The sequence below is a fragment of the Rhineura floridana genome, chromosome 14 (assembly GCF_030035675.1).
Source record: "Rhineura floridana isolate rRhiFlo1 chromosome 14, rRhiFlo1.hap2, whole genome shotgun sequence".
Classification (NCBI taxonomy): domain Eukaryota; kingdom Metazoa; phylum Chordata; class Lepidosauria; order Squamata; family Rhineuridae; genus Rhineura; species Rhineura floridana.
Window position 1 is genome coordinate 30,557,260 of NC_084493.1, and position 103,577 is coordinate 30,660,836.

The 103,577-nt window shown below is 43.5% G+C and overlaps 1 protein-coding gene and 1 pseudogene across 5 annotated transcripts; one reads left to right on the forward strand and one right to left on the reverse strand.

The window, feature by feature from the left end:
* Positions 1-8,693: 8,693 nt before the first annotated feature.
* LOC133370161 (5S ribosomal RNA) lies at positions 8,694-8,812 on the reverse strand (annotated as a pseudogene).
* A 4,661-nt stretch (positions 8,813-13,473) lies between these two features.
* SIN3A (SIN3 transcription regulator family member A) lies at positions 13,474-97,094 on the forward strand. Of its 5 annotated transcripts, none has more exons than XM_061594803.1 (21): positions 13,474-13,575; positions 47,473-47,694; positions 48,290-48,466; positions 60,716-60,822; positions 62,551-62,833; positions 63,826-64,074; positions 64,542-64,694; positions 65,070-65,228; positions 66,935-67,018; positions 71,427-71,545; positions 71,767-71,977; positions 76,554-76,670; positions 77,413-77,651; positions 83,084-83,267; positions 85,156-85,717; positions 88,203-88,372; positions 90,112-90,285; positions 90,975-91,067; positions 92,094-92,188; positions 93,140-93,365; positions 94,151-97,094. In XM_061594803.1, the coding sequence occupies exons 2-21, from the start codon at positions 47,506-47,508 to the stop codon at positions 94,379-94,381; spliced, it is 3,822 nt and encodes a 1,273-aa protein (XP_061450787.1). In that variant the 5' UTR covers positions 13,474-13,575; positions 47,473-47,505; the 3' UTR covers positions 94,382-97,094. The 5 variants fall into 5 exon arrangements, with proteins under 5 accessions (XP_061450787.1, XP_061450786.1, XP_061450784.1 ...); XM_061594802.1 differs by having other exon boundaries at positions 13,478-13,575; positions 47,470-47,694; XM_061594800.1 differs by lacking the exon at positions 13,474-13,575 and adding an exon at positions 24,401-24,886 and having other exon boundaries at positions 47,470-47,694.
* The last annotated feature ends 6,483 nt before the right edge of the window (positions 97,095-103,577 follow it).

Here is a 103,577-nt window from a genome sequence, read left to right on the forward strand (position 1 = left end):
TCCACTAAGGTCTCTCTGCCTGTAAAGTGAAATTGGTAACAAAAACTGGAGCCAGATCTCAGTATCTGGGGTGTATTTTTTACAAACAAAAACAAAACATAGGTCCCGCTTTTCTAAAAAGTAAAATAAAGTGGCTCTGTTTCCAACCACAATTCAAGTGCTTCACTTTACAGCCCTATGCACTTTAGGACCCAGGAACATGAAGAACTTAGGAAGCTACCTTCTACTTAGTCCGACCCCTGATGCATCTCAATATTGTCTATGCCAAGAATGGAGAAAATGTGGCTCGACAGATATTGCTGGACTCCCATCAGACCCAACCAGGATGACCAAAGGTCAAGGAAGACCTCTGAAATTCAACAACATCTGAATTCAACAACATCTGGAGGGCTAAAGGTTCCACATCCCTGGACTGACAGTGGCTCTCCAGGGTTTGAAACAGGAGCCGGGAGATGGCAGGGTTTACACCTGGGATCTTCTACATGGAAAACATGCTCTTGCATGGGAATTATGGTCCCTGCCATAATAATAAAGATCCTGGTTTTCATAGTTCAGAATAAAGGGATGATTTAAATATACACACAGGAAAGTGTCGTACATCATCAAATAATTGGTCCATCTAGCTTAAGTGTTGTCTATACTGACAGGCAGTGGCTTTCCAGGGTTTCAGGCAAAGGACATTCCCAGTCTGACCTGGACATGCTGGGGGTTGAAACTGGGACCATCTGGATGCAAAGCAGATGTTCTACCTCAGAGCTATGACTCTTCCCTGCATGCCGAGACGGATCTCATAGGAGCCCCTCGGGATTTCATGGAAACCATGACTTCCTGCGAACTGCACCTTAGTAATTGTGGGCCCACCCATGTAGCTGGTCATGCTCTCGACCTTGTATTTGTCTCTGGAGGGGGTGGTAGTGCTCTGAAAATGGGGGCTATTTCTTCGAACCCCATGTCATGGTCAGATCACTATCTGGTGAAAATGGACCTCTTATTGCCACACACCCTCTGCAGGGGACAGGGACCGATTCGGACGGTCCGCCCCAGACGCCCGATGGAGCCAATTGGATTCCTGAATGCGCTGCGAGATTTGGAGCTGTCTGAAGGCCGCCTGGTCGAAACCTTGGTGACAGAGTGGAATAGGGAGCTCACCGGGGCAATAGACCAGGTGGCTCCAAAACGTCCTCTCCCCCTGAATAGAACTCAGACCGCACCATGGTATACACCACGGTTGCGGGGTTTGAGGCAGGAGGTGAGACGGCTAGAATGCCGGTGGCGGAAGTCTCGCTCCGAAGACGATCGGACACTGGTTAGAGCAGCAATAGCAGCCTACCAAGTGGCAACAAAGGCAGCAAAGAAGGGCTTCTTTGCTGCCTCTATTGCATCCGCAGAATGTTGTCCCAGGAGGTTGTTCCAAGTGGTCCGAAGCCTGGTCGGTCCAGCTGCCCATGGAGCACTCTAAAGCCTTCTGTGACGCATTTGCAAAACATTTTGCTGATAAAATCGATCGCCTGAAGAGCGTAATTCCACACACCGTGGACACAGGAAGCGGGCCAGAGGCGATCAGTTGCGATCCGGTCCGGTGGGATCGTTTTCAGCCTCTTCCCTCTGAGGAAGTGGACAAGGTGCTCTCTACTGTGAGACTGACCACTTGTTTGTTTGACCCTTGCCCCACGTGGCTCATTGTGGGCTGCAAAGAGAGACCGAGCGAAGGGATCATGGCGGTGGTAAATGCTTCCTTGGAAGAGGGTGCATTGCCATCCGCCCTCAAGGAGGCGGTAATAAAGCCCATCTTGAAAAAACCCTCCTTGGATCCCCAAGATTTAAACAACTTTCGCCCAGTCTCCAATTTACCATTCTTGGGCAAGGTGATCGAACATGTGGTGGCCAAACAGCTACAGACACACTTGGAGGAAACAGATTACTTAGATCCATTCCAATCGGGCTTCAGGACTGGATATGGAACTGAAACAGCCTTGGTCGCTCTGGTGGATGATTTAAGGAGGGCGTTGGATAGGGGAGAACACTCCTTCCTCGTCCTCCTGGATCTCTCAGCGGCTTTTGATACCGTTGACCATGGTATCCTCCTGGATCGCCTGGAGGGAATGGGAATTGGGGGCACTGTTTTACGGTGGTTCCATTCCTATCTCTCTGACGGGCACCAGAGGGTGGCATTGGGAGAGGAGGTTTCAGACCCTTGGCCTCTCAATTGTGGTGTGCCACAGGGTTCTATCCTCTCTCCCATGCTGTTTAACATCTATGTAAAGCCGCTGGGAGCTATCATCAGGAGATTTGGGTTGCAGTGTCACCAATATGCGGATGACACTCAGCTCTATCTCTCATTTAAGTTCTCACCGGAGTTGGCTGTGGAGACTATTTCCAAGTGCCTGGAGTCTGTAAGTGAATGGATGGGAGGAAACAGGCTGAAACTGAACCCTGACAAGACCGAGGTACTGCTTGTGGGAGATAAGAGAAGGATAGGAGATATTGACCTGACGCTGAACGGGGTTAGATTGCCCCTGAAGGACCAGGTTAGCAGCCTCAGGGTCATTCTTGACTCCCAGCTGTCCATGGAGGCTCAGGTGTCAGCGGTGAGCCGGGCAGCTTGGTATCAATTACGTCTGATACAGAGGCTGTGACCCTACCTTCTGGTCCATCTGCTCCCACGGGTGGTGCATGCCCTGGTCTCCTCTCGCTTAGACTACTGTAATGTGCTCTACGTGGGGCTACCCTTGAAGACGGTCCAGAAATTACAACTGGTACAGAATGTGGCGGCACGGTTGATTAAAAACAGCCGCCGCCGGGATCATATCACCCCAGTGCTGGAAGATCTGCACTGGCTACCAGTTGTGTACCGAGCCCAATTCAAGGTGTTGGTGTTAACCTTTAAAGCCCTATACGGTGTCGGTCCAGTTTATCTAAAGGAGCGCCTCCAGCATCACCAAATATGCCGCCTGACGAGATCTGCCTCACAAGACCTTCTCTCGGTCCCACCAGTTAAGACAGCTAGGCTGGTGCGGACCAGAGAGAGGGCATTCTCAGTTGTGGCCCCCACCCTCTGGAACTCTCTGCCATACGACCTTCGCCATGCCCCCTCCCTGGTAGGTTTCCGCCAAGGATTGAAAACTTGGTTGTTTCAGCGGGCATACAAGTCTCCTAGATAATTTTAGTTTACAGTGTATAGATGTAGGTTGGTGGATTATAATTGTTTTATATGTTAAAACTGTATTATATGTTGTATTTTTAATTATGTACACCGCCTAGAGTGGCCGTTCATTCGGCCAGATAGGCGGCCTAAAAATAAAATTTTATTATTATTATTATTATTATTAAATGTGTGTTTAGGAAGCTGCCTTGCACCAAGTCAAATTTTTGATCCATCTAGCTTAGTAATGTTGACACTGACATGCAGCAGTCCTCCAGGGTTTCAGGCAAAGCAGTCTTTCCCAGTCCTACCTGGAGATGCCAAGCCATACAAAGCAAGCGCTCTGCTTCTGATCCACAGCCCTTCTCCTCACATTGAGATGTTTGTCCAAGGCTGTTCTCCAGGTGCCCCATCTTCTGAAGTACAGCAGAGGGCAAGCAGGGGCAGCACTTGTCAGCTGTGGTGCTCCAATCTCTGGCTCTCCCTCCCCATCTGGAATCTGTGCATGCCTTTTTGGTGCCCGGTGAAACCCAATGTCTTTGTTGTTTTCACTCTGCCTGTATGAAAAGCCATAGCTTGGTAACGGAGCATCCGCCCTGCATGCAGAAGGCCCAAGGTTCAATCCCCAGCAGGCATCTCCAGGTAGAGCTAGAAAAGATTCCTGCTTGAGTCCCTGGAGAGCTGCTGACACCGAGTGTAGATGGGGGTGGCTGCATGGGGGAAGAACCTGATCTGGTTGGCAGCCCAGCTCCTTGTGTTCCCTACTGCTCATGGGCCAAATTTGGCTGGTGGGCAGTATTGCCCACTTCGTCGGGACTTCTAAGCACCACATGGGGTTTGCAAAGAGCCCCGGGCTGTGCTTTGAATCTGATCAGCAGGCTTGAAGTCACCACCCATCAGCTGATGGGCGGTGACCTCAAGCCTGCTTTTTGTAGGGGTTGAGTGTACATTCAAGTTCCCCACAGGGAACTTGGCTGAGCAGCCAATCCAGCCACATCTCTACCTGCTCCACACTTGATGTCACCTGGTACAGTTTGATGGAAACGGCCTCATGAGCGAAATTTGGCCCATGGGCAGGAGGTACCCCATTCCTGGGGAAGACAATATTCAGTGAGATGGACCAGTGGTCTGACTCAGTATAAGGCAGCTTCCTATGTTTCCTGTGCCCATGTGTTTTAATCTCACTGTTATTTTAATTGTGCTGCTGGTGGTCTTGATATGCTGTTTGCTTTAATTTCTTTCTTTCTTTGGTTTTTTTTGGTTCATCAAAAAACCACCCTGAAAGTATTTGTGGAAGGGCAGGACAGGAATGTCTTTCAATATATCAGCAAAGTGGCAAGAATTGAGAGGTTCACAAATAAAACACGTTTACAGAAACAATGACACAGCCAAATAAAAAAAGATAATCAAACTACAGCTGTTGCTGCAGGAGAAGCCGCAGTGACTGGCCATCACCAAAATCCTTCTGAGAAAGGCAGGACCTTACCATGTCAAGAAAAATGAGCAGTGATGGGGGCAAGGTGGGCTTCTCTAGGGATGTTGTTCCACACTGAGGGTGCCACAACTGAAAAGGCCCTATCTCTTGTATCCACCCACTAAACCACAGAGGGTGGTGGGACATGGAGCAGGACCGCTGGTGTTGATCTGAGCATACAGGAGGATATATAGACGAGGCAGTGGCAGACTTTAAGACAGGGATGGGGAACCAGTAGCCCTCCAGAGGTCCTTGGACTTCCAACTCCCATTAGCCTCATTGGCCCAACTAGCTCAGTAGTGCCACCAGTCTCTCCAGAGTTTCATACAGGTGCTTCTCCCAGCCCTACCTGGAGATACTGGGGATTCAACCTGGGACTCTCTGCATGCAAGGCAGGTGCCCTATTACTGAGCTAGAGCCCTCCTTTGCCCTCCTTTGTTTAAACCTAGCATCTGGTATTCAGAAATATAATGCCTCTGTGCAATGGCAATGGCGGATGCCATTTTGGCTACATAGAAATTAGAACTCACAGCCTGGACATTGGGCATAGAGTGAATAAGAGACACACACACACAGAGCGGGAAGGAGAGAGAGGAACTTAGGAAGCTGCTTTATACTAAGTCAGACCGTTGGTGCATCTTACTCAGTATTGTCTACACTGACTGGCAGCAGCTTTCCAGGGCTTCAGAGTGGAGTCTGTCCCAGTCCTACCTGGAGATTGAACTTGGGACCTTCTGCCTGCAAACCAGATGCTCTACCTTTGAGCTATGGCCCTTCCCCAGACAGAGAGAGAGTGAGTTTTTAAGGGCCTTCCATGCTAGGGATCATTGCTAGCAAATTCCATGCTAGAGACCATTAGGAAAGCTATTGAAAATAAAACTGCCGATATCATAATGCTGTTACACAAATTAATGATGCGGCCGCGTTTGGAATACTGTGTGTAGTTCTGGTCACCTCACTTCAAAAGGATATTGTAGAGTTGGAAAAGGTTCAGAAAAGGTTGACCAAAATTATCTTGCGGATGGAGTGACTTCCCTATGAGGAAAAGTTGCAGCATTTGGGGCTTTTTAGGTTAGAAAAAAAGGTGAGTAAGAGGTGACATAAGTGTATAAAATTATACATGGCATGGAAAAAGTGGACAGAGAAAAGTTTCTCTCCCTCTCTCATAACACTAGAACTATGGCCAGTGTCCAGCATGACTGGGCCCTTGGGCACCACCCTGCCCTGGACCAATGGTGCTGTAGCCCAGTGCCCTCCCCATACAGGCAGCATGGAGATAATAAGCATGCCCACATGACCCATTTACCTCATATGTTATGTGAATGATGTGTGCACATAGTTCGCATGCCTGCCATCAACCAAGATGTTGGTGGGGTGTCAGTCCCTGAGGGAAGCCCCCACCGCCATCTTGGGTGATGGCAAGCATGTGCGCACAGCATGCATGGCATTCACACTGACAGGAGAGGTAGGTGGGGCGTGCGTGCAGACTTGCTGAAGCCTGTGCTATCTGTATTGGGGGAGTACCTGGGAGCTCCCTCTCTGCAGTAGGGTCGGGTTGCAGGACCTGATGCTGTTGCAGATCATGGAATTGGAGTGCCACCCTTCCACCATAAGGAGGGCCTCCGCTGGGCTGCAAGGGCCCTCAGCCAGGGCCCAACCTGGCCACCCTCTACTGCAAGCCCTGACTAGAAGTCATGGCCATCCAATGAAGCTGAAAGCTGGGTCAGGCAGACAAAATAAAGTACTTCTTCACAGAGTGCATAGTTAAACTATGGAATTTGCTCCTATAAGAGGCAGTGACGGCCACTAACTTTGAGGGCTTTAAAACAGGATTGGAGAAATTCATGGAGGATAAGGCTATCAATGGATACCAGCAACGATGACTATGCTGTGCATCCATCTATAATCAGAGGTGGTATGTTTCCAAATACCAGTTGCTGGAAACCACAAGAGGGGAGAGTGCTCTTGTGCTCCAATCCTGCTTGCAAGTTTCCCATGGAGCAAGTTTGAGCAAGGTGTTTTGGCTTGAATAATTATTTACATAGGCTCATAGTGCTAGGTAACTGTTGGCTTTTAAAGTGATTTCTTATATTTATGATGATCCATCTCTCTATCTACAATATGTATGTAGAATAAAAAAACCAATTCAAAATGATAAATTAGCTTTAGATAAAACTTTAAAAGGGGGAGAGAGACGGGGGAGTGTGACTCTGTTGATTCTCCTTGATCTCTCAGCGGCTTTCAGTACCATCGACCATGGTATCCTTCTGGGAAGACTGGCTGAGTTGGGAGTGGGAGGGACTGCATTGCAGTGGTTCCACTTCTACTTGGCAGGTCGCCTCCAGGAGGTGGTGCTTGGGGAACATTGCTTGGCACCCTGGACTCTCCAGTATGGGGTTCCACAGGGGTCAGTTCTGTCCCCCATGCTGTTCAACATCTACATGAAAACATTGGGTGCGGTCATCCGGAGCTTTCGAGTGCGTTATGCTGATGACATGCAGCTCTATTTCTCCTTTTCATCTTCTTCAGATGAGGCTGTCAATGTGCTGAACCGGTGCCTGGCTGCGACAATGGACTGGATGAGGGCTAATAAACTGAGGCTCAATCCAGACAAGACTGAAATGCTGCTAGTGGGTGGTTCTTCTGACCGGATGGTGGATGTCCAACCTGTCCTGGATGGGGTTGCACTCCCCTTGAAGGAGCAGGTTCATAGCTTGGGGGTTCTCCCAGGTCCATCTCTGTCACTTGAGGCTCAGGTAGCCTTGGTTGTACAGAATGCCTTTTTCCAGCTTTGGTTGGTGGCCCAGCTATGCCCCTATCTGGACAGGGATAACCTGGCTTCAGTTGTCCATGCTCTGGTAACCTCCAAGCTAGATTACTGCAGTGTGTTCTACATGGCGCTGCCTCTGAAGACCGTTCAGAAGCCGCAGCTTGTGCAAAATTCAGTGGCCAGATTGGTAACAGGGACCAGACGGTTCGAACATATAAAACCGATTCTGGCCCGCTTGCATTGGCTGCCTGTATGTTTCTGAGCTCGATTCAAGGTGCTGGTTTTAACCTATAAAGCCTTACACGGCTTAGGACCACAATACCTGATGGAACGCCTCTGCCGACATGAACCCACCTATACACTACGCTCAACATCTAAGGCCCTCCTCCGGGTGCCTACTCCAAGGGAAGCTGGGAGGCTGGCAACAAGGGAGAGGGCCTTCTCAGTGGTGGCCCCCAAATTATGGAATGATCTCCCTGACAAGGTGCTCCTGGTGCCAACACTTATCTTGTCAGTGCCAGGTCAAGATTTTCCTCTTCTCACAGGCATTTTAGCATGTGTTTTTTAAAATTTTTTAATTCAATTTTATTTTTAAATTGTTTTGTGTTTTAAAATTTGTATATTTGTTTTCATTGTTTTTAATTGGTGTAAACTGCCCAGAGAGCTTCAGTTATGGGGCGGTATATAAATATAATAAATAAATAAATAAATAAAACAACTTTAAATAAATTAACTTTAAAACTGGCAAGAGAAGGAGCTTGTTGGGCTATAGGGGGAGGGTTTTCCACAATCTTGGTACCACCACCAAGAAGGCCATCTCTTGGCCTTGCCATCTTTTACTGGCTGCAGCTCTGTAATAGAGCTTCTGCTTTGCATGTAAAAGGTTCCAGTTTCAATCACTATATCCAGTTAGGGCTGGAAAAGATTCCCTATCTAAACTCCTGCAGAGCCACTGCCAGTCAGTCTAGACAACAGCAGAGCTTGGAAGATGACTTTTAAAAAGGAATAAATCACAATTACTGTTACATGGCCCCAAAAAGGAACACAATTACAATTGTTCTAAAAGGAATGGATTACTTTATCGTTATTCAAAAGTAATTACTACAATTACAGTTATTACTTTTAAAAAACATTAGAGTGCCTACAAGGTGCTGTCCTTGGCTGCTGCATACCTAAGTAGCCTGTTGTTGTTGTTATATGCCTATAGGTCGATTCCAACTTATGGCGACCCTATGAATCTTTTTTTAATATATATTCATATTTCATGGTAAGAGGTAATCAGAGGTGGTTTACCATTGCCTTCCTTAAGCCTACGGCACCCAGTGTTCACAGGCGGTCTCCCATCCAAGTACTAACCAGGCCTGACCCTGCTTAGATTCAGAGATCAAAGGAGATCGGGCATGTTCAGAGTAGTATGGCTGTAGGCACCTTAGTAGCCTAAAACAACATTAAAAATAAACACACATATACACAGAAGTAGTAGAATAATTCTTTTTATCCATAAGATAGCAGTGGTGGTCTCTCCGCTGGTAATGGAGGCGGGGAGGGAGGCAGAAGACACCACCCAGATCTTTGCACATCAAACCAAGTACAGCCCCCTAACACTCTCAGACAGAGTCATTTCTCTCACTCAACCATCACCTAGGCCCTGCCCTGCCACCAACTAAGGTGCATCCTCTGGGGGTGCAAAAAAGTTAAAAATACTGCAAATGCAGCAAAGTAGCCAGGGAGGATGGCAGAGGCCACTTCACATGCTAAGTGCAAACACTTAACTTTGCTATATTAATTTTACACCTGCAGCAGGAGATAACCTTACTCTTGACTGAGTTCTACATGAATAGAATCAAACCTGCTAATAAGTTCTAGTTCAGCCCATTTATGCTGGTGTCTCCGAAAGAAATTCCTTTGTTGAAGGAAGGCAACTTTCAGGTCCAGCAGAGTGACCTGGGAGGCTGAAATGTTATTAATTTATTTAGAAAGTTGTTGGCTATGTATTTGGACACCTCTTACAATATCGTAGCCAAATTTTACCTGCTGGTTCCTGAAATGAAGAAACAAGTTTTCATCTACGTTGGGATACAATTGGATGCCACTCTAAATCAAAATGGTGGACAGAAACTTTCACAATGGCACTGAGTAACGACAGATTTCAAAACAGCATTGATTTTTGGATTTGTTAGAATTCCCAAGCAATGCCAGGTACGAGGCTGCTAGTTATTTATATATTGTTTAATACCAAAATAGGCTGCTAAGTAGTAGATGGACAGCCCTTAAAAAAAAGCCATCTCTAGATCCGTTGCATGTGTGTGTGTATCAGTTTTTCAATACTAGAAGTGATCCTTGCACAGAAATCTTTCCACATCCACATTGACTCATGTTTCTCCCCAGGGTTTCTTGATTTGAGCAGCCTTAAGCCTTTTTGTTGTTCCGATTTTAAAACCACTGGGAGTAAGAAACCCTTGCTGAACTACTGCTACATACCCAGATAGTGGCCAGTAGATCCTCATCTTTTGCACAGTTAAATCCTCTTCACAGATACTACTACTGCCAAGTCAGGTAATTTTCCTGACATCTCCCCCCCCCAAAAAAATCTTGCACTTGTGCCTTTGATTTTATTTGTTTATTTTATTAACATTTATATACTGCTTCATTGCAAGAACCCTCTAAGAGGTTTACAAAAGATATTAAAATTACTGATAAAACAGTTAAAAACAAATAAAAACATTACCTACTGGGCTAAGTTCAAGGTTTTAGTTTTGGTCTACAAGGCCTTACGCAGCTCGGGTCCAGGATACCTGAAAGACTGTTTTACCTCTTATATATCCAGTCGATCACTGCGCTCTGCAGATACCATCTTATCAGGAGATCCGTTCTGCACAACATAGGAAAAGGACCTTTACTGTAGTGGTACCTACCCTGTGGAATTTCCTACCCTTAAATATTAGACAGGCACCATCTCTGTTATCTTTTCTGTGCCCACTGAAGACCTTCCTTTTTCAACAAGTCTTTTAAGTAGAAACCTTATCCCAGTCTGTGCCTGTGTTGGAATTGCTTTTTAAGATATTTTAAAAGCTTTTTTTTTAAAAAAAGATGTTTTTAAATACATTTTAAAGTCTGTTTTTATGATGTTCTAGAGTGTTTTTAGTGTTTTTGTTTGCTGCCCTGGGCTCCTATTGGGAGGAAGGGTGGGATATAAATTTAATAAATAAATAAGAAATTAATTAAAAAAATTAATTAAAAGAAAAAAGATTAGAAACACCAAGAGACAAAAAAATGAACACATCAGCATCTACGCATCTGGATAGGTTTACCTAAACAAAAAAGTTTTAAGCAGGTTTCAGCCTATCATTCCAGCTTGTCACCATTATTTTGAACACTGATTCTGTCTTCTTTGGTGCTGATAAGCAGTCTCTCTACACCGTCACCCAAGTCTAGGGGGCATTGTTAGGGTAACTTGAAGGACTCTGGCCCATGGCACAAATTTCCATAGAATTTGCATGTGCTAATATGTGCATGCAGCCCTGGACAAATTAAGATGTCTTACCAACAACAGTGGCTCAGTTGTTCTGTAAGCAAAAAACCTTTTTTTAAGTTTTAAAAAACAGGTAGGGGAAAATGTTTAATGCAAAGGCCTGGGGAAAAAGTACTGCTCTGTTAGTTTCAGAATGGCTTGTCAAAATGTGGAATATTATTATAATGTCTATGTTGCTGAATTACAGAAGAACAAACAATGTACAACCAAATTTTCGGAATGGTAGGGCTCTATCCAACATTCTCTGTCTGCTAGTGCAAGGGCTTTTGCACTAGTGGATGGGTGAGTTTCAATGTAGCACAACAAAGGAATCCAAGGCAACAGTTGCACTAGTGGAAACTCACTGCAGAACAGATTTCTTTGGGGAAAGGTCATAGCTCAGTGGTACAGCATCTGGTCCTACATTCAATCCCCAGCATCTCCAGGTAGGGCTTGGAATATACCCATTCTGGAATCTTGGAGAACTGCTGCCAGTCAGTGTAGACAATACTGAGCTGGTTGGGCTAATGGATTAACTCAGCATAAGGCAGCTTCCTATGTTCCTATTGTGCAATCTATTATGCAATGAGGTCACCAGCAACTTGCCTACACATTCTATTGCACAGCAATGTTCCGCTAGTGCAAAACATTTCACCAGCGGAACAAGCACACTTGCTAAGTGACTGTAATTTAGCGCTACACTGGATACAACCTTTAGTCTTTACAATATTCTGGAATGACAAATTTCAGGACAATTTTCAATACAATGCTTTACTGTAAAAATACATATTATATAGAAACAGGCATACTGCATTTTAATACATTTTTTATAGAAGGGAAAGGGCAGGAGCCCATGCAAAAGACAGCCAGCATGGTATAGTTAGAGTGTTCGACTAGAACCCAGGAGACCAGCATGCAAATCCCCACTTAGCCATGAAACTCACTGAGTGACTTTGGGCCAGTCACTGTCTCTCAGCTTAAACTATCTCTCAGGGTTGTTGCAAGGATGAAATGAAGAAGGGGAGCCCCTTCAGCTCCCTGGTGGACTAAAAAGGTGGTATATATTTATTATTATTAATAATTATTATTATTAATTATTATTAATTATTATGTATTAATTATTATTAATACATGGGGCTTGTGCTCCTCCTCTGCCCAAATCATTTATAACAATGCTGAAAAGTACAGGTTGAAGTATCAGCCCTGCAGGACTCCACCTGAGACCTCCGTCAGACACTGGGTTGACGCAGAGCCTTTGGTTCACACTCATTAGGTTGGGGGCGGCTGTTCAACCGACCATGATCCACACAGATGGTAGGATTGTCCTGTTATTGTGGCAGACACTTTCTAGATTAAAGCCCATCTGCCCATATCCACAAATTAGTCCACAGAAACTCCTGCCACAATGAGCCGGTGTGGTGTGGTGCTTTGGGTTGGGGCAGGCACAGGCTGAAATCCCACTCAGCCCTTAAGTGCCCCGGGGTGGTCTCACTGTCTCAGCCTAACTTACCTCGCGGAGTTGTTGCGAGCACAAAATAATAAAATAATAATAATAAATTTTATTTTTCAGCCGCCTATCTGTCCGGGTTAGGGACACTCTAGGCGACGAACAACAAGAATAAAAACAGTACATATACATATCAACATAATCAATTTTAAGCTAAAAAACCATTCATTAATTCAGAACATAAGTTAATCTGTCCCAATCTTGTAGGCCTGCCTGAACAGCCAGGTCTTCAAGGCTCGGCGATAGCTGGACAAGGAGGGAGCATGTCTGAGATCGAAAGGGAGTTCCAGAGGGTGGGGGCCACAACAGAGAAGGCCCTCTCTCTGGTCCGTACCAGCCTGGCTGTTCTCACCGGTGGGACCGAGAGAAGGTCTTGCGAGGCTGATCTCGTCAGGCGGCACAATCGGTGATTCTGGAGGCGTTCCTTCAGATATACTGGGCCGAAACCATATAGGGTTTTAAAGGTCATCACCAACACCTTGAATTGGGCCCGGTAGACAACTGGTAACCAGTGAAGATCTAATAATACTGGGGTGATATGATCCCAGCGACGGCTATGCGTAATCAAGCCTGCCGCCGCATTCTGTACCAGCTGTAATTTCCGGACCGTGGAAATGGAGGTGGGGGAGGTTCTATGTTCTTTGGAGACAGAGAAGAGCAGGATAAACATGTAATAAAATAAAATAATAACACTGCAACTCTAAGCGGCCTTACTCAGAAACAAATCCCTTTAAGCTCCATCGATCTTACTCCCTTGCTGGGTGAGTTTAGGATCAGCACCTTTCACTTTTTCTGATGTTTGAAGGAAATAGATGTCATCAGCGTTGTACTGACCCACCCCTCTCCTTTGTAACAGGTAGCTCTGCAAAGAGATTCAAACGCAACTCTACAGACGGAAAAGCGATTCAGAAGCAACAGCGTCCCGCCCCCGTTCGTTTCGTCACTCCCCACCCTGATTTTCCGGAGAGAATGCAGAAATTAATGGCTGATCGGCCAGCAACCTACTTTTCGTACAAAGCCCGTGTGCTTGGGGAGGGGAGAGGGGGGAAAGGTGTGTCCTAAAATTGCAGGTTTGGACTCAGCCCTCCCACCGCAAGGATTTCTCTCCATCAACCAATCACCTTCGGGGGGCGTTCCCATCCATTCAGGATTCCTCGCCTTGGCTTTGAGGGTATGTAACAGCTGCTTGCAACTGAGTCCCCAAATACTGTTATCTTTTTGGGGGGGCGCAGAAGTTTAGAAGGTCTTTTTTTTTTAGGAGGAGGGACAATTCGAGGTTAGGACTAGGGGGGTAAATAGGGTGGGAGGTGTCAAGAAAATCCTGCCTATAGGAGTGGGAAAGGAACGGGGGAGTTGAAATCTGGAGGGGGCATAGGGAAAAGGGGGTGCCCCCTCCCCTTTATTTCAAGAGGAAGGGAAGTCGTAGGAGCCTCCTCTTTACGTCGCTCGCTTCCCCGCCTGGCGCGGTGTGCTGTATGTGCTGTTGTTTATTACGCTCAGTTCCAAAGCAGTCGAGGGAGGGAGTGCGGGCGGGCAGTAGGAGGAGCGGAATCGTTTGTAACTCTCCACCTCTCGTCACCCCCCTTTTCCATCTTTTTCTTGAGCTGAACAAAAGCTGTACCGGGGGCGGGCAGGCGGTAGTTGGTTGAGTTGCAGGAGGAGGAGGAGGCGCCAACGTCTCGGTTCCGACCGGTTGCAGGAGGAGGAGGAGGCGCCAACGTCTCGGTTCCGACCGGTTGCAGGCGCTGCGATCTAGCGTGGCTGGAGAGTTTAAAACACGGACACGCACCCACAGAGTTCGTAGGCCGGATGTTACTCCCCTCCGTAGTGTAGACGCTTCTCCCTACGTGAAACTTGTTGGGCGTGCGTATGCGTATGAAGGTTACTAGCCAGGCAGCGTAATTCTGTTGCCGAATCGTGTGTATGCTTCATTAGTATGTGTGTGCCGAGGCTGGCAATCAGCGGCGGCTCCTTCTCGCCTAAGTAGCAGCACCAGAAAGTCTCGTTTCCGATTTCGCTTTCCGCTCCGTTTCATTTTCGAATGCCGACTAACTGATTGGCGGACGAACGTTTCATTTCAGAACTTCCGCGGGAGCCGGAGCCTGCCGGGATCTTCCTCCTTTTCTTTTGATGCTGGGCGCGCTGCGTCCGTACTGCAAAGCCCCCTTGCTTTCTCAGCTGGCTGGCGCCCCCTCCTTTGATATATATAAAAAATGGAGTTGCATTTAGTCTCCACCCCGCTTCCTTGCACGGCTGAAGAGAGGAGGGGGAAAGGGACGCAAGCAGCACTGGCGCTTCCTTGCCAGACCACCCGCCCGCCGGTCCTTTGAATTCACCTTCCCCCACCTCTCTCAAAGAGCCGTTCCGGTTTTCCTATGTGAGATCTTTTTTTTCAACGACCGGGAAGCGGATGCTGGAAAATCGATAACCTCCCGGTGGGGTGTCATAGGAAACAAAAACATCGTACACGGGTGTAGACTCGTGTATGTGTGTGCGCGCGCGCGAACGGGGAGGCGGTGCAGAGAGAACCAGGCTTCTTTTGCCTCCGTGCTGGCAAGGGGAATCGAGACTTGAGTCAGGGACGGAGGAGGGCGCGGACAGGAATCGGGGACGCTGCAAGTGGGAAACGGGGCCCAGTGTGCACGCAACATTTCCTTGGATGTGGGGCAGGAAAATACAGACTCCAAGTCGTCGCCCCCCGTGTACTGCGGACGTGCAGCCCCATCTTATCCACGTCTACTCGGAAGTAGACCCCACTGCATTTCCGAGGGAACCGTGCAGAGGGATCGGAGCCTTAGGTTGCAATCCAATACATGTCTACTTAGAAGTAAGCTCCACTGGGTTCAGTGGGACTTACTCCCAGGAAATTGTGTATTGGATTTACAACCGAGCGCTGTTTTACCGCTCTCCCCCGAAGCCAGCACAGAGAATGCGCAGCCTTCCCCTATCTCGCCCCCTTTCCTTCCAGTGCCCGGCTTTCAGCTGGCTGCCTACTGGCTACAGAGAAAGCCGTCTCCACCTCCCCTTCCTCAGAATGAGGCAGAGTTTCCCACTACGCCCCGCCTTCTCGGGGAGGAGGCGGCACCACCGCCGACGCAATTCGGATCGTGACGACGGGCCAGAATGTGGCTCTAGATTCCGGAGGGAGGGGCGGGGGCGTCTTTCTCCCTGAAGTGGATTGGGGCAGGGCGTAAAGCCTGGGCCCGCCTCCTTCCCTATCATGGGGGCTGGGAAGCTGCAATTCATCCATCTGCAGAAAGAGCTCGGCCCCACCCGGAGACAGGCAGGAGGAGGCGGAGGCGGCTGTTTAAACCATCCCGGAAGTGAAAGTCTGAAAGTCGGTTGTAGTGGGAGGAGCTTCGGGGATAAAAAGAGCCGGCCCGCCCAGGCAGCGATTGTGCCTCCTCTCCAGGGCCAGCTCTCTGTTTGCAGCTCTCAGCCTTTCCAGCAGGCTGTAGTCGGGCAGATTTTTCATAGAGAATGGCTTCCATGCTTAGAAGCAGTATATTTGTAAAGCTGCACAGAGGCCCCTGGCTGTACTGTTGTGGATGCGGTGCAGTTTGATCTAGCAGGGCTGCCCCTGTGCCCCTAGAAAAAAGAAAGAGAAATCCAGCCTGGGAATGTCTGTCCTTTAGTCTTCACAAAGTGGGCGCCCTCCCAGGGCTTTGGACTATGGGTTGAACCAGGGAGTGCACCAGCTTCAAGAAGACTATGTAACTTTGTAGCCTTGTCCCTCTTTCTCCCAGCTCCCACCTTTTTTTTTCTGCACTTGCACTTTCTCTGAAAGAGCATATTGGGATAAAGGTAGCTTTCTAAGGGGGTTCAATGATGTCGTGGAGGATTTGCTGTTGATCAAATTAGAGAAATGAAACCTCCAGGTTTAGAGGGAGTGTAATCTCTATAAATACCCGAGGGTAGGGACATGCATTGGGAGAGGGGCTTTGCTTTATGGCCCAGCTTGCAGCCTGCTGGGGCTAATTTTTTTATTTATCTATAACCTGTACATCCCACCTTTCCTCCAAGGATCTCAAAGTGGTGCACATGGCTCTCCCCCTCTCCATTTCATCCTCACAACAATCCTGTGAAGTAGGTTAGGCTGAGAGACTACGACTGGCCCAGAGTCACCCAGCGAGCTTCATGGCTGAAGTGAGGATTCAAATCCTGGTATCCCAGGCCTTAGTCTAGCACTCTAACCATTACACCACACTGGCTCACACTTGGCTGACCACTGTTGGAAGCAGAATGCTGGGCTGACTAGCATGGACTCATGGTGTGATCCAGTTGGGCCCTTCTTATGTTCTTTTTAGAAGGAAATCTGAGTCTGTCTTCCGCCTTCCTGCAAGAGCTGGCACAGCAAAGCTTGCCTATCTTAATTTCTTTGTGTAGACTGCAGGACTACCACCCTCTTCCCCCTCCCCACCCTGCTCAGGAAAAATAATGGGTGTGTGTGTGTTGAATAGCCTGCATCTCGTTTTCTTCCAGGTGGGGGGGTCCTTGGAAGGGTCATAGCCAAGTGGTAGAGCATCTGCTTTGCACGCAGGAGGTCCAAGTTCAATCCTTGGCATCTCCAGGTGGGGCAGGTTGAGACCCCTGTCGGAATCCCTGGAGAGCTGCTGTGAGCCCATGTTGACAATACTGAGCCAGATGGACCAATGGTCTGACTTGGTAGAAGGCAGCTTCCTGTGTCCTAAGAGAAGAGTCGTAGTTCAATGGCAGAGCATCTGCTTGGCATGCAGAAGGGCCTAGGTTCACTGCTTGCCATCTTTGGATAGGGGTTGGAAGGACATCCTGCCTGAAACTATGGAGAGCCGCTGCCAATCAGTGTGGACAATACTGTACTAGAAGGATAAATGGTCGGACTCAGTAGAAGCCAGGTTCCTATGTTTCTCGTCCTTGCTCCCATGCTTTCTTGGATACCAGAAATATTTGAATCAGACGTGGGGAGCTTTAGGCCCTCCAGAAGTTGCTGAACTGTGGTCCCCAACATCTCTGGCCATTGGCCATGCTTTTTGGGCTGCTGGGAGTTGTACTTCAGTAACTTAGGGAGGGCCAAAGGTTCACCACACCTGAATGGATGTGATTCAAAGGTGGATGTCCTTTCTTTTGCTTTTAAAGTGAAGCTTGGCCAGTCTGCCCCTGTATTACTCCCCCTACCCCCACTGCTTGAGAAATAACTTTATGGGTGTCTGTCATCCTTTGCTCAAAGATAATGTAGATCTTCTGTGTCTTCACCCAGAATCCTCTGGGCAGTTGTTGTTTTTTTAACTGTAAGCCTGGCAGGTGTGTTGCCTGAGCAGGAAAACACCTTGAAGAGTATCTTGCATAGTATCTGCTGGAACAAAATCGTATCTTGTTGATTTTTTAAAATCATCTTCATTGTAATGTTCAAGGATGGAATCAGCCCATTAATACCTTCCAAACTTGTATGATGCAGCAGAGGTTTTTAAAAAAACAACCCACAAAACGTATATGTGATCGGAGGGCTTCCGTACAAGGAAACAGTTACAACATTTGGGTGTTCAGTGTATGTGTGGGGAAGCAAGTATGGAGGTGAAAGCACATCACAGAAGTGTGTAAAATTATTCATAGTGTGAAGAAAGTGGAGAGTTTTTCTCTGTCATAATGCTGGAACCCAGTGGCTGTCATCCAGTGAAGCCAAGTGCTGGAGGATCAGGACCAATAAAAGTACTTTTCTCAAACAGTGCATAATTAAGGTATGGAATTTGCTGCTATGTGATATAATGATGGCCACAATCTCGGATGGCTTTAAAAGTGGCTTAAACAAATTCAGGGAGGATATAGGACTATCAAGAGCTAGTGTGGTGTAGTGGTTAAGGTGTTGGACTTCGACCTGGGAGACCAGGGTTCAAATCCCCAACATAGCCATTAAGGTCACTGGATGACCTTGGGTCAGTCAGTGCCTCTCAGCCTCATGAAAACCCTATTCATAGGGTTGCAATAAGTCGGAATCGACTTGAAGGCAGTACATTTACATTTATAGGACTATCAATGGCTATGTTCTACCTTCACTGCTGGAGGCAGCACATTCCTGAATGCCAGTTACCAGGATTTGCCAGTGGGGAGAGAACTGCTTTGCTCACATCCTATTTGTGACCATCCCTCAAACATCCAGCTGGCTACTGTGAGAATAGGATGCTGGACTAGATGGATTTATGGTATAATCCAACAGAGCTCTTTTATTCCTCAAACCAATTCTGTCTAGTTTTTAGGGACATGCCCCCAAAATGCAACCATTGAGTCAGCTGGAGGTTATCCAGTAATCAAAGCAGAGGGCTATTTTATAAGGGGTGAAATCCAATCCTGTTAAGTGCAATTGGTAGGCTTTGTGTTGTTTTTAAACGCATTAATCTGAACAGGAAGCTGGTCTTTGACAAGTGTAAAATGTGTTCCAAGCTTTCCATTCTTTCTCTTTCAAAAGCTTCAGCAATTTTCTTTTGCTACCTGAGGATGGAAGGACTAGCCTGCTAGATTTTGAAGGGATTTCTTTTAATCTTGGGGTGGATAGGAAGGAGTTAGGTGCAAGTGCTAGGTCCCTCTCTCCAAATATGGTGCAGAGGACTAAAGTACCAAAGGCTTTGGGTAAATGGTTGACTGCTTAGGAGAACAAAAATTATTGTCCAATGGGACAATGTTTATTTTTTATATCCAAACTCTTCAAAAACTCCGGGGGAGCAGATGTATGGCTATTCCATTTTTCTCCTTTGAACAACCCTGTGAGGTAGGCCAGGCTGAGTGAACACCCAATGAACTTAATGGTTGTGTTTAAGGATTTGGATCCAGGTCTCATCAGTCCCAATCCCAACTGTCTTATCTGTTAGAGCACAGCAGCTCTCATAAGAAAAACCTGAAGAACTGGACCAAAAATCAATCTAGATCTGTTTCCAACAGGAGATCTATCTGCTCTTCTGTCAGAAGCTCATGAGCAGATGTGAAGGCAGTAGCCCTCCCCAGGAGCTGATGTTCACAGATATACTGCTTCAGAACATGGAGGTTTTGTTTATCTATTGTGGGTAACAGCTGTTGATAACTTTATGCTCTAAGAATTAGTCCATTCTCTCATTTTAAAGCCATCTAAGTTGAATCAAATCCCAAAGGTCTGCAGCAACTGAATATAATTTTTCCACATATTTAGCTCAGGCACTGTCTTCGTGAGGGGCGGAGCGTCTATTAATTCAAGCCCAGTCATGTTGGCAGATTTTTTTCTTCTGAAGAGTGAGGCCAACGCAAACGTCTGCTCCGTAGCAGCTGCGAGTCGGAGGCGTGCCTGGTGATGGAAGCGGCATAATTGCTGTGTGCTCATAGTTTTGCCCATGTGGAAAACGTGTGGCTCTTTGAGAGTGAGTGGTGCTTTGTGAGCACATGTGTGAGAGTACGGCTGCTGGCTTGACAATTATGGGATTAGTTGAGTGATGATGTGCAACTTTGGCGCTTGTTAAGGCAATGTGTAGTTTAGCTTATGTTAGCTGCTTTCAAGATAAAATTGTGTGCCCAAATAATGAACTGGAAAGTCACTTGCATCTGAAATCCAAGGAGCAGCCTGTTCTCATTTATGCTGTAATTAACTTGATGATACTGTGTCACTTCTCTGCAACGTGGCCTGGATATCATTGTTGAAGGAGTGAAAAAGTTTAATATATAGCTTCTAAGGAGAGGTGGGTGGAAGAGGTGGGGTGAGTATAGAACTACCTCCTTTAAAAAAAAGGAAGAACCTGCAACAAAATTTTGTAGTATGCAGTACTTATATTAAATGTTCCAGCCAGCCATGCTTTTTTTCAGGATATTCCATTCCCCCCTCTCAACAATTATCTGACTTTCCATTGCTACTGAGCATGCTCATTAAATTTGGAGGTTTGCCCCCTCCTTTTAGCTTGCCCCCCAATATAATTCTATACATGTCTGCAAATCTTTGGGTCCCCCAAGCTTGTTAATACCTCCTCCTTGTGTGTATGGATGGTGCTGTTTTGGCTACATAAGGATCCACATTTGGAGAATGAGTAAGCTTATGCATTTATGTCTGATGTGAACAACACAAGGCTACAGTGGGGTGGACAGGTCTTGCTTGTGAATCTACAGATACCCTACCACAGATCAAGGTTTGTATCCAGTGCTGATTGTATTCAGAGTACAACCACTGAAATTAATAAACCTAAGTACTCATGTTCATTTGTTTCAGTGGGCCTACTCTGAATAGGACTAGCGTTGGTTACAACCCCAAGGATCGAACATGAATTAATGGGAGGGAGAGACTTCTCCCTAAGATGACAACATTAAGCCCCTTCCAGATCCAATTTTAAAATAATTTATTTGGGAGCATGCAATGGGGAAGGGCCTTCACTCAGTGGCAGAGCAATTGCTTTTGCATGCCAAAGGTCCCAAGTTCAATCCCTGGTGTCTGCAGGTAGGGCTGGGAAAGGCTGAAAAGCTGAAACCCTGGAGAATGCTGCCAGGCACTGTGGGCAATACTTAGCTAGTTGAACCAACAGTCCAACTTGGAGGCTGCCTTAATACCATCTCTTCCCATTGTTCTGTGGATTCTGTCACTCCAAGATGGTTCTATTTTTCCGGTCTGGATCATGCAGATAGGCTTTCTTTATATCTGTGGTGTGTGCGCACATGTATGTATGTGTTGTTATTCCATTTATATCCTGCCCTTCCTCCCAAAAAGAGCCCAGGATGGCAAACGAGTGATAAATCACTAAAAAATACTTTAAAATCTTCCAAACAAAACATCTTGAAAACAATCTCAACACAAATGCAATGCAGATGTGTGTGTAAATTAAATGGGCAAGAGGCTGCATTAAAACTGGGAAGCTGAGCCACATAGCAAAAGTGGGGTTATATTCATCCTGCCATTGTTGTTGTTGGTTGTGAGGGGTGTGTATGGGCCCGGAATCTTGCAGTTTGCTACACCTGTGCAATTATTTTTTTGGTGTGTGTATCTATAGTGTTGTTGCCTGGATCAGATTGACACCAGTGGTTCCTAGGCAGAAATCCATGGGAGTATCAGACACTTTCTCTTTTGTGAGAGACAATCTTTTGATACTTTTTTGCACACATTTGCCTGTCCAGTAGTGGGTATATTATTGTGCCACTGGCAGCATCAGAAAACTTTTATACCCCCATCTGTAAAGTTCCCAATTGGGAAATCATTGGTTTAAGGCAGTGACTTTCAAACTTCGTGCCCTTAGGGAGCCCTTTGCCTGCTGAACTCCTTGCAGAGATTTTGGGGTGCATTATAGGGGCACACATTCTCACTCTGGATCATTTATCTCTTTTACGTGATGTACACTCTTCCATATGAATCAGCACAATGGGTGAGATGTATCCTTCTCCCCCAACCACCCACTGTTATCCTCACAACATGAGGTTTGGTTGAAAGACAGCGAGTGGCCCCAAGGTCACCCACTGAGCTTCATAGCTGTGAGGATTTGAACCTGGATTTCCCCAGGGACTAATTCAATACTCTTAACTGCTGTCCCACTTTGCCCTCTTTGCATTCTACCTTGCTTCCAAAAAGCTTGCAGATGTGTTTTAGTCTTATGACAACCCTGCAAGGTAGGCTAGACTAAGATTTATTTATTTATTTATTTATTTATTATATTTAGATACTGCTCCATAGCTGAAGCTCTCTGGGTGATTACAGCAATAATAAGATTTGAGCGGATTTATATCCAAACTGTCCTCCAGCAATCTGACGGCAATGGAGAGAGGGTTCCCAGGGGGCTGCTCACCAAGGCAGACCTATTTAGCTTCAGCAAGACTGATCACATTGCGTCCCATCAGAAAATACTATAGTGCTCTTATTTATTTAAAGCTTTTTTAGCCTGCTCTTTAGCTGTGAAGGATCCCATAGTAGTTTGCAAAGACAGTTCCTGCCCTCAAGCTTACAAAGACAATGCACACACAGAAAAAAGCAAGCTCAAGTGCCAGGTTTTAAAGCCCATGCTCCCTCCCAACTCAGTTTCATTTCTGAGGTTTTATTTTTTTTAACGATAAAAACATTTTATAGTAGTTTTGAATCCTATTTATTTATGTATTTATGTATTTATTTTTATTTCAAATATTTCTATGCTGCCCTTCTACCCTGTAATAGGGCACTCAGGGCGGCTTACAATAAAATCGAACATGTACATAATACATTGAAAAGGGTATTGGATGTTTTCAAATATTTCCTGTTTCTCTCTTTAAAAATCAAATTTTCATCTACCTCAAGATTTGGCTCAATCGCCATCTGGTTCTCTGTACTGGAAGGAAATTTGCCTTCCAGGCTTATTCCTTTTGATATAAAAAACCTACAGATTTGCACTACCTGATATTTAGGGTGTGGGTCTGAAACTGATTATGACGTGTTATGTTGCATTTAAGCAGAATTGTAACTCGAGACCACGTACATCATTGCCTTTTGAGAGGCACATTGACCATGTTGTTACTCTTTAAATTAGATGTTCAGTTGTAAGTGTACATGCAAGTGGGTTTAGGGTTGGGGATTTTACCTCTGGGTGTAAACAAAGCTGATGTAAGAGCTAAGGGTTTTCTCAGACTGAAAATTCCCAGAGCAGGTTCATAGGGTATGGAAAACTCCCATCATGTACATAAACAAGTGAGTTGTAAAACTATGTAAAAGAACCCCCATGTGAATTTGCAAACAAGATGCATGTATATTACTTAAAATGTATTTATGTGTTTGAACGGCTGAGTTGTCCTTTTACTGTACTTCAAAATGTTTTATTAGAAAATGTGATCCCCCAATCTTCCTATTAAGAAGTGAACAGAATAAGCAGAGTAGTTTGTTTTTTGACTGCAGAAGATATAAAATGATCATTGTGGGGACTGAATTTCTATATACCGCAGCATATTGCCCAAGTGATCATGTGTGATTGGTTTAATACCTGGTTTGGGCCAATTGCTTGGATACTGGCTCTGATGCTGATGCCAGGGTGTCTTGAATATTTTAGTTTTCACTATTTTCTGGCATTGTCTGTAACAATAAAAAGCCAAGAAATCCTAACTGGAAAGAAGAGTATTCTTCTCTCAGGATATCAAACTGTGTTAAGTTTAAATTCTGTGATTTACTTAAACAGGCAATTACAACCTTTGTATGTTTATGTGCGACACTCCTAGGTAAGAATGTCTGGGATTGCAACCTCAGTCGACCTTTTGTTTTGTCAGAGGCTGGAAACTTGTATGGCTGCAATCTCATCCCCCAGCAGAATACAGTGGGACTTAAGTAAAAACGTGTGTGTTATAAATATTCTGTGATGTAGACTTCTGTTGTATATGGTAGATCGCCGTGCTAATTTTAAAAACAGGCCGCTGTATTCCTAACTCGTTTGACCTTCTGTGCAACAATATAGCGGTATTTTCAGGAATTTCACCTGGCGAACGTTTATTGCGGAAATTCCTGCCTAGCACTTGTATCGTATTGTTGCTCTTGAAACCTGTTGCCCCTTTCCTCCCTGTCCCTAAACCACGCTCCCGCTTAGGGCCTCAGTTCACTTTAGCGAACTTCCGGGAGCGAGGAGGCGGTGTTGTGCCTCGCAAGCTAGGCGGCTGCGGCGTCAGCTGCGCGCCTCAGATCGCGTTGCTCCAGCGTGTTGCACGGACGCGTTTGCGTTACTATTCGTGCAACCCAGCAGCCGCGACAACAAGAGCGGCGCTCGGCGTTTAGAGCGCGCCACGTTGTTCGGGCGCTCGGCGCCTTTTGCAAGGGCAGCGGCGCTGGGCCGGCGCGAGAGTCGATGTAAACATTCCACAAAAGGGCTCCCCGGAGGAGGGGCGGGGCCTCTCGGCCAGTGAGTGGGGCGGGGCCTAGAAGAGAGCGAGAGTGTGCGGTAGGCGGAGCTTTCCCCTCCTCCTAGAGCGACAGTCTCCCCCGCCAAAGATTAGCTGGTTCCTGTGTTGCATCGTCCAATGAGGAAGTAGGAAGGGTGGGCCTTTGATAACCATACGGACATTTTTTTCCCTCTTTTAGGTCTCTCTCTCCTCCCCTTTCTCCCCCTCGCAACCCTCCTTTCGCATCCCCTTCCTGGGAGCTGTCGCCCAATAGGGCCAGCAGAAGCGGGCCAGCTCCGCTCGGTGATTGGAGAAGGGGTTGAGCGGCGGCGCCAGTGCCCAATAGCTGTGCGGCAGACCTCCCCGGAGCAGGGGAGAGGCGGGATTTCCCAGGGAACAGAGAAGCGGGCAGTGCTCGGCGGCGGCGGCCGTCCTGAGGCGGTTGGTCTGTAGTCTATTCCTCCACTTTCCCTTCCGCCGTTGCCGCCTCAAGCGGCGCCACGACTTCTCTCACGGCCGTGGTGGGTAGACATCTCCTGAGGCGCTCAGCCCCACCGCCCGGAAAAGGAGGAGGGGGCGCGGGGAGAGGCTCTCTCGCGGTACCCGCCGGTCGCTACCGCATCTACCATCGCTTTGGTCCTGAGTGGGAGACGGACACCTGAGGAACAGGAGGCGGTGGCGGCGCTGAGGTGAGGAGAGAAGGCGCGAGCGGCTGGGCGCGCGCACGCGCTGACAAGACCCGAGGCGGGCTGGCGGTGCGCGCGCAGTGTAAAGGGGGCGTGGCCTCTATGGTGTGTATTTGTGTGTGTGGCGCGTGCTCCGGCAGTTGAAGCGCCGGGGGGCGGGGAAGGGGGAAACGGGTAAAAGCGGCTCGTTCTGTCTCAGGCACGAAGGCAAAGACGGCTTCCTCTTCCCGCGCTGCCAATCCCAGGCCACTCTGGCTGCTAGGCGCCGCCCCCTCGGTGTGTTTCTCTCCCCTCCCCTGCCTCGCCGGCTCTAAATACCTTCCCTCCTCCCCGCGTTCTCTCCACGGTGTATTCTGGCTCCGCCCCCTTTTCCCTCCCCTTCCCTCGTTGACCTGGGAGAAGGGGGGGGAAGAGAATGAAGGCTGCTCGCTGGGCGGGGCATCTTTTGGTTCCTCCTCCTCCTTTTCTCTGGTAACGCTTGGGCAGCAGCAGCAGCCGCCACCTCTTCCGCTAAAGGCTCCTTTTCCCTCCAGGATGATGCGATTCCTCCTACTTTTAAAGGGTGGTGGTGGTGGTTGCAGAGTGTTTGGGTCCTTTTTACATACCTTTCATTCCCGGTATTTTGCTCTTCCTACTATGACAAGGAGGGGAGCTGGTAGAGGTACTAAGTCAATTGAGTTTGCAGTCCTAACCCCATGTGGGAGTAAGTTCCGTGGAATTCCATAGGACTGATTGGACATGGTTAGGACTGCGCGGCTAGCGTAGCTAGTTCCAGTTCAGAGCTGTCTATCCTTGCCTGCTCGGAAGTAAGCCCTACGCTGTTCAGTTAGGGCTTATGCAAAACTTCTCTGTGTTTAAGGTTGCAGCTGGTTAAGCACAGACAGTCATAAGCGAGCTTACATATCCTCCCCATCTATTCCAATTTTCAATCGAAAAGGAATGGGGGCCTATTCCTACCCAAGCCATTGTGTTTAGAATTGTAGCCTTATGCTTCTGGAGAAACATGAAGATTTGTTAATGCACGTTTAACTTGGAGGTTGAGCTCCAGTGAACTCCATAGGAAACTTCAAAGGGACTTCTTAGGAAACAAGTGTCGGCTCAGATGGAAAGTCACCACTGCAACGTATATGGCTGTATTTACTCATCCCTGCTTCTACAGGGCTTCCATGATGGTCTTTGCTACCTTATGGGTAGACAGACTGGTTTTCCTGTCCCCTTGATCTTCTGCAGTCAAGATTATATCTCTTCCCTAAGCGCTCTTCAGTCTCTCTTTCAACCCACTCATTACCATGGATCGCTTTAGTTCCATCCTGGTCTCTTTGAAGCATTTGCACGCTGGTGGCTGTAATTCGCTTCTGCTCAAATGTCTAGGAATGAAAGGCAAGGAAAGCTTCAGTGACTGAGAGTGTGCGCATAAATAGATGGATGTCTTTGCTTTTTTTCCTTGTCAATGTGGGCACAGAGTTCTTGAGCATCTGGTTGGTAGAAAAGTCTGCTAGCAGCAAAGGACAGCCTCCCTTTCCTTCCACATGCCGAGAAGCATCTGGAGGAAATAGCAGCTGCCAGGCTAGCCAGTTTGTTAGGAGACAAGGCAGTTGTAAAAACCCCTGAAGAGGTTATTGGAGGTCATCAGGGTAAAATTGGGTGATTGCCATGGAGGGGATGGCGACAAGAGACCTTGGAGGTCCCCTGTAATGCCACTGCTTGCACTGCAACCAGTCCTTTGTATCCTGTTTTAATCATTCTGTTCTTACACTAATGCTTTTTGTCCCCAAATGCTCTGTGTGTGAACAGAGGCAGCACACAATGTTTGGCCAGAACCAGGGCTGTGCTTAAATGGGCTTCGCTGCAGATAAATGTGCTCTTTAAATGGAATGATTCAAAGTGCAATTCTTAAGAATGGCTGTTTAAAAATAATGGTGTTTGTGGTGTGAAATTTGGAGGTCTGGCAGGTATTTTCCTTTGTTTATTTCCTATTTTAAGAATACAAGGCTTAATTAATCCCACAGTCAGAAATAGATGTCTAAAAATGGTTATCCTGTATGCTACTTTGGATGCTTTTAAGTAGAAGAGCTAGATATAAATAATTATTTTTAAAGTTTTTTTCTTTGAGAAATTTGTTGAGTAATTTCTTATTCCCCATAGCTAGTTAAATTTGCAGTAAATGATTTAAATGTTCTATTCAGTGCTGTTGAATTTTATTTATGTATTCAGTTGTTTGCTGCCATGGATGCAAGCAGGTCTCGCCACCTAAAATGCAGTTACACAAATTGTACTGGTCCTCTTAAAGATTTTATCCTATTCCATGCTGCAGGTCCAGAGCTGAAGTGGTTTTGTGTTTCTGTCATAGGGAAGGAGGACTTGTAGCTCTCCAAATGTTGGACTATAATTCCCATTAGCAGCATTGACGGCACTGGATGGGGCTGATGCAAGTTGCACTCCAACTTCTGGAGGGCTATATATTTCCCATTCATGCCCCAAAGCATCTCATCATTAGCAATTCTTGGTTTGATTTCTGGGAGGTGCTGGGGGCGGGGAGGGAGAGCTGCATAGGGTCAGACTATCAGATTTTTCACCTCAAATCTACATAAGTGTTCAGTAAAGGTGCTACCCTATACCCTTTTATCTATTTTATTAAATTATATCCCACCTTCTTTCAAGGGACTGAAGTCACTATATGGTCTTCCCCATCATATCCTCACAGCACAAGGTAACTTAGGTCAAGAGAAAATGACTGTCCCAAGGTTCAGCTTCATGGCTGGTTCTAGTCCTGAACTCCAACCACTATATCATACTGGCTTGGGAGTAAGCTCCATGAGACTGCTAAGTAAACCTGTGTAGGATTCGATTGCACATGAAGTGTGTTTAGGATTGCAGTTGTTGGGCACAGGAGTCTCATGCTATATCCCAAGATAAGTTCTGCATAGCTAGTTGCTGCAAAAAAAATGGTTATGTACTGTAACATAGATCTAATATTTATGTATCACACACCCAATTTTATGTTTGAGTGGACTTACAAAGCAATACAAAATAACAAAAAATACCATTGGCCCTTATATAATCAGTTACACAGATGATTCATTGACAAACTTTGTGTTACTATATCTCAAAAGAAATACTTTATAGTTTTATAGGAAATGGGAAGTAAAATTCTTACTGTATGTTGACACCTCTGATTTGTCAAGCTCGTGCTTCTGCCAGTGTCAGTGAAATCTAAGAGTAGTTTGTTGCTATGGGTAATATTGATTGTAAAAGTATTTCAGTGCAACTGCATCAATTTAAAAGGGTATCTGCTTCATATTCAAAGTTACTGATTCCTAGTGTAAGAGGATCAGATCTAGACCTCGATATGTACAGCTTGTAACTGTTTGTCATGTAGAAATCTTAAGTTCTTTTATGATGATGCATTCTTAGTAGCCCTATTCAGGCGGTCTGTTGCCAGGTCAAGCAACTACTTGAGTGAGGCCCATAGGAATGAGTGTGGTAGCTCCACGCCCATGTCATCATTTTAGTTGCCCTCTACAAGTTGGAGAGTTACTGTGTGAAGCTGGAGGCTTCTGCTTCTATGGAGACTCCCTGCACATTTTGGAATCCTGTAAAAACAGGGTTATAAAATGCATGGGACCCTCCAGAGCCTTAAATATGTCATTCTTGTCTTTCTTCTTGAAGTAATTGCAGTACTTACATTTACAATGTATGTGTTTTATTCCAATAGAGCAGTTACAAACAGGTGAGATCTTACTTCATAAAAAAAATAGCATGTTGCCTCTTGCCCTTTGGTGGTTTTTAATTTTTTTGTCAGAGGGGATAAAGTAATTGCTGATTGATTAGCAGTTCTTGGGTGTCCTCATGCTTATAAGTCCTGATTCAAGAGCAAGTAATTGTGAGAACTCTACTCTGTGAGAAGCTAACAGTTTTGCAGACCAGTGTCCTTTGTAAGTGTGTGTTTTATATAAAGATGTTCTCTCTGTTTAGTTAAGAAGTGGCACTTACGGAACTCCATACAGACCCCTGCAGTCAGCTATGCAACACCCTGATCCTGTCCATGTTTACTCAGAAATAAATCCCATGGAGTCTGATGGGACTTGCTCCTGTGTCAGCTTGCATGGAGTTGCAGCCTTAGCTAGAATACTAATTACTGCAATTTGGGAGAAAGACGTATTTATTCAGGATGGCAGTAGTTGTCATAGAGGCTAAGAAAATATTCTAACAATTGTTTATTGCTAATCTTGCAATATCCTGCTCTTCCTTGAAGGATTCCACAGTGGGATGTTATCCTTTGGCAACAGACCTATGAAGTAGGTTACAGGGGAAAAAGTGATGTTTAGACTTTGCGATAGGCAGGGTTAATTTTATTTAAATCATAATTTAAATTTGTTCTCTGAAGGACACAGTATAAATCACTAGTGAAGATTCTATTTAATCATCATTTTTTAGTAGAAGTACATAATTGATTAATACAATACATATTCAGAGATGTAGGTTTCATTAGAAGATAGGTCATTCATTCATTGGCGATCACTCGTGGCTGAGTAAGATTGTCTTCCGGGGTAAGGTCTTTAACTGTGGGTCCATAAGTGACTGTGGAGGCCAATTCTGGATCCACACAGCCTCCCACAGTGAGGACATAAGTTTCCAGATGGAAAATGGTCATGATGAGGATTTGCTTGATGCCCCTTCCGCTTAGCTTGTTTGTCCCTTTCGCCCTGTACTCATGCTTCTTCAATGTCCATAGCACCTTTGATAATGGCCGACCTCCAATTGGGACGCTCATGGGCCAAGGCTTCCCAGTTCTCGATGCTCATGTTACATTTTTTTAGATTAGCTTTGAGAACATCTTTAAACCTCTTTTGCTGTCCACCGTTATTCTGTTTTCCATCCTTAAGTTGAGAGTAAAGTAGCTGCTTTGGAAGACATTCGAACAACATGGCTGGTCCAGCGAAGTTGATGTTGGAAGATCATTGTTTCAACACTGGTGGTCTTTACTTCTTCCGATATGCTAACATTAGTTTGCCTACCTTCCCAAGTAATTTGCAGAATTTTCCGGAGGCAGCATAGGTGGAATCTTTCAAGAAGTTGGGAGTGGTGTTTATAGATGGTTCATGTTTCACAGGTGTACAGTAAGGTAGGTAGTACAATGGCTTTGTAAATAAGCATTTTTTTCTCCCTGCGAATATCCCGATGCTCGAATACTCTACGCTTCATTTGGGAGAATGCGGCACTCGCAGAGCTCAGATGATGCTGAATTTCAGTGTTGATGTAAGCTTTTACAGAGAGATGGCTGCCAAGATAAGAAAAGTGATCAACATTCTCCAGCGTTGCACCATTAAGCTTGATTGATGGTGCTACAGAGGGATTGGTTCGCACTTGCTGATGAAGCACTTTGGTTTTTTTTGATGTTAAGCAAGAGGCCAAGCTTTTCATATGCTTCTGCGAAGACATTTAGGATAGTTTGAAGATCTTCCTCTGAATGTGCGGAGACTACATTATCATCGGCATATTGAAGTTTTACGACGGAGGTTGTAATTACCTTACTTTTTGCTTTCAGCCTACTGAGATTAAAAAGGTAGGTACACACTAAGCAATTATTCTAAATTGTTCTCAGATTAATTTTCATCAAAAAATGGGATGATAATTTGGTCATTTTAATACTAACGCAGAATAAACTTGTGAAGTCATACAGGAGAGGAACCAGCTCCAACTGTTCAATTAACCATGATATTTTTGTCATGATGTGCTAGAATCACCACTACCAAAAAGGCTTTTAAATGGTACTAAGGCTGTTTATTCTTCTGGTTAGTTTGTTGAGAAAACTACTCAAAAGCTATGGCCAAGGCAGTCCTTAAGAAAACCAAAATGACAAAAAGAATATTTACTAACCTGAAGATCCTGGATGTTCAGACACACTTGCTTCATTAGTTTCAAAGAAGGAGCACTTCTCATAATAATGCTGCTTCATTTGGGCAACCAGACCTTGCATTTCTTTGTTGCACTGTTTACCTTTTGCACGCATGCCTGTTTTACTCACAGCAGGTACAGAAAGAAAATATTCCCATATGGGGTCTCTTTTATGACCAGCTGCTGCCATGTTAGGTATTTCCCTTTTACAGTGGAAGATACATGCAGCAGAAGTTTCCTCAGGAGTCAGGACTGCATGAATATGCTGTGTTCACTTTTACAGTCTCACTTTCTGTTCCCATTCCATATCCCTTGCAATTGTATCCAGACTCCTCCTCGTTCAGATCTACTCCTGTCTCCCTAAATTCTCTATCCATTGACCTTCTTTATCTTTGCACTTAGAGAGGGGCAAGGCCTAGAGAGAGCAAGAGAGTATGTGCTTCACGTACACCACCTGCAGAATAGGACTAATGAGGTTATTTCCATTAACTGCTGTTAACATAGCATATAATTAGAAGTTGTATAATTAGTATTCATGATGATATCTTTGACCTAGGCTCTTTTTTTACTAATTGTTTTAGGAAAACTTTGAAATTAATTTAAATAAAAAAAGATTTAAATTTAAAATTTCTTATTTTTTAATTTAAAAACAACAAATAATTGATTTTTATCAACCCTGCGAATGGGCTTCACAGCTGAGCCTGAGGGTGCAAGTAAAAGTTACCAAAAACATGGGGGAAGCTCTGCTAGAACCAGGAGCCCTATTTCAAATTCACACACAGCCCAGTGTAACACAACTGACCTTCTGTCATTACCACATTATGTTTCTGTCTCTTCTTTGCATACTGCTCCACATCATGGAGTAATTATGTTAGAACTTATTTTATGCCATACTTAATTTATTGTGATGGTGGTGGAAACCACACATCAGCTGCTTTCAGTGGCAGTGTTGTTTTTCTTGCAGTGTGTCGCTTTGCCTTTTCAACCTCTAAAAGCCAAACACTGTAGCCCTGCTGCACCATGCTTGTGCTTTTGGTGTGCAAATAAACTCACTGGTTTCCAGTCTGTTCATCAGATGGCAATGCCACTTTAAGGTTGTGGCAAGCCTAGAGGATAAGGGCTTGCTCTCTTCATACCATTTCTTTAACCGTCTTTGGGGATGGTCAAAAGCAGAAAGTGTGTACCTACTGTTAACTGTTCAAAACATAATGCAGAGTGGAAAAACAGCCTTTCCCTTCCTGCAGTTCTTTGGAACTCAGGCAGATTGTGGGGTGATTCTGTTACTTGGCACTTTGTTCTGGAGCTACTCAGAAGCAACAAGCATCTCTTGAGCATTTCCAGCCTGATGGTAAAGCCTCATCCCTCCATTTTCTTGAGTCCTTTACATTTGCCAGAGGACAAGAGGCAAAATTTTATTTAATTGTTTATTACATTTTTGTCGTACTCTTCCTCCAAGGAGTTCAGAACAGTGTACATGGTTCTTTACCCACCTCCACCACTGCCTTATCTTCCTAGCAACCCTGTGAGGTAGATTAGACTGAGAGATGGACCAAGGTCACCTACTGAGCTTCATAGTTGAGTGGTTTGAGCCTGACATTCTTCACCATGCAGGCACTCAGCGAACAGGTTTTCACCACTGCATGGAATAAAGCATTCTCTGGCAGTGCAGAGCAATCTCTCACTTCATATTCCTCTGCAAATACAGTTGCCAGGAAGAAAAACTTGCTTGCAAGTGGTGACATCCACATTTTGCACCCACGTTTGTGAAACCCTGGTTATATATCGTTTGAAATCAGGAGGGTCTTGCCCTTGATTAATCTATAAATGTTCCGTTCCTTATTTCTAGGCCAATCTGGAATGCCTGTTAGGGTAATGTCATTTTTTAAACTGCTTGATCAGGGAGTCCTTATGGACTTCATAGAATATGCAGAATCTTGGATGTGGAGCTTCATGTTGAAATTGGCACTTGAATCAGTTTGACGTCCAGGATTTATGAATAGTTTTCTGTGTTAACTACTGTTCTGATTTAATCCAGCATTGGGAAGCTTTTATAAATGCTAAAGAAAATGCACAACTCTGAGATACGTTACTTTTACTCTGTTAGACTGGTGTGTGTTCTTAAGCTGTCCTTTTCTTATTTCCAATCCCTATGTGCTGTTCTTCCTAAGTAGCAGTTTGAAATCTATGGGGGAAAAGTTCATTCTGTTCTTCTCTCTCATCCCTTTCCCCCCAAAACATCAGATGCCTTGGAGAATGGAAAAATCTGCTTTTGACTGATAAAAAGGTTTGATTTGTATTACTTCCTGACGTTGTGATGTAATTTGAATTTCAGAATTGTTTCTATAACGTCTGATAATACAACTCTTTTCCATGCCAAGGTTGGGGTGAGTTTTACTGTAATTGGTGTTAGCTATGTACTTTTTTTGTTCCTTAGGTTTGTGTTTTACCTTGATCTTTACATCTCACAAATGATGGAAGTGGCAATTTAAAGTAACTCATCTTTGTGGGTGGGCTCTTCCTCTCTGGATTCTTAACTAGACCTTTGTATGCCTGCCTTGGAAACACAGTTGGGAATTTATTTTTTGCTTTTGCCAGTAATTCTGCAAATCTCTGTTACAAGTTTGTGATTACTGGTTTTTGTTTGTGGGAAGAAGAGGAGAGGTGTCTAGTCCCAAGATCTTTCTTTACCCTTGGTGATGAATCTCCCTGCGTCATCTTTGGATATGAAATGTCTTCTTAGTGTACATCTTGCATGGATAAACTTTCAAAAAACTGTTTGCTTATTTAACCTATTCTGTCATCACAATGTTGGTGCTCCTGTGCAAGTCTTTTGCAACCCAGATGGAAGAAAATCGCAGGAAGAGTGCAAGTGGCCCAGCCCATACAAGAGGAGGAGTTGGTATTTCATGCTGTATTGTACCTTCATTTTTGTTTCCTGCACTTCCAGTTTAGTGTTAATAAGTGGGAATGTGACATGCCGAAGTGGTCTTAAGCTGGTTGCTGTTCATTTAGCATAATCTGTGAGTTAAGGTTGAATGTGGAAATGAAGCATTTCACTACTCAAGCAGAATTGCCCTTTATAGTCTACAAATAGAGGTCTACAATCAAAGGCAGGTTGTGGCTGTATAGTATGTGCACAACAACATAGAAAAGATACCCTACAAGGAACACGGTTGTGATCAATGCAGAACATCTTTCCAGCACTCACAAATGGGGATCCTGCAGCAGGTTTAAAATCTCATCTAATCCGAGGCATCCTTAGAATATATGGACTCTCTACCACCGCCACCACTTCACACATACTCCTTGCCTATCATAATGCCTAGCATTTAGGTACTATATTTAATTTTGAAACTAGAGTGTTCTAAATCTGTTGAGAAGGTTTCAGCTTTAGTTAACCCTCACAATACCAACACTGATGCAACTTCCAGGCTGTGTTGACTTCATCTGTTTGCATGTACATCTTCAAGGCAAACAGGTGGCTCAGAGTAAGCTTGAAGCGTGCCTGTTGGCTTACCAAGCATATTTCATATTTCTCCTCAAAGTTCTTTATAGGTGAAGAGTACATATTCTCAATAAACTTTGTATAATAGATTTGGGTTAGGGTTGTTTTTCTTCCTCTTTTTGTAATGGTTTTCTTCTTCCTCCAATACAAAATTCTTTTGCAGGAACACACTTTAAAGAGCAAAGGCTAGAAATATCCACTCAAGGATGTCTGTCAAATGTTTTGTCCAGAGTTGTATAATTTATATAGATCTTGTCCTTTTGAAGGGCCTTAAAGCTGAAGTTGATGCAAGTAGGTTTTATTTAAGAGAACCAGTATGTAGATTTCTAGAAACCCCTTGGATAACTTCCACATGGCTGACTGTTGGAAACCAAAGGCATTGACTCTCATAATCCAGATATATTTTGTCTGTCACTCTGAAAGATCTGTACTTTCAAATGAGTTCTATTAGAGCTAAGGTCCTAAGTAGCTCTAGTCTAGCCATGATGTGCTTTAAGATTCTTATTCTGTTCACAAAGTATATGTTATCAGTTCTTCTAGCCAGAGATTCTGTTTAAGGAAGGAGAAATCAGTGTCTGTATTCCATTGTGCTGAGAAGTCAAGGCATGGTTTTAGAACAGAAAGTCATTGGTGGCTTTTGCCCTGAGAGAGGCACAGAATACCCTTGAAGCTTTTTAGCTAGCTATATGGGAAAACTGCATTCCTAACTAGCTGGTGGTTTATGCACACTGCCTGTATTGATTTAATGATAAGTGTGAAAATCTTTAATGTTCTACACAGAAAGGAGCAGAGATAGAAAGAAGGGTAGCTTTTATAGCTTGTCCCTGATCTATGGGAAGGAGGGGCTTAATTCCGGCCATTGTATTAGATTACCTTATAATACAAGTGTCAGGAAGGCTAAAGCTGAGAATGAGCTGAGGCTAGCGAGGGATGCTAAAAGCAACAAAAAAGCTTTCTTCAGGTATGTCCATAGTAAAAGACAGAGAAAAGGAACGATGACACAGCTACTCAATGAGGATGGCAAAATGATAACAGATGTCAATGAAAAGGCAGAAGTGCTCAATTCCTACTTTGGCTCAGTCTTTTCCAAAAAAGGTCTATGACCCTCCTGGGAAACATGAAGTAGAAGGGTCAGGATTGGACCTTGAGATGGATGGACAAACGGTCAAGGAATACCTAATCAGTTTGAATGAGTTCAAATCGGCAGAGCACGATAAACTGCATCCTAGAGTATTGAAGGAACTGGTTGAAGAACTCTCAGAACTGCTCTATTATCTTTGTGAAATCATGGAGGACCGGTGAAGTGCCGGATGACTGGAGGAGAGCTAATGTTGTCCCTATCTTCAAAAAGGGCAAGGAGGAGGAACCGGGAAACTACAGACCAGTCAGCCTAACATCAATCCCTGGAAAAATTGTGGAGCAGATTATAAAACAGTCAATCTGTAAGCACCTTGAAAGCAATGCAGTGATTACTAGGAGCCAGCATGGATTTATGAAGAACAAATCCTGCCAAACTAATCTTGTTTTTTGATTGGGTAACCTCCCTTGTAGACTGTGGGAATGCTGTGACATAATATATCTCGACTTCAGCAAAGCTTTTGACAAAGTGCCCCACAATATTCTGATTAGCAAGCTAGCTAAAGGTGGGCTGGATGGAACAACTATCAGATGAATCCACAGTTGGCTCCAGAATCGTACTCAAAGAGTGCTTATCAATGGTTCCTTCCCAAACTGGGTGGAAGTAACGAGTGGGGTACCACAAAGCTTGGTCCTGGGCCCAGTGCTCTTTAACATTTTTATTAATGACTTGGATGAGGGGGTACAAAGCATGGTTATCAAATTTGCAGATGATACAAAATTGGGGGGCATAGATAATACCATGGAAGACAGTAACAAAATTCAAAGGGACCTTGATAGGCTGGAGCATTGAGCTGAAAACAACAGAATGAAATTCACCAGGGATAAATGCAAAGTTCCACACCTAGGAAAAAGAAACCAAATGCACAGTTATAAGGTGGGGGATACTTGGCTCAGCAGTACGACATGTGAGAAGGATCTTGGATTTGTTGTTGATCACAAGCTGAATATGAGCCAACAGTGCAATGTGGCTGCAAAAAAGGCAAATGCTATATTAGGCTGCATTAACAGAAGTATAGTTTCCAAATCGTGTGAAGTATTAGTTCCCCACTATTCAGCACTAGTCATCTGGAGTACTGCATCCAGTTCTGGTCTCTGCACTTCAAGAAGGATGCAGACAAACTGCAAGAGGTTCAGAGGAGGGCAGCAAGGATGATCAGGGGACTGGAAACAAAGCCCTATGAGAAGAGACTGAAAGAACTGGGCACATTTAGCCTGCAGAAGAGAAACTGAGGGGAGATATGATAGCACTCTTCAAGTACATGAAAGGTGGTCACATAGAGGAGGGCCAGGATCTCTTCTCAATCATCCTAGAGTGCAGGACACGGAATAATGGGCTCAAGTTGCAGGAAGCCAGATTTCGACTGGACATCAGGAAAAACTTCCTAACTGTTAGAGCCATACGACAATGGAACAATTACCTAGAGAGGTAGTGGGCTGTTCGACACTGGAGGCATTCAAGAGGCAGCTGGACAGCCATCTGTCGGGAATGCTTTGATTTGGATTCCTGCATTGAGCAGGGGGTTGGACTTGATGGCCTTGTGGGCCCCTTCCAACTCTACTATTCTATGAAAAGGAGAGAGAATTAAATGAGCTGAAAACAGAAATCCTCAGCATGACAGTAAACAAAAAGAGGGTTTTGTTTTGGGGGGCTGCATGGGTTGTACAACTTTATTATTGTTTTTAGGCAATGGCCATTACAATATGAAAAACATAGGAAAGAACATATTTATAAAACATTTAAAAACATTCAGTTTCAATCCGATTAAACATGGGTAAAACCCCGAGACTTTAAAAGAAAATAATTAGAATTTACTACATTTGTTTAGATTAGGAGCATACTCAAATGAGCTCCCCATTGCTTTTCAAGCTGGTATATTTCAGGAAGGCCATTCTGATCTTTGCTGCTGCTAGTGCAAACAGGGCTACCCTGTAAGTGACAGATTTGTCTATATCTGCCAGCAGCCATCTGATCTTATACTTACGGGTTGTATTCAACAAAATTTTTGCATGGGAGGACAGAGAGTGGAAATTGTTCTGCTCATGCAATGGCTGTGTTGGATTCAACCATATGTAAATATCATCATTATAGTGCAGAAGCAGGAAGAAGTACTTTTTTAAAGAGGAAAAAACTCAGAAAGCAAAACAATTAAGGAATATCAGTAAACTTGGGTTTTCATTTAAAATTCATACTCTTCAGTAATTTTTTCATCATCTTCATACACAGGCTGAAGTCCCATCACATTTAGCCAAGAGTGAGTCCCTTAAACTTTATGGGACTTGCTTCTCAGTGTGCATGCAGGACAGGCTTGAAGTCTCATAACAATTTTGTTTTATCCAGCAGTATTCTCCATTTGACTTGTATCTTGCTCCTTTCCTGCAAATGCCCTGTAAGTGTCTCAACTGCCTGATTACTTCATAATGTTATCACTAATATTATTTTTAAATCTTGGGCCTATGACAGTATGAATTGCAGGGGCCCACACATCTTGATCTGACTTGCCACTGATCCCTCCTCTCCCAAATTCTTTCTGTATGCCAAGGCACTTGACAGAGAGGTGGAAAGAGTCTCCTATAATGCTTGGCTTTGAAGCATGCAAAAGCAGTGTGAATCTCTCTTCTTCTTGTGCCAGGGTTCAGCACAACAGATAAGTGTTTGCCCACTTCGGGACTGGGGATACAAGGTTTTATGCATCCTTCCTGAACCTGGTGGCCTCCAACTCCCATCAGCCCTGCCTGACCAAAAGATCAGGGCACTTGTTCCCAGGGAGCAAACTTGCAGAAGCTTGATACGCCAGCTGTAAGAAAACTATTTCAAAGCATTGTTTTAAAAAGTATTTTGCTCATCATTTTGAAAGAGGGGGAAAAAGGACTTTATAATCTTTCTGAATAGTATCTGTTACAGCAGCTGTCTCACCTTGCCTAACCTTTGGGCAATTCAGGAGCATGTGTTCTAACATATGTGGAAAGATGATGTATTTGTGCATTTTGGGGGACAGTGCATAGGAGTATAATTTACTACCGTTAAGTGTCCTTAATTTAAGCCCAATCATCTGCTATGTATGTCTTTTCAGAGTTGATACACCAAAGGGAGATTATGCATGTCAGTGGTTTCCTTTTAACCTCTTCAGCTACATTTGACCTTAGACCATATAGATTAGGAGAAAAACGTTTCAGTTGCTTGGAGGGACCCTGAATGAGAAACAGGAATATGCAGTATATGCAAAACTTAGCTTTCTGGGCATTGGGGTTTGAGGGTAAGCACATAGGCTTAGATCCCAACTACAGTGCTGCTGGTGGAAGCATCCTGTGAATCCTGTCAGAGAAAGGCAGGGCAGCATTTTTCATCCCTTTTCCCTGTGTCCCCTGGCCCTCTTGAAAATCTGCTCCAGGGGCTTAGGGGACCCTCCAGAGTAGCATGAGAAGTGGCTGGTGAAAAATCCTGCCCTGTCCCCAAATTCCAGAATGAGCTTCCACTGGATCCCAGATCAATCCACAAACAGAAGGAGCCCTTCAATTTGTGAAAGGGTCATTCAGATCTAAGGCACTTCATTGTGCTGTTTTAACATTATTGTCATACTGAGAAACTTCTTTTGATTTTAAACTGCCCGTATTACAGTTGCTCAAATTCTCAGTGGCACTTTTGTTGAAAAAGGAAAATGCAGTAGATGTGCCTTTTTATTTTACAATGTGTAAAGCCTACCCATGTCCAAAGATAAGCCACTTTGTGTTGTTGAAATGTTCAAGTGAATGATGAGTAAATAGGAGATAAGTTAGGCAAAGTGGAGGAGTTGCAAAGACCAGTACCAACATCACCAGATTTCTACTAGAGGAAAGCAATCTAGTTTTGTCAGCATTTGATATTTGCTCTCTCTAAACCTGCCTAAGTAGGGCTCAGATAGTAGCATTCTGCATGGGAAGTAATGAAAATGTGTAAAGAATTCCTGATAAGGCCAGAAGGGCTTCAGTTGGAAGCTGTGTAAACTTCATAGCTTGATCAAAGTCAGCAGAATGAAGTTCCAGTGGAATAGACAATACATATAGCAACAAAGAGAAGAAATGTATTCCACACAGGAGTGGATATTGTATCTATGTTGACGTATCTAACTTCTGTTACCTAGTGGTGTTACATAGAAAGAAAAACTAAGGTTTATAAATATTAGGGAGAAGGATTAAGTAGTCTTGAAAGTACAAGTGATGAAGGAAGCTGTGAAATCTCCATTGTGAGAAGCTTTTGAAATAGACTAGAATGTGTTATATCTGACAAATGTCATACGCCAAATTAAAAGTGCACAGCATAACCATCCGTTATTGTCATGGACAGAATATATAGCAGAAGGCAAGATATTTAAAGATTGACATCACAGCTGTGTTTTTTGTTGGCCACTTTTCTTCTAGGCAGCCTTCCCAAACCTAGTGCCCTCCGTGCTGGTTGCGACTGATAGGAGTAGTCCTAGACATCTGGAGGACAACATTTTCAGGGAAACTGAGTGTAGTTCTGTATAACCACAGCTGAAGTGACTCGGGTAGCACAGTTTCTAAATGGAGAAGCTGGGATGTTCTCAGTTCAAATGTCACCTCAGTCAGGAACTCGCATAGGTACTCTTAGCAAGCCAACAGAATCATAGAATAGTAGAGTTGGGACCTGTAAGGCCATGAAGTCCAACTCCCTGCTCAGTGCAGGAATCCAAATCAAAGCATTCCCGACAGATGGCTGTCCAGCTGCCTCTTGAATGCCTCCAGTGTCAGAGAGCCCACTATCTCTAGGCAATTGGTTCCATTGTTGTATGGCTCTAAGAGTCAGGAAGTTTTTCCTAATGTTCAGTTGAAATCTGGCTTCCTGCAACTTGAGCCCATTATTCCGTGTCCTGCACTCTGGGACAGTCGAGAAGAGATCCTGGCCCTCCTCTATGTGACCACCTTTCATGTACTTGAAGAGTGCTATCGTATCTCCCCTCAGTCTTCTGTTCTCCAGGGCAAACATGCCCAGTTCTTTCAGTCTCTTCTCATAGGGCTTTGTTTCCAGTCCCCTGATCATCCTTGTTGCCCTCCTCTGAACCTCTTGCAGTTTGTCTGCATCCTTCTTGAAGTGCAGAGACCAGAACTGGACACAGTACTCCAGATGAGGCCTAACCAGTGCTGAATAGTGAGGAACTAATACTTCACGCGATTTGGAAACTATACTTCTGTTAATGCAGCCTAATATAGCATTTGCCTTTTTTGCAGCCACATCGCACTGTTGGCTCATATTCAGCTTGTGTTCAACGACAATTCCAAGATCCTTCTCACATGTCATATTGCTGAGCCAAGTATCCCCCACCTTGTAACTGTGCATTTGGTTTCTTTTTCCTAGGTGTAGAGCTTTGCATTCATCCCTGGTGAATTTCATTCTGTTGTTTTCAGCCCAGTGCTCCAGCCTATCAAGGTCCCTTTGAATTTTGTTTCTGTCTTCCACGGTATTATCTATGCCCCCGAATTTTGTATCACCTGCAAATTTGATTAGCATTGTACCTCCAATGTTAAAGAGCACTGGGCCCAGGACCGAGCCCTGTGGTACCCCACTCATTACTTCCGCCCAGTTTGAGAAGGAACCATTGATAAGCACTCTTTGAGTACGATTCTGGAGCCAACTGTGGATCCATCTGATAGTTGTTCCATCCAGCCCACATTTAGCTAGCTTGCTAATCAGAATATTGTGGGGCACTTTGTCAAAAGCTTTGCTGAAGTCGAGATATATTATGTCCACAGATAGGAAAGGCATACCTAGTTCTAACTAATTAAGTTTCCTAACTTTCCTCTTTCAACAAACCTTTTAAGTTGAGACCTAACCCAGGTGGAATTGTCTGTTGTTGGAATTGCTTTTTAATATGTTTTTTTTAAAAAAAACAAAAAATCTTTTTAAAAAAACAATATTTTTAACCCTTTTTTAAAGATGTCTTTAAAGCTTTTTAAAAATGTTTTTTAAAGTTGTTTTGTTTAAATGTATTTTAAGGTCTGTTTTTATGATGTTTTAAAGTGTTTTTAGTGCTTTCGTTTGCCACCTTGGGCTCCTGCTGGGAGGAAGGGCGGGATATAAACAAAATAATAAATAAATAATAAAGTTGGAGGCGCAATGCCCAGACGTGGGTATTGCCCTCATGGCTCAGGAGAGACAGCAAAGTCAAAGATGTCTCCTCTCTCTTGGACAGTCAAAGAAAAAGACAAAAGGAAGGAGGGGCAGGTCAGCTTCCCTGAGCATTGCAGCTTACAATGGAAGGAAGTTAGGTAGAGAAGAGCATGGGTAAAGCCTAGCCAGCTGGAGGACCCTAACTATCTTTATTCTGGAATACAAACAAAAGAACCCAAACAGGAGTTGCTCTTGCCCCACTTCAAACAGCTTGTTCATATGTTACAGAGGTGCAAACTGTCTCTGCATGTGTATTTATGATCGCATTATGATCCTTTCCTCCAAGGAGCTTAAGGTTGTGTACATGTTTCTCCTCCTCTCCATTTTATCCTCACTACAATCCTGTGAAGTAGGTTAGGCTGAGAGGCAGTGACTGGCCCAAGATTACCCAGTCATCACCCAGTGAGCTTCATGGTTGGGTGAGGATTTGAACCTTGATTTCCCGGGTCATAATCCAACACTCTAACCACTTCACCATGGCGGCTCTTTGTGTAAGTGTTTGTGTGAAAGAGTATGCACTTGTTGATTTATACAGCTGAACTATACAGCAGACACAGACTAGATACTTGTGGAACATTGCACATAAATAACTATACGAGTGTACAGCTCAACTATTTGTGTACACAGGTACACAGATTGTGCACTCATTGAACTTAAGGTGTGCACACCACTGTTCTTATTAGCCTTGGTGGCACGGGGTGCTTTTTACCAACTTCGGCTGGTGGCCCAGCTACGCCCCTATCTAGACAGAGAGAACCTTGCTTCAGTAGTTCATGCGCTGGTAACCTCGAAATTAGATTACTGCAATGCACTCTATGTGGGGCTGCCTTTGAAGACAGTTCGGAAATTGCAGCTTGTGCAGAATGCAGCGGCCAGACTACTAACGGGGACCAGACGGTTCGACCATATAACACAGATTCTGGCCTGCCTGCACTGGCTGTTGATTTGTTTCCGGGCCCGGTTCAAAGTGCTGGTTTTGACCTATAAAGCCCTACACGGCACAGGACCACAATACCTGTTGGAACGCCTCCCCCGTTATGAACCTGCCCGTACACTATGATCATCATCAAAGACCCTCCTCTGAGTTCCTACTCATAGGGAGGCTCGGAGGGTGGCAACGAGGAAGGGGGCTTTTTCTGTGGTGGCCCCCGAACTGTGGAACGATCTCCCTGAGGAGATACGCCTGGCGCCAACGTTACTATCTTTTCGGCGCCAGGTTAAAACTTTTCTCTTCACCCAGGCTTTTTAATACGTTTAGTATGCGTTTGACATTGTTTTAACTTTTTAACATTTTAAACTTTTAATCTTTTATATTGTTACATGTTTATTGTATTTTCGATGTTTCTTGTCTTGTGAACTGCCCAGAGAGCTTCGGCTATGGGGCGGTCTGTAAGTTTAATGAAATAAATAAATAAATAGGGATCAATGCATGGACGGGGCATGGACTTCCCCAGGGTACTGCTGTCCTTCAGGGATTAAATCTGGAAACACACGGCTGAATGCACAGTTGCCCCATGCGGTGAGCTCCCTTATGGCTTTCCCAGTGGGAGTGACCTTTAGCTCTTGAAAGATGCTGGGTTTAAATTTGGGAATCCATGGCTGTGTGCACAATTTACCCATATAGTGACTTCATCATTTATTTATATATTTAAATAATTGGGGGGGGGGATCCCACACTTAGCCAAGAAAAAAGGCTCCAGAAAAAAAAATGCTTACAAATTGTTATAAACATGACAGCCCTTGCTGTCAGGCTTGAAGATTTTTTTAAAAAGAGAGAGAGACAACACAAAAGGAAAATGGATTGGGAGGAAAGATGAAAGAAGCAAAATCAGGTACAAGTTCTTAAATACATGTTCTTCTAATGGCTGGCTGACGTGGAAAGGTTCCAGGACAGGAGGAGCCAAAAGATGCTGGTCTCAGGGGTTGGAGCATTTATCTGGGCAGTAGAAGGTTCCCAGCTATTGACATGGCTCCACCCCATTGCGGTTGGTCAATAGCTTTCCTGAGCAGGAAGAGGTATAATGACTTCCTGTTCATGATTGGGCTTTGCTTAGGCAATGGTGGCCTTTCCTGGCTCTTGGCTTCTTCTCTGGTTCTGGTGTCCTGGCTACAACTTCTGACTTGATGCTCCTTAGCTGCAATCCTTGGCTTAACCCTCTTGGCTTGACCCTCTCAGATCCTGGTTCTAGGGTCCTGCCTCACTTGATGGCTGTCCGTGGTTCAGCTTTGACTCCACCCCTCCCTATCATGGTTGAAACATTGCTGGCACGATACTGGAAAATCAGAAGACCAAATTTCATTCACAGGAGAAGTCCAGGGGCCGCATTCATAATTTTTCACTGGGGAGGGAGTGTATTCCACCTGAATTGGACAGCACCGGTGATTTTTTTAAAAAGATGGAACTCACCAGTACACAGTACCAGCACATCCTTTTTTCCCCTGCCCTTGGCAACCAAGTTACACTGACACCCATAGCACTTTTATCACTGAGTACCAGCGCCTCTTCTTTTTTTAACAACAAAAAAGCACCAGATAGCACACTAGCAATATCCCATTTCAATTATGCACTAAAGTGATCTTAGTTATGATTAAGTTCCATTGAAGTCACTTGGACATATTAATCTCCCCAGATTTCCAGGGGGTTCAGCATCATTATCTTTTGCTGGATTAAAATTACTGGTAACCGTCCCGGTCCATAAAAAAAAAGTCCAAACCCTAAAGTAACAGTAGCAATAGCAATGTATCAATATTTCCTTTTAAAATATCAATATTAGTATCAATATTTTTATGAGCAAAAACAAAACACAGATCAGTAAAAGCAACAGCTAGCAGATACAAAACTAATTCGAATTGATGCCAGCCTGTTAGGTTGATGGAATGCTTGCAAATCAGCACCGGCCAAGGGATCCCATCCCTAGAAGTAAACTTTCTTTCATTTTTTTTAAAGTCACTAGCCAACATGGTTGTGGAGCAAACCCTGAATATATCTTCATTTCCTTCTCCTGGTTCTCCCTTCCCTTGCTAGAAAAAAACCCCACCTTGAATTATTTCAGGCGATCCTTCCAGATGGGGGCTTAATATTTTAAATGAGTCATGCAGGTATTGCAAATGGTTCATTGGCTGCAAGAGGGGTGTTTTTTTTAAGTTATTGGATTTTTCCTGGAAAGGATAAATGTGGATTGAATGGGGGGGCATATGGGCATGCATTTTGATACCAAAAACATGATATGGATTCTGTGAGAAATTTGCACACATGAAGAATAGGTATGGGGAAATCTGCCAGTTTTGGTTTTCTTCAGACTCTCTTTTTTCCAATCATAAAATCAATTCTCCACATTTCTATATGAGTTTGCAACTTTTTAAAAAAAATCAGCATTTTTGTGTGAATTTCTCCTGCTATTCACATTTTTATATACAATATCCCCTAATATATACATTTTTGCAAAGCAATTTTCTCTAATATAATCCATTTTTACTAATATATGCATTTATAGTATATGCATTTCTGTGCACATTGCTTGGCTGGAGAACTGTATTGCAAAATATGGAGAAGTGTGAATTCGGAGGATGACTGTGTTTCACTTTGCATATTGTTTTGGAAAATGTGTGTTTGGTAAGCTCACCATAAATACAAGCTGAATCACATTTCTCTCCCATCTCTATTCCTTATGCATGCAATTTTTTCACAGTGTCCATGTGATGGTATGTACTATCATCCATACAATTTGTTACTTTAGCCCAGTTTGTTGATAAGCTCTCTTTGAGTACAATTCTGGAGCCAACTGTGGATCCACCTGATAGTTGTTACATCCAGTCCACATTTAGCTAGCTTGCTAATCAGAATATCATGGGGCACATTGTCAAAAGCTTTGCTGAAGTCAAGATATATTATGTCCACAGCATTCCCACAATCTACAAGGGAGGTTACCCGATCAAAAAACAAGATAAGATTAGTTTGGCAGGATTTGTTTTTCATAAATCCATGTTGGCTCCCAGTAATCACTGCATTGTTTTCAAGGTGCTTACAGATTGACTGCTTTATAATCTGCTCTGGAGTTTTTCTGGGGTTTGATGTTAGGCTGACTGGTCTGTAGTTGCTCGGTTCCTCCTTTTCCCCTTTCTGAAGATAGGGACAACATTAGCTCTCCTCCAGTCATCCGGTACTTCACCAGTCCTCCATGATTTTGCAAATAGACAGCGGTTCTGAGAGTTCTTCAACCAGTTCTTTCAATACTCTAGGTTGCAATATGATGGTACTAATATTGGCTTGCCTTACAGGACAGTTGTAAAGACCACAGAGGTGATGCATGTGAAGCTATTTGAAATATACTATATTATTCTTTGCATGCCTGCCTTAAGTTTCTTAAACTCTCCACTGTTGACACCTGGGGTATTGCACAGAGGAGAATCTAGATCTTTGGAGCTAACTATTGTGTAACAGTGCTATTATGGTTGCAAGGAGTCACAGTTAACTTTCAGCGTCATACTGTTGGAATAGATAATTGTGAGATGGCTCCAGGTATCCACTGCTGTAGCCCACTTGGGCCTCGTATTCCTCTCCTGCATCCTTATATCTGTCTATGCGTATAATTTTGTCAGCCGTCACATGGTGTAACAGCAACATTCCATGAGGCAGGGGGAGGTGTAGTACGCATGAGGTAAGGAAGAACGGTAGGTGGGTGGGCAAGTGAGGCAGGCATGAGGCGAGTGAGCAAGCGAGGTGGCCCAGGCAAGCCATGAAGGAACAGTGAGGGGGGGGAGCCCAGGGTAGCTTCTCATCAACAGTCCTGCTCTGCTGTTGCTGTCCCCTGTCTCAGTGACAGAAGATGAGGAGGATAGAAGTAGCAGGAGAGCAGGATGGTTGCTGAGGTGCTGTCCTGACCCGCTATTCCTGTCAGCCAGCCAGCCAGCCTCCTCACAGGGAAGGAGATGAGGACTCTTGGTGATCCGTTTGGGGGGAGGGCAGCTGTTTGGGAGTCCTGTGGGGGAGGAAGTCCCTGTATATTTTTGGGAGGCCGGGTGGGTGAGTGGGGAATGCACAAAGCACACAGGGGCAAAGCCCCTAGTGTTTTTGTATTTGCATTATTATTCATCGTCTTTTCCTTTTCCTGTTCAAAGGCTTTGGCTGGGTAACAATACATCTGTTGCTCAGGCTTGGAAATAGCCACATAACCTGGTTGCCTTTGATAACAGAGAATCTTCTTCAGATGAGCAAGTGAGGGAGCTTTATAAAAGTTAGTCTTCTGTGTCTGTCAGAACTGGAATGACTAGCCAAGGTATCATGTGGATGTGCAGACTGCTGTGATTCTGTAAACTAGTTGGTTTTTTTGCACATATTTGCCTTAACTCAATTTCTTCTCACAGCAACCCTTATGAGATGGATTAATGTTGCAAACACTGGTACTTAAGGGTGCTATGAATCCCTTTTGTAGGAAGCTTCTTTTAAATAGCAGGTTACCCTGAGAAGTAAATTAGGCTACAAGAGCGATCTGCCGAAGGCCACACAGATGAGCTTTGTTAACTCAACTTGGATTTGAAACTGATCTTTCTACAGTGGAGCATTAGGTTCTGCACAAACAAAAATGATAACATTTACCTTATATGTGTTACATGGTTCTATATTTTGATATCACTCATGAAATCATCCAGTTTCTGTAAAGCTTATCATGTGTTTAAAGTGAAGCCAAAATGTAATGTGTTTTGTAGGCCTATAAATCTTCAACTCACATTTTATCCTCTAAACTGTTTCTACAAGTAGCAGTCTTGGTTTAGATGGATAACCAGAATCGTCTGCTGCCTTGTCTCCTTGATGTTGCAATATTATTTTTATCAATTAGGACTGATGATTCATTGCTCCTGTTTGTCCATTCCTCTTTCTAGCAGGTTTTGTAGTGCTTTCCTGAGCATGAATTCAGAATGAAGCGACGATCGGATGACCAGGAGTCACCTGTGTATGCGTCACAGCAGAGACGTATTGCCAGCAACACAGAACCATTCCAACACCAGCATCGTGTGCTCGCTCCAGCACCTCCTGTATATGAGTCTGTTTCAGAGACAATGCAATCTGCTACCGGGATCCAGTACTCTGTAACTCCCAGCTACCAGGTAGAATTCCTTATATGGTTTTTTATTATTGTGTCGTCTGAGAGATTTAATCAATCTGCTTTGTTCCATGGACAAATAGTAACCTAACATAAAAGGATGCTTCCTCTTTTTTCCGTGTGTGAGACTAAGCCTATTTGGACTCACTCTTCGAAGGAGATAATAATCTTGAGCACATGCCTTTACAGTGCAGTGCTCCTGCATGTATGTTCAGAAAGAAATTTCACTGTCAGTTGTAAGTTGGCACTTTCAGTAATAAGGATGGATGTATCAGTTGAAATAGGTGGCAAGGTTCTAGCTATGCTCTTCCTATGCCTAGCTGTGGAGACTCTACGCAGTGATGCAGCACAGCTTATTGTTCAGACATGTCTGTTTTGTCACTCGCCTACAGAAGTACAGGCAAGGATCAGCTTTCTCAAATGAACACTTGGTAGCAAAGTTTTAGGCTGGATAACCAAGGATGCTTCAGCTAGCATCAGCATACAAGCTTATTCTTTGACCCAGATGCTGTTATGAAGGAATTAGGAGTTGTCACCCCAAGTGATTTATGCTGGCATGAACTCTAACCTTAAAGGCTTGTCTTTACCTTCCTTTCCAGGTGCCAACTGTGCCACAGAGCTCCAGCAGTCATGGGCCTGCTCTAGCCGCTGTCCATAGTGGTCATCACCACACCACACCAGTCCAGCCTCATGGGAGCCAAGTGGTTCAGAGTCATGCTCACCCAACACCCCCAGCAGCACCAGTGCAGGGGCAGCAGCAGTTCCAGAGGCTTAAGGTAAGCCCTGTGGCAGATTGATCTGACTTCATCCAGTCATCAGGTGTTCTTTGACTTTCTCTTCAGAATAGCAAAGACTGCTTTGCCAATGAGAAAGTTATGCTCTGGCTCAAGAGAACATTCTGTATCTCTCTGTCTCTCCCCACCCCATTTTGATGAATAGTATGAATGTGGGTTTCTAGATATTTTTCTGGAATATCACTTGTAACAGTATTTCTGGAACTGAGTAGGAGCATCCTTGTCTTACCTTGGATGTGCGGTTTTATATGTGAATCTTTGATAGCAGGTTTGGAAAATAACTTCTCAAAGTTTGTTTCTGTGCCCTGCTGTAGAACTGATTGGTGTGACTAGATGAGATGTGGTGGTGTGCGCTATGAGGAGCAGTGGAAATTAGATTTGATTGCTTGGTAGAACTCTGAAGAGCTTAAGACAGTTCTTCTAGGGTTTTCTCTTCTTTTTCTTATGGTGCTATTTGTAAGAACTGCATGGCTCTCATTGCTTGACTGATAAAAGAGTTCCATGTGATGATCCCACCTTTGGCTCCACCTGTCAGGGTCCCACCTGCTTGTGGCTACCGCCTTTCACTAGGCACCACCTCAGGACACCACCAGTCAGGATCGTCGTTTTTATTTTTTATCACTCCGCTCTAGCACAGATCTCTCAAGATCCTACTGCTAGGCAGCAGCACCAGCCACTCCCTGTAAACAATACTGCTAGAGACTTCGCCTTAGTCTCCCTATGGCTTGTTACTTTGTGTCTGGGTGCCCTTGCTGTCCACAACCCCCCTGTATCTTTGTCTATAAAGCATACAATCCTGGGTTGCTCTGGATACTTGACGATGTTACAATTTCTTCCTTCACCGCTGCCACCATTAGATACAATTTCCCTTCAGCCTTGGTAATTACCCTGCCCTCCCTTCTGGTCTGTATATCCCCAGCCAAGGATCAGGCTTTTGGTAAACCAATAAAAGTATTTATTTGATAACACCAGGAAATAACAAGATTACTTTAGGAATGTTTAACAAGCATATGGTTTCATATAGTGTCACTCTTTATGTTTCTGGTCATATATATACTGTCTAAATATCAGCCAAATATAATCCAACCCTCCCTCAGAACTCTGCCAACCAACCCATCCAAATAACTCTCCACTAACGACTCTCCAACAACTCTCACCAACCGACTTCCTCTCAACTGTCATCCTCCCATTTATACCTTCAGCCATTCAAACACTCATCTAATCATCATCCAGCATTCTCCAGCCTTCCAACCCATGCTCTCCCCCTCTCATTCAATTCACTTACCATATATCCCTTAATAAACCCACACTTACCATATTTACAGGTTTTAACATATGAGGACATCACATTCCACCCCACCCCTACTTTCAAAATTAGCCACAGCAGGGACAGACAGCAGTCAAATAGCATTTAGGTCAGTGGTGGGGAACCTGTGCCCTCCAGATCTTGTTGGTCTCCAGCTCCCATCAGCCTCAGCTAGCATGGCCAATGGTAAGAGATAAGTGGAGAGCCACAGGTTCCCAGCCCCTGGCTAAGATTATTTAACCATCCCACTAAAATTCTATCAAGGCCCAGGGGGCTTTGATATCTCGCCTGTCTGCTTTCGCAGTTTTTAATTAATTGCATGCATTTTGCAAATTGTATTATTAGACCACATCTTGAATACAGTTACGTTGTACAAGGGTCCACATATACTGTTTCTCCTCATGAACTACTCTTCTCCCCCACCATCTCCCAGGTGGTGTAGAGAACTTAACAGGATTGGCAGGGGGTTCTCATTTGCACTGACTTCTGGTAAAAGTTTGAAGCAGAGAGAAAGACTACTGTTGCTCTTTTTACTTTCACTGAATCTCAGCTGACGTGAGAAATCTCCACTTCTCCACCAAGTGTTCTTCAATTGTCAGGGGGCTTAACAAACAGGCAGTGTCTTTCCTCACTTGCCCAAGGTTTGTGGCAGGAGTCTCACTCACTGTTTCTAACGCTGTCCAGAAGTTAACACAGATGGTCCAGCCACACCCGTAAGCATCTGGCATGCTCTTTCTCTTGCACATGCACATGTGCACATACACACACCAGGGAATAAGTGGGAATTCCTCTCTCTTACATTGCAGTTTGGAGAATGTTAGAAACAGCGGGAGAGACTCCTGCTGCTAGCCTTCTCCAAACTGCAGGGCAAATGAGAACCTGTGAGATACCTTCTGGGTGTCCTCCTTGGCAGAGTTTCAGGAGCACTGGTCCCTGGTGGGTGGATTTGTGAACAGGAAGCTGCTTTATACTGAGTCAGATCAATGGTCCATCAAGCTCAATATTATCTGCACTGACTAGCAGCAGTCTCTCCCAGCCCTGCCTGAGGATGCCAGGGATCAACCTGGAACTACTGCAAGCAAAGCAGGTGCTCCACCACTGAGCTGTGGCCCTTACCCAGTGCCAGAACATGTGTGAATTCTGATGTTATATGTTCTGTACTTTTTTGGCACTTGTAGCCAGTGTTTGTCCTACTCAAAACAGACCCATTGAAATAAATAAATCTAAGATAGTCATCCTCATTAACTTCAATAAGTCTACTTTCAGTAGTACTAGCACTGGAAACAACCCATTGCTTATATTTGGTAAATTCATACTTTTGGGGATGTTTCCTTTGTCCTGTACTTACTTTCTGCTGCAGCATATGTTGTTGCCACTGCCAGAATTTCAGGCACAAAGTGTATTGCTTTGTGAAAGTGTCATAGGTATAGCTCTTGGCTTGGAGCATAATCCCAATCTTGAAAAAATGGGCTTGTGGATAAAAATAAATCAGCCCCTGAGCTACTGAAAACCTATGACATTATTGGCTTTTAAACCCTCTCATATTTTAATACTTGTATGTAGGAAAGCATAGTGAAAATATTTCAACCTCTCCCCCCGCAGCAAAGCAAAATTCTACTTTGTTGTTGGCAGCTTTACGAAATGATGGATCACCTGTGCAGACTTATGTTTAAGACACCTCAGCATCTGATTATTTTTCTGATGCTTTCTGCTGAGTGTGTTGCATCCCAGGCGCAATGGGAGTTAGATCAGGGAGAGGAGTCAGATGAGGACAAGGCCTCTGGGGATGTTGTAAGGGGGGGCTCTGTCAGCTGACAGACTTCCTCACCCGTCCCTCCTGTCCCCACCTGAGTTCCCCACCTGAGCTGTTGGGAAGCAACCCTTCATGTGAGCCAACCCCGCCCACACCGGAATCCCCGCCTGGCACTTCAAATGCTTCCCTGCCAACCAGCTCCCTGAGGTCTCCCGTCACCTAGCGAGCCCCCACTGTCGGAGGCTCACACCCCAGCACCCCACGTGAGAAGGGGGACTCTCAGAGGGTGGAACTGCAGAGGAGCTGTCGGTTATGGGCGAAGACCTTCTCTACTTAAGCAGGTGCCCACGCAGACTCTAGTGCTGAGTCAGCTCTCCACTTACACTGCTTAGTCTAGTTAGGGCAAGTAGTGAGTCAGAGTAGACAGGTGTATGAAGCACACTGCTTTGGATGTAACCATCACACTAATAAAACGAGAATTAAACCAAGCCTCGCCTCCGTCTTGTGTCTCGGGCTCTGGGCAGAACAGAGTGGGTGCAAAAGCAGGGAAGCTTTTGGAAGTGAAACCTGTTCTCTTCTTAGAAATTTCGCAGCATCTCTCAGTGAAAATAACAGAATAACCCCGGGCCCTGGAGTAGTTGGAGATCATTTGTAGGAAGTGTGTGTAGTGTATATTATTTATTTATTTAAAATATTTCTATACTGCCCTTCTACGACACTCAGGGCTGCACACAATAAAAACACAAACATTAAAATAGATAAAAATACAGTTAAGACATCTAGGGGAGTGATATCAAAAGGAGACTAAAGAGGTAAAACTAAAAAGGGGGAGGGAAAATAAAATCAGCTTCAGGCTCAGTCTTCAGAGAATAAGCAAACAGGGAGAGCAAACAGGAGCTGGACAAAGGAGCTGTAGCAAAGAAAAGAAAAAGGCCAAGAGGGCTGTGAAGCCATGTGCTCTGAAGGCTACATAGCAGCTTGATTGGAAGGGGTGTGGCCTGATAGCTATTGGCTTAAGGGCGTGGCCTGACAACTGCGGAGGGCAATAAGCAGCAGCTCTATGTGCTGGGACTTTCATTCTGTTTCCTAACTCCTAACTGAGCAGAGCAGAGGGCGCTGTCTCAGTTGGTCCACAGGAGAGGAGATATAAGCAAGCCAGCTTTCAGAGAGTGAGCGAACAGGGAGAGTGAACAGGAGTTTGACAAAGGAGGTCAAGGGGAGGTCCCTAAAAAAAAATTAAAAAATTACTAATTCTCCTTGTACAGTGCACTGCATACCAGTGGGACCCTTACGTTTACCCTGAAGTAGAACAGGACAAAGCACAGGCCACTCCAAAACAAGTAGTCAGAAAGAAACAAAAGGTAGAAGAGAGTATGAATGGGAAGGATACTCCAATGGTTGTAACCTGCAAGGTCTGTGCCATGTTTGTTTTCTTGCCTGAGAACAATACGGTGTACACGTGCAACAAGTGCAAGCTCGTGGCACTGTTGGAAGAAAAAGTGAGAGGCCTGGAATGGTGGGTGGCCACACTATAAGAGAAGATGAAGAGTTCTTAGACAGAAGGCTGGAACAACAGCAGCAAAGAGAAGTGGAGGTGGAAGAACAACAGCATGTGGTAGCAGAAGAAGAGAGACTACTTTGGAGAGGAACAACGAGGTAGAGGAAACTCCATGGGAAAGGATGACAGTAAGGAGCAGAAGAGCAAGAAGACACCCTTTCCCAGTGCAACTGTGGAACCGCTTTCAACCACTTGAGGATGAGACTGGAGGACAGCCTGTGGTGGAAGAATTACAGGAGACCCCATGTGACAACGAGCAAGAGACTGAAGCTCAATCAAGCACGTGCAATGAAACCATGCCCCACAACAAGAAGATAAAGAGTACTAGTAGTGGGAGACTGGGAAGAATGTGTTTGGCCACAGCATGGAGAAGTTCATCTGGACAGCTTTAAACTGAATCCTAGCGGGGGGGGGGAGAGACGTAAGCTTGTTGGTAACGACTGATGAAGTCTTGTACACACGAATGGGAACAGAGAGATTGGCTCTAATACGGCCCAGTAACAATCATCAGAAAAATGTATTAAGGAAGCCAAGCCATAAATCACATGGTCTTCGATGTCTGTATTTTAATGCTCAGAGAATGGGAAACGAGCAGGATGAACTTGAACTCTTAATACAGGAGGATAATTACGACTTGTTAGGTATAACTGAAACTTGGTGGGATGACTCCCATGACTGGAATACAGCAGCTGAAGGATAAAACTTGTTCAAAAAGAACAGAAGGAATAAAAAGGGAGGTGGAGTCGCACTACATGTTAAAAATATATATCCCTGCACAGAAATACAGGAAGATGAGCTTGGTAGTTCCACCGAGAGTATCTGGATTTAAATTAATGGGGCAAGTAATAAGAGGAATGTGGTGCTTGGAGTCTACTACCGACCACCCAATCAAGGAGAAAACGAGAATGTAACTTTTGAAAAGCAAATTGCCAATGTTTCGAGGAGGCATGATGTAGTAGTAATGGGGGACTTCAATTATCCCGATATCTGTTGGGAGACCAATTCTGCCAAACATGGCCCTTCCAAGAAATTTTTGACTTGTGTTGCAGATAACTTTCTCCTACAAGAAACTGGAGGAAGCAACCAGAGGATCAGCTATCCTAGACTTGATTCTAACCAATAGAGATGATTTGGTGGATGAAGTGGCAGTTACGGGAACTCTGGGGGAAAGTGACCACACCATACATGAATTCTTGCTTTTAACAGAAGCAAAAGCTGAGAGTAGCCATACGCACATCCTGGACTTCAGGAAAGCTGATTTTAATAAACTTAGAACAATTGTAAGTACAGTAGGGCCCTGCTTATATGGCGGGTTCCGTTCCGGACCCCTGCCATAAAGTGGAAATCGCTGTAAGGCGGAACCCCATTGACTTTAATGGGGCGCGTCGCATGAAAATGATGTGAAAATGCCGCAAAAGAGGCTTTAAAAGAGGGGAGGAAAGCTGCCACATTAGCGGAACGCCGGGAAGCGGAGCGCAGGGAGGCAGGGCCCTACTGTACGGTACAATGGCAAGCAACCCTAATGAGAAAAGGAGTCCAAGTTGGGTGGGAGTTTCTAAAAAAGGAAATTCTAAAAGCACAATGGCAAGCAATTCCAACAAGGAAAAAAGGGAGGAAACAGCAGAAGAAGCCAATGTGGCTTCACAAAAAGGGTAGAGATGACCTGAAAACAAAAAAGGACACATACAGGCCACAAAGGAAGAGTACAGGCAGGTATCACGGAATTGCAGGGATGGCATCAGGAAGGCTAAAGCTGAGAATGAGCTGAGGTTAGCGAGAGATGCTAAAAGCAACAAAAAAAGCTTTCTTCAGGTATGTCCATAGTAAAAGAGAAAAGAAATGGTGGCACAGCCACTCAATGAGGATGACAAATTCCTCAATGAGGATGGTGAAGCAACAGATGACAAAGAAAAGGCAGAAGTGCTCAATTCCTACTTTGGCTCCCAAAAAAGGGTCTATGACCCTCACGGGAAACATGAAGTAGAAGGGGTAGTATTGGAGCTTGAGATTGATAGACAAAGGGTCAAGGAATAAGAACATAAGAACATAAGAAGAGCCTGCTGGATCAGGCCAGTGGCCCATCTAGTCCAGCATCCTGTTCTCACAGTGGCCAACCAGGTGCCTGGGGGAAGCCCGCAAGCAGGACCCGTGTGCAAGAACACTCTCTCCTCCTGAGGCTTCCGGCAACTGGTTTTCAGAAGCATGCTGCCTCTGACTAGGGTGGCAGAGCACAGCCATCATGGCTAGTAGCCATTGATAGCCCTGTCCTCCATGAATTTGTCTAATCTTCTTTTAAAGCCATCCAAGCTGGTGGCCATTACTGCATCTTGTGGGAGCAAATTCCATAGTTTAACTATGCGCTGAGTAAAGAAGTACTTCCTTTTGTCTGTCCTGAATCTTCCAACATTCAGCTTCTTTGAATGTCCACGAGTTCTAGTATTATGAGAGAGGGAGAAGAACTTTTCTCTATCTACTTTCTCAATGCCATGCATAATTTTATACACTTCTATCATGTCTCCTCTGACCCGCCTTTTCTCTAAACTAAAAAGCCCCAAATGCTGCAACCTTTCCTCGTAAGGGAGTCGCTCCATCCCCTTGATCATTCTGGTTGCCCTCTTCTGAACCTTTTCCAACTCTATAATATCCTTTTTGAGATGAGGCGACCAGAACTGTACACAGTATTCCAAATGCGGCCGCACCATAGATTTATACAACGGCATTATGATATCGGCTGTTTTATTTTCAATACCTTTCCTAATTATTGCTAGCATGGAATTTGCCTTTTTCACAGCTGCCGCACACTGGGTTGACATTTTCATCGCGCTGTCCACTACAACCCCGAGGTCTCTCTCCTGGTCGGTCACCGCCAGTTCAGACCCCATGAGCATATATGTGAAATTAAGATTTTTTGCTCCAATATGTATAATTTTACACTTGTTTATATTGAATTGCATTTGCCATTTTTCTGCCCATTCACTCAGTTTGGAGAGGTCTTTTTGGAGCTCTTCGCAATCCCTTTTTGTTTTAACAACCCTGAACAATTTAGTGTCATCAGCAAACTTGGCCACTTCACTGCTCACTCCTAATTCTAGGTCATTAATGAACAAGTTGAAAAGTACAGGTCCCAATACCGATCCTTGAGAGACTCCACTTTCTACAGCCCTCCATTGGGAGAACTGTCCGTTTATTCCTACTCTCTGCTTTCTGCTTCTTAACCAGTTTTCTTATCCACAAGAGGACCTCTCCTCTTATTCCATGACTGCTAAGCTTCCTCAGAAGCCTTTGGTGAGGTACCTTGTCAAACGCTTTTTGAAAGTCTAAGTACACTATGTCCACTGGATCACCTCTATCTATATGCTTGTTGACACTCTCAAAGAATTCTAATAGGTTACTGAGACAGGACTTTCCCTTGCAGAAGCCATGCTGGCTCTGCTTCAGCAAGGCTTGTTCTTCTATGTGCTTGGTTAATCTAGCTTTAATAATACTTTCTACCAGTTTCCAGGGACAGAAGTTAAGCTAACTGGCCTGTAATTTCCGGGATCCCCTCTGGATCCCTTTTTGAAGATTGCTGTTACATTTGCCACTTTCCAGTCCTCAGGCACGGAGGAGGACCCGAGGGACAAGTTACATATTTTAGTTAGCAGATCAGCAATTTCACCTTTGAGTTCTTTGAGAACTCTCGGGTGGATGCCATCCGGGCCCGGTGATTTGTCAGTTTTTATATTGTCCATTAAGCTTAGAACTTCCTCTCTCGTTACCACTATTTGTCTTAGTTCCTCAGAATCCCTTCCTGCAAATGTTAGTTCAGGTTCAGGGATCTGCCCTATATCTTCCACTGGGAAGACAGATGCAAAGAATTCATTTAGCTTCTCTGCAATCTCCTTATCGTTCTTTAGTACACCTTTGACTCCCTTATCATCCAAGGGTCCAATTGTCTCCCTAGATGGTCTCCTGCTTTGAATGTATTTATAGAATTTTTTGTTGTTGGTTTTTATGTTCTTAGCAATGTGCCCCTCAAATTCTTTTTTAGCATCCCTTATTGTCTTCTTGCATTTCTTTTGCCAGAGTTTGTGTTCTTTTTTATTTTCTTCATTCGGACAAGACTTCCATTTTCTGAAGGAAGACTTTTTGCCTCTAAGAGCTTCCTTGACTTTGCTTGTTAACCATGCTGGCATCTTCTTGGCCCCGGCGGTTCCTTTTCTGATCTGCGGTATGCACTCCAGTTGAGCTTCTAATATAGTGTTTTTAAACAACTCCCAAGCATTTTCGAGTGATGTGACCCTCTGGACTTTGTTTTTCAGCTTTCTTTTTACCAATCCCCTCATTTTTATGAAGTTTCCTCTTTTGAAGTCAAATGTGACCGTGTTGGATTTTCTTGGCAATTGGCCAGTTACATGTATGTTTAATTTAATAGCACTGTGGTCACTGCTCCCAATCGGTTCAACAACACTTACATCTCGCACCAGGTCCCGGTGCCCACTGAGGATTAAGTCCAGGGTTGCCGTCCCTCTGGTCGGTTCCATGACCAACTGATCTAGGGAATAGTCATTTAGAATATCTAGAAACTTTGCTTCTTTGTCATGACTGGAACACATATGCAGCCAGTCTGTGTCCGGGTAGTTGAAGTCACCCATTACTACCACATTTCCTAGTTTGGATGCTTCCTCAATTTCATATCTCATCTCAAAGTCTCCCTGAGCATTTTGATCAGGGGGACGATAGATCGTTCCCAGTATTAAGTCCCTCCTGGGGCACGGTATCACCACCCACAACGATTCTGTGGAGGAGTCTGCCTCTTTTGGGGTTTCAAGCTTGCTGGATTCAATGCCTTCTTTCACGTATAGAGCGACTCCGCCACCTAATCACTTTGAGCGAGTTCAAATTGACAGGGCCCGATAAACTGCATCCTAGATTATTGAAGGAACTGGCTGAAGAACTCTTAGAACCACTGTCTGTTATCTTTGTGAAATCATGGAGGACTGGTGAAGTACCAGGTGACTGGAGGAGAGCTAATGTTGTCCCTATCTTCAAAAAGGGGGAAACGAGGAACTGGTGAACTGTTAGTCAGCCTAACATCAATCCCTGGAAAAACTCCAGAGCAGATTATAAAGCAGTCAATCTGTAAACACCTTGAAAGCAATGCAGTGATTACTAGCAGCCAGCATGGATTTATGAAGAACAAATCCTGCCAAACTAATCTTGTTTTTTGATCGGGTAACCTCCCTTGTAGATTGTGGGAATGCTGTGGACATAATGTATCTCGACTTCAGCAAAGCTTTTGACAAAGTGCCCCATGATATTCTGATTAGCAAACTAGCTAAATGTGGGCTGGATGGAACAACTATCAGGTGGATCCACAGTTGGCTCCAGAATCGTACTCAAAGAGTGCTTATCAAGGGTTCCTTCTCAAACTGGGTGGAAGTAACGAGTAGAGTACCACAGGGCTTGGTGGGCCCAGTGCTCATCAACATTTTTATTAATGACTTGGATGAGGAGGTACAGAGCATGGATGAGGAGGTACAGAGCATGTTTATCAAATTTGCAGATGATACAAAATTGAGGGGCACAGCTAATTCCGTGGAAGACAGAAACAAAATTCAAAGGGACCATGATAGGCTGGAGCATTGAGCTGAAAACAACAGAATGAAATTCAACAGGGATAAATGCAAAGCCCTACACCTAGGGAAAAAACCTCAAATGCACAGTTAAAAGATGGGGGATACTTGGCTCAGCAATATGACATGTGAGAAGGATCTTGGAATTGTCGTTGATCACAAGCTGAATATGAGCAAACAGTGCGATGTGGCTGCAAAAAAGGCAAATGCTATATTAGGCTGCATTAACAGAAGTATCATTTCCAAATCGAATGAAGTATTAGTTCCCCTCTATTCAGCACTGGTTAGGCCTCATCTGGAGTACTGCGTCCAGGTCTGGTCTCTGCACTTCAAGAAGGATGCAGACAAATTGCAAGAGGTTCAGAGGAGGGCAACAAGGATGATCAGGGGACTGGAAACAAAGCCCTATGAGGAGAGACTGAAAGAACTGGGCACGTTTAGCCTGGAGAACAGAAGACTGAGATACGATAGCACTCTTCAAGTCCATGAAAGGTTGTCACACAGAGGAGGGCCAGGATCTCTTCTCAATCATCCCAGAGTGCAGGACACGGAATAATGGGCTCAAGTTGCAGGAAGTCAGATTTCAACTGAACATTAGGAAAAACATCCTGTTATAGCCATACAAAAATGGAACCAATTGCCTAGAGAAATAGTGGGCTTCCCAACACTGGAGGCATTCAAGAGGCAGCTGGACAGTCATTTGTTTGGAATGCTTTGATTTGGATTCCTTCATTGAGCAGGGAGTTGGACTTGGTGGCCTTATAGGCCCGTTCCAACTCTAGTATTCTATGATTCAGGCCCTCCCAAAGGTGCTCTGGAACAGTTTTTTAAAATCCCTAGAATGCCTCAGGGAAGGAGCAGAGCAGGCTTCTTGGGGTTAGAGTATTACAGAGCTTGGGGGCTATGGCTAAAAAGGCTCTCTCATGCTTATAGATGTGAACCTGTTTCACACTTGTTCTAAAACTGCTTTAATGGTATGAAATAAGGGGTTACAGGAACAAGGTCTTTTCAAAAGTAATATACAGTGTCACTGTTCTTGTTGAAGTCACAGTTGTAGAGTCTCCATGGATACCGATACCGATGCCCTTTATTTCCTGGGCTGAGAAAATCCCAGGCATCTTAATGCTTAGGGCACCTAGGAAACTGATAGTATATATATTTATTTTTCAGCTCTACAAGGTTGGTTCTCTTTGGAATTGGAAATATTTCCATAGCTGTTGTGTCTTATTTGAGACAAGGTGGCACCAGTAGTTACCACTCCTAGGTTCCATGTTCAAATTTCTTATTTGAAAGTGGTGTTTAAGCACACTGTTCTTTGGCACAGAACCACACCTTGAATATTTTTTTGGTTTGCTTTCTTCATTTAGTTTTAGAGTTGAACAAAAGTTTCCATTGTTGAACACAGGAAAAATGTTGTGTGCCCAGCTATTAGTCTGAGGAAAGTACACACACAACCCCCCCAGCTGTTGCTGAAATGAAAACTCAAAAAGTAGTTTTTCATCCAAGCTGAAATAGTGCTTACATAACCAACCTGAAGAGCAAAGAATAATGGTTGTGATCCAGTATGTTGTTTTGTACACAGTAACATGCTTGCCAAGGGTTTGCGTTTCAGGCTAGGCCCCCTTGGAAGCCCTTGAGCAACCACTGTTCTGATGGTGGTCACTCCAATCCCCTTGTGATATGTAGCTTTCTTGGGGAAAGTAGCAGCAGCAAAATGCACAGCACAAATTAAAGCAAGAAAGTAGTATCAAGTCCCTTACTCTGTCCCTCCTTGTTCCTTTGTTATGGGCTGCAGTAGCCCCATCTTCTGCCTCAAAGGACTATTGCATTGCATGACTGGACTTCTTCAGAAGAGAGCAGATACACAGTGCAAGATTGCCGCTTGGGATAACAATAAGACTTGTTTACCTTTTTTTTAGTATCTCATGGTGTCCTGTGTGTGTGCTAGAATGGAGATGAAATTGTGCAGGAAATACTAACTTGTTGACTTTGGCCCTAGGTGGAAGATGCCCTCTCCTACCTTGATCAAGTGAAGCTGCAATTTGGTAGCCAGCCTCAAGTCTACAACGACTTCTTGGACATAATGAAGGAATTCAAATCTCAAAGGTACCTAGCTACAGTATGCTTTATTTTAACAGATGCTTCTTTGGGCTTTGTAAGTATTTCCTTAATAAAGTCATAGTCAAATATCTGATGATATCACACATTTGAACCTTTCCTGTTTTCTGCCCTAAATTCAGCACAGTCCTGTGTGCTTGGGTTTTTTTTACCTATCTTTATTTCCATAATTCTACTCATAGGCCAACTCCCCTTTCAGACCCTGATCCAGTTAATACCCCTCACATCTAACAACATCATCCACATTTGGCCTAAAAAAGCAAAACGTTGTGATGTCTCTTAGACCTGCTACAATTGTTAGTATTTTGAATATTTTGTTGTTTCCTTAATGGTTGGTTGGCCATAATAAATATTTGCTTTAATGATTGACATTTGGCCTTAAAAAAGGAGAATTAGTCTGCTCCTAAGTATGCACATGATATGGCAGTGTTGCTGAAGCTAAGCAGGTCTAGGCATGGTAGGAGGCTGGCTGGTTATACAGGAAGAGAATCAATATTAGCCACAGGAAGAGACAGGAAAATGATAAAAGGTGGCTATACCGCTGGATGTGGTTCACAATGTGATTCAGGAGAGCTCTTAATTAAGGCGGAAGTTTTTATGCTTAAGTACAAAGTATTTGGACAAATTAGTGATTCGCATGCTGCATAAAACCTCCTGATTATGTCTTTGAAACATATTGAGCACTGTGCCCATTTGTGCAGCTCCCTTTTTGGTTTTCAAGATTGCCTTGGACTTGCCTGTAGCCTCCTTGAGTTCCACTGTAGGAGAAAGACACTTTGAGGTTCTTTTTACATTTAAGCTGTATATAAGTTTTGTTAAACAAACCAAAAAATAAAGTAAGAAGCCCAGATCTACACAGAGTATGTGGTGCAGATTTTGCTTTCCAGAACTGGAGGCTTGATATGTGTATAAAGATTAGTTGTTGGAAGGAAGGGGAAAGAAATAGGTGCTTCATAGGGCAGAGAGAAAAAACACAAAACACCAGGAAAGCTTCTTTCTGTCCCCACCCCCATGAGATCAAGAAACTTAAGTTTTAATTTAGAAAATAGATTCTCAGGCAGATTTGTCATGTCCTGGCTTTCTGCTTCTTGTGCAAATGTGTGAAATACCCATGTGTGTGTATTTAATTTATTCCTTGAAATATTTCGTAACTGCTGTTCATAAAAAATTTTACAAGGCGATGTACAAAACTTAGAATAAAATTAATTCGCACAACATGTAAATGCAATTTAAAACCAACAAACAAGCATTACGAAATACAAAAAGAAGGAAGAAAAGCTAAAAACAGAATAAAACAATTCACCAAACCATCTGCAGTCTAAAACACTTGGACAAATAGGAAGCCCTTTACCTGGCTCTGAAAAACTTGTAATGTTAGTGCCAGGTGTGCCTCCTAATGGAATTTGTGGACACATAGCATATCTCTGTTAAAGAGGGCACTTAAAAGAGGACCATTTCAGAAGATCTTAAGACACATACAGGCTGGCATGGAAAGAGGTGCTCTTTCAGACACGTTTATTTCCCCAAACGCCATGCTATATTGCAGCTTGCTCAAATAATATCTGGGTATCTGCTCTTAGTTTTTGCTAGTAGCTGTAAGGAGTATGTGTTAATATTATCGTAAAATGGCGCTACGGTGAGTCTTTATGCATGTCTGAAAATGTGACAAACCTGTACAGAAGACCTGATCTCTCCTTTTTGTCTTTTTTTGTACAGCATCGACACTCCAGGAGTGATCAGCCGGGTGTCTCAGTTGTTTAAAGGCCACCCTGATTTGATCATGGGTTTCAACACATTCTTGCCTCCTGGCTACAAAATTGAAGTGCAGACTAATGACATGGTGAATGTAACGACACCGGGGCAGGTTCACCAGATCCCGACGCATGGCCTTCAGCCACAGCCACAACCCCAGCCGCAGCATCAATCTCAGCCATCGGCACAATCTGCCCCAACCCCAGCACAGCCAGCACCACAGCCAACACCTGCCAAGATCAGTAAGGTAATGGCAAGGAGAAACAGGTAGTGTGTACTTTAGAAGTAGGGGCGCATTTTATTTATTTATTTTATTCGATTAGTCGCTCATCTGGCTGGAAACCCAGCCACTCTGAGCGACGTACAAAATAAAGGCATATAAACATCAAACATAAAAGTATATAAACATCAAAAAACAAGCAATAAAACTAAACAACAAAGTAGAAGCTATCCCCCAACCCACACAGCCCAACCCAAAGATCAAAAAGTCCTCCGAAAGAAGCTGCGTTTGAGGCTGGAGGGTGGGGCAAGGCAGGTGGAAACAGCCTCCCTTGATGGCAACAGAGTCTCTCTCCCCCATGTGACTCCTGATCATAGAAGACCCTATCAAGGGACAAAGTGAGGTTGATTTGGGGTGCCATCAAGGAGGTGTGTTGCCAAAATTGAGATTTGGAGAAAGACCGCTGACCCATGGGGCACAAACCACCAACACATTCTGTGCAAGCCTCACTTCACATGGGAGCTGAGCATGATATCTGTTTGGAATTTTCACCTCCTGGCACCAAAATATCTTGGGCCAGCCCTGCTTCTGGAGCTCTGCTTTGTACCATACAGTAGTTGGTGTTTTGTAAATGATCTAGCTGGGCGGATTCACAAGGCAATGGTATTGCCTTTTGGGAAGGAGTTGAACCAGGTGAATGTCATAGAATCAGAATAGTAGAGTTGGAAGGGGCCTATAAGGCCATCAAGTCCAACCCCCTGCGCAATGCAGGAATCCAAAACAAAGCATTCCTGACAGATGGCTGTCCATGTCTGGTTCCGTTCAGCTCTATGTTACTCTATGATTCTTCTAAGTCATCCTAAGTGATAATATTAAGTTAGCTGTTTTGTTTTTGCAGTTTTTTTGCTTTGGGGTACAGCCCCTTCTAGCTCATCAAACACCACTCTGGAGGGCTCACTTGCCCTTGTAAATGGCGCTTTTCAGGAACTAGCATAACTCAGTCTGTTTCTCTTCCCCAGCCATCCCAGCTACAGACACATACCCCAACCAGCCAGCAGACTCCCCCAATCCCCTACGCATCCCCTCGCTCTCCACCAGTTCAGCCCCATACGCCTGTGACAATCTCTCTTGGAACCACACCATCCCTTCAGAATAATCAGCCAGTTGAGTTTAATCATGCCATCAACTATGTCAACAAGATCAAGAATCGTTTCCAGGGACAGCCAGACATTTACAAGGCTTTCTTGGAGATCCTCCACACTTATCAGGTAAGTGTGCAAGTCTAAAGGCATCTTGCTTCTGCTCACCATTTGGTTTTACATAGAAGGGAAGAGTGACTTATGGAGCAAAGAGGGAAAAGATGATTATGGGATGGGGCATAAACTCCCAGCCAGTTAACATTGCTAACTCGATTTTATTTCACACTTGCCTATTATAACAGAAAGTGCCTACCTGTGGAGCAAGAAATTTTCAGTAGAACTGTTTGAAAACCATCATTTATGGAGATGTGTCACACACACTTGTAGAATAGCCAGATGCATCTCACATGTGTCTGCCCCTCAATATTTCCATGGGCAGGAACAAAACTTCTTCAGTGTCCTTTTTATCTTGTCATTTGATCATCTTCCTCTGAGCGCTCAGACTAGGGGTTTTTCTTTAAAGAGCAAGGAGCACAAAAGCTAATGAGAATCACTGCTAAGAGCTCATTTCCTTTCACTGAACAATCTCACAACAGAAGGAGCAGCGGAACGCCAAGGAAGCAGGAGGGAACTACACACCAGCATTGACTGAACAGGAGGTCTATGCCCAGGTGGCTCGTCTCTTTAAGAACCAGGAGGATCTCCTCTCGGAGTTTGGGCAATTCCTGCCAGATGCAAATAGCTCTGTGGTGAGTTTACTCCTAATGCTATTACTTACAGGGCACCTTGAAGGAGGGCATTACTTGTCCTCTTCTGCTTGCTCCTTATGGCACAGGGTAACTTGTATTGTACTCAGAAGTGAGTTAAATTAACCTGCATGTTGAGATATAAGTGGATCCTGCAGGAGTTATTCTTTGGAGTCTCTGCAATTTTGTTTGGTGTGGTGTGAGCCAAGTTCTCTTTCTCCTTCCTTCCCCTTGCTATCCAGGCCATTTTAATCTTGGGTTTCCTGAGCTCTAGAGCCCTTTGCCTGGGTGATGATTGTGAAATTTATTTCCCTGTTCTTGTCTAGTTTGGGTTATTGGGAACAATAAAAGTGTTTGTACATGATTCTTCCAAATAAGCTTTTAAGCAAGACAACTGCAGAGAAAGTGGAGTCTGTGAGAAATGACCATGGGGGCACAGTCAAGAAGCCCCAGCTCAACAGCAAGCAGCAAAGACCTAATCAGAATGGCTGTCAGATCCGGCGGCATGCCACAGCCGGGACAACTCCTCCAGTGAAGGTGAGGATCACAGATGTATTGCGGTATAGGTTGCTATGTACTAGAGCCCACTTCAGATGATGCATGAATTTGGTCCTTAGTTGGCAGATGCCCATAATTAAATTTGCGAACAGTGGGGGGCAAAAGGCCATGAAAAAAAGAGTAGGGGAAGGTCTGCCATAATTTTGTATAAAGCCTAGAACAAGAACCGAGTGACCCATGCAGGACAGCAGCTGCAAACTGGCTCTGCTTTTAGCCTAATTTACATATTGGCTAATTTTAGCTGAAACCGCATTTGTACATCAGAGCCCATTGGAGACCTGCTTAGTGCTTTTGAGTCATGGTCCTCTTGATACGGATTTATTACAGTTACTTATATCCTGCTTTTCAGGATACAGGTTGCCTTTTAAGGCTATTTACAAGTAAATTCAACTGCATTTAAACTCGCACAGAAAATAAACAACATCAACATATAAAAAGACATTTGGATCCTTCCCGCAGGACAGGTGGTAGAATGGTCCTGTGGGAGAGGGGGATAGTTCAGCTGGAGCAGGCCCAGATTTTGTCTTCACCTGTTTCCCTGTCTGTTGTAGTGGTGGGGAATCTTGTGCTCAGAGGCCAAATGCAGCCCTCCAGGCCTTTCTATCCAGCCCTCGCAACACCCCAGGCCTCAAGCCCCTTTTTCCAGGCCATACGCCTCACTTTGCTCCCCAGATTTTTTTGCCATGCTGGAATGTTTCCTTGAATTTTGGTAATGCCTCTTGGTTGTCTGGGTGGAGGATTGTGTGTGTGTGTGTGTGTGTGTAGAAACTAGCCTACTGTACAAAGAAAATATTTACATTTGTTGCTTTGCCCACTTTTGCCTCTGGCCCCACCTACCACTGGCATGTGGCCCTCAGAAGGTAGTCCAGAAGGGAATGTGACTCTTGGGCTGGAAAAGGTTTCCCACCCCTGCTCTACTGGAATCCTTCCCACAGGACAGTTAATGTGGATGACCTTGGCAGGGAGGGAAAGTTTAGATGAAGGGTCTGACGTGGTCTTTGCCTGTGCCTCCCCCACCCTTTCCTGGAATCCTTCCAACGGGACAGTTGATGGTAGTGCCAATTAGTTTTAAAAGAGTGGTAGAAAACCGGTGATGAGGTAAGTTGCTGATGTATGGTGGGAAAATGCCAGAGAAGCCCATGGCAAGAGGCATTATCATGACAGGAGTGAGGCTAGCTGAAGGAACCATAACAGTACCAGGTGAGAATTTTGGTTGTATAACTTCATGATATTTCACACATGCAAGGAGTGTGGAGGGTGTTTTGGGGGCAAAGTCAGTGAACTATTGTTGATGAATTAACTTGTTTCAAGTGAAACAGTGTTCCTAATTTACCATTCAGTATTCCATATGACAATATGTGTTGTATTGCTGAGATTGCTTATCTTAATACTTTGCCTTCTCAAGCTGCTGATAGTAACTAAGAGAAAAGTTAGCAGTATGTACCCATTATCTGGTTTTCTTACAGTCAAAGGAAGTTGTGCTGTGCCTACTTTATATGTCTTTAGTGACAATTATTTGAACCCTACCAAAACAAAATAAATGTTTCATACCCTTTCCAACTCCTGTAAGTTAACCTGCAGTTGCTCAGCAAAACTGAAATATGTTGAGGTAGGTGTCAGCCAGCTATTGCCTTTTGACATTCGTTTTTGAAACTCTCTTGTGCTTGTTCTCTCTCTTTCTGCAGAAGAAACCAAAGCTGCTTAATTTGAAGGACCCATCAGTGGTAGAAGCTGGAAAACATGGAACAGAGTCTCTGTTCTTTGACAAGGTGAGGTACCACTGTAGATAGATGGCTTTGGATGACTTTTATTATAGCAGCAATTAGTTTTGCAAATACATTCCACAGCATTTACTCACAATGAGACTAACAGTACAATCCTAGGCATGTCCTATTTTGTTTGTTGGGATGTACTCTTAGGTCCATGTGCATAGGAAAGCAGCCTTATGCTGGTTTTAGCGTCCCAAATGTTACTTGTCTGTTAGCCTGGACATCTAATATGGATGGGTTTCTAACCCTCCTGCACACCTTTTGCATCACTGTGCATATTTCCTTTTCTGCCATTCCTCTCAGTGGGAACGGAGATCTTAAGATACCTTTTAAAAACCACTGTATGGTTATTTCTGAGACTAAAGGACAATATGAAAAGTTGGGACAAAGGAAATTTGTCCCTGCAAATTTTACTAAGATATCCATGTATACAAAAAATAGCAATGAAATAAAACAGCTTCTGAACACAATAAAATAAAGAATACATCTCCTTATTTATTTAATTCCATTTATGAATCACTTTCCACAAAATATCCCAAAGCGATTTCACAATAAAACATCAGCAGTAAAAACAATTATACAATTTCATATATAAAAACAATTATAACAATTAAAAATACTTTCATATGTAAAAACAATTTCAGATGCAGTCAGACAATACTTTCAGTTGCCAAATATTAAGATAGATCAAGTTTCTAAATGTTTTAATTGATTGATGGCCTGTTTTATAATGACTTTAAATGTGATAATGTCTAGGTAATCAATTGGCGTTATTGTTGGATTGTTATGTCTTGAAATGTACAGTTTTGTTTAGACTGTACAGTTTTGTGTACAGTTTTGTGTTATTTTTATTGTATTTTTAATGTTCACCGCCCAGAGAGCTGTTGCTAGTCGGGCGGTATATAAGCTTAATTAAATAAATAATAAATAAATAATAAATGATTTGAAACTATTGGTTTTTTTTAAATGATTGTTATTGATGTAGTGATTTGCATTTTTGTGCTATTGTAAGCCACTTTGAGCATATTTAAATGGGAAAGTGGGATATAAATTCAAGTAAAGAATAAATAAATAAATACCATAATTATAATCCACCAGAGTGGATCCAGAATGCACAGCATCACAGGCTTGTTCAAATTAGGACATTTGCTTTTTAAAACAATAGCATTCTGTATAGTTTTTTATTTCATTTATGATTTTTTTCTTTTTTTTTTTTTTTTTCAATAATTTTTATTCAGATTTTCATAAAACATACAAGACAAAATCATAAAACATTCAAAGACAAAAAACAAAATCAAAAATAATTAAACAAAAAGAAAAAAAGAAAAAAAAAACAAAAATAAAAAATAAAGAGTAAAATATTGACTTCCCATTTGTCAAAGATCAAATCAGTTATAAGTCTATAATATATAACAATCCTGTCTCTTAAGTCATATTATAAAATCACTTTCCTCCAGTAGTTATCTTACTTAATCATCAAATCTCATAAACATTACTTTATTCTTTCCACAAAAAGTCAAAGAGAGGTTTCAATTCTTTAAGAAATATATCTATCAATTTTTTTTTCCAGATAAGCATATCGATTAATCCATCTCATTACTAATTATGATAATCTTATTGTCATAACCATAGTCAAAATAAACATTTCAATTAATCCATCACATCAGAATCTGTTAGGTTCAGTAATTTCAGTAGCCATTGTTCTATTATCCCTATTAGTTCCATTTTCCATCTTCCATCTTCGGTAGTCTTGTTAAGTCCAGTAATTTCAGTATCCAATCTTCCATTATCAGTATTCCATAATAATCTTGCTGTCAAAGCCATAGTCATATAGTAAGAGTCTAATGGGAATTACCTCTATCCCAAATATTTTCTTGCCATCCATTCTGAATAGGTTGCTGAAATACAGCTGTAAAATCATATCTCTGTTCTTTTTTTCAAAATACACTGGGTCATCTCTTGAAAGTTTTTCCATTGTCACATGGCTGCAGTTAATTCCATAGATTTTCTCTATATTGGGCTCCATCACATCATTCCAGTCCAGAAGATTATCCATGCCATTAATAACTTTATCTCTAGAATCTTCATTAATTTCTTCAGAGATAACATTGAGTTCCAAACAATAGATTTTATTTCTAAAGTCCATAGACTCCAAATCTTGTTCCTGTTCCACGTTTGTTCCAATCTCCGGGATCTCCTCTCTCACAGGGACCCCTGTTCCAGTCTCCAGGGTCTCCTCTCTCACAGGGACCCCTGTTCCAGTCTCCAGGGTCTCCTCTCTCACAAGGACCCCTATGTCTTTAATCTCCTGTGTCTCCAAACAATAGATTTTGTTTCTAAAGTCCATAGACTCCAAATCTTTTTCCTGTTCCACGTTTGTTCCAATCTCCGGGGTCTCCTCTCTCACAGGGACCCCTTCCAGGGTCACCTCTCTCACAGGGACCCCTATATCTTTAATCTCCTGCTTCATTTTACTCAATTCAACTTTCAGCTCCTTACAACCCTGTCGCAGGTTTTGTTTCGTTATCTCAATCTCATCCATTATTTTCTGAAACATAGTTATTTCCAGCTTCTCAGCCACTTTCTTAATTGCCATTTTAAAAGAAAAATATAGGAAAACCACTTCTTATTTCAGCAACAATTGGGTTAATACTCCAAACTTGGTGACATCACAGTATAAACAGAGCAGACAGCCTTATCTCTCCATAGTTAAGTAAACAAAATGCAGTTCCCAGGATCGAAACAATTAATGGCAGTCGTCAAGAAACAGATTCGTCAAAATAAAATAGACCAAAAAGAGAGTAGTCTCAGACAGTATAATATTCTTCAAAATAAAAATCTGGAATAGAAATCCCTCTTCTGTGTATATCTTTAGAATGCAAATCCAGGACAGCTTTTTGCAACAAAAACAGAGATAAGCTATTAATTAGTGCGTAGCAGAGAGAAGTTACGGCTCCCCAGTGAGATGTCAAAAACCGATCAATCTGGCAAATCTCTTTTAAACAGCAACAATTTAAGTCAAGTAAAAGAAAAATATAGAAAGAAGGGTGCTTGCCTGTTAGTGCGTTCTCTCTTAGAAGATAAGATGAACGTTCGCTTTAACAGATAGAGCTTGCTGTTGAAAATCCGTCCCACCTTCGTCGGCTGGACCTCGTCCCATAAATTAATGAGATCTGGTCGTCCCAACAAAAATAGGCTTTGAGGTTAATCTCTTCGTTTCTCCCTACCCGGGAGAAGTTTAATCAGTCAAAAAAAAAAAGAAAAAACTGACTGATATATCTGAATAAGCTTCTTTTGAGGCAGGAGCCCGTCTCAAAAGCAGGCACAGGCTAAGTCACCCTTCCCGGAAGTCCCATTTATGATTTTTTTCTTATGAAATATCTCAGTTAAGTTTTTGCAGTGTTTAGAAGCTGATGTATTTTAATATTTGGCAGCTGAAAATGTTGTTTGCTTACATTAAGCTGTATTTACCTCTGTTTTGTTGTTGTGTTCAGAAATTATTTCATTGTTATTTTTGTATATAAGGATATTTTTAGTAAAATTTTGCACAGTTTTTGTCTTGACTCTTTATACTAGTATTTAGTCCTGAAGGAGTCAAGAATTAATCTTCTCTGTTTGACTCTGGTATCTCCAAGAGCCAGGATTGAGCTTTTTAGAGAATAGTGTGATAAACATAGATACTGCATGCTAACTTTTGTATTCTCCCAACTTTTTGCGTACCGCTGACCAGACACTGGAGTGATCTCTCCTTCACTGTGAGGCAGGTTCTTTTAGAAGAAAGACTTGGCCATGGGCTGGACCTGGAGGCGTCTCCCACTTCTTCCCTAGAGCCTGTTTTTCTTCTGCCTCTGTAGTGAATGGTGCAAGTTTCAAGTCTAGTAATATCCTCTGGTTCAAGCCAGTTCAGGTGAGATTTTCTCCTTCTTGGCAGAGCATGCTGAAGAAGGAAGAATCAGAGCAGATGTGGTGACAGCTGGATGGACCTGATGGGACTTGAGTTCATTCCAAGACAAGGCAATGGGCTGTAGATTGAGAGGCAGATTTGCTCTCCACTCCAGTGTTGTCCCAGAGTGCATTGCTTTTCCTCCATAAGAGTGAATGGCAGCTATTAATTTGAATGAGAAAAAGTTAGAGCCGCACTCCAAGTGAGCGGGCCTCCACCAATAAATATCCCATCATTGGATTGCAGTTTGTATTGCTGTGCGTAGCTCCACTCTTCTCATCTTCTCTCCTCAGTTGTCCCTGGAGTATATAAGCCGCCCTCCTCCACCCCTGCCTTCACAATCATGGTTCACTCACTTAGAATGATAGCTGAAGAATATTATGCGTTGACACTGTCACTGTTCCTTTTTCTCAGCAATCTGCTAAAAAACCATCTCCCCCCCCCCTTTCCAACTTGTTCATCAAGGTCCGTAAAGCTCTGCGAAGCACAGAAGCATATGAGAATTTCCTCCGTTGCCTGGTCATTTTTAATCAGGAGGTGATATCCCGCGCTGAGCTTGTACAGCTTGTTTCTCCGTTTTTGGGGTAAGTAGGATAAATGAGTTAACTCTTTTCAGTTCTCACCTGCGTGACTCATTGCCAGCTGTTTGCACATTGGGACAATTTTGGCAAAAGACTTTAAGCATAGTTGGGCTCTTTTGGAGGAAGATGTAGGCTATACATTTAATAAATAAATAAATATTTCCCAGCAGTGAGTTCCATAATTTTCTTGCCTTGCCCGCCTCCATTTCTTTTCTCTTTTTCAGGAAATTTCCAGAGCTGTTCACTTGGTTTAAAAACTTTCTAGGCTACAAAGAGTCTGCACATATGGAGACCTTTCCTAAGGAACGGGCTACAGAAGGGATAGCGATGGAAATAGACTACGCTTCTTGTAAGAGGCTGGGCTCCAGCTACCGAGCCTTGCCAAAGAGTTACCAGCAGCCCAAGTGCACTGGTCGGACTCCACTGTGTAAAGAGGTAAGGCAACATTCTTCATATTGGAGGAACTGGATGCTGGTGGAAAATGGGAAGGTGCCTTGTATCAACTCAGACCATTGGTCCATCTAGCCCAGTATTTCTGCTCGGTCTGGCAGTAGCTCTCCATGGTCGCAGGCAGAGAACTCTCCCATCATGTGCTACCTAATAATTATTGGAGATATTTTGGACCTTCAGTTAAGCTATGTATGTTACCACTGGGCTATTGTTCCTTCCTGGATGAGGTTCAGAGGATGAGCCCTTGGAATAACTATCCTGAGACTTAAATAGGCAGGAGGAAAATTCATAGGGAATAGAAACATGGCAACTTGGCCAACCATGAAGGTAACTGCAGCTTTCTTTCCTTTCATAATTGTAACAGAAATAAAGAAGCATCAGCTGACATTAATAAGAATATTCTATCAATCCTGACTTAAACATATAAAGTAATATTGGCAGTACATATATCTAAATAGGTAACCAAATGAGATTGATTATAAGCTATGTGTTCTTTCTGTGTGAGCAGACCTGAATGGGGAATATATTGTACACAGTCCCTTAAATCAGAGGTAGTTATCCTATGGCCCTACAGACGTTGGACTGTAACTCCCAACATACTGCCAGCAGTATAACCAATAGTCAGAGATGATGGGAGTTGTCGTCCAACAACTTCTGGAGGGCCACAGGTTCCCCATCACTGCCTTAAATAGTCTGCAATCTCTCAATGGGCACTATAGTGACAAATATCTGGGAAAATCACATCTCACAATTTATAGGGCATATGATGTCAAGGAAGCATGAGAAACTGCATTATGGCGCTCTTCAACTTTTCAAGAGCTTACACCCACCTGGAACCCCCGCTTAGCAATATGGGACCCATTTTCAAGAACCCACGTACCCTCCAGGCTAATCGGAGGAGACAAAACACATCATCAGTGCAGTCTCGGTATTCAGCTTAGAAGGGGAGGAAGAGGACCTTCCTCCGCAGAAAATAAAATAGTGGTGGCAGCCCTGCCGTGACCCTCATGTGAGGTTGGGACAAACCTGCTTGTGAGTCCTGACCCAAAAACATCTCAACAGAAGTAGGCTTTTCCAGAAGGGGGCACTGTTATGCAGCAAACAGTTGTCCTGAATCAAAACTGTGTGTATTTTCTTAGTGAAAATCAACCAAGGCAAATAGTGGGTTCAGCACTGGTTCTGTCATGTAGTTCCTTACCTGCACTCTTGAGTCCTTTTTTTATTTTGAATGTTTGATCTAGCCTGAACTGGGGTTAGAAAATAATGCTAAGGCCTAGCATGGAGTCCAGTCAAATATATAATTATTAGCTTGTTTTCTGCAAGGAGATGTCTACACAGTGCTTTTAAGTAAGAAAGGTACCGTATATTCCGGCGTATAAGACGACTTTTTAACCCCGGAAAATCTTCTCCAAAGTCGGGGGTTGTCTTATATGCCGGGTGTCGTCTAAACTTATTACCCCACCTTACTTGTGCCGCTGATGACATCGTTTGCTGGAGTGGAGAGGAGTGCGAGTGTGTGTGGTCGCTGCTGGCTTGGGGTGCCGCGTTCTTTTTGCGGCCTTTGGCGCCGCGGTCTCGGGTGCTGCCGCTCTGGGTTGTGGCCCAGACGCGAGCGGTTGCGGCGCCGCCCACCGTTGTTCGCCTGGGCTCGGGTGCTGCTGTGTTGCCGCGGCCCACGTTGTTTTGGACCATTGCTGCTGGCTCTTGTTCAGGTTGGACGGAGAGCTGACCAATCCAAGCAGGCTTTGTATACAACAACCAACCAGTGATTGGCTGGTTGTTGTATGCTGGCAAAAAAAGGAGGGGGAAACCCCAAAATGCCACACAAGATCAGGGAGATAAAAAATTTTCAAAATGGTTTTTATTGTATAAATCTGTATTGGAACTTGCCCAACGCGTTTCAGCCCAACCAGGGCTTTCATCAGGGGATGTTTGTAAATCTAAAGAAATTGCTTTGTGTAAAAACAAAGTAACTACAGCTTTTCTCAAAAGCACCATAGGCTAAATAATTTTATAATGTTGTATGCTGGGTCAGAGCTTGGAAAAGTTACTTTTTTGAACTACACAGCTCCCATCAGCCCCAGCCAGCACGGCCACTGGATTGGGCTGATGGGAGTTGTAGTTCAAAAAAGTAACTTTTCCAAGCTCTGTACAGTACAGCACCAGTATCTGTACCTGTTCATACAGTATAGCACCAGTACATACAGTACAGTATACAAATGTCCAACAGTCAAAACCCCATCATGGCTCCACCAACAAGAAGAAAGAAATATGAAGCCAGTTTCAAACTTAAAGTTGTAAACTTTGCCATGGAACATAATAACTGCGCTGCTGCAAGACAATATGGAGTAACAGAAAAGATGGTTCGGGACTGGAAAGCAAATGAAAAAGCATTAAAGAGTATGCCAAGGGGTAAGTGTGCATTAAGAAGAGGCACCCCACATTGGCCAGAACTCGAAAAACATGTAGCAGACATGGTGAATGAGCATCGCCAAAACGGTTATGTAGTGACACGAAATAAAATACGTTTGTTTGCACTTCAGTGGGCCAAATCTAACCCAGATCACAGCAACAGATTTAAGGCCACTGTATCCTGGTGTACTAGATTCATGGGAAGGCATAATTTGGTACTGAGGCAAAAGACGAAAGTTGCCCAAAAATTACCTGCAGATCTTGATAGCAAAGTAAATAGTTTCCATCGATACGTAATACAACAGCGCACTAAACATGGCTATGTGTTAAGTAGTATTGGAAATATGGATGAAACTCCAATGAATTTTGATATGGTTGGAAATAAAACTGTCCATCAAAAAAGTGAAAAAACAATTTTAATTAAAACAACAGGACATGAGAAGTCCAGTTTTACAGTGGTACTAGGATGCACAGCTGATGGCGCCAAACTGAGACCAATGATTATTTTTAAAAGAAAAACAATGCCGAAACTCAAGTTCCCTGTTGGTTGTTTTGTACATGTGAATGAAAAAGGCTGGATGGATGAAGAAGGGGTAAAGCTATGGCTTGATAATGTATGGAGCAGGCGACCAGGTGGACTTATTCAAAAACGTAGTCTACTGGTGTGGGATATGTTCAGGGCTCATTTAACTCCCAGCACCAAGCAAAGGCTTGCAAGACTAAACACAGATGCGGCAGTTATTCCTGCAGGATTGACATCGTTGGTACAGCCACTGGATGTGCGCCTAAACAAGCCATTTAAAGATCACATTCGAGAACAATGGAATGAATGGATGGTTAGCGGCGAAAAGTCATTCACAAAAGGAGGAAACATGCGTGCTCCACAGTTGGATGTTTTGTGCAAGTTTGTCATAAAAGCCTGGAATGATATTGATGCAGAAACAGTAATCAAGTCTTTCAAGAAGTGTGGCATATCAAATTCATTAGATGGTATGGAGGACGACTACTTGTGGGAAGATGAAGAGGAAGCCGAAGCTGAGACCACACCATCTGATATGGAATTCGATCCATACGATGACTGCCTTACAAATGTATCACAAGATGTCATTGATGTACTTATGATATCAGATGACGAACAGGAGGATTTTGAAGGCTTTTAAAAAGAAACTGTTTGGTTGTCAGCTTAGAAAACAAACAGCACGGCAGCTCCCATGGGTTTATTGTCTTATCCTTCCTTTCAGCTTTAGAGTGAATTAGGAAAAGTTTGATCCACTTGCACTGTTTTATGTTTACATGTTTGATGACAAACAGCCTTATGTTTGTAAGTGACAGTTTTCCTGCTAAGTACCTGCATATCATAAGCATTTGAATTAAAATTACCATATTGAAATCAAATCTGATGTTTTTTTAATTTTTATTTGGTGTGCGTTGGAAGAGGGGTAGTCTTATACGGCGAGTATATCCCAAACTCTATATTTTAACTGGAAAAGTTGGGGGTCGTCTTATACGCCAGAATATACGGTATGTGATTATCTAATTTTTAGGCCTCCCAATCAAGAGTACATTGCATTGCAAATTTGGTCAACATGAGCAGCCTGAACTGTACGGTGAAGCTGGCTCCATTCTTCATGTTGTAACATCAGCAATTAATTTTTGCATCAGTGTTTTCTACAGCACACATGTCAAATGTGGGTGTGTGTACGCTTAGGTTTAAAGGCATATCACCCAGTTTACATATTTGCTCTGGAAACACCAAAGTTAATGCCAGTACGTACATAGCAACCATCTTTGCCACATAAAGTATAGAGCTACTCCATGGTAGCATGATCTGATCTTTTGTTTTTGAATGTCAAAGCATTGAAAAAGTTTAGCCATCTTAAAATCCTAGGCAAATCATAATCCTTGTATTAGGCAGAAATAGAAATGGTTGTAACTTTGGTCCTGCAGATAATGCCTACTCATTTCTCTTCAGTTATGCTCAAGACATGATTGCTTCTAGTATTCTTAACAGAAACTCTTCTTTTGTTACTGTTCTGTCCTATTCATCTGTGGCAGCTCAAAAATCTTAGAACTGGTTTTATATAGGAGCTGGAGTTATCATTTTGTGACCGCTCATAAATTAGATGCTTCTTTCTTCTTTACTCCTAAGGTTTTGAATGACACCTGGGTCTCCTTTCCATCATGGTCTGAAGATTCCACATTTGTGAGCTCTAAGAAGACTCAGTATGAAGAGCACATCTATCGGTGTGAGGATGAACGATTCGAGGTAGCTGCAACCGGGTTTAATTTCTTGGGAAGCTTGGGATGCTATCAGCTGGTTGACTTGATAGCTACTATGGCAAACGAAATGCTGCAACTCTGGATAGCTTTGGTTCAGTGCGACAACCAAGAGTGTGGGCTGAGAGAAGGAGAGTCCCCAGTGTGAATCTTGCCCCGGCCATGAACTCAGTAGAGGCCCTATGTGAGCCCCTCCTTTCTCAGATACAGCCCCCTTTCTATACTATGGGGATGATGACACTAGCCTGCCTGACAAGGTTATTGTAAGGATTAACTGCGATGGTGTATGTAAAGTGCTTTGAGCACTCAGTGTTGTATAAATGCTCAGTAGTAGTAATATCAACAGATTGTTTGTCATAGGTGGCAGTTTTCCCATTTTACCCTCCCATATATTCTACCTGTCAGAAGCTTTGTTTACACCCATGTTTACACTCCTGAAAATGAATTTCCTCAGTTGCAGGCTCATAGTTTTGATGCTGTGCTTCACATAGAGATTGAATTTCACATTACAATAACACCCTCCACTCACCAAAAAATTATATTTAAAGAACATGTTGTCCTGTTGTCCTGCCATTCGGTCTCAGTTTCCACTCTCTTGCACAAGGATGTTGAAAAGCCCTTTGTGCTAAATGTAAGAACTCCATTCATTCGCTTGCATATACCACAAACCTTTTTAAAATATAATTTAGTTATTGCCATAAGTCAAAGTTAATTCATGCTTTCCTTTTCAGCTGGATGTTGTCTTGGAGACCAATCTAGCAACCATCAGAGTCCTAGAGACGATACAGAAAAAACTCTCACGCTTATCAGCTGAGGAGCAAGCCAAATTCCGGCTGGACAATACCTTGGGCGGCTCCTCAGAAGTTATCCATCGCAAGGCTTTGCAGAGGATATATGCTGACAAGGCAGCTGACATCATCGATGGGCTTAGGAAGAACCCAGCTGTTGCAGTCCCCATTGTGTTGAAAAGGTAACTGACAAATTCAGGTGGGACAGTCTCATCCCTTGTTTTCATCGGTTCCCAGGTGCCGCTTATTAATATTTATTTATTTATTTATTTATTTATTTATTTATTTATTTATTTATTTATTTATTAGGGGCAAATCTGCCCCACCATTTAACAAGGTTTTCAGTGTGGCAAATGATCAATTACACAATTTGAAAAGCAAAGAATACAAAATATCCATAATACAAAATGCAAGATAAAAATACAAATGCAGCCTAAAATTGCTTGGAGACATGATGGAGTCAAAAGCTTAAGTTAAGCAAAACAATAAATTAAAAGGCCTGGTGCCGAAAGATGGCAAAGAAGGTGCCAGGTGAGATTTTCTGGGGAGGGCATTCCGAAGTTTGGCAGTGAAAAGGCTATCTCCCCTCTTGCCATCTGTTGCATCTTACTTGGCAGGGGTACATGGAAAAGGGTCTCACACAAAGATCTTGGGCTGGATAGCATATGGAGAGAGGGGCGATCCTTACAAGGTAATGTGGTCACAAGCCATAAAGAGACATGAAAGTTAAAGCTAACAGGTTGAATTGCACTCAGGCCCAGAAATGGGCCAGGAGCCAGTGCAGTTGGTGAAGCGTGATCCTCATGCACTGAGTCCCAGCTACCAGTTTGAATGGAAATGGACTGCTTTCAAGTTGATCCCGACTTATGGCGACCCTATGAATAGGGTTTTCATGGTAAGCGGTATTCAGAGGGGGTTTACCGTTGCCTCCCTCTGAGGCTAGTCCTCCCCAGCTGGCTAGGACCTGCTCAGCTTGCCACAGCTGCACAAGCCAGCCCCTTCCTTGTCCGCAACTGCCAGCTGGGGGGCAACTGGGCTCCTTGGGACTATGCAGCTTGCCCACGGCTGCACAGGTGGCAGGGCATGTTACCCCTGAGCCACTCACTGTGGGGGTGATCTTTAGCTGGCCTTGACACCCAGGAGACACGAGTGGGAATTTGAACTCATAGACTCTGGGCTCCCAGCCAGGCTCTCCTCCCCACTGTGATATACCAGCTGTTAGCTAGCAGTTTACGAACTGTTATTTAGACCTCACTCAAGTTCCTGGACCATTCTCAAAGGCAGCCCCACATGCAACACATTGCTTATGGCCTGTTGACCTACTCACTGCTACATACACACTTGTATATCACCCTCTGTTGAGCTGAAAGCGGCATGTGTGGATATGGGCGAGACTGTTTTATCCTCACAGAAAACCCCTGTGAGGTAGGTTAGGTTGAGAGCATGTGGCTATCCCAGTTTCCACTGGTGAGCTTCACAGCAGAGTCTGGTTTTGAACTTGGATCTCCTCAAAGTCCAACACCCTTAGTAAGTGAAATGAAATGAAATTTAAGTGGTTCAAAATACTTTCCAGTTTCAGTTTTAGATGCCAAGCTCTCTTGTCTTCTTATATGCTGATGACATAGTTATGATTTCCACTACATTAGTTGGGATGCGAAGGTTATTAATAAGTCTGAGTACGTTTTGTTCAAAGGAGCATCTATTTATCAATCGTGCCAAAATAAAAGTGGTGGTTTTGGGGAGGAAGAAAAAACTCCATGTTTGGAAGTTGGGTGATAAACCGACTTCCGGGAAGGGTGACTTAGCCTGTGCCTGCTTTTGAGACGGGCTCCTGCCTCAAAAGAAGCTTATTCAGATATATCAGTCAGTTTTTTCTTTTTTTTTTGACTGATTAAACTTCTCCCGGGTAGGGAGAAACGAAGAGATTAACCTCAAAGCCTATTTTTGTTGGGACGACCAGATCTCATTAATTTATGGGACGAGGTCCAGCCGACGAAGGTGGGACGGATTTTCAACAGCAAGCTCTATCTGTTAAAGCGAACGTTCATCTTATCTTCTAAGAGAGAACGCACTAACAGGCAAGCACCCTTCTTTCTATATTTTTCTTTTACTTGACTTAAATTGTTGCTGTTTAAAAGAGATTTGCCAGACTGATCAGTTTTTGACATCTCACTGGGGAGCCATAACTTCTCTCTGCTACGCACTAATTAATAGCTTATCTCTGTTTTTGTTGCAAAAAGCTGTCCTGGATTTGCATTCTAAAGATATACACAGAAGAGGGATTTCTATTCCAGATTTTTATTTTGAAAAATATTATACTGTTTTGAGACTACTCTCTTTTTGGTCTATTTTATTTTGACGAATCTGTTTCTTGACGATTGCCATTAATTGTTTCGATCCTGGGAACTGCATTTTGTTTACTTAACTATGGAGAGATAAGGCTGTCTGCTCTGTTTATACTGTGATGTCACCAAGTTTGGAGTATTAACCCAATTGTTGCTGAAATAAGAAGTGGTTTTCCTATATTTTTCTTTTAAAATGGCAATTAAGAAAGTGGCTGAAAATCTGGAAATAACTATGTTTCAGAAAATAATGGATGAGATTGAGATAACGAAAATTGAATTGAGTAAAATGAAGCAGGAGATTAAAGATATAAGGGTCCCTGTGAGAGAGGTGACCCTGGAAGGGGTCCCTGTGAGAGAGGAGACCCCGGAGATTGGAACAGGGGTCCCTGTGAGAGAGGAGACCCTGGAGACTGGAATAGGGGTCCCTGTGAGAGAGGAGATCCCGGAGATTGGAACCAACGTGGAACAGGAACAAGATTTGGAGTCTATGGACTTTAGAAATAAAATCTATTGTTTGGAACTCAATGTTATCTCTGAAGAAATGAATGAAGATTCTAGAGATAAAGTTATCAATGGCATGGATAATCTTCTGGACTGGAATGATGTGATGGAGCCCAATATAGAGAAAATCTATGGAATTAACTGCAGCCATGTGACAATGGAAAAACTTTTAAGAGATGACCCAGTGTATTTTGAAAAAAAGAACAGAGATATGATTTTACAGCAGTATTTCAGCAACCTATTCAGAATGGATGGCAAGAAAATATTTGGGATAGAGGTAATTCCCATCAGACTCTTACTATATGACTATGGCTTTGACAGCAAGATTATTATGGAATACTGATAATGGAAGATTGGATATTGAAATTACTGGACTTAACAAGACTACTGAAGATGGAAGATGGAAAATGGAACTAATAGAGATAATAGAACAATGGCTACTGAAATTATTGAACCTAACAGATTCTGATGTGATGGATTAATTGAAATGTTTATTTTGACTATGGTTATGACAATAAGATTATCATAATTAGTAATGAGATGGATTAATCGATATGCTTATCTGAAAAAAAAAAATTGATAGATATATTTCTTAAAGAATTGAAACCTCTCTTTGACTTTTTGTGGAAAGAATAAAGTAATGTTTATGAGATTTGATGATTAAGTAAGATAACTACTGGAGGAAAGTGATTTTATAATATGACTTAAGAGACAGGATTGTTATATATTATAGACTTATAACTGATTTGATCTTTGACAAATGGGAAGTCAATATTTTACTCTATATTTTTTATTTTTGTTTTTTTTTTTTTCTTTTTTTCTTTTTGTTTAACTATTTTTGATTTTGTTTTTTGTCTTTGAATGTTTTATGATTTTGTCTTGTATGTTTTATGAAAATCTGAATAAAAATTATTGAAAAAAAAAAAAAAGGAAGTTGGGTGATAAACCCATTGAACAACAACGTAATTTCAGATTTCAGGGGCTGGGGTTTAATGCCCAACTTTCATGGACGTCGCATCTGGATACAGTTAAGTTGAAATCCCATTCTGTACAATCTTTGATGCTTTTCTCTAAGTTCCAAAGGGGGAGCTTGGTTGCAGCTGCAGTTGAGGTGTTTCGGAAGAAGATAGTCCCACAACAGCTGTATGGCGCAGAGCTTTGGGAGTATATAAATGTCTCTGCTCTTGAGGTAGTGCAGAATTCCTTCGTGAGATCCCTGTTAGCTGTCCCTCAAAGTACACCTGCATTTCTTTCGAGGTCAGAAACAGGGCTATATTCTATAGGATCTTGTGCTCATCCTTCACTTGCCTTGTATTGGCTGAAGTTGGCTTGTATGAATGATTTGTGCCTGCCAAAGAAATGCTTTCTAGAACAACTGCAAACTCCAACCCAAAGCTGCTGGGTAAATTCTGTTAAATCTATTCTGTCTGCTTATGCTATCAACATGGAAGAGTTAAATAGCTGTTCAAAGAAAGAATCCATCTTTATTCTAAACGGTGGGACCTCTATTTAGTTACCCAAATGACATATTCTATTTGGTACCCACTATATAAAACAACATTTGGCATGGAGCAATACTTCACATTTCTAACAGTGGCACCCCTGAGAAAATCATACACAGCTTTATGACTTCAGACTATGCCCTCTGCTTATCTGGATGGGAGGTTTTCTAACATTCCAACCCGACAAAGTGTTTGTATCTGTCAATTTGGTGAAGTTGAGGACATTATACATTATTTACTAAGTTGCCCCCTATATAAGTCCCCAAGGTTAAAATTTATTTCCTACATCCTTCACTCCTTGTCAAATAGACCTCCCCTGGAGCAGATATGTGTTTTGCTAGCAGGCAATGATATATTTATAACTACTCAGGTGGCAAAATTTGCTCTAGCTGTGGGAAAAGTAAGAGTTAGAGGTGAGTAGGATGTGCCCCAGCACTATTATGACTGTAGTATTTATACACTAAGACATGGGGTGGGTGAGGGTATCTTTCACTCGGGAGAGGAAATTTTTTTTGAAATGTATTGTTCTTTTACTGTATGTTGTTGAACTGTGTTTTGTTGAAATATGACTTGTATTTTAATATGTATTTTGTATTTTCCTTTTACATGTGTTTAATTGTGGTAGCCTATGGCTCTGAGCAATAAAGTTTCATTTCATTTCATTAGCAAGTAAATCATGCTAGCTGTGGGTTCAAATAAACGTACAACAAAAGTTTCTGCCATAGGGGAGGCTGATGGTAGCCTCCTGTTCATGAAGAAGAAATTTTTCTGGAAAGAATCCACAGTGGGGATTAATTTGGAAAGTTTTTACCTTTCATGAATTGCAGTACGTAGGAAGAATAGAGCAGTGCCCAAGTAGCACATTTTCTGTGTTACGTGACATTCCACTCATGTTTTCCCAAGCTGAATGTGGTCAAATCCCAAATACCTTGAATGTTGAAGTCCGTCTAACACCTACAGACAAAAGGGAGCCATTGTGGTGTAGTGGTTAGAGTGTTGGACTGGGACCCGGGAGACCAGGGTTCAAATCCCCAGTTAGCCATGAAGCTCACTGGGTAACCTTGGACTGTCTCTCAGGCTAACCTACCTCACAGGGTTGCTGTGAGGAAAAAAATGGGACGGGGGAACCATGTTTATATGTCACCTTGAGCGCTTTGGAGGAAAGGTGGGATACAAATGTAAAAGTAATACATTGAAATACAATAAAAATTACATCCTCGTTGCCAAAGTCATCTCTCAGTTCCTGGTGCCTTTCCTACTTCTCAGGTTAAAAATGAAAGAAGAGGAATGGAGAGAAGCCCAGAGAGGATTCAACAAAGTGTGGCGGGAACAGAATGAGAAATACTACCTGAAGTCCCTTGACCACCAGGGGATCAATTTTAAACAGAATGACACCAAGGTCTTAAGATCAAAGAGCCTTCTCAGTGAGATTGAGACTATTTACGATGAGGTAGGTTGGGGGCTTCTTCCTCTCTCTTTGCCACCACTGTACTCTTGGCTACAACCTTATTTCACCCTGACTGGTTGCTGATGGGAAGAATGTTGTGACTTTTTTTTTATCAAATTGTAAACTATCTCCCCATTCCTTCAACATCTACTTTCAGTTTTGTGGCACTATGCAGATAAATTCAGTCAGGGCTGGCGTAATACAGTGAGCAAGGTAAGCATGGCAGGAGGGCACAACGCTTTTGAGGGGCACCAGAGGCGCTCCTTGGCTAGCAAGGGAGGCCAGCCCCACTGCAAGAGGATGCTGCCGTTGAGGAGGACGTTCGCCAGCAGGGCACGCCCAGGCTTCCAGTGCGCTTTGCAGGTGCGAGGCGCTCACTGGAAGCCCCGCGCTGGGCTGTGGAAACACAGCCGCCCATCACCTCCACCGCCTCTGTCTCGGCCTTCGCTCAGCACCTTGTAAGGACACCACGGGTATCCCCCCCCCATCCATGCCACCACTCCGAGCTGCACCAGTGTCGTCTTTTCCAGGCAGCGGCTTTTGCTGTGTGACGTAGAGGTTCCCCAAGCGCTTGGGGCGCCTCCTGGCCATGGCCCCCGGCCCAGGCAGAGCAAGGTGAGCAGGAGGCTGCAAAGCACGGCTGGTGGCGGGGCATGGGCTTTCTTTCCCAGTCTCGATCTAGCGGGGCTTCGGCGCCCAGGGAAGCCTCAGCCAGCATTTTCAAAGTGGCAACTTGGAGCCGGCAGCGCTGGCTGTGGCGCCTTCTTTTGGGTGGGATCCTGGAGACGCCGGTTACTCCCAGCGGCCGTTTCCCCCATTTGCCCAAGGGCAGTTAACTCTCGCTGGGCCTGGAAGAGGGGAAAAAAAGGGCCTTCCTGCTTTTTTTTTCTTATTGGTTAGGCTATCCAAAAGTGCATTTTGTACGTTTGCGGAATAATGACTGCGGTGGTGCTGGTAAGGTGCTCTGCCCCACGGAGCTTCCACTCATAGGCTGCAATCCTGGACATAGAACTCATAGAGGCACTTACTTCAGAAATGGCACGCGGCTGTGTACACACCACACATTTAAAGCGCATTTAATCACACACACACACACACATTTTTTATAACATTTGAATTGAAAAATGAACAAAAAAATTTATAAAAGGTAAGTGCGCCGATTTGCAGGGGGGCGCCGAACATGCCAGCACCGGCCCTGAATTCAGTTGCTTGGAAGGTAGATGACAAACTCATATTCTTCAGTCACTTCACAGCCCTAATCCTTAAGGAGTTTGTGTCTGTCAGTATCATTCCTAGTTACTGTAATTTGAAGTCAGTACAAGGGATTCAAGTAGAGCAGAGAAATAGGTGTACTGATGATGAGAAAGCTACAGAGAAAACTGGTCCTTTGTGTGCTGTGGGGTCAGTTGCAGGCTTGGAAATGGTGAAAATTATACACAGATCATTTTGTAATATTCCTCATTCATCCTCTGGAAGTTTTTTTATGGTTGAGAATCTGACAATTTATTTGTATTCCTGATTCACCTGTCATTTGGAAAAATGAGCTAGGTGGCTGCCCTTGAGAGAGCTTTTCTCTGCCCAACATAAAGCTGTTTATCATTCATGACCATGCCTTTTTGTTTTTCCCTTTGTGTGTGCCTTTATGACCACACATTTTCATGCCTGGAGAAATGAAATATAAATATAAATTTGAGATAAAAACTGCAACTGAGAGCAGCTTTGTTCAAACTAATTAGTTACATAAATACTTGCACAGAACTTTTGACACTCACAGTGCATAACAAACTTTCTATGATAGAGATTTTTTCCTGCTCACCCCAGAAAGTGCTTTTTAGCCGATGAGAGAGATGCTTTAAGATGAGTTTCATGCGCTTTGCCTTTTCATTTTCAGAGGCAAGAACAGACTTCTGAAGATAATGCTGGCCCTCACCTATCACTAGCCTATGAGGATAAACAGATCCTGGATGATGCTGCCTCTCTAATCATCCACCATGTGAAACGGCAGACAGGGATCCAGAAAGAGGACAAATACAAAATCAAGCAGATCATGTATCACTTCATCCCAGATTTGCTCTTTGCTCAGCGGGGCGAACTCTCTGATGTGGAGGAGGAGGAGGAGGAAGAGATGGATGTGGACGAAGGCGCAGGGGCTGTGAAAAAACACAACGGTGTTGGGGGTAGTCCTCCCAAAGCCAAGCTGCTGTTCAGCAATACGGCAGCCCAGAAGCTGCGTGGAATGGATGAAGTCTACAACCTGTTCTACGTCAACAACAACTGGTACATCTTCCTCCGTCTCCACCAGATCTTGTGCTTGCGGTTGCTGCGAATATATACCCAGGCTGAACGGCAGATAGAAGAGGAGAATCGGGAAAGGGAATGGGAGCGGGAAGTGCTGGGCGTAAAGCGTGATAAGAGTGACAGCCCTGCCATCCAGTTGCGATTGAAGGAGCCCAGTAAGTGCATTCCTGTTTGGGGATGGAGAGAGAGAGGAAGGCAGAGACCGGTGCTTTACATTGCAGTCTACAACAAGGTTTCCCAAACTATGGTCTGCAGACCACCAGTGGCCTGTGAGCTTCATTCAGGTGGCCTGTGGCATGCCTATGGGTTTGTGGTTGAAGACAGGAGACAGCACACCACTGCGTTAAATATTAATATATATTTTTAATTGGATTTTAATTGTTTTTTTTATTTGAATTCTGTGGAATACAATAAAATACAGTATATAAGAAACAAAAGAAGCAATAAAAATACAATTAAAAATCACATAACATCTAGCAGACCACATTAAAATTGCTGCAACAGGCATTAAAAATCATGAAGTGATCCACAAAGGCCCTCGGGAATTTTCAAGTGGTCCATGGGGTGGGGAAGTTTGGGAAACACGGGTTTATAAACTATACTGGGTGGGGCTACTTTGTCTTGTAAGAGGCATCCTCCTTCCAGTCAGCAAGTGCTTTCCTTATTGTTTTTGCTCCAGCCATGAAAGCCCTTTAACATCTGCTACAAGATGTGATTGCAGTTGCTTAAATGACTTTTAAAAAAGGGTGTTTGAACTGTCCTCTGTGAATTTGTCCAGCAGTGGCTATTAGCCACAATAGCTAATTAGAACTTTCAGGTACAGTAGCTATATAGCTGTCCATACCAGGCACTGGAGGCAAAGAGCAGAAGGGTGTCCAGCTCTTAAGCTTTCCATAAGCCCCCAGTAGGCTGCTGCTGGAAACAGAAAGTTGGGTGAGATGGGCCTTTTTGTCCAGTGGAGCTGGGCTGCTCTTATGATTCAGCTCCCAGTTCTCCTGTTCTTCTACTTACCCTGTTATTTGTCTGCCTCCTCTGCCAATGAATAATGTCTTCAAGTCCTCATAAGTTCAAGGTTCTTACGACAAAAATGTAAAAATCTCTGTTACTAGCAGCCTGCTGGATTCACGATAGTAATCCAAACAACAACAAATGTTTATTTTTGACCTTGAGAGATAAGAAAGGGCAGGGGAGAATACGGTGGTGAGCCAGATGAAGGACACAAGAATAAAAACTTTTAAAAGCAGATACTCAATAAAACCGGATAAAATATTAAACACAATGCAAGTTGCAGTTGTTACATGGAAAGAGTCAAAGTTTGGGTAACTCATTGCTAGCAAACGACATGTTTTGTTAGGAGGACAGGAGAGAGAGAAATGGGCTTCTGCACCTACCTGATAGGGAAGGAAAACACTGTATTCCAAACAGAGACAGGTGCCCAAGAGAGAGTTGGCGTGTATATCTCAGAATGACTAGCTAAGCACTTGTGGATTCTAATAATGTTGAGTCTAAAGTAATTGCCTCCATTTTCTAAAGAGAACACAAATATGTCCTTTGTGTGTACTAGTCCTGAGATGTGCATAATCCCCATCTCTGAAAATACATGCATGCCAAAAATGCAGGGAACAAGAGGTTGACAAAGTGAAACTAGGGTTCATTGTTTGAAGTGTATCTTGGATCAAGCACTGCTGTCATGAGCTCAAAACAGGTTGCTTACTCGCTCGGCTTGCATTTTCTTACTTTACTCCAAGGGCATATACTGGACTTTTGGCCACAGCATCCAGCTCTCCAGCTTTCTGGGCGTCTCTGCCGCTAATGCATGCAGCATTCCTAGGCTCTTCTGCACAGCTTAAAGGGAAGACTTACAAGTTGAAAACAGTTTGCTGAATAGTTCAGTGAGGAAAAAGAAAAGGAGTCAGTTAACATTTCTGCATCTAACATTTCTAGCTTCAGAATAGTAGAAGACTAGGTGGTGAGTGAGACACACAGTCTCTTCTTTCTGTTAGTTGTGTCCAAGTTGTAGAATAAAACCACAAGAGAAACTCAGTAATTTAAGCCAATATATTAATGCAACTAAAATAGCAACTTTTCTTTATAATCTTGTTCCACCTTCTTTCTATACATGCAGTCAGATTATCTCCGTGTTGTTTATTTAATCACCTGCTGTTATATTTGTTTAGAGGATTTATAGCTCACTCTTTATTAAAAATAATCCCTGAGCAGGCTAATATAAAAAATAAAGCATAATAAATTCACATATGCATTGAACAAATCTTTGATTTTGTCTAACTCCTCACGCATTAAAGCCGTATCTCATGTCCCACTATTAATACCAATTCTGCCAATGTTGAGCATCGTTGCAACATGAAACATGATCATGTATGTATCTGCCTACTTAGAAGTAAGTCCCATTGTATATGTCTACAAGAAATAAGTCCCAGTGAGGTTTGCTCCCAGGTAACTTACATTGTTGCATTTGTATTTTTACAGATCAGTATAATCTGCCTCCCCTCCCCTCTCCCATATCAGCATTTAATGGCCAGATGATGAGGGAAAAGGAGAAACAGACCTCTAGAATGGCCATGCTCTCTAAGCAGCTTGGTGTTTATTGTCATGTTGCCCTTCCTTCTTTTCCTTTTTTAGTGGATATTGATGTGGAAGATTACTATCCTGCTTTCCTAGACATGGTGCGAAACCTGCTGGACGGAAACATGGACTCTTCTCAGTATGAAGATTCTCTTCGGGAGATGTTTACCATCCATGCCTACATTGCCTTCACTATGGACAAACTAATTCAGAGTATTGTTAGACAGGTGATCCTATCGTCGTATTTTTTGGGAGGGAGGTTGGGGTGCTGGAGACAGCCATGGGGGAGATGTGATTTGAAATATTTGAGAATCAAGGCAATAATTACCTTCAACCACCCGTTAAGCTGAGACAAGGGAATTATTATTGGGGCATTTACATGACAAAAGTCCTGATCTACATATTCAACAGGATTACAGCTCAAAATGCAATTAGGGAGGGCATTGCTATTTGAAGGTTTCCTCATATTAGAAGCACTTTTTGTCAAGGGGGGAAAAGCCTGTTGGGCAGGTAGGTTGTCCCAAAGATTTCTACTTGATGCGGTGGTTCTTTGGTTTGTTTGCAGAAAGTGTTTGAGAGGGGACGATCATCCTAATAGTGAGAGATTCCACCTCCATCTTGAAAAATAGAGTTGCAGGAGGACTCTACCCATGTGAATCTTCTAAACATTTGCCTCCATTCCTCTTCCACATCATCAGGATGATCACCTGACTTTCCCTGTTCTTTAGAATGGCCTACTTGCCTCTTGCAAAAATCCCTTCTTGTCGTAACAATTTTTTGAATGTGTTGTCCCCCCCCCCCTGGTTTGCTCACTTTATTTACTTTTTGTAAAGAAATCCGTGGGAGATTGTACACGTATATAGAAAGCCATAACAAATTATTTTTAGTCCTCTTTTTGGTGAGGGCACTTTGTTTTAGAATTTGCTTCCACCTCTTTAAGACCGAAGTTTCTCCTGAAAGATACATTAGTTACAATAAAGTGTGTAGACTCTGAAAACAAGGGAAGTATATGCTTGGAAGAATTAACTTTAGTAGCTGTTAGAGTAGCTTATTTGGGAAGGATGCTGAAACATTTGTAAATAGGCTTACAGAAAGCCACGTATCTGGGATCTTGCAAGCCTATTGTCCTGTGTCCTCTTAGAGATGAATGAAGAAAATCTGTTATCGCTACTGCATATTGCTCATTGTCTTTCAGCAGTTCCAACTAAAAAAGAAGCATTTGCTCAAGCAGTAGCTAATTTTGCCTGACTAGGCAAAAACAGTTGCTGCTGGACCAAATAATAAAAGGCTGAAGATAAGCACACAGCTCCCGAGGAGGTGAAGTTGATGGCTAGCTGAAGCCTCTTCTTAGCGGTCAACCCTGCCAGTTCCTACCTAGCCGTTCCCTCACCTTGCTGACTTGACTGTTCAGGATATTGGAGGCTGGAGCTTTCCATTGTTGCTCAGAACCCTTAAACAAGCGGAGAAAGATTTCCTTCTAACATATTGGGGAAACTAAATATGAACCAAGCCAGAAGCAGCTACCTCTTTAAAGACCACATTCTGGATGGGGCTTGCAAGAGAGAAGAGGCACTGTCAGTGCTGTTACAGAAACCTGTGGTAACACTGGCTATCTGTTCAACCTCATTCCCTGTCTACTGGACAAGTGAGGAAAGAAGCGCAGTAGGTTGCGTTACTTGTTATCGATGATGAGGATTGATTGACATATACTACTTAATGCCAAAATAGGCTTCTTGGTGTACACAGTATAAAAACCGAGTTACACAAAAACTCTGCCTAGATTTGTTGTCTGTGGAAGAGATTGCCATTGGATGGTGTAGCATTTGTAAGCTGTAATTACTTCTCTCTCTGGTTTGATTTTGGTGGTAATATTTTTGCACTTGGTAATTTTGGATTTCAGAAGGCATCTTAGTCTCCCCCCTCCCCCCTTTCATATATATATATATATATATATATTTATCAACAGCTTCAGCACATAGTGAGCGACGAACTCTGCGTGCAGGTGACGGAACTCTACCTGACTGAGAACAGCAATGGAGCTACCGGAGGCTTGCTGTCCTCACAGTCATCTCGGTCCCTCATGGAGACAGCATACCAGCGCAAAGCTGAGCAGCTCATGCAAGATGAGAACTGCTTTAAGGTAAAAGGAGTGCCTTGGTGTTTTCACAAACCTAGGAAGAGAGATTCTTACGTACTTTGTAAGGGATAAGGAAGGATAGTGACTGTGAAAGGATGGGATTGTTATAAACCTTTTGGTTTTTCTTTTTTTTCTCAGTCAAAAGTGGGATGGGGGAAAGAGAGGCCAGGGATGGAGGCAACTCTTTATAGCTGGAGTGCTCCCTGCTGTAGCCAGCACTTCTTGTCAATGAACAGAAAGATTGCTGAGGTAGCAGAAAGCAGAAAAGTGCACCCACAGAAAGAGTTTAAAAATTGTGTGGCCAGCTCCTGCTCAGTGAATCAGAGGGTGTTGGGGGCGGGGCGGGGCAGGTTTAATGACAGAGCAGCCCAGGCTAGTCTGGCATCATGGCTTACCAGCTGCCAGGGCTGCCCCCCCTCACTTTTTCCTCAAGGACAAAATACTGCAGTTTCTTGGTGGAGGCTGCTGGCCAGAAGCAATTTCTTGGTTGCTTTGAACATAGTGGCAACCTTATTTGTAGACTCCTGGCATAGAGCTTTTCAAGCAAGCTCTGTTGCTTTGCTGTCCAGCAAGATGGCTTGATATGACTGTACCAAGTTCAGGCTGTATAGCATGTATCTGATTTTTGGTACCTAGCAAAAATCCTGGGGATTGTTGAGCTGCTTACTGAACCATTGTTTTCTATTGTGCAGTTGATGTTTGTTCAGAGTAGAGGTCATGTTCAGTTAACCATTGAGCTGCTTGACACAGAAGAGGAGAATTCTGATGACCCTGTTGAGGCAGAGGTAAGAAAGGGCTGCTGTGGGTCACTAGTTCTTAAATGTTTTTAATTGCAGCTATCAAGTGAGCATACATGTACTTTTAATAAAGTGTTTCAGGTACAGCAGAAATAGGTCCAAATTCTAGATGATGGATTTATTTGGATTTTAATAGATCTATGTATACTATAATAATCAGATTCTGCTATTTTTCTCCAGATTATGAATAGACTGTATGCATGCATAACTCTTGAACTAGTTAGTTAAGACAGTCTGTTTCAAAGCTGCATTTGGTTAGGTGCTTTCAAGTTAGAAACAGTTGTGAGAGTTAGAGATGAAGCTGAGAACTTCAGCCACATTGGGTACCAAATTCTGTGTTTTGAAACTTTGTGTTCAAACACGCAAGTACAAAAAACAAGGAGGAAAAGTGAATCAGAAGCAAGTTCCAGGAATGAGTTTGAGTTGACCATTGCTTTTCAATGAAGTCTTTATGCACAGAAGATGCTGTTGTGCACTACCAGAGATCACTGCCAAAGCCGACAGGATCTAGTGTTATTTCTTTTTAGCCCCTCTGACTCAGGGTAACGCCATCTGTTTAGCAATATAGATTAAAGAGCAATATACAGGGATTTTGTTTTATATCCTCAATGTGAAATTATGGCAACTTTCATTGTGCCCTATATGGAAGAGGGTGAATTCTTACAAAAAGGAGTAGAACTTGAAAAGCTTGGTCCAGAAAGTTACAGATGCTTTTGTGTTAACAAAGTTGGTAAGTCACAGGTTACCAACATCAGTGAGTTATCAATTACACATGTAAATGTGTCATAAATTAATTTTAAACCAATGTTTCTATCCCTTCTTTAAAGCCAGAGTACAAATAAGACTGGATTCTTGCAACTCCAGTTTTGCAAATAAAGAGCATGATGTTATCAATGAAATTGGGGAGTCCTTGAAACTGAGGCTGTATGGTGCTTCATTCTGGGTGCTAGGACAGGAAACCTTCTCACTTAAAGAACTCATTGATCCCTCTCTTTATTCTGTGTCCCATTTCAGCGCTGGACCGACTATGTAGATCGGTACGTCAACTCTGATTCTACCTCTCCTGAACTGCGGGAACAGCTGGCCCAGAAGCCAGTATTTCTGCCAAGGTGAGTGAACTGAGATTGCATGTTGCTCTGAGTGCTAATTGGCCATTTTGAGGCATGCCTTTCCTCTGGAGATCATAGCCCTGCCCCATTGCATGGGTTCGCTGTAGGAAACTTTTAACTGGAAAGCACGTTGTGGGAGTTGCTTACTGCTATTAATGGCCTGTGAGTCCCCTTTGGGCTTCAGCTCTTGTGACTTGAGATGCCCTCCCCCCTCCAAACAAAAAGTCTATGGTAAGGGAAGGGATTGTAGGTTGGGGAGGTGGTTAGTGTGTGCTTGAGCAATCCTGATTTAACTTCAAGTGATTGCATTAGATGCAGGCTGTGTAAACAACTTTGAGGCCCCTCCAATGGCTATGGCTAAGTGCTGATTCACACATTAAAAACAGCCGTAGCTTTCTTATGTCTCCCTTTCCTTGTTGTGGAAGGGAGCAGAGGCCCTTCATCCAGTGTTCTGCACAAGCAGAAAGGAAAGGAGAGGGTCATAAGGACTGGTTGATTTAATTCTTGCCCTGCAGTAAGGAGGAAAAATCACCACTGCACACACTGACCCAGCTAGCCGGCAGACATAATCATGAGCTTTTGTGGTCATTCTCTGAATAAATGTGCCTTGGTAGCATATCGAACATCTCATTTTTGGTCAGAAGAAAACTTGTACGTGTAGCTGCAGGTTCTTCTCCTCACTACAGGGCAAGCATCACTTTAGCCACAACCTGAGAATCGCCCTTTCCCTGTCAGCTTGGGCTGAACTCTGCCAGAAGGGGATGCGCTCTCTTCCCCAGCGTTCTTCAGCAAGCGGAGGGGAATGCAGGCAACCACGGCAATGTTAACGTGTTAATCAACCCTTACACTCTTATCGTCATTCAGCACGAGCAGTGTGATGGATTTTGAGGAGCAGGCCCCACGAGCCACAACATCCAGCCCGATGAGGGAGGCGGGTGCTAATTCCAGCAGGGGCTCTCTGCTTTACAGGAACCTGAGGCGGATCCGCAAGTGTCAGCGGGGTCGGGAGCAGCAGGAGAAGGACGGGAAGGAGGGGATCAGTAAGAAACCCTTGGAGAACGTGGAGAGCTTGGACAAGTTGGAATGCAAATTCAAACTGAATTCCTACAAGATGGTGTATGTGATCAAATCGGAGGATTACATGTATAGGAGGACTGCTCTGCTTCGTGCCCATCAGGTAGGCCTGAGCAGTGGAGATGGGATGAGTACCTGTGGCTTCTCCCCAAGGAGAAAGCTGTGGATAGCCAGGATACGATGAGGTTTTAATCCACTTCCCCTGCAGTCGTCTGCTTGTGGGCCTATCCATGGATTATGCTGTGTTGATTAGAAGAAGGGTGGCTGCTATTCTGGGTGCTCTGCTCCAGGCACTAAATGTCTTGGTGCCAAACATGAGGAGCTCCCAGCTACTCCTGGTTCACTGCAGGTGCTTTGTTAGGGCCAAGAACACAGTATACTAACCCACTTGCTCCCACCCAGTAAAGCTATAGGCCACTGTGTGTCCCCAGTTGGTCCTTGCATGTGTTCATGGATTTTCAGAAATGTAACTTCACAGAGAGAATTTCCATATTGCCCCAAAGCACATGACTTTTCACAGGTGCCACAAATGTAACTGTCAGCCATCATGTATAAAGAAAATGGAATCAACTGCATTTATGTCCCCAGGGTGGGGGGAAGGTGTCTGGATCTGGTCAGTCAGTACACAGGGGAACACCGTATTCTGCATGCCTTGCCTTGTTGTCAGTAAAAGGGAAACATTTCAGTGATGCAGTTAATAAGTGTCACTGAAGCCAATTCCTTTTGCTGGCAGCAAACCTGTGTCCATTAAATTGACACAGATTGTGTCACGGAGGAAAGGAGGGTTGTACATGTAATAGACATACATTCATATATGACTGAGGTCTTGTTGCATGATTTTTGAAGCTGGTGACTGTAGGCTTCTCTTGTTCTCTCCCCTCCACATAGTCCCACGAAAGAGTGAGCAAAAGGCTGCACCAGCGGTTCCAGGCCTGGGTGGACAGATGGACGAAGGAGCACGTGACCCGTGAAATGGCAGCTGAAACAAGCAAGTGGCTAATGGGGGAAGGCTTAGAAGGCTTGGTGCCTTGCACCACTACCTGCGATACAGAGGACCTGCACTTTGTGAGCATTAACAAATACCGCGTCAAATATGGCACGATGTTCAAGACGCCCTAAACTCCAGGGGGTAGAAGAAAATGTAAGAGTGGTTGGGGATGCACATTCATATGTGTGCGCCAAGGAAAACAAGGAAGAAGCCTTCCTCCCCCTCCCTCCCTCCCTCGCTGTGTATCTCTGTAACAACGGCCACTTCTTCTTGACTAATTCATAGCTGGTACATCTTGTCACCCCAGTGGGGTCGCTTTCAAAATGTCAATCCTGAGAAATTGAAGTTGGAACTGTCGCCGTGAGGCTGAGATCAACACACATGCCGCCATGTTGAGAGGGGCGTGGGGGTGTCCAGGTAGCTGTAGAGAAACCCACCTTGCCTATACACACCAGCAGCTTTCTCCAACGATATGGGCATCGAGGACAACTGGGTGCTTTGAACAGCCTGACAAGATTTGGTGCATTTAAGCAGCCCCCTGCCCAAAAGGAAAAAAAGTCTTATGGCCAGAATACCTTAGTTGGGAGTCCCAGAAATGCCCATTCTCCTGCCTCAACAAGACTAGGCACTGGACTTTCTGGAATCTTTCATCTGCTTGCTGGGCTCAGCAGTCCAGACATCAGAAATATCGGCTCATGAATTTACTGCCCCCTTAATTGTTCTCTCCGGTTCCCTCCTTGCAAGCTGGACTCCAGACTTACATAAACCAATTAAGATCACTCTGTCCTTGTTAGTGCCAGTGGAACTATTGTTTTATTTGGGGGGGGGGGTTGGTACCTGCTTGTTTACTAGTCTCTCCTTGTGCCATGCACCAGCTTTTCACAGAAATACTTTCTCTCATCCACCCAGTACCTAAACAGACACACAGGCTTTCACAAAAGTAACAACCATTTTTAAACTGTTCCCCCCCCTTTATTTGTAAATAAATGTACATATTTGTCAATTTTTTTTTGTTTTTTATTAAAGAAAAAGTATGCTTGACATGCTAGTATAACTATACTAGCTTCTTGTGTACCTTAGAACCAGGTGGCTTCAGGTTCAGGTTTTAGTACCTACAGATGAGAGTGGCAGAGACATTTTTATTACACTTTCTACCAAAGGGAGTTATCATTGTAGTGCTTTGTGTGGAAATTTGTTTCTTTTTGTAAAAAAAATTACAAAAATACAAAAATTAATAATAATACATCTTGGTTCTTACCAGATAAAGACATGTGCTTGCCAGTTCCCTCACCCTGTTCTGAGAGGTGTATTGCTACAAACTGAGGGCAGGGAGGCATCTGACCCAACTGTATTTTTGACTTCACCATAAAAAGGGGAGAAAGGAGGTGTCTGTGTAAAAGAGAGAGGATGTGAATGTCTGTGTTGTGGTTAATAAATTAATGACTCTGTTTCAAGCAGCCTGTTTGATATACGAAAATATATTATATAGTACAGAATCCTTTAATTTTTTTTGTTTGGGGGCAATTTTTTTGGTGGGTAGCTGTTTATCCACCTAGTCTTCCAGCTCAGAGAATCTGCACTTTTTGGAAGTGTTGCTGAGCTCCCTATTTTGGGGTGATTGTGATTTCTTGTGTGTTTCTTCTCAGTATTGAAGAAAATTTATCTTAAATACCAAACCAGTATTTGGCAGAGCTGCTTCACTGTGTGTGATTGTGTATGAGCGCGTGCGCATGTGCAGGGCCATAAAAAACAAGATGGGTGGTCTTTTGTGTTTCCCCTAGTAACATATACAAGCAGGGACTTTTTTTGTAGATGGCATGAACATAAATGGAAGATATGGAGGTGTCTCTTCAGAAGACATTGCTGTGGGTTTTGTAAATGGCAATGAACCTGTGTCCTCCCTCCTCCAGGGAGGCAATGGTCCCTTACACAAAGTGACAGAGCCAAGAGACCTATATATTAAAAAAAAAAAAGCTTGCTGGTTTTTGCTTTCTCCCCAGGCCTGCTAAGTGTAAATCAGTCCAGAGCTCTCCATGCGGGTAGCTGTCCACACTCTCAGAACAGTGTTGTCATGGTCCAAGGCAAAGAAATGGAGAGGAGAGGGAAAGATCAGTGAAGGAATTGTTTCTCTTTCTCTCCCCCCCCCCCCGGTAGCTTGAGACAGCAGAATGGAGGTGCACATGGGCCTGTATTAAGGAGTGAGTTTGCACATGGGAGATCTGGTTATAGTAAAAACAGTAAATGAGAGCCCAGCTGGGGTGTTCTTACGGTATGCCAGCAATAAGCTAACTCACCCATGTCTCTTTCCCTTGCCCTTTTAAAGGGGGGGGGAACAACGCTACTGTGTCCTGTTCTGTTTTGCTTGTGCTGCTCCTCGCTCTCAGCATCCTCTCAGATGTTTCTCTTCTGTGTATACTTAAAGCTCAGTTTAGACTTTTTACAAAGTTGAAAAATAACAGCCACCTTTGCTTTGTCAAGAGTATTTGCCCAAGTGTCATATTGAGCAGGACAGAAAGAGCAGGGTGGATTTCCCCCCCCCCCCCAATTCATCTGAGGGTAAGAAAAAACACACTCGGTAATAAAATAAAGGAGGCCACCTCCTTCCTTTAGTAGGATTTCAGAATACAGCATTTCTCACCCCACCCCGATGTCTGACATCTGAGCTCCAAGCTCTGGTCCTGGCCTGTACAAATAGCAAAATATTTTCCTTCTTATTTTAAATTGCTTTTTGTATTCTGTAATGTGATCCTTTTTGCCACCTATTCATGTGATGATTTCTATACAGATGTTGTAAACTTGACTGTAGTGCAGTATTTCCATTAAAATATCAGGGCTACTCGTGTACAGATTTCGTTGTCCTTCCTGATCACACTCGGTCAGCCGAAAGGATTAGTGCAGTCTTGATGGGCAAACTAGCAAGACACTGGCGGGATCTTTATACACTTGCCTCTGGCATGCAACTTTGCAAATGGGGCGGTTCTCTTCAGTACACAAACCCATCAGCAAACAAACACATTTTCAGTTGTTGGGATTGTAAATCTGTTTTGTGAATTTTTTCACATGACAATTCATGGGCATGTCTCTTGTTATGGTAGTTTGTACATAATTTTGCCCAATATATGCATTTTTGCAAGCAATTTTCCCTCATAAAATGCATTATGCGCATTCTTTTCACTAATATGCAATCATAGAATAGTAGAGTTGGAAGGGGCCTATAAGGCCATCGAGTCCAACCCCCTGCTCAATGCAGGAATCCAAATCAAAGCATTCCCGACAGATGGCTGTCCAGCTGCCTCTTGAATGCCTCCAGTGTCTGACAGCTCACTACCTCTCTAGGTAATTGATTCCATTGCAATTGCACTTTCCCTTAATACATACCCTTTTTTGTATGCTTTTCTTTTCTTTTTGGTTGGAGAACAGCATTGCAAAATTTAGAGAAGTGCACATTTCAAACGATACCTGTGTCTTGGTTTGTGTCTTGGTTCAGGAAGTTCCAATTAGAAAGGTTCTTGATTGAATTTCTCCCCCTTCTGTACATTCAGATCCCTTTCTACTTTTTTGTCTTCAGCTTCTCTGAATGTGCATTCTTAAGGAATAGAAAGCTGAGCATCTCTTTGAAATACAGCCAAATGAAGATCTATATGTAGATGCACCGCTTCTTGTGCTGGCAGACTGAATGTCTTCACTGGAGGTGTAAAATAGCATGCAAAAGTTCCATGTAGTTTAATGAGGGGAAAGTCAACAAAATTCTATTATATCAACCATAGAAACTGCGCTGAAGGTACTACTTTTGCTAGGTCTCTCTTTAACCTTAGGATGCTTCTTTGATTAATCTCCCAAACCTACTTATCTGCTACCAGTGGTTACATAATGCAGGGCTGTAATTTTTCACATGAAAAATGGAATGTGTTGAACAAGCCTTAAAAAGAGTTCCATTCTGTTAGAGCAAATGTAGTGTTGGCAGTTGGAGATGTTGACTCAAAAATCTTTATGATTTCAGGGCAAACTTTCCAGCTTGCAGACATGACATTGGACTGAATGAACTAATGGGCTCCCTGATTCATTTGTGATAGTGGTTGCCCTACAGAATCTAAGCCACACCTTAGAATCATGTGAGCCATTGTGCTCTGCTGTAAATAGCTTAATCTTAACCCAATACAGTATACAATGTGGCAATGACCAGTTTTTGCCCAATTCAGCAGAGATGTTAATAGTAATGTGTGTGGGTCCTCTGGTGGTCAGGTTTTAGGCCTACTTTCCATATAATATATTTACATTTTCTTCCTACAACATCTATGTAGATGTTCACTCCAGTCCAGCATAATTAAATCATGTTCCCCTACTTCAGATGTCCTACAGCTACAAATACTTAAAATAGTTATCTAAATTCAAAGTCTGGTTTTATGGGAGTTACCTGGCTGGAGTGGGAGAGTTTTGACTCTATAAAGATTTTTTTTTTCTGGATTGGACTACAAGTCTTCCTGGTCTGGTCCATTGTCTTCAGTAGCAACCAGCCACATATATCTGGAAGGTTTTTTGATGGAGTGGGAGAAAGACAGTTCATCTCTATCTGGTGATCAGAAGTGTGCGCTCCTAAATGCAGAGGTTCCATTTTTATCTAGCATCACTTAATAGCCATTTATCTTCGCTAAAATGGTCTCGTATTTGTATAGCTATCTGAGATGTTGACTGTCAATCTGACTCCCTGCCTTGCACCGATGGAAATGATTGCATGGCAGCAGAAGGTTGGGAGACGCTTTTTGTTTTTGCAAGTTTTATGATAGTCAGCAGAGGGCCCCTGACAACTAGAAATGATTGTGATTGTGTCCAGTCTTTCCCTGTCCAACTGGAGTCTATCAAGGCAATCTTTGCATCCCAGGATACCTTTTTTGAAGGCTTTATGATTGCAAGTGTCCAATTTGTTTTAAGCCTGGTCCTATACCCTATACGATCTTCAGTGGTGGTAGGGGAATCATCCACAGAATGTACTTGAAAAGACTAGTCAAAGTTAACATTTGATAGTCAACATTTTGCTTGTCCTCATTTGCTCCCTCTCACCTCCACTGTTGCATGTTATAGACGTAGCCAACCTTACATACCTGTGATGCATAGGTGGAAAAGAACTAGCTGAAACAGGAAGACCAGAGATGCAAGCCTCAGAGGTGTTGAACTCAGGCTCTGACCCCAATCCTGATCCTGAGTCATCCAGGAGCCTCTTGAGTATGACCTTCCCCCCAGAGATGAAAACCCCTGTGACAGATTCCTCTTGACGTGTAGGCACCCTATATTTACACAAGGGGTCTTGCATTCCCCAGTGCCTGTTCTGCAGGGCGCAAGTAGCATAGAAGGTGGGGACTGTCTTGGAATGTTACCCTTTAAGCAGAGTTGGAGAGCCCTTGGCCTTTCAGATGTTGCTGAACTGCAACCCTCATCATCCCTGCCCATTGGTCATTCTGTTGGTCTGATGGGAGTTATAGTTCAGCAACATCTGGAAGGCCAAAGGTTCTCTGCCCCTGCCTTAAGGCATAGGTGGGAAAGACCTGGCTTATGGGACAGATGTGACCCACAGGGGCTTCCCCATCCACTCTGTTAGCTTCTCATCTTCACCCCTATTGCAGGTTCCTCTTCCCTGCTCCAGCTGAGTAGCGGGGGGGGGTGAGGTTTAAATCTCCCTCCCCTGCCCATCCCTGCTTAACTCATGGATGCGGAGGGGTTGGTGGCTGCTAGCTAAAAGGCTTCAACTGAGTTTAAGGCAGCATCAATGCAAGTTGTTTCCTTGGAGCTGAACACATCAGGGAGCTGCAAGTATAGCCTAACCTTACCTGCTCTGACTAAGCCATCTTCTGATGTCTGGTTGCAACTGGGACATCACAGTCTTGCTGATCAAGGGTGTATTTTTGCCTGGTGTTTTGCACAAGTACTCAAGTCCTCAAACTCATCAGGGTTGCACAGTATACTCTTACGAGCATCTTTCTGCACTGTGCGTGGTTACACACCACTTCATTAAATGACAAGCTGTTTCCAGTATGCCTGAATATTAGTTGCTTGCTTTTAGTCTTTTTCCCAAAGTTGTGTGTATATTCCTGCTAACAGTGGCATGGTTCCTAGTAAATGAAGATATATGCTATGGAAGTTATGCGAATGAGGGTGTAAAGAAAGCATGCACGTTAGCTGTGGCTGCCTGTCTCTTCACACATAAGTATTCCCTTGACTCAGCAAGCACCTCTACTCCTACTCACCAGCATAGGGCAGCAAATGTTTTTGAGCGTGTCTAGCAGCAGCAAAGAACTAGGAAACTCATTGGATTCCAAGTAGGTGAACACCAGGAAATCTGGAAGTTCTCACCCTTTTCTCTAGGTGTAAAGCTGAGCTCATCGCTTGATGAATGGGGTCACGCTGAAGTTTGCTTTTAATGGGCATGGTAGGCTGCCAGCAAGGGGCATAATAGATGCTCAGCCCTCATGACTTCATCCCATATGAAAGCAACAACTCCCATATATTTCCAACGTGCCAAGTCTGCACGATGGGAAACTTAAAGCTCGCTCTCTTGCTTGCTCTTTGGAATCGGTCGCAATTTAAATCATTGGAAGTCTTTCCAAATTACAACTTTTCTCTACAATTTTTACACAGTTGTGCATCTTCAGTGGCACATGCCCCCTTCCCCCCCTCTTAACATACCAGACAATAAAACAAAACCTGGCTAAGTAGCCCCCTAATTAGGTTGGCATCCTAATGGCAAGCCTTGGGGGGGGAACCTCCCATAATTGCTCAGTCCCAAGTACTCATAAAATTAACATAGCCTGAATAAATTCAACCTTAATTTAACAGGCCACTGTGCCTGTTGTGGGCATTTAGTGTGCAGTATTATTTGGAATTAGTCGAGAAGCACTTTCCCCTTGCATAAGGGATCAGGGTCAAAAGTAGATGAAGCAGCGGTTTGCCCTAACAAGAAAAAATGTCAAACAGCTTAAGGAGCTGTGCTGAAAATTCTACACCAATGTGATCTTCAAAGTCACTCAAGGAAACCATTCCCAAGCATTCATTTTGAGGCATAGATTTTGAATGGCTTTGAAACTGGTGATGAGAAGAAGCCTGTTATTCTGGATATAAAAATTGTTTCTCATTTTCATATAAATTTCAGTGGTGTTATCATTCTATTAATAGATCAAATGCCCTTGTATACCCCCACCAACAAAAATCTCCACACAGAGAAAGAGATGGTAGGAACCTTCTCGACATACTAGATTTCTATCTGCACAGATTTTTTTGGTATGGAGGAGTGTTCCTTCATATGAGCCCCCAGCTGCAGTCTAAAGTGGTAGTGTTCAGGAGTGGCACAGGTCTACCTTCCTTGTCTGTTGCTTTCAAGAACTAGGCTGTGGAGATTAAGATTGAGTAGTCAGTAATCCATGAAAAAAACAAGTGGATCTTTCTGTCTTCAACTGCAGACGTCGAAACTGCACTAGAGAAGCTTGCGCATGGCAGCTCCTTTGACAGTAGAATAATGGTGTGAGCAATGTGCTTTGACCTCAAATGCTCTTTAACTAGATGCTGAGATATAATCTGCTAGGCAACAAGGGATAAAAAAAAATTATTGTCTGTAGGGAACACAGGTTTCCTTTCAACAACAAATTCCTTAAGTTGATTGTGGGCTGTGCAAAGAAAGAGTTCTTTGTGCAGGGATGGTAAACCTGTGGCCCTCCAGATGTTGCTGGACACTTAACAACCATCAGCCCTAGCTAACATGGCCAAAAGCTGGGAATAATGGGAGCTGTAGTCCAACAACATCTGGAGGGCTATAGGTTCCCATCCCTGTCTTGGTACAAGGCAAAATTGATATGGCATTAGACGTGGCAATGACCCCTCTTAGATGTTTCTTAAATGGGGCAGCAGGCAAATTCATGACAGGTCCACCAGTGACATTAACCACACTAGCTAACTGGACTGGACCCATGATGCTCAGAAGTACCATATCTCAATACCAGCCTCTGTAGGCCAAAGAAGAGAGAGCTGTTACCTTCTAGCCCTGCTTGTGGGTTTCCTGGAGGTATCTGATTGGACACTGTTGGGAACAGGATGCTGGACTAGCTGGACCTTTAGTTTGACCAAGCAGGGCAATGGCTGGTTACTCTCCCCTTTTGTTTGGAGTACAGCATAGCTGAAGCAGTCCAGAGCTGAAGAGGCTGGAGAAGCATGGGGCCAACCAGGGATGGGAACCCTGTGGCCCTCTAGATGTTGGACTACAACTCCCATCACTCTTGACCTTTGGCCATGCTGCTGGTAAGGGGAGTCCAGCAACGTCATGGGAGCCACATCATCCCAAGAGCCACCTTGGCATGTGTTCAAAATGATATTGGGCTATACAACAAAGGGTGGGGAACTGTGGCGCTCCAGATGTTTTGGGCTCCCATCATCCCTGACCATTGTCCATGCTGGCTGGGACTGACTGGAGTTTGAGCCCAACAACACCTGCAGGGCCATAGGTTCCCCATCCCTGCATTACAGTTAACGCCAGCCTTGGTTCCCTCTGGGTAAATCATAGTGGCTCAGCCAGTAGGTCATGAAATAAGGAGGCAACACCATTTTTTAAAAAATGAGCCAGTTGCTTCTTGCTGACCATTTCTATTGCTTTAAGTTCTTTTTGTTTATTAGAGGTGTGAAGGCCCAGGAAAAAAATGGAAAATTGGGTGTTCCCTGTTTATCCCCCATTTGTCCCTGAAAAAAAGTGCCTTTCCCCCCAAATATTTCTGCCTTTTTCCTGAGCCTTCACATGTCCATTCTTAACACAGTAACAGATTTATATGCTATGTAGCAGCCTTTGCCAGCCTGGCACTCTCTAGATGTTTTGGACTACAGCTCTCATCAGTGTGGCTGAGGATGATGGGAACGGTAGTCCAAAACAGCAGGGGGGGGGGAACCAGGTTGGCAAATGCTGCGTATACGTATTGTGCTTCATACACAACTAATTACCCTAATATATATTAATTCTTACTGTGTCCTCCAAACAGAACGGACATATCTCTACACAACAGACTGGCAGTAGTTCAGGTCTTGTTGGCCAGGGAATCCTGATTGCTGTGCTACCAGTGCTGAGCAGGGTGGGATAAGGTTACTAGCCATGATGGCTGTGTTTCACTTTCACTGTCGGAGGTAGATTCCCAGTTGCCTGAAATCACAAGTGGGGTGAGTGCTATTGCACTCGGGTCCTGTTTGTGGGCTTCCCACAGGCATCTGGTTAGCCATTGTGAGAAGAGGAGACCAGAGTACGTGGTCTTTGGCCAGATCAAGGAAGGTGTTTTTGTTCTTATGGGAAACATTCTCTTCATA

Coding starts and splice junctions, on each gene's coding strand:
- SIN3A (XM_061594803.1), top strand. CDS start 47,506: ATGAAGCGACGATCGGATGACCAGGAGTCACCTGTGTATGCGTCACAG. Junction 76,671..77,412: donor GTGAGGATGAACGATTCGAG/GTAGCTGCAACC, acceptor TTTCCTTTTCAG/CTGGATGTTGTCTTGGAGAC. Junction 83,268..85,155: donor TTGAGACTATTTACGATGAG/GTAGGTTGGGGG, acceptor TTTCATTTTCAG/AGGCAAGAACAGACTTCTGA.